The sequence below is a fragment of the Gorilla gorilla genome, chromosome 4 (assembly GCF_029281585.2).
Source record: "Gorilla gorilla gorilla isolate KB3781 chromosome 4, NHGRI_mGorGor1-v2.1_pri, whole genome shotgun sequence".
Lineage (NCBI taxonomy): Eukaryota > Metazoa > Chordata > Mammalia > Primates > Hominidae > Gorilla > Gorilla gorilla.
The window spans coordinates 80,307,738-80,411,118 of NC_073228.2; the positions used below are offsets into that span (position 1 = coordinate 80,307,738).

Here is a 103,381-nt window from a genome sequence, read left to right on the forward strand (position 1 = left end):
AATGGGTGGGTGGAGAGAAAGATAGGAGAAAGTGGTATAAGCAAATGGCTTTGGAGTCTGATTGACAGCGATTGAAATCCTGTCTCTACCTCTTAACAGCCTCATGATCCTACATAAGTTACCCCGATCCTCAGGGCCACATCTGTAAATTGGGGGTTGCGATGGCAGCCTCTCACAGGGTCTCTTTTCGGGGAAGGGCAGGAATTATGGATTAAGTGAGCTAGTAATTGTAAAGCACTTAATACAAGGAGGGCGCATAATAAGTACTTCATAAATAATGACGGCCATTATCATGACTGAGGTGTATGCAGCTGTCGGGGAATACGGCGACTTCAGAATTTCTGGTGGGCAGGGCTCAAAGGCAGCAAATCACACTGGAAGTCGAGGTGAGGCACTGCTTCTGCACAGACTGCTTAGCTGGAGAGAATGAGGAAGGCTTAGAGGAGATTTAGAGGAACTTAGAGTCCTTCGCCTCCAACTCTGTGGGATCTGCTCCCGTGCCAGAGACATTCAGGGGATTTCTCGCACTCTCCCCTCCCCTACGTCCCTCCCGCCCCATCCAACTAACCACACAACACATACAAAATAGCCCCTGCGAGGTTCTGCACTCTGGAAGGGAACGAGAGAAGGGCGCTGCGCTTTCTTGCTGATGCCCTGTACTTGGGCCCCTGGTAGACACAGCCACTTGTCCCCTCAGCCTGCAGAGAAATCCCACGTAGACCGCGCCTGGGTCCTTGGCTTCAGCCAATCTCCCTTTGGTGGGGGTGGGATGCACGATCCAAGGTTTTATTGGCTACAGACAGCGGGGTGTGGTCCGCCAAGAACACAGATTGGCTTCCGAGGGCATCTCGGATCCCTGGGGGGGCGCCGCTCAGCCTCCCGGTGCAGGCCCGGCCGAGGCCAGGAGGAAGCGGCCAGACCGCGTCCATTCGGCGCCAGCTCACTCCGGACGTCGGGAGCCTCTGCCAGCGCTGCTTCCGTCCAGTGCGCCTGGACGCGCTGTCCTTACCTAGAGAGAGGCTTCACCTTGAAATCCAGGCTTCATCCCTAGTTAGCGTGTGACCTTGAGCAGTTGACTTTATTTTTCAGTGCCTAGTTTTCCAGATACCAGGACTGACTCCAAGGACTATTACTCATCTGGAGGGTTTAGCACAGTACCGGCGCATAGTAAATTTCCATGTCAGTTTTGGTTACCTTTCATGCACTTGCAAACATGCCATGCTCTGAAACGAAATAGGCACATCTTTTTTTTTTTTTTTTTTTTTTTTTTTCAGGAGTCTTCCTCTTGCCCAGGCTGGAGTGCAGTGGCGCGATCTTGGCTCACTGCAACCTCCACCTCCCGTGTTCGAGATTCTCCTGCCTCAGCCTCCTGATTAGCTGGGACGACAGGCATGCCACGACGCCCAGTTAATTTTTGTATTTTTAGTAGAGACGGGGTTTCGCCATCTTGGCCAGGCTGGTCTAACTCCTGACCTCAGGTGATCTGACTGCCTCAGCCTCTCAAAGTGCTGGGATTACAGGCATGAGCCACTGCATCTGGCCAGAAATGAAATAAGTAACTCTTTTAACCTGCTCTAACAATATAGTGAAAAGACCATATTATTATTAGAGCAGGTTAAGGGATTTGCCTATTTCGGGTTGTAGTTATAGTCTCAAACTTGGACATTCTTGTAGAAAGTAAAAAGTTTCCTCTTCAAAGTTCCCCTTCTTGTTAAAGAATACATCATAAGTGTTAGAAGTAATAGTTTCTTTTAAAGACTAACTTTCTTCAAGCCTCCTTGCTTTGTGCTAATAACTCTTTGTTAAGCCCTATCCTATGTAACTGTTGGACATGCTTACAGGCACGTTCCAGTTCACAGCCTATGCCCCTTCCTTATTTGGAAATGTTATTGCTTCCTTAAACCTTTCGGTAAGCAACTTCCTCTCCTTCTTCGTTCTTCCTTGCACTTATCTATTTAGAAAGTTTTAGGCTATTAGCAAATCGGCTATCAGTTTAAGAGTGTGAGGTCCCGCTCCAGCCAATGGATGCAGGACATAGCAGTGAGGACGACCCAAATGCGTAAGGGATAAATATGTCTGCTTTTCCTTTGTTCAGTTGTGCTCTCGACATTGTTCCATCTGCGATTGAGCACCCTTTCTGCAGAAAGTAAAGATTGCCTTGCTGAGAGATCTTTTGTCTCCGTGCTGACTTTTCTTCGTGGCACCGACTATCTATTTCTAACAATTTTGGTATTTCTAACATTCTGAACAATCTTGGGCTAGTTGTCTCTTCTGGGCCTGTTTCCCCATCCGTCACATGATAAACTTCATTGGTTTAAAAACCCCAGCGAACATTTATTGAGTTACTATTACCTTCCTGCCCTCCCCAACCCCAACCCCAGGGAGCGGTTACAACCTCAGCCGCTGAGCGCACTCGCCGGGTGTTAAGAAGCACCAAAGACAGGGAGGCTTGATTGATTTTGCTTTGGGAGTAGAGGGTCAGAAGATTCACAGGAAAATGGCATTTGAGCAAGGATGATTCACTGGAGCTAGCTTTTAAATACTGGCGAGGCTTTTATGTTGCAGTCCCTTACAAAGTTGAGCATTCGCAGGGACTGCACTCCGAAATAAGCCCGCTTCCCCTTTTCATTCGCTAATGATCCAGGGAGCTGCTGGTTCCGCATGCAGCAGGTTGTGCCTTTTCCTAATCAGGGTTCTGCATCGCCTCGAACCCGCAGGCCGTGGCGGGTTCTCCTGAGGAAGCAGGGGCTGGGGTGCAGGGTGAAGCTGCTCGTGCCGGCCAGCGCCTGTGAGCAAAACTCAAACGGAGGTGCAGGAGAGGTCGAGCTGGAGCGTGGAAGGGTTGGCCCTGCTTTTAGAAGGGCACAATTTGAAGGGTGCCCAGGGGCCGGAAGCCGGGGACCTAAGGCCCGCCCCGTTCCAGCTGCTGGGAGGGCTCCCGCCCCAGGGAGTTAGTTTTGCAGAGACTGGGTCTGCAGCGCTCCACCGGGGGCCGGCGACAGACGCCACAAAACGGCTGCAGGAACGGTGGCTCGCTCCAGGCACCCAGGGCCCGGGAAAGAGGCGCGGGTAGCACGCGCGGGTCACGTGGGCGATGCGGGCGTGCGCCCCTGCACCCGCGGGAGGGGGATGGGGAAAAGGGGCGGGGCCGGCGCTTGACCTCCCGTGAAGCCTAGCGCGGGGAAGGACCGGAACTCCGGGCGGGCGGCTTGTTGATAATATGGCGGCTGGAGCTGCCTGGGCATCCCGAGGAGGCGGTGGGGCCCACTCCCGGAAGAAGGGTCCCTTTTCGCGCTAGTGCAGCGGCCCCTCTGGACCCGGAAGTCCGGGCCGGTTGCTGAATGAGGGGAGCCGGGCCCTCCCCGCGCCAGTCCCCCCGCGCCCTCCGCCCCGACCCGGGCCCCGCCATGTCCTTCTTCCGGCGGAAAGGTAGCTGAGGGGGCGCCGGCGGGGAGTCAGGCCGGGCCTCAGGGGCGGCGGTGGGGTAGGTGGGCCTGCGAGGGCTTTCCCCAAGGCGGCAGCAAGGCCTTCAGCGAGCCTCGACCTCGGCGCAGATGCCCCCTGAGTGCCTTGCTCTGCTCCGGGACTCTTCTGGGAAGGAGAAGGTGGCCTTCTTGCGCGAGGTCAGAGGAGTATTGTCGCGCTGGTTCAGAAGCGATTGCTAAAGCCCATAGAAGTTCCTGCCTGTTTGGTTAAGAACAGTTCTTAGGTGGGGGTTAGTTTTTTTGTGTTTCTTTGAGGACCGTGGATCAAGATCAAGGAAATCTCTTTAGAACCTTATTATGGAAGTCTGAAGTTTCCAAATATTGAGGGTTTTATGTCTAAAAGCAACACGTGAAAAAATTGTTTTCTTCACCCAGTGCTGTCTTCCAATTTCCTCTTTGGGGAGAGGGGTAGTTACTGCTGTTACTAAAATAAAATTACTTATTGCTAAAGTTCCCCAACAGGAAGACCACTACTTTTGATGACTTTGCAAGTTTGCTAACTACTGGAACCCTAACTTACAAACGAACTACTTACATTTTTGATTTTCAGTTGTATTACCTGCCCAATGTTTACGTAGAAACAGCTTGATTTTGATTCTGGGTAAGGTTGTTGCACTTCATTAAAAATACATATCCGAAGTGAGCAAGTGTGGGTCTGTGGACAGCAGTGATTTTTCCTGTCAATTCCTGTTGCTTCAGATAAAATGTACCAGACAGAGGCCGGGCGCGGTGGCTCACGCCTGTAATCCCAGCACTTTGGGAGGCTTGGCGGGTGGATCACCTGAGGTCAGGAGTTCAAGACCAGCCTGACCAACATGGAGAAACCCCGTGTCTACTAAAAATACAAAATTAGCCAGGGTGGTGGCGCATGCCTGTAATGCCAGCTACTTGGGAGGCTGAAGCAGGAGAATCGCTTGAACCTGGGAGGCGGAGATTGCGGTGAGCCGAGATAGCACCATTGCACTCCAGCCTGGGCAAAAAGAGCGAAACTCCGTCTCAAAAAAAAAGTACCAGACAGAAATGGGTTTTGTTTTCTTTTTTTGTTTTGAGACGGAGTTTCGCTCTTGTTGCCCAGGCTGGAGTGCAATGGCGCGATCTCAATCTCGGCTAACTGCAACCTCTGTCTCCCAGGTTTAATCGATTCTCCTGCCTCAGCCTCCCAAGTAGCTGGGATTACCCATGCCCCACCATGCCCGGCTAATTTTTGTATTTTTAGTAGAAACGGGGCTTCACCATGTTAGGCTGGTCTTGAACCCCTGACCTCAAGTGGGCCTCCTACCTTGGCCTCCCAAAGTGCCAGGATTATAGGCATGAGCCACCGCGGCCAGCCAGAAATGGGTTTTGGAAAAAGCACTAAACAAAATCGAACTTGGTTTCATATGACAGCTCTGCTGCTAACTGTCACAGGGGACAGACCAGTTAACCTACTTTTCTGTCTTCTATCAGCTGAGAATTAGATGATTCCCAAAGGCCCATTGAACTCTGAATGACTTTAAATACTTCTTCTTAAGTGGGTACACGGTTTTGGTAACTGATGCCAGGTGATGAATGCATGAAAGTGCTTAATGAATGAAACCGGTAAAATAGTAGGAGGAAGCTTTATTGGTAAGGCAGGGGTATACCTAATAGCTCTCTAATTTGTTGGTATTGAAGTGGTTAACTTTTGTTATTTTAAGGGGGGAAAGCAGTCTAAGAATAATGAGGCAAACTGCATATTGCACAAGAGACTGTTGTCTCTATTCAACAAATATCTTTTGAGTGTCCAGAGTCTGCCAGGTGCTGTGCTAGGCCCTCACGATTGAGTAGTGAACCACAGAATGTCCCTGCACCCATGGAGCTTATTGTCTACTGGGGTAGACAGATAATAAATAAGCAAACAAATCTTTCTTCTCCCTCTCGCTCCATGTAAGTGTGTGTGTATAGGTGTATACTTACAAGTTGAGTAAAGTGTTATGAAAGATTAAGAGGAGAAATGCATTTTGGTTAGATGTTAGAGAGAGGACTCAGCAGGTGACCTTGAAACTTAGAGCTGAAGGATCAGTAGGAGGTAACTAGAGAGGCCAGGGAATAGCATGTTCAAAGGTCAGGAGGCAAGAAAGAGCATGGTGCCCTTCAAGAGAGGAAAGAAGGCTACTGTGACTGGAGCATAGATGTAGGGAAGTGTCGGGTGATTGAGAGCTCTACGGGCCATGGTTAGGTTTTATTCCTAATGCCGAGATGCCAAACATGGTGGTTCATATCTGTAATCCCAGTATTTTAGGAGGCTGAGGCAGGAATATAGCTTGAACCCAGGAGTTCAAGACCAGCCTGAGCAACATGAGACCTGTACACAACATTTAAAAAATTGCTGGGTATGATGGTGCACACCTGTGGTCCCAGCTACTCAGGAGGCTGAGGCAGAAGGATCACTTGAGCCTAGGAGGTGGAGGCTACAATGAGCCATATTTGAGTCACTACACTCCAGCCTGGATGACAAAGTGAGACCATGTGTCAAACAAAATACAGAAAGAATATTAATTTAAAATTTTGAAAGAGGAGTGATCTGAACTTATATCTTAAAAAGATCATTCTACGGCATGGTGGCTCATGCCTGTAATCAAGGGCTTTGGGAGGCTGAGACAGGAGGATCACCTGAGGCCAGTTCGAGATCAACCTGTACAACATAGAGAGACTCCATCTCTACAAAAAGAAAAAATAAATAGCTGGGTGTTGTGAGTTATTCAGGAGGCTGAAGCAGAAAGATCACTTGAGCCCAGGAGTTTGAGGCTGCAGTAAACTGTGATCCCACCACTGCAACACAGTGAGATCCTGTCTCAAAAAAAAAAAAAAAATCATTCTAGGTGCTTTTTGGAGGCTGGATGTGGTAAGAGTAGAAGCTGGAGATGGTCCTGTTAGGGATTTGATTCAGACTTTAAATATCATCAATGCACTGAGTCCCAAATTTACATCACTACGTTGGATCCTTGCCCCTGAATCCAGACTGGTATATCCTACTTTAGGTTCACTTTGTATCTCTACCTGACCAATATAGAGGTGTCCAGTCTTTTGGCTTCCCTAGGCCACATTGGAAGAAGAATTGTCTTGAGCCACACATAGAGTACACTAACGCTAACAATAGCAGATGAACTAAAAAAAAAAAAATCGCAAAACTTATAATGTTTTAAGAAAGTTTACGAATTTGTGTTGGGCACATTCAGAGCCATCCTGGGCCGCGGGATGGGCAAGCTTAATCCAGTAGATACCTTCAACTTACAATATCTAAAATTTTATGCCAGATTTAGTCATTTTAAACCTGCTCATCAGTTTTTCTCAAGAAGTAGTATTTTGGCTTTTTTTCTTTTCTTTTTTTTGAGATGGAGTTTCGCTCTTATTGTTCAAGCTGGAGTGCAGTGGCGGATCTTGGCTCACTGCAACCTCCGCCTCCTGGGTTCAAGTGATTCTCCTGCCTCAGCCTCGCGAGTAGCTGGAATTACAGGCATGCGCCACCATGACCAGCTAATTTTTGGAGACAGGGTTTCACCATGTTGGTCAGGCTGGTTTTGTACTCCTGACCTCAGGTGATCTGCCCGCCTCGGCCTCCCAAAGGCTGGGATTACAGGCATGAGCCACCGCTCCTGGCTGCATTTTTGGATTTTTAGTTGCTCAGCCCAAAACTTTAGTACATCTTTGAACCTCATCTTTCCTCCTACTCTATATCTGATCCATCAGCAAATCTGTTAGGTCTACCTCACACATATCCAAATCCTACCACTTCTCACCATCTGTGACAATTAACACCCTGGTCTAGGCAGTCATCTCTGTTAAGATTGAGTGGTTAAGGACGTCCTCTAAGGAGATGACATTCAAATCTTAGCTTAAATGTCAAGAGGGAGCTGGTTTTATAAAGATTGAGGAGGCAGCATTATTTTGCCATAGGCCTCCATTTGGTTTCCATTCCATTCTTGATACTTATGGTATATATTCAAAACAAATGCACAGAAACAGACCCAGGTATATGTGGGAATTTCGGATATAGAGTTCCTAGTTGGGAAAAGATAGACTGATCTGTAAATGATGCTAGTTATCCATCATCTGGCAAAAAATAATTTCCTGCCTCCTCTCATATATATCAGATCAACAGACTTTTTCTGTTAAGGGCCAAATCATAAATATTTTAGGCTTTCCAGACCATATGGTTTCTGTCACACTCTCCTCTATCCTTGAAGCCATAGACAATATGTAAACAAATGGGCATGGCTGTGCTACGATAAAACTTTACTTACAAAAACTGGTAGTGGGCCAGTTTAGGCATGGCCAGCACTTTGGGAGGCTAAGGCAGATGGATCACTTGGGGTCAGGAGTTTGAGACCAGCCTGGCCAACATGGTGAAACCCCGTCTCTACTAAAAATACAAAAAATAGCTGGGCATGGTGGTGCGTGTCTATAATTCCAGCTACTCTGGAGGCTAAGACACAAGAATCACTTGAACCCAGGAGGCAGAGGTTGCAGTGAGCCAAGATAGCACCACTGTACTCCAGCCAGGGTGACGGAGTCTTAAAGCAAAACAAGACAAAAGGTAGTGGGTTGTATTTGGCCCATGGGCTGTAGTTTGCCAATCCCTGACACAGAAACGAATTCCAGGTAGATAAGAGCCCAGAATGTTAAAAAAAAACAAAACTTGAAGTCATGTAGAAGAACAGGTAGGGGGAAAAATCCTGATCTCAGGATAGGAAGGGATATTGCTTAAAATAAGACACAGGAAAATATAATCCATGTTGTGTAAATTTGACTACGTTAAAACTTAAAACTTTCGCCAAGCGTGGTGGCTCACGCCTGTAATACCAGTACTTTGGGAGGCTGAGGTGAGCAGATCACCAGGTCAGGAGATTGAGACCATCCTGGCTAACACGGTGAAACCCTGTCTCTACTAAAAATACAAAAAATTAGCCAGGCGTGGTGGCGGGCGCCTGTAGTCCCAGCTACTTGGGAGGCTGAGGCAGGAGAATGGCCTGAACCCGGGAGGCGAAGCTTGCAGTGAGCTGAGATCGCGCCACTGCACTCCAGCCTGGGCGACAGAGTGAGATTCCGTCTCAAAAAAACAAAACAAAACAAAGCAAAAAACCTAAAACTTTCATACAATAAAGTATACCTAAGATACTTCTAGAAGAGAAGATTTACACCCAGGATGTGTATGGAATTTCTGCAAGTAATAAGTAAAAGACAAGGGACATGAAGAGGCAGTTCACAAAAGAGGAAACCAAAATGACCAATAAACATGAAAGGATGTTTAACCTCAAAGGAAACAAGGAAATGAATTAAAAACATCAAATGCCATTTCAAAACTAGTAAGTTGGCAAAATTAAAAATACCAAGGATGAGAATATGAAGCATGGCTATATGAGTGCATGGAACTGGTACAGTCACTTTCATTAAAAATGCACATAATTTGTTTTTTATTTATTTTTTTGAGACAGTGTATGTCGCCCAGGCTAGAATGCAGTGGCATGATCTCGGCTCACCACAATCTCTGCCTCCTGGGTTCAAGCAATTCTCCTGCCTCAGCCTCCTGAGTAGCTGGGATTACAGGCTCGTGCCACAACGCCCGGTTAAGTTTTCTTAGTAGAGACAGGGTTTTGCCATGTTGGCCAGGCTGGTCTCGAACTCCTGACCTCAGGTGAGCTGCTTCCCAAAGTGCTGGGATTAGGGGCGTGAGCCAATGCTCCTGGCTGAAAAAAATGCACATAATTTGTTACCTAGCAATTCCATGTCTAGAGGCTTATCCTAGAGAAATTCTTGCTTATATGCATAGGAAGACGTGTACTAGAATGTTCACTAGTTCAATGTTTAAGTGAAAATTAGGAAATAAAGTAAATGTTCATTAACAGGAAAATGAGTAAATAAAGGTATATTTATAAAGCAATTAAGTAGCTAAAATGAATAAACTAGAGCTGCGTGAATGAACTAGAACTGGTTCAATAGTCATGTCAGATTATTGAATGAATACAGGTCAGATATGTATAGAGTGTCATTTGTGTAATTAATTTTTTTTTTTTTTTTTTTTTTTTGAGATGGAGTCTCACTCTGTCGCCCAGGCTGGAGTGCAGTGGCGTGATCTCAGCTCACTGCAAACTCCACCTCCTGGGTTAAAGTGATTCTCCTGCCTCAGCCTCCCGAGTAGTTGGGATTACAGGCATGCACCACCATGCCCAGCTCATTTTCCTATTTTTAGTGGCCACAGGGTTTCACCATGTTGGCCAGGCTGGTCTTGAACTCCTGACCTCAAGTGTTCCACCCAACTTGGCCTCCCAAAGTGCTAGGATTACAGGCGTGAGCCGCCATGCTCAGCCATTTGCGTGATTTTTAAAGATGTGCAGAATAATGCCATTAAAAAAAATATACATACATGCATATATATACATGTTTGGCTGGGTGAGGTGGCTCACACCTGTAATCCCAGCACTTTGGGAGGCTGAGGCAGGAGGATCACTTGAGCCCAGGTGTACAGGACTAGCCTGGGCAAGATAGCAAGACCCCATCTCAACAACAGAAAGGGTAATTAGGCATGGTGGCATGAGAGGATCACTTGAGCCCAGGAGTTTGAGTGTTATCAGGCCACTGCACTCTAGCCTGGACAACAAAGCAAGACCGTGTCTCAAAAAAATAAAAATAAAAAGTATTTGTATGTGGTCATAGTCAAAAAATGTACATGGAAGGAAAATGTCTTTATTTATTTATTTATTTTTTTAAGACAGAGTCTTGCTCTGTCACCCAGGCTGGGGTACAGTGGTGTAATCTCAGCTCACCGCAATCTTGGCCTCCCGGGTTCAACCGATTCTTCTGCCTCAGCCTTCTAAGTAGCTGGGACTACAGGTACCCGCCACCACACCCTGCTAATTCTTGTGTTTTCAGTAGAGACAGGGTTTCACCATGTTGGCAAGGCTGGTCTCGAACTCCTGACCTTAAGTGAGCCACCTGCCTTGGCCTCCCAAAGTCCTGGGATTACAGGCGTGAGCCACTGCGCTCGACCAGAAAATATCTAATTTAGTAAGTATTTATATCTGGGAAAGGAAGGGTCAGGTGGTGATTCATAGGAACTCTAAAGTCTATGTATAATACTTAGGGGGACAGAAGGAAATAAAGCAAAATGCTGATGTTTGATTGTTGAGTTGTGTATATGTTAGAAGTATAACATAGGAGATCTGATTGATAGTAGGAGAATGTTTTTAGGTGGTAAAAGTGGAACCGTGGTGGTTTATTTTGGCAGTAGAATCAGTTGGTCATAGTTTGTATGTGGAAGGTAATAAACAGACCATGTTAAGGATGACTTCCGGAATTTTGGTCTGAGTAGTGGGTGGATGACAGGTGTCATTCATGAGGGAAGATGAAGACTGAAGTAGGAACAGGTTTGGGAGAAAATGACATGTTCCCTTTTAGACAAGTGGAATTATGGAAGATGGCAGGTAGGTGGTTAGCTATATGAATTTGAGATAAAAGATTTAGGATGGAGATATAAATTTAGGAGTAACAGCGTATCTATGGTATTGTAAGCCTTAAGAATGGGTAGGATCAGCCAGGAAATACAGATGTATATGCAGAAGAGAGGAGTCAAGGAAGCCAAGACAAGTTAATGTTTCAAGTGAGTGATGTAGTCCGTGGGCAGATGCTGCTGAGAGGGCTGCAAACACCAGTGACCCTACAACATTTTTAAATGTCGTCTTCCTGACAGCAGTGATCAGTACCTGCAACGATCTTATTTATTTTTTTCATGTTAGTCTCCACACACTTGAATGTAGACTTTTTGAAGGCAAAATCATTGCCTTTTCTGAGCTGGGAGCATGTCTGGCACATACCAAGCACTCAACAGTTGATGTATTGACTTCATCCAGATACTCTGAGGGCGAGTTATTTCCTGCTACTAGCCTTTCACCTTTCAATGTTTAAGAGCACAAATACAGAGATGGGCACGTTTTGGCATTTCTTATTTTGATAACCTTTTCCTGGTAAGATTTTTTAATGTTAAAAAAAAAAAACAAGAAAAGAGGGTTAAAAATAGTCTTATGTCAGATCCTGTAATAGAATTCACACTTGGCTTAAGCTGCTGGGCACCTTCCTATCTTGGATGTCATATTAGCTTATCTACCGCAGAATTTTTACTGTTTTATGTAATAAGGAAGCAATTATATGATTATTTTACAGACAAATTATTCTTTATCTTTTATTTTTTTAGACAGAGTCTCTCTTTGTCTCCCAGGCTGGAGTACAGTGGCGCGATCTCGGCTCACTGCAACCTCCGCCTCCTGGGTTCAAGCAATTCTCTGCCTCAGCCTCCCAAGTAGCTGGGCTTACAGGTGTCCGCCACCACACCCAGCTCATTGTTTTGTATTTTTAGTAGAGATGGGGTTTCACCATGTTGGCTAGGCTGGTCTTGAGCTACTGACCTCAGGTGATCCACTCGCCTTGGCATCCCAAAGTGCTGGAATTACAGGCGTGAGCCACCGTGCCTGGCCCAGACAAATTATTATACTCTGAGTGTTAGAGGCTTAGGATGTTTTCACTTGATGCTATGGGAGGAATAAGTAATAAGATATGATACACAACCAAAGACCTTTCTTCACTATGCTTCTAGTAGCTAGTACTATGGATGACACATGGTAATAATATTGGTTAGCATTTGTCCTCAATTTACTGTGCTAGTTACTCTTCTAAGCCCCTTACAGGTATATATATTTTTTCATCAATAACCCTCTAAGGTAGTTTTTATTATTGACCTAATTTTATAAATCAAGAAAATTAAGACCCAGAGAAGTAAGTAACTTGTCCAAGATCACATGGCTTATAAGTGGTAGAGCCAGAATTTGACCCCAGATGTTGTGACTACATTGTCTCTCCATAAGCAGGTTCAACTCTTTTGACTGGATGCTGTTCCAAGGTCACTTCCTTAGAGAAGCCTTTGCTGACAACTACCCTCCTGTGCCCTCCTCCAAGGCTGTCCATTGTTCTAGAACTTTGAATACTCATCTTAGAATAAAGCTGGTCTAATTTTTACAGTGTTATAGAATGGATCTCTGACTGCAAAAGTTGGTCATAATTATCTTTTTATGTTCTAGTGAAAGGCAAAGAACAAGAGAAGACCTCAGATGTCAAGTCCATTAAAGGTAAGTTCTGCCCTTGGCAGTCCACCGCATTAAAAAGTGATGTGCTTTGCATTTGTGAGCTCTTTAATCCTGTTATACTCTCTCTTTTGGCATTAATCATTTCTGCCTTATTTTATAATTACTTATAATTTTGATTTATTTCCCTCTTTAACGTGTATAATGCTTTAACATCTAGCATATAATAAGTAGGCTTTTTTTTTTGGAGACAGAGTCTTGCTCTGTCACCCAGGCTGGAGTGCAGTGGCGCGATCTTGGCTCACTGCAAGCTCTGTCTCCCGGGTTTACACCATTCTCCTGCCTCAGCCTCCCCAGCAGCTGGGACTATAGGTGCACGGCGCCACGCCTGGCTAATTTTTTGTATTTTTTAGTAGAGACAGGGTTTCACCATGTTAGCCAGTATGGTCTCGATCTCCTGACCTTGTGATCCGCCCGCCTCGGCCTCCCAAAGTGCTGGGATTACAAGCGTGAGCCACCGCGCCCGGCCATAAGTAGGCTTTTTTTACCTTAATTTTATTTTTTTGAGATGGAGTCTTGCTCTTATCCCCAGGCTGGAGTGCAGTGGTGCCATCTCAGCTCACTGCAACATCCACCTCCCGGGTTCAAGCGATTCTCCTGCCTCAGCCTCCCGAGTAGCTGGGATTACAGGTGGCCGCCACCATGCCCAGCTAATTTTTGTATTTTTAGGAGAGACAGGGTTTCACTGTGTTGGCCAGGCCAGTTTCAAACTCCTGACCTCAAGTGATCCACTTGCCTTGGCCTCCCAAAGTCCTGGGATTACAGGCGTGAGCCACCATGCCTGGCCATAAGTAGGCTTTTACTGAGCCTTGTGTGTATTGGCTATCCTAGTGATTACAGTGAACCAGTGCCCTTCTTATTAATCACACATTTAATTGTTCCCTAAAAGTGATTAGTTCACTTTATTTATTTAGTAAGACAAAAAATGAAGAATACTCTTAACTAAGCAGTCTGTTAACTGTAGGAAAGCACTGACACTTATAAGGCTTAGTTTTCTGTCATTTATCCAGAAGTATGGTTGATTACAGTTTTTGCTTTTTTATTTGAATGAACAACCTTAATTTAAAATATATTTTGTTTATTTTTTGTTGGGATCGATACATTGTCCTTGTTTATAGATTAGAGCATGCTTTTTAAAGATGCTGTATTATTCACTGATTTTATTTGTCCAGTGTACAGAGATTGAAGTGGGAAAATTATAATGGAAATTGTTTCCATAGTCATTACATATTAATTTCATCAATTTATTTCCATAAAATCTGTAGATTGCTACTTATTTAGATTTTTCTTTCAAATGTTTTTATGTTGTATTGCTTGCATTGAGTATTTATTCTATATGCTCAATTTGCTGGAGAAGAAGACCAGTTATAACTTAGGCAAGTTGTAAAATTAGGGAAAAAAGTAAGGTACCTTACAGCCTAGTTTACTTATTTCTTATGTAAAGCCAGTTAGATTCCACATTAGTTCAAACTGCCTTCTTTAGGCAAAATTTGATTGGCAGTGATAAAGGCTTAAAGCCCTTCTCAAGCAGAGACCTGTAAAGACTAGATCTGACTGTAGTAGAAGGAAGGAACTTAGATGTTTCAGGCAGTGAGAACACCAGTCTTCCACTCTAAACTTTGCCACTAACAGTATGACCTTGGGAAGTTGTAACTTTCTTCAGATTCTTCATTTGTTGAATGGGGGGATTGGCCTAGCTAATTTCTAAATCTCTACTGGGTTAAAAAATTCTGTGCTTATACTCTGATTATGATAGTACATAATCTGTGCTTAACATTCACTGACTTATCCTTAGGATAATACAGAAGCAGTACAAGAAACAGCCCCTCAAGATGTTTGCAGTCTGGTTAGAAAGACAAACTTATACACAGAACAGTAGCAAATAGACCAAAATAATAATAGCTGCCATTTATAGAACACTTCTTCTGTTCTGGGCATTAGACAAAAACTGACTATAACGGTGAACAAAAAAGAATTAGGTCCTGCCCTCATTGAACTTACAGATTAGTAGGGGAGAGGAACATTAATCAAGTAATTCCACAGATGGCTTAGCCTAGATTGGTAGTGATGGAAGTAAAGAGATCTGAACGGACTTGAAAAAAAATTAGGAGGCAAAATGGATAGAAGTTTATTATTGATTAAATATGAGGTGTGAGAGAGAGGGATATTTAAGATTGATACCTACCTTCTGGCTTGCCTAACAGAACCAAACCAGGAAATTATATGTTCAGTTTTGTTATGTTGGGTGGGAGGTGCTTTTGAGTCATTCATTTATATATGTTATATATGTTATTTTATATGCACAGTAATTTTAAGGTCTGAGTTTTAAACCAAAGGTTAGAGAGTGATTTTTTAGAGTCTAGCAAACCTAAGTTGAAATCCTTCCTGTTGAAATGGCTGTTTACTAGCTCATTAACCTAGGGCAAAGTATTCAACTTGTTTTCATTTTTGTCTTCATCTCTAAAATGAGGAAAATATGGTCTTACAAGATTGTCCTGAGAGATAGATGAAATAATATCCAAAAAAAAAAAGGTACATAGAGAAACTCGTATAGTGCCTGGTATATAGTAGGTCCTCCATTGGTAGCTATCATTATCTAGTTTTAACATAGCCTTCAGTTTGTTGAATTAGTCAAACTGAGTGAAGCACTGCAAGGAGTTCAGAGGAATTTGAGATCAACAGATGATTTCTGAAGTTTAGGGAAGACTTCATGGAAATGACACTTACCTTGTATAAAAGTTGAAGAATAAGAAAGATTTGAATGAGAGATTCTTTCTCTTCTCCCTACCAGCCCAGCTTCTTATTTGAGGATATATTGGGCAGAGGGGCCTTCAGACAAGTAGAGGGAGATTTTTACAGAAAGATTGAGATGAAGGTATAGAAGGCTGTAAAGACCGGAAAAGAGAATTGAGACAGAGGAAGCAGGAAGCCACTGTAGGTTTTTGAGCAAGATATTGATGCTGTAAGTATGGTGTTTATGAAAGGTTAGTCTGGAAGAGATTTGCAGGATGGAGACCCCGGAAGTTTTTTTGTTATAATACAGAAAGACTTGCACTGAGGGTGAGGTGTTAAAAATAAACAGGTAAGTAAATGTTTAAACATCTTGAAGGAAAAGTCAACAAATCTTGGCAAGTAAACAGATAACAGTGAAAAAGAATGGGACCAAGATTTTGAGTTTTGGAGACTGGTGGATTGAACAGACAGGGAAATTGAGAGGAGAATCAGATGATGATGTTTTAAGTTGATATTTAGATAGATTGTACTTGAGATGGTAAAGTCAATGTGGGTGGGAATGCTTAGTAGCGAGTAATCAGTGATACAAGACCAAAGCCCAGGTCAAAGACAAGTCACAGATACAGATCAGGGCTTTTTCATCTGCTCCGCAGAGGTGTACCCCAGGAGCTGTTGCAAAGAGTCCATGTGGAGGGTGTGAGTAAGATGTTTCCCTTGAATTTGCCAGAATTACTTTTTTGTTGTTGTTGTTGTTGTTTTTTCTGAGACAGATTCTCGCTCTGTTGCCCATGCTGGAGGGCAGTGGCGAGATCGCGCAGCTCACTGCAACCTCTGCCTCTCGGGTTCGAGTGATTCTCCTGCCTCAGCCTCCCAAGTAGCTGGGATTACAGGCTCGTGCCACCAAGCCCAGCTAATTTTTTTTGTATTTTTAGTAGAGATGGGGTTTCACCATGTTGGCCAGACTGGTCTCGAACTCCTGGCCTCGTGATCTGCCTGCCTCAGCCTCCAAAAGTTCTGGGATTACAGGCATGAACCACTGCACCCGGTCCCTTGTTAAGTTTATTTTGGTGGGAAGCAAAGGAGGTTTCAGCTTTTAAAAAGTTTGAAAATTATTGCTCTGGTAATAAAGATTTGAGAGTAAATATGCTTTCTAGCAGGAAGAATAAAAGAACAGATAGCCTCAAGAAGGGGAGCCAAAGAAGCAGGCTATATCTGACACACTGGGTGTTGATAAATGGGTATTAAAAGAATGAGAGGAATGAGCAGATAGAAGAGGAAATTAGGAGAGTATAATACCATGGAGACCAAGAAAGATAGACTATCAGGAAGGAGTGGTAAAAATAAGTTACTAGTTCTAAGAGAGATGTTAAGAGGGACCGGGGAAAGCCTTGTACAAATGAGTTAGTAGCATTTTACATTATATACATCTAATTAAGAAACAATGTGAGAGTCTCACCATTCCTATAGACTCTTACTTGTACTTGTCTGAACACGAAAACTGGCTTTTGTTTATAAATAAGCTAAAAATTATTTTGCTCCAATTTCTCATGAAAATAAAAATATACCTTCTTTTAACATTGAAAAAATAGTTTGAAGACAGTCACTCTTCATTTTGTAATTCCCACAACTACTATTGAATGACTGAAATTATCTTTATTATGAAGCCAAAAGGGTGATACTGATATTTCTTCAGACTACTAAAAATATATTTTATGAATTTTTAGTGTGCTTTATCTTTTTTTGTTTTTTTTTGAGATGGAGTTTCACTCCCATTGCTCAGGCTGGAGGGCAGTGGTGCAATCTCAGCTCACTGCAACCTTCGCCTCCCAGGTTCGAGCAATTCTCCTGCCTCGGTCTCCCAAGTAGCTGGGATTACAGGCACCTGCCCCCACACCCAGCTAATTTTTTGTATTTTTAGTAGAGACAGGGTTTCACCATGTTGGTCAGGCTGGTCTTGAACTCCTGACCTCAGGTGATCCACCTACCTTGGCCTCCCAAAGTACTGCGATTGCAGGCATGAGCCACCATGCCTGGCCTGAGGAATATTTTTCTAGGTTTCCCCCCACCCCAAGCATTTATTCTGCAATTTTAGTTTTGTTCCTAAAGCAAGCAAGGTTTAAGGATTTAAAAATAATCCGTATTTTAGAATGCTTTCTGGCTTTGTTACTTTTTATCCACAGTAGAAGTTCTCAGAGAATGATCTCCCTCTTTTAATTTAACTTTTTGGCACAGTATTTTGAGAATTATAAATAATATTAGAATGTTTTCTGGCTGGGTGTGGTGGCTCATGCCTGTAATCCTGGCTACTTGCGAGGCTGAGGCAGGAGAATCACTTGAACATGGGAGGCAGAGGTTGCAGTGAGCCGAGGTCATGCCACTGCACTCCAGCCTGGGTGACAGAGCAAGACTCTGTCTGGGAAAAAAAAAAAAAAAAATAGAGTGTTTTCTTTCCTATTTTTCACCACTTGATTAAGTTACTTTTCCTCTTAAGTATTTTTTGCTGAGTATGCTGACTTAAGAGTAATGTTACAAAATTTAATTTTTAAAGTTCTCTGAAAGCCCCCTTATGAGAGTTTTAGGCTATCAAAGTGTGTTTAATTCTTAACAATTTTTTGAAAAATTATAGCTTCAATATCCGTACATTCCCCACAAAAAAGCACTAAAAATCATGCCTTGCTGGAGGCTGCAGGACCAAGTCATGTTGCAATCAATGCCATTTCTGCCAACATGGACTCCTTTTCAAGTAGCAGGACAGCCACACTTAAGAAGCAGCCAAGCCACATGGAGGCCGCTCATTTTGGTGACCTGGGTAAGTAACTATCATTTTTTATTAACTTGTATTAGAAGAATTTGAGTACAATATGTGAAACTTCTGTCATAGGATACAGAACTATATAATTGGAAAGTGCTTTGGAAAAAATGTATTTAAAATAACAGCTACAAGTATAATGGGTAGCTGTGTTGTGTTCCTGTAAATATAGAATATAAAGCATGCCCAGTAGAAAAACAAGCATTTCCAGAAGAAATATATCTGATCACTAAATATAAATATATGAAAAAGATGTCTCACTTTATTACTGAGGGAAGTGCAAATTAAAATAATCAGTTAATGTTCCCCTAACACATTAGCATATATTTAAAGTTTGACAATTTGAATGTCAGTGAAGATGCAGGGAAATACCCCTCCTATTTAGTGATAATATAATCTGGTGAAGACTCTTTGGAAAGCAATTTGGAAATCAGTATAAAATATGCATGTCATTTAGGCCACTCTTTCTAAGACCTAGCCCTCAGATATGCTCATTCATATGTGCAGGGGTGTGTGTGTGTGTGTGTGTGTATGTATGTATGTATGTATGTTGAAGGCTATTCATTATAGTATTGTTTGTGATAGCAAAAAATTATGGACAACATATAAATATCTGTTATAGGGAAATAACCAAATTGTGGTATACGCATGCTCTGGAGTATAATATAGCCATTTGTTTCTATTTATTTATTTTCTTGAGACAGGGTCTTACTCTGTTGCCCAGGCTGGTGTGCAGTGGTACGATCATGGTTCACTGCAGCCTTCACCTCCTGGGCGCAAGCCATTCTCTCGCCTCAGCCTCCAGAGTTACTAGGACTGCAGGCATGTGTCACCACACCCAGATAATTTTTTAATTTTTTGTAGAGACAGGGTCTCACTATGTTGCCTAAGCTGGTCTCAAACTCCTGGCCTCAAGCAATTCTCCCACGCAGGCCTCCCAAAGTGCTGGGATTACCAACGTGAACCACCACACCTGGTTCAGTGTAGCCATTTAGAAATCTAAAAAAGACGTGGGAAAATGTCTAAGGCATGTTTAAAAGTGAGAAAAGCAAGTCACAGTATGCATGGTAAAATCCATTATATTAAAATAAGTTCTTCCAAAACAAAAACATATGCAGGAGACCTTTATTTTGTCAGTATTTGTTACCCAAATTTCTGCACTTAGAAAATTGCATGTCATGTTGTCATAAGTTGAAAAAAAGATCCATGAACCAATAGACTTCTAATAAAATCAGTTCTGCTTTTGACATCTCCCTCTACTTTTGTGTATATTCAAACCAGAGTGTCAATGTGTTTGTGGGGCACACTTAGCAATAATACATAGCAGACAAAATGCATATAGCTCAGAGAGTAAAATTGTAAGTTTTGCTAGATCACTCATAAATTGCTGATGAGAATTTAAAATGGTGCAGACGCTCTGGAAAACAGGCAGTTTCTTTCTTTCTTTTCTTTTTTTTTTGAGACAGGGTCTCACTCTGTTGCGCAGGCTGGAGTACAGTGGCGTGATTACAACTCACTGCAGCCTCACCCTCCTCAGGTTTAGGTGATCCTCCCTCCTCAGTCTCCTGAGTAGCTGGGACTATAGGCATGCACCACCACGCCTGACTAATTTTTGTATTTTTTTTTTTTTTTTTTTTTGTAGAGACGGGGTTTCACCATGTTTCCCAGGCTGGTCTCAAACTCCTGGAATCAAGCGATCCACTCGCGTAGGCCTCCCAAAGTGCTGGGATTACGGGCGTGAGCTACTGTGCCCGGCCTAGGCAGTTTGTTTGTTTGTTTGTTTGTTTGTAGATGGAGTCTCACAGGCTGGAGTGCAGTGGCCCAATTTTTGGCTCACTGCAACCTCCGCCTCCCATGTTCAAGCTATTCTCCTGCCTCAGCCTCCTGAGTAGCTGGGATGACAGGTGCCTGCCATCATGCCTGGCTGATTTTTGTATTTTTAGTGGAGATGGGGTTTCACCATGTTGGTCAGGCTGGTTTTGAACTCCTGACCTCAGGTGATCAGCCCGCCTCGGCCTCCCAAAGTGCTGGGATTACAGGCATGAGCCATCATGCTTGGCTGGTGGTTTCTTATGACGTGAAACATGCAATTACCATATGACCTAGCAGTTGCACTCTGTATTTATCCCAGATAAATGAAAACTTACCTTCCAATAAAAACCTGTGCACAAATGTTCATAGCAGCTTAATATTGAAAAACTGGATGTTCTTCAGCAGGTGAATGAACTGGTTCATTCATACCATGGAATACCATTCAGCAATAAAAAGGAACGAACTGTTGATACATTTAACCACCTGGATGAATATCAAGGGAATTATGCTGTCAGACAAAAACCAATCCCTAAAGACTACATATAGTATGATTCCGTTTGGATACTATTCTTGAAATAGAGAAATTAGAGAAATGAAAAGATTAGTGTTTACCAGATGTTAGAGACAGGGAGGTGAGAGGGGTAAGTGGGTGTAGTTATAAAAGTGCAACATGAGGGATCTTTGTGATGTTGAAGTTGTATCTTGGCAGTGGATGCAGAAATCTCAATGTGATAAAATTACAAAGAACTAAAAACAAGAATGAGTACAGATAAAACTGGGGAAATCTGAACAAGTTACAGTGTTGTATCACTGTCAGTATCTTAGAGTGATATTGTACTATAGCTTTGCAAGATGTTACCATGGGAGAAACTAAAAGTGTACAAGGGATCTCTAGGTATTATTATTTTTTTAGAGATGGGGTTTCACTATGTTCCCCAGGCCGGTCTTGAACTCCTGGGCTCAAGTGATCCGCCTGCCCCAGCCTCCCAAAGTACTGGAATTACAGGCGTGAGCGACCATGCCTGGCCCTTTCAGTATTGTATCTTACAACTTCATGTGAATCTAGCATTATCTCATAGAATTTAATTAAAAGAAATTGTAAACCTCACAGAAGATCAGAATTTCCTCAAATTTGTGATGTTGACAAAGATGAACTAGTTGACACTGACAGTAAGACTGAGGATGATGACACGACGTGCTTCAAAAAAATGATTTGAATATCAGTGGATTAAGAAGAACTCTTTTGACAAATTGATGAAACCCTCAGTCAGTTTTATAAGAATGCCCATCTTTATGATCATGATATGAAAGCCAATTTTTAAAAATTTTTTTTGTTTTTCCTAACAATTAGCTTGTGGTTATAATTATAATTTAAATTTAGTTAAATATAAGATAAATGATTTTTTATTAAGTGTAGTTTCATTTTTCAAGGTACGATCTCAAAGCTACTCTTTAACCTACTATGAATGAATAATGCTGAGTTCATAACATCTTTGTAGATATATCCACAATTTTCCCTCGGGATAAGTGCCTACAAGTGGAATTACTGGACTGAAAATAATGCAGTTTGCTAAGACTTTGCTATCTGTTCCTGAATGCTCCTCCAAAAAGGTTTTGCCAGTTTACATCCTCATGACCAGCGAATGAGAGTGTTGCCTATTTTCCTGTGCCCTTGTTACTGCTTAATAATTTTTGAAAAAAATCTAATTTGGCAGACAAAAATGCATTTTATGTTAATTTGCTTTTCTGGGATTTTTAATGAGGTTGAGTATAGTTTTTAATATTTTTATTGGCCCCTTTGGAACTAGTATCATAAGTTTTTTTCTTAAGAATTTATGTGGTCTGGGCTGGGCGCAGTGGCTCACGCCTGCAATCCCAGCACTTTGGGAGGCCGAGGTGGGTGGATTGCCGAAGGTCAGGAGTTTGAGACCATCCTGACCAACGTGGTGAAACCGAATCTCTACTAAAAGTACAAAAACTAGCTCAGCGTGGTGGCGGGTGCCTGTAATCCCAGCTACTTAGGAGGCTGAGTCAAGAGAATCGCTTGAACCCGGGAGGCGGAGGTTGGTTGCATTGAGCTGAGATCACGCCATTGCTCTCCAGCCTAGGCAACAAGAGTGAAAAGTCTCAAAAAAAAAAAAAAAAAAGAATTTACATGGTCTGAATTGCCATTAAAAGAGATATGAGAATTATTGAGTAACAACTTTTTAATAATTTAGGCAAGTTTTGAACGATTGTACTTTGTTTAGAAACCAAAAGCATAGTATTTGTAGTTTTTTTATTTATTTTAGTTGGTAGGAAGTAAACTTTATTCAAGGTCTCTGGTACCAGTTATTGCTAAAAGTGATCGACTAATCTGTCAATTTGAAATTATTTGTTGCTGAACTGCTAATTCTTTTGCTTCTATCTTTTAGGCAGATCTTGTCTGGACTACCAGACTCAAGAGACCAAATCAAGCCTTTCTAAGACCCTTGAACAAGTCTTGCACGACACTATTGTCCTCCCTTACTTCATTCAATTCATGGAACTTCGGCGAATGGAGCATTTGGTGAAATTTTGGTTAGAGGCTGAAAGTTTTCATTCAACAACTTGGTCGCGAATAAGAGCACACAGTCTAAACACAGTGAAGCAGAGCTCACTGGCTGAGCCTGTCTCTCCATCTAAAAAGCATGAAACTACAGTGTCTTTTTTAACTGATTCTCTTGACAAGAGACTGGAGGATTCCGGCTCAGCACAGTTGTTTATGACTCATTCAGAAGGAATTGATCTGAATAATAGAACTAACAGCACTCAGAATCACTTGCTGCTTTCCCAGGAATGTGACAGTGCCCATTCTCTCCATCTTGAAATGGCCAGAGCAGGAACTCATCAAGTTTCCATGGAAACCCAAGAATCTTCCTCTACACTTACAGTAGCCAGTAGAAATAGTCCCACTTCTCCACTAAAAGAATTGTCAGGAAAACTAATGAAAAGTGAGTATGTGATTTTCTTGTGTGTACATATGTGTCTCACTTTCTTTTTTTAATTTACTAAGCAGAACTTCAGATGAGGAATAAAATGATTGGAATATTTTTTCTCCTCTAACTACTTGTAAATTTGGGAGAATTTGGAGAGTGTAGTGGAGTCAGATCAGTGTATGGAAAAGGAGCAGGAGGGATATCTGGAGTGACTGGACCTTCTAAGAAGTGTGTTATCAGAATTAGTAAATGAAGAAGGGTCAAATGTCCTACTTTTCCCCTCCACTGATTTTGACATCAAACCATTATCCACATAGCCTTATTTCCTCCCTCGGTCTTAATTTTATTAATATTTTACTGCACTTTGCAGATAAAATTTTTAAAAATTGCCAATAAGTGACATTTATTAAGTTCAGTGTTTAGTGTATATTTGGATTTTATTTATTAGTCACAAGACCTTTGTGCAGGTAGTAGGCATGATTATCTTTTTTTTTGAGATGGAGTCTCGCTCTATCGCCCAGGCTGGAGTGCAATGGCGCGATCTCAGCTCACTGCAACCTCCGGGTTCATGCCATTCTCCTGCCTCAGCCTCCCAAATAGCTGGGACTACAGGCGCCTGCCACCACACCCGGCTAATTTTTTTGTATTTTTAGTAGAGACAGGGTTTCACCATGTTCTCCAGGATGGTCTCGATCTCCTGACTTTGTGATCCGCCTGCCTCGGCCTCCCAAAGCGCTGGTATTAGAGGCATGAGCCACCGCGCCCGGACTGATTATCTTATTTACACATGAGAAAACCAGGGCTTAGAAAGGTTAGGTAACTTCCTCTAGGTTGTGCAGTAAATGTGGACCTAGAAGCATTTTGACAAGAGCACCTGTTTTTTTTTCTTCTCTATTAGTTTAGAAATTATATACTCTTAATTATCACCTGGGATTTTGATTAGACAGCCTTCATGTTCTTTTTCATCTTAAATGTTCTTTGTGTCTTAAAGGGCTAAGTGATTTCTTCAGATCTTTTAGTTCACTCATTCTCAGTGAACTAAAATGAGGTCTAATCTGCTACTGAATCAAGTTTTCAGCATGTTATTTCCTTCCTCCCTCCCTCCCTCCTTCCTTCCCTCAACCAGGCTCCCGAGGAGCTGGGATTACAGGCGCCCGCCACCGCTCCTGGCTAATTTTTATATTTTAGTAGAGACGGGGTTTCACCATGTTGGTCAGGCTGATCTTGAACTCCTGACCTCAAGTGACCCACCTGCCTCGGCCTCCCAAAGTGCTGGGATTACAGGCATGAGTCACCACACCTGATGGCATGTTATTTTCATCGCAAAGTTACTGTAAGCTGGGAGAAGTGGCACACACTTGTACTCCCAGCTACTCAGGAAGCTTAAGGTGAGAAGATTGCTTGAGCCCAGGAGTTTTGAGACCAACCTGGGCAACACAGCAAGACCCCAGCTCAAACAAAGAAAAAAAGTTATTGAATTTTTTATTTCTATGGATCATTTTTTGTAGTTTCTTATTCCTTTCACCCTTCATTCCCACTTTTGATCCCATCTTTTATTTCTTTAGTTTTATTAAATGTATATTTGTCTGATAATTCTGCTATCTACAGTTTTTTGTGGACCTGACTCAGCATTTCTTTGTTTCCTCGGATTCAGACTGTTGGTGGCTTGTGATTTTAGTGATTTTTGGCCGTGAACATGTTTCTTGGACTTTTGTCTGTGGGAATTCTCTGTGTACTCTGTATAAATTAAGTTATTTCAGGTGTTTTGCATTTTCTTTTGCCATGCACCTGGGGCCTGGGTCACTACCCTTCTGGTACCACTTAAAACTGAATTTTTGTCTTGGGTGCTCGCACTAATCCTGTATGAGTACAGGTTTATACTTATTGTAGAAATATGGTGTTTGATTATGGGGTATTGTCCCAGATGGTGCTGGAGTATTAATATGCTCTCTGTTAAACTTAATGTGTTGTCCCTGTAAAACTCCAAAATTCTGAATTCCAGAATACTACTGGCCCCAAATGTTTAAGATAAGGGAACTGCCTGTATTTGTTTCTGCCTCCCACTATTTTCCTTAGTTTAACACAAACTCACCTTTTTAAAAAACATTTTGAGAGAATTCAGTATTGGGAAGAGTTTCTAACCTGTTTCTGGAAATGGAAGTCCAAAGTCTGTTTCTGTAATTGTTTTTTTTTTTGAGATGGAGTCTCACTCTGTCACCCAGGCTGGAGTGCAATGACGTACTCTCAGCTCACTGCAACCTCCACCTCCCGGGTTCAAGCGATTCTCTTGCCTCAGCCCCCTGAGTAGCTGGGATTACAGGTGCCCACCACCATGCCTGGCTGATTTTTGTATTTTTAGAAGAGATGGGGTTTCGCCATGTTGGCCAGGCTGGTCTTGAACTCCTGACTTTGTGATCTGCCCACCTCGGCCTCCCAAAGTGCTAGGATTATATTTCTGTAATTGTAATACATTTATTGTTTTTAGAAACTGTCTTTGCTTTGGTGGTAATTTTCAATAAAAATAGAAATAGCAGTGGAGTTATTAAAAGAGCATTAGTTACATTTTTCCCTTTTTCATTATCTTCAAATATTATATATAGTAAGTTTGACCTTTTTAAAATGTATACTTGTATCAATTTTAACACATACATAGATTCCTGTAACTGTCACCACTATAAGGGTAAAGAACAGTTAGTTCCTTCGCCTTTGAAGTCAAACCCCACCTCTATCCCAACACTTGGCAACCACTGATCTTTCTCCGTCTCAATAGCTTTGCCTTTTCTCTTTTTTTTTCTTATATTTTTTTGAGACAGTGTCTTGCTCTGTCGCCCGAGCTGGAGTGCAGTGAGGCAATCTCGGCTCACTGCAACCTCCGCCTCCTGGGTTCAAGCAGTTCTCCTGCCTTAGCCTCCCTAGTAGCTGGGATTATAGGCACGCACCACCACACCCGGCTAATTTTTTTGTATTTTTAGTAGAAATGGGGTTTCACCATGTTGGCCAGGCTGGTCTCAAACCCTTGACCTCAAGTGATCCACCTGCCTCGGCCTCCCAAAGTGCTGGGATTACAGGCGTGAGCCACTGTGCCCAATCAGGACTTTTTTTTTTTTAATTTACATTCAACTTGTCATTTTTTTCTTGTATGGATTGTGCCTTCAGAATCACACCTAAGAGCCCTTTGCCTAAGCAAAGGTCATGAAGATTTTCTCATATGTTTCCTTTTAAAAGTATTGTGGTTGGCCAGGCGCCGTGGCTTATGCCTGTAATCTCAGCACTTTGAGAAGCCGAGGTGGGCAGATTACGAGGTCAGGAGATCGAGACCATCCTGGCTAATGCGGTGAAACCCCATCTTTACTAAAAATACAAAAAAAAAAAAAAAAAAAAGCCGGGCGTGGTGGCGGGCGCCTGTAGTCCCAGCTACTTGAGAGGCTGAGGCAGGAGAATGGTGTGAACCCGGGAGGTGGAGCTTGCAGTGAGCCGAGATCGCGCCACTGCACTCCAGCCTGGGCAACACAGCGAGACTCCATCTCAAAAAAAAAAAAAAAAGTATTATGGTTTTACACTTTACATTTAGATATATATCTTTTTTGAGTTAATGTCATATAAGTATGAGGGTTAGGTCAGGTTTTTTGTTTTTTGTTTATTTTTACATATGGATGTCTAGTTGTTCTAATACCATTTGTTGAAAAGACAACCTTTACTCCATTGAATTGCCTTTGTACTTTTGCCATATTTGTCTAGGCCTGTTTTTGGACTCCTTTTTCTGTTTCATGATGTGTGTGTCTATTCCTTTGTTAATACCACATGGTCTTAATTACTGTATAGTAAGTCTTAAAATTGGGTAATGCTGGCCTTATAAAACGAATTGGGAAGTTTTTATTTTTACTCTTATTTCCATTTTCTAGAAGAGATTGTGTAGAATTGGTGTCATTTCTTCTTTAGATATTTGGTTGAATTGGGAAGTGATGCCATCTGGGCCTAGGGTTTTGTTTTTTGTGTGTGAGACAGAGTCTCACTTCTGTCACCCAGGTTGGAGTGCAGTGGTGAGATCTTGGCTTACTGCAACCTCTGCCTCCCAGGTTCAAGTTATCCTCCTGCCTCAGCCTCCCAAATAGCTGGGATTACAAGCGTGTGCCACCGTGCCCAACTAATTTTTGTATTTTTAATGCAGACAGGGTTTCACCATGTTAGCCAAGCTGGTCTCGAACTTGTGACCTCAAGTGATTCGCCCACCTTGGCCTCCCAAAGTGTTAGGATTATAGATGTGAGCCACCATGCCTGGCAGGGGCCTAGGGTTTTCTTTTTCAGAGTATTTTAAACTATGAATTCAGATTATTTAATAGATATAGGACTATTTAAGTTATCTATTTCTTCTTGAGTGAATTTTTACTGTAGTTTATGGCCTTTGAGTAATTAATTGTATTGAATTGTCAAATTTATGAGCATGTAATTATTTATAGCATTTCGGGTTTGTAGTGGTATCCCTCTTTTATTCCTGGTGTTGGCAATTGTGTCTTGTTTTTCTTTGTCAGATTATATAGGGATTTATTAGTCTTTTCAAAAAACTAGCTTTTGTTTTGATTTTTCTGTTGTTTTGTTTTCAATTTTATTGATTTTCTGCTCTTTATTATTTCTTTTCTATTATTTCTGCTTGCTTTGGGTTTATTTTACTCTTTTTTTTTTCCTCCAAGTTGCTTAAAGTAGAAACTTAGATTTCTGGTTTGAGACCTTTCTTTTCTAAGATAAGCATTTAATACTGTACATTTCCTTCTAACCACTGCTTTAGCTACACCCCCACAAATTCTGGTATTTTGAACTGAGCACAAATGAAATGTTCTAATTTCCCTTGAGTCTTATTCTTTTACCAATGAATTATTTAGAAATATGTTATTTGGTTTGCAAGCAATTGGAGACTTTTTTCCTGTTATTTTTCTACCATTTATTTCTCATTTCATTATATTATGGTCAGAGAATATATTTTGAATGATTTCATTTATTAATTTTTAAAAATAACATAAAAAAATTTTTTAAAATGTGAATATACCACATACAGTGTAAAGATTGTACATTCTGTTTTTGGACAGTTTTCTATAAATGTCAAGTTGATTTAGTTGGTTAATGATGGTGTTCAGTTTTTCTTTATTCTTGCTGATACTTTGTATGCAGTTATATCACTTTATTACTCAGAAGAGTGTTGAACTTTCCAACTAAAATTTTTTTTTCCAATTTTACTTTCAGCTCTATCTGGTTTTGCTTCATGTATTTTGAGGCTCTGTTGTTAGGTGTGTACACATTTAGGATGATGTCTTCTGGGTGAATTGCCTGTTTTATCATTATGTAATTCCCTCTTTATGGTAATTTTCCTTGTTCTAAGATCAGAAATATCTGTTGTCCAATTTATATAGACACTGCAGCTTTCATTTGATTAGTGCTTGCATGGCATATCTTTTTCCATTTTTTTACTTTTGATCTACCTTTATAATTCTATTTAAAGGGGGCTTCTTGTAGGCAGCATATAGTTGGGTCATGTTATTTATTTATTTATTTATTTATTTATTTATTTATTGAGACAGAGTTTTGCTCTTGTTGCCCAAGCTGGAGTGCAGTGGTGCAATCCTGGCTTACCACAACCTCCACCTCCTGGGTTGCAGCAATTCTCCTGCCTCAGCCTCCCGAGTAGCTGGGATTACAGGCACGTGCACCATGCCTGGCTGATTTTTTGTATTTTTAGTAGAAACGGGTTTTCACCATGTTAGCCAGGCTCGTCTTGAACTCCTGACCTCAGGTGATCCACCTGCTTTGGCCTCCCAAAGTGCTGGGATTACAGGCGTGAGCCACTGCACCTGGCTGAGTCATGTTATTTTTAATCTTTTCTCACAATACAGGGTTTTTGTTGGTAAATTTAATTATTTTAATATAAATTTTAGTATAATTATTTACGTTAAATGTAACTTGCACTGGGGGTATTTATAATGTGTAAATATAATTATTGGTATTAATATAATTTAATTATATTACTCATAATAATATTAATATCTTTGGATTTAGATTACCAGTTTAGTATATGTTTTTCTGTTTCTCCCTCTTTGATTTCCCCTTTTTTGCTTTCTTTTTTTTTTTTTAATTTTTATTTTTTTTAGTATTTGTTGATCGTTCTTGGGTGTTTCTTGGAGAGGGGGATTTGGCAGGGTCATAGGACAATAGTTGAGGGAAGGTCAACAGATAAACATGTGAACAAGGGTCTCTGGTTTTCCTAGACAGAGGACCCTGCGGCCTTCCGCAGTGTTTGTGTCCCTGGGTACTTGAGATTAGGGAGTGGTAATGACTCTTAACGAGCATGCTGCCTTTAAGCATCTGTTTAACAAAGCACATCTTGCACCGCCCTTAATCCATTTAACCCTGAGTGGAAACAGCACATGTTTCAGAGAGCACGGGGTTGGGGGTAAGGTTATAGATTAACAGCATCCCAAGGCAGAAGAGTTCTTCTTAGTACAGAACAAAATGGAGTCTCCCATGTCTACTTCTTTCTACACAGACACAGTAACAATCTGGTCTCTCTTTCTTTTCCCCACATTTCCCCCTTTTCTATTCGACAAAATTGCCATCGTCATCATGGCCCGTTCTCAATGAGCTGTTGGGTACACCTCCCAGACGGGGTGGCAGCTGAGCAGAGGGGCTCCTCACTTCCCAGATGGGGCGGCCAGACAGAGGCGCCCCCCACCTCCCTCCCGGACGGGGCGGCTGGCCGGGCGGGGGCTGGCCCCCCCACCTCCTGTTATGCCCAGACCGTTAGTTCCCCAAAGAAGACCACCAGAGTCCAGAGTCAAAGCCAAGCGGCAAGGATCTTTACTACAAGTTCGAACCTGGTCCCTCCATTCCAGAGCATACAAGAGGGCGCTGAACAATGCGAGTGTTTGCTTTTTATAGCCTGAAAGTTACAGGGGAACAAAGGAATTCTTTTGGTTCCCGCTCTTTCAGTAAAACTTTGAACGGCTGTCCTCTTATCGGAGACTTTCCTGGTGGTGTTTGTACTGGGCTCAGGAAGTTTGAGAGATATATGGCGATATGTGGTGGGATGGGAGGATGGGATGTGTTTGTACTGGGCTTGTTTGTTTTGAGCCCGGGGCTGAGGAATGTGCCCGGGTCCTTTCATTCCCCCCTTTTCTTTTCAGGTATTTTTTTAGAGCCAATCTTAGGTCTTATAAGTCTGATTCTGTTTCGGCGTTTACAGGTTGGTATTGGGCTCTGAGGACCATGAGTTGTACAGTGTTAAACCTTTCTTTAACGAACCGCAAAATTCTGTTAACAACACAAGGTCCTATGGTAAGCAGAAATAGTAGACTCAGCAGGGGTCCAAGGAAGGGGGCTAACAGAGAAAACATAGATGAGTTCCACCATTGGTCTGCAGCTGAAGCAAACTGCCGTGTTCTTACTTCTGTGCTTAACTTGCATAACTGTTGGACCCGGTCTTCCACGAGCCCTGATTCATTTATGTAGAAACAACAGTCTTCCTTTAGAAACATACACGTTCCCCCTTTTTCAGCAGTGAGTAGGTCTAAGGCCCTCCGGTTCTGCAAGGTTACCTGTGCTAGGGACGTGAGCTGCCGCTGGAGGGAGGCAAGGGACTCAGCTGACTCCTCCATAGCAACGGCAAATTGTTGGTACAGCTTGTTACTTTCTATGAGGGTGTGACCTAGGGCTCCCCCAGCCAGTCCGGCCACCATGAAGGATGCGGTGAGGGAGATTCCTGCAATGAGGGGGAGAAATATGGCTCGTGCAGGTCTCGGTCTAGGGTCTGGGTGAATAACAGCACTAGTCCAGTTACCGGTATACCCTAGGAACTCGCCGGCAGTAAGTAGAGTTAACCGGGGAACTAATGTGTCAGGAAGACACAGTAGGTTGGTAACAGAGGGGCTTGATAGGTTTTTAGATAATGTTCCATTACACCAGAAGAATATGCCTGACGGAGCCCTTAAGGTGATATTAGGGGGCGTTGCAGTGATGTTGCAGAGGCTGGAATTAGTTCCTGAGAAACAGTAGGGAAACTTTTCTTGACTGGGGTTTAGGTATAGTGGCACGTTAGGGATAGGGGCATATGAGAGGTTTCGGTGGTTGTTAGCTTGGGCAGAGGTGGAGGATCCCCATGGCAGGGGGACAGCGGTTAGCGGTGGACACCCTAGAGTGGCACACAGAAAGCAGCCAGACAGGCTGTGAAGTCCTGTAAGGTTGGCAAGTTCTAATCCTTCTTGCAATAATTTTAACCAGGAAAAAGGATGTAAATCTTGTGTCAGGCGGTTTTCTTGTCACTGGATATTTCCATGGACCAGGGGCCGTACCTGCACTAGACCCCGCCACAGATAGAGGTGACTGCTAGGCCATGTGGAGGTGGAGGAGTAGTATACAGCCCCATGTTGAGGCGTGGTCCAGCGGGAGTTCCAGGGGTCTCTAACTATCCATGTATATGAAAGGTCTCTATCTCATCTGCAATGGAAGGGCCATCTGGGATCTATCTGTTCTTCTCCACCCCACCATTGGTATTTATGGATGTTACAATAGTTATAAGGGCATACGGCACTTTGGTGCCACCAATAGTGCTTACAATTGTATTCAGTCTGATCATACTCGAAGCATATTATTGGTGCCACTGGTTTGGCTACTGGGAAATTGGTAAAATTTAGTAAAATTGGGCTATTGCACCCTGAGGAGGGGCAGTCTGCACTGGCCACTAATTTCCCGGGCTTATGAGGTTGCCCAGGGTGGGTTTGGTTTTCATAAAGCCAGAATCTCCAGACAAAGGGATTAGGAGCTGGCTTTATGTTTTCCCCAGCGGCCACTAGGGCGACTAATGTTAGAGTTAGACTACCTAACTGCATGTTTGCAGTGAGCTATGCTGCCGGCACAGGGTGAGTTTTAAGGGGTTGTTCTTAGCTCTATCCACAATCCACGTGTCCGGTGCTTCAGCCGCCGCCGTGATTGGCCCCAGAAGGTCAGAGGTTGGGTCCATTGGCTTGACATGGGTGTAGTGGATCCACGACGCAATGCCTTCTACCTTCAGGGCGGTGGGTGTGGTCAGGAGTACTTGGAGTGGTCCTTTCCACCTGGGCTCTAGGGTCTCTTGTCAGTGTCTCTTAGCCAGGACCCAGTCTCCTGGCTGGTACGGATGGGGTGTCGGTGGGGGACTAGTCTCATATAGCTCTTTCAGCTTGGGCCAGATTTCTTGGTGAATTTTCTGTAAGGCTTGTAGGGAAAATAAGAATTCAGAGACATTTTCTGTTTCAGACTTAAGCAGGTCATCTTTTAAGCTAGGAAGCAGGAGTGGAGGTCTGCCATACATGATTTCGTAAGGGGTAAGGCCCAGTTTGTAAGGGGTATTACGGGCCCGGAACAGAGCATAGGGGAGAAGGACTACCCAATTAGCACCAGTCTCTGTAGTCAATTTAGTTAAGGTCGCTTTTAAGGTCCGATTCATCCTTTCTACCTGTCCTGAACTCTGGGGCCTGTAAGTGCAATGTAGTTTCCAATTTGCCCCAAGGATGGAAGCCAAGTCCTGACTTACGTTAGCGACGAAAGCGGGCCCATTATCTGACCCTATCTGGATGGGGAAGCCATACCTGGGAAGGATATCTTCCAGAATTTTCTTTGCTACGACCTGAGCAGTTTCTCTTTTGGTTGGGAATGCTTCAGTCCACCCTGAAAAAGTATCTACAAAGACAAGTAGGTACCAGTACCCGTACTTTCCTGGCTTTATTTCAGTAAAATCTACTTCCCAGTAGATACCGGGCCTGGTTCCCCTGAGCCTTGTTCCTGTTGCAGCTTGAGATTGGGGGTATGCGTTGTTAAGCTGGCAGACTTTGCAACTTGTCACGATACTGCTGGCCGTCTCAGCTATATGTCTGATTTTGAGCTTGGAGCGTCTGATCAGGTCTATCATCCACCGGGCCCCCAGGTGGGTGGTTCGGTGGATGTGTTCTAACACCTGTTGTCCTAATTTTTCTGGTAGGATGGTTTGGTCATTAGTATCAGTCCACCACCCATTCTGGATTTGTTTCAGGGGAAGTTTGTCAATCCACTGGAGATCTTGTTCTGAATATTCAGGGAAATATGGCAAGTCCCAGGGTCCCGGGTCAGGGAGCTGGAGTGCAAGGAGTTGGCTGGGAGCCTTCGCCACATTCCTTGCAGTTTGGTCTGCCAGAAAGTTGCCTTGAGCAGTTGAAGTAGTTAGTTTCTGATGCCCTGGGCAATGTACAATGGCTAACTTTTCTGGCCTCCATAGGGCTGTTAGCAGGGCTAGGATCTCTTGCTTGTTTTTTATCTCTTTTCCTTCAGCCGTCAGTAACCCTCGCTCCCTGTAAATGGCCCCATGTATATGCGCCGTTGCAAAAGCATATCGGCTGTCTGTATATACTGTCAGCTTTTTCCCCGCCCCTAAGGTAAGAGCTTGGGTGAGCGCTATCAGTTCGGCCTTCTGGGCCGATGTCCCCGGGGGCAGGGGTTCCGCCCAGATTACCTCAGTCTCTCAAGTTACTGCCGCTCCAGCGTACCTCTGGCCTTGAAGCATGAAGCTGCTCCCATCAGTGAAGCAGACGAGGTCGGCGTCAGGAAGTGGGTGGTCCTGCAGGTCTTCTCGAACTCCGTGCACCTGAGCTAGTATCTTGGTGCAGTTATGGAGTGGGGCGTCCAGGTCCGGGTTGGGCAGCAGCGAGGCAGGGTTTAAGGTCGTTGGGGGCAGGAAAATTATCCTGAGAGGATTTAGTAGTAGTCCTTGGTAGTGGGTGAGCCGGGCGTTACTCATCCATCGATTAGGTGGCTGTTTGAGTACACCTTCGATGGCATGTGGAGTAACGACCTGCAATTCTTGCCCCATGACAAGTTTATCAGCATCCTGCACCATCAGAGCCGTGGCCGCAATCATTCGGAGACAAGGGGGCCACCCGGCAGCCACTGGGTCTAACTTCTTTGACAGGTAGGCAACTGGCCTCCGCCAGGGGCCTAAGTTCTGAGTTATTACCGCCTTGGCGACACCCTTATTCTCATCCACGTATAAGTGGAAGGGCTTGGTAACATCAGGTAGTCCTAGTGCAGGCGCGGAGAGTAGGGCGGTTTTAATCTGTTGGAAGGCCAACTCGGCTTCGTCTGTCCAATTAAATGGCTGTTGCCCCCGTGTTGCCTGATACAAGGGTTTAGCCAGTTCTGCGAACCCAGGTATCCATAGTCCGCAAAATCCTGCCGACCCCAGGAATTCTCTCACTTGTCGGGTGGATTGTGGCCTGGGGATCTGCAGAACAGTTTGTTTCCGGGAGTCTGTTAGCCAGCGCTGCCCTCCCTTAAGCAGGTACCCTAGATATGTTACCTCTGGCTTACAGATTTTAGCTTTCTTTGCCGAGGCTCGGTAGCCTAGATTTCCCAGAGCTTGTAAGAGACCCTTGGTCCCTTGGATGCAAGCTTCTTGGGTCTCAGCAGCAATTAGGAGGTCATCAACACACTGTAGTAAAATTATTTCAGGGTGTTTACGTCGGTACTCACCCAGGTCTTCATGGAGGGCCTCATCGAACAGGGTAGGAGAGTTTTTGAATCCCTGCGGCGGCCTGGTCCATGTCAGTTGGCCACTTATGCCCCTATCAGGGTCATTCCACTCGAAGGCGAAGAGCTTTTGGCTCTGAGGGGCTAAAGGCAAACTGAAGAAAGCATCTTTCAAATCTAAAACAGTGTACCATTGATGTTTAGGGTTTAAGGTACTTAGGAGGGTATACGGGTTAGGCACAGTTGGATGTATGTCCACAACCCTCTTGTTGATTTCTCTTAAGTCTTGTACAGGTCTGTATTCTCCACTATTAGGTTTTCGTACCGGCAACAATGGAGTATTCCAGGGTGAGTGACATGGGCGAAGGACCCCTTGGTCAAGGAGCCGGCGGATATGCGGGGCAATCCCTTTCTTGGCCTCTAGGGGCATCGGGTATTGGCGTACCCGCACGGGGTCTGTCCCAGGCTTAAGTTCAATAAATAAGGCAGGACGGTGTTTTGCTAGACCTAAGCCCCCCGTTTCCGCCCACACTTCTGGATATTGCTGGAGCCAGGTTGCTATGTCCTGGTCAGGGGCCGCTTTCTCCTGGTGGAGCCGGTACTCATCTTCTAGGTTTATAGTCAGGACGGACACGGGTCGATTGTGGGAGTTGGTCACGACGGGCCCCTCAGGGAGGAAATGGATCTGTGCTCCCATTTTAGTTAGCAGGTCTCTCCCCAATAGGGGACAGGGGCTCTCAGGGATGACCAGGAAAGAATGGGTTACATTCTTGGCTCCGAGGTTTACTGTTCTTTGTGTTGTCCATGGGTATTTCTTAACTCCTGTGGCCCCTTGTACCCACGAGGATTTGGAGGATAATTTCCCATTAGTTTTAACTAAGACCAAGTGCTGTGCTCCCGTATCGACCAAGAACTGGACTGGGGATCCCTCCACTTGCAAAGTTACCCTAGGTTCGGGGAGGGTGTCCGAACCCCGTCTTCCCTAGTCTTCGTCCTGAGTGACTAGTACGGGTGTAGACCTAGGGGGTCCGGGTCCCTGTCCTCGTGGTTTCTTTTTGGGGCAGTCTCTTACCCAGTGGCCAGCCCCCTTACAGTATGCACATTGGTCTTTGCTCAGATTATCATGCCGGGGGGGCCGCCTAGGTTGGGTGTACTCTGGCTATAGATGCTCTTTCTGTACCACTGCTGGCAGGACCTTGGTCATTTTTTCAGTGGCCTTAAATTGCTTTTCCTCTGGAGTATCTCTGTTATTGTAAACCTGCTGGGCTATCTGAAGGAGGTCCTGAATCCGCTTTCCGTCTAAGTCTTCTAATTTCTGGAGTTTTCTCTTAATATCTGGGGCTGCCTGATTTACGAAAGACATTACAACAGCTGCCTGACTTCCTGGAGCCTCTGGATCTATGGGGGTGTACTGTCTAAAAGCTTCCATTAATCTTTCTAAGTAGGTAGCTGGGCTCTCTGTCTTTCCCTGCAGAATAGAATATACTTTAGCCAAATTAGTGGGCTTGCGAGCAGCTGCCCGGAGACCTGCCATTAGAGTCTGGCGATAAAGGTGTAGCCGTCCCCTACCTTCTGCCGTGTTGTAGTCCCACGCCGGCCTGGTCAGAGGAAAGGTTGCGTTTATGAGGTCGGGGTTGGCAGTCGGTTGACCGTCGTCCCCCGGGACCAGCTTTCTAGCTTCTATCTGTATTCTCTCTCGCTCTTCCGTGGTGAACAAGATTCAGAGGAGCCGCTGACAATCATCCCAAGTGGGCTGGTGGGTGAACATGACACTATCCAGTAAAGCCAGTAAATCTTTGGGGTTGTCTGAAAACTGAGCACTCTGAGTCTTCCAGTTATACAGATCACTGGTGGAGAATGGCCAGTACTGGAGCCTGGGGATTCCTGTGTCATCTGGGGGTCCTATTTCCCGAAGGGGTAAAGCCACCGTGGAGTCAGGCGGCTGAGGGGGGCTAGTCCGCGAAGTGCGCCCTCGTGTCCGCCCCGCCGGCCCTGCAAAGTTACTTTCCCTTTCAGCGGGCCCGTGTGTGCCGGCCACCTCCCGTCCGCCTGCTCCCTCCCGCAGCTCAGCCAGGGGGGCTGGGGCCTGGGGCCCGGAGGGGTACGGAGGGGGTTCTGTGAACAGTGGGTCCCCGCTGTCAGGTAGAACAGGATGGGGGGGGCAGTTGGTTGCTTGGATTTTAGTGGTTGAGCAACCAGTGCCTTACAGGGTTCAGAGGCTAATTGGAAAGGGGACAGCCAAGGAGGTGGGTTCTCAACAAGGTCCTGCCATATGAGGATATATGGGATTTGATCTAAGTGGCCCGCACGCCCAGGTAGGAAAATCTTGGACTTTACCCTAGTGATGACAGCAAGTCGGAAGGTCCCTTCGGGCGGCCACCCCACATCAAAGGCAGGCCATTCGGAGTGACACAGAGTAATTAGCTTTCCTTTCCTGATTTCTATACCAAGATCATGGCCCCTTGCTCTAACTTCTTTGAAATTACTCGTAAGGAGAGATAGAGGAGTGCTCTGGGTATTACCCATCCTGTAATAATTTGTAGTCTCTTCCTGTAAAGGAATGTGGGTTTGAATCCCTGTAAAGGAAATCTGATCTGACTTATTAATGATATCTAATCGCAGGTGCACTTTGGCAGCCCTGGTCAGAGTTAGCTGCCTGGATCGCGATCGCGCTGGGGCAGCCCAGATCAGAGACAGCTGCTGCCCACCAAACCGGGGCAGTTCAGATTGCAAGCGCGCACCGGAAGCCCGGGTCAGAGTTAGCTGCCTGGATCGCGATCGCGCTGGGGCAGCCCAGATCAGAGACAGCTGCTGCCCGCCAAACCGGGGCAGTTCAGATTGCAAGCGCGCACCGGAAGCCCGGGTCAGAGTTAGCTGCCTGGATCGCGATCGCGCTGGGGCAGCCCAGATCAGAGACAGCTGCTGCCCGCCAAACCGGGGCAGTTCAGATTGCAAGCGCGCACCGGAAGCCCGGGTCAGAGTTAGCTGCCTGGATCGTGATCGCGCTGGGGCAGCCCAGATCAGAGACAGCTGCTGCCCGCCAAACCGGGGCAGTTCAGATTGCAAACGCGCACCGGAAGCCCGGGTCAGAGTTAGCTGCCTGGATCGCGATCGCGCTGGGGCAGCCCAGATCAGAGACAGCTGCTGCCCGCCAAACTGGGGCAGTTCAGATTGCAAGCATGCACCGGAAGCCGGGGTCAGAGTTAGCTGCCTGGATCGTGATCGCGCTGGGGCAGCCCAGATCAGAGACAGCTGCTGCCCGCCAAACTGGGGCAGCTCAGATTGCAATATAGATCAGATGAGAGCCAGGGGACGTCTCCCACCGGTCTCCGCTGGCTGTCCTATAGCGCGTCTGCCAGGACTGTGCCAGCTCGTTTCAGACCTCGCGAGTCACAGATTCAGATTCAGAACAGACACAGACAGACAAACGGAGACGAGCCAGCTCACCTATCAGTAGATCGATCCTAGCAGATCCGTTGACCAGGGGTCTGGTGTGCTTGGGGAATCCCGGACGAGCCCCCAGATGTTATGCCCAGACCGTTAGTTCCCCAAAGAAGACCACCAGAGTCCAGAGTCAAAGCCAAGCGGCAAGGATCTTTACTACAAGTTCGAACCTGGTCCCTCCATTCCAGAGCATACAAGAGGGCGCTGAACAATGCGAGTGTTTGCTTTTTATAGCCTGAAAGTTACAGGGGAACAAAGGAATTCTTTTGGTTCCCGCTCTTTCAGTAAAACTTTGAACGGCTTTCCTCTTATCGGAGACTTTCCTGGTGGTGTTTGTACTGGGCTCAGGAAGTTTGAGAGATATATGGCGATATGTGGTGGGATGGGAGGATGGGATGTGTTTGTACTGGGCTTGTTTGTTTTGAGCCCGGGGCTGAGGAATGTGCCCAGCTCCTTTCACTCCCTCCCGGACGGGGTGGCTGGCCGGGCGGGGGCTGACCCCCCCACCTCCCTCCCGGACGGGGCGGCTGCCGGGCTGAGGGGCTCCTCACTTCGCAGACGGGGCGGCTGCCGGGCGGAGGGGCTCCTCACTTCTCAGACGGGGCGGCCGGGCAGAGACGCTCCTCACCTCCCAGATGGGGTGGCGGTCGGGCAGAGACACTCCTCAGTTCCCAGACGGGGTCGCGGCCGGGCAGAGGCGCTCCTCCCATCCCAGACAGGGCAGGAGGGCAGAAGTGCTCCCCACATCTCAGACGATGGGTGGCCGGGCAGAGACACTCCTCACTTCCTAGACAGGATGGCGGCCGGGAAGAGGTGCTCCTTACTTCCCAGACTGGGCGGCAGGTCAGAGGGGCTCTTCACATCCCAGACGATGGGCGGCCAGGCAGAGACGCTCCTCACTTCCCGGACGGGGTGGCGGCCGGGCAGAGGCTGCAATCTCGGCACTTTGGGAGGCCAAGGCAGGCGGCTGGGAAGTGGAGGTTGTAGAGAGCCGAGATCACACCACTGCACTCCAGCCTGGGCAACATTGAGCACTGAGTGAGCGAGACTCCGTCTGCAATCCCGGCACCTCGGGAGGCCGAGGCAGGCAGATCACTTGCGGTCAGGAGCTGGAGACCAGCCCGGCCAACACGGCGAAACCCAGTCTCCACCAAAAAATGCAAAAACCAGTCATGTGTGGCGGCGCGTGCCTGCAATCCCAGGCACTCTGCAGGCTGAGGCAGGAGAATCAGGCAGGGAGGTTGCAGTGAGCCGAGATGGCGGCAGTACAGTCCAGCCTCGGCTTTCACAACTTTGGTGGCATCAGAGGGAGACTGGGGAGAGGGAGAGGGAGACGAGGGAGAGCCCCTTTTTTGCTTTCTTTTGGATTATTTGAATTTTTCCTTAAATTTATTTATCTTATTTATTTATTTTTTTGAGCGATTCTCCTGCCACAGCTCCCAAGTAGCTGGGACTGCAGGCATGTGCCACTACACCCAGCTAATTTTTTTGTATTTTTAGTAGAGACAGGGTTTCACCATATTGGTCAGGCTGGTCTTGAACTCTTGACCTCAAGTGATCCACCTGCCTCGGCCTCCCAAAGTGCTGGGATTACAGGAGTGAGCCACCATGCCCTGCCTTTTTCTAGAATTTATATATTGAGTTCTTGATTGTATCTTTTTATGTAGGCTTTTTAGTGGCTTCTCTAGGAATTACAATATACATACTTTTCACAGTGTACTCACATTTAATATTTTATAACTTCAAGTGGAATGTAGAAAACTTAACCACCATAAAAATAGAACTAGGGATGAGGTTAAAAAAGAGAGAGAAAAGAAATGTAATAAAGATTTAATAACACCGTTTTTTTTTTTCTCTCTTTTTTTTTGAGACAGAGTCTCTTTCTGTTACCAGGCTGGAGTGCAGTGGCGTGATCTTGGCTCACTGCAACCTCCGCCTCCTGGGTTCAAGTGTTTCTCCTGCCTCAGCCTACTGAGTAGCTGGGATTACAGGTGCGCACCACCATGCCCAGCTAATTTTTGTATTTTTAGTAGAGACGGGGTTTCACTGTGTTGGCCAGGATGGTCTCGATTTCTTGACCTTGTGATCCGCCCTCCTCGGCCTCCCAAAGTGTTGGGATTACAGGCGTGAGCCACGGCGCCCAGCTAAGTCTTTAAATATTTTTTTGACATTGCACTTTTTCTGTTTTCCTTCTAGGATTTTAGTAACCCAAATGTTAGTTTTGTTATTGTTTGGCAGGTTCCTGAGGCTTTATTTACTTCTTTAAATTTTTTTTTCCTGTTGTTCAGCTTCGAAAATTTCTATTCATCTGTCTTCAGATTCACTGGTTCTTTCCCCTGTTATTTCCATTCTGTTATTGAGTCTTTGTAGTGAATTTTAAATTTTGTTTATTATGTTTTTTAGTTCTAAAATTTTCTTTTTTTGTGTATGTCTTATACTTTGCTCCTGAAACTCTTATTTGTTTCAGGAGTGACCTTATTTCTTAGAGCATGGTTTTAGTAGCTACTTAAAATTTGTTTTATCATCCCAGCATATGTGTCCTCTTGATTGTCTTTTCTCTTGTGAGATAATGGGATTTTCTGGTTCTTTATATGACAATTAATTTTGGATTGTATCTTGGACAGTTTGACTTACGTTACATGATTCTGAATCTTGTTTAAATCCTGTGGAAAAGATTGAAGTTTTTGCTTTAACAAGCAGTTGACCTAGTTAGGTTCAGTCCACAAATTCTAACCAGCATTCTTTCGGCTCTGGTTCCATCATCAGTTCAGTTTTGTATCTTATCTGCTTATGTGCCTTTTTGTGTCCAGTCTGGGACCTGGCCAATGGTCAGGTCCCAAAGCCTTTGTACACTTTTAGAAGCAGGGCCATGCACACCCAGCTCACGAGTGGCCCCGGGAGTGCACATACAACTCGACGTTTTCATGGGCTCCTTCTTTTCTGTGATGTCCCTGACACGTTCTGCCTTCTAAGAACCTCCCTTTATCCCTTTCCTGTTGTCTGGCTAGAAAGTCAGAGCTTTAGATTCCCTGTACTTCAGCACACTTCCTGTAGCTATGTCAGCCTCTGTGGCCAAGACTTCTCTTCTTCCTCTTGGGACTGCAGTTTCTCTTGTCAGAAAGTAGAATTCTTGGAGCTGCTGTCATTGCTGCTGTGGCTGCTCTGATGCTGCCTGGGAGTCGAAGGAGAGAAAGGAACAAAACAAAACAACCCAGGGGATTTCCTCCACTCTCTTTGATCCGTGAGAGCCCCCTTTCCTGTTCCTCAGACCAGAAATAGAGGGCCTGTCTTGGAACTTCTTTGTGCATCTGGTGTGCAGTTTCAGCTTTTGAGTCCAGGCCAGGAGGTGCTGGACAAACTTGTCAGGAGTACGGAGGTACTGCGAGTTCTGGTTACTTTTCTCAGTCCACCTGCTTCCAAGTCCTTGGATGCATTTGTCCATTGTTTTGAGTTGCATTCCATGGGAGAGACAGAAGAGTGTGCTTATTTCATCTTGACATACTTATTAGGATTTCATATCAAATCAAAGGATGATATTCTCTATATTAATTTGCTGTTTTCCCTTTAGCAAGCACATTAGGAAAATAACACTTTAACACCCGCCTTTGGTGGTTTCTGTCATAATTATTAATACTTGACTTTTTTTTTTTGAGACGGAGTCTCACTCTGTCCTTTGAGGCATAAACTTTTGGTAAAGCATCAATAATTTTATCTTTCATCCACACAAGCTTCATCATAAATTTGATGTTTATTCTTCCATTTTAGCAGAATTCATGTTGCTCCAATAGGGGCTGTCTTCAAACTGATGTTTTCTCCTTCTTAGTGCCTCAGAGTAGATCCTGTTCAGATATGTTATAACAGGTTAATATGAGTTTATTTTGGTGTAAAAGTACTTTGAAATTCATGCATAGTTTTTTCATCATATGCATTTTCCATAGCTTTGAACACCCCATGTAACTCTCCTATTCCACAAACCAAACAATGAAAAAGCACCTTTGTGATGGAAGTTTATTTTGCAATAGGAACTCACAGTGATCTAAGCCCTGCTATTCATGAATATAATTCATTACTGGAGTCCAAGTCGCTTTTTGATTTTTGAAGTTCTCTTCTTCCCTTGCAGGTATAGAACAAGATGCAGTGAATACTTTTACCAAATATATATCTCCAGATGCTGCTAAACCAATACCAATTACAGAAGCAATGAGAAATGACATCATAGGTAAGCAGTGCTTAAAACTATGGCAAAAAAAAAAATGACAAAAAATGCACAGAACTGACAATTTTGGTTATTGACTAAGATAATTTTTTCTTAACATGGAATTTAGCAGTTCCCTTCCTAATTTGTTTTCTGAGTATTTTTTATATCAGATTATAGCTCACTTTAAAAGTTTCTCGGCTGCATTCGGCGCCAGGGTCTTTGCCTGGGCCAGGTGGGCTGCAGTGTAGCGGGTGCTCAGGCCTGCCCGCTGCTGAGCAGCCGGGCCGGCGGGCGGCTACGCTAACCGGCACAATCCACTGGACGGACTGGCTGGCAGCCCCGCGCCAGTGCACGAAGTGGGCGGGACAGAAACTTCTGGGGTTGGAAGTCCAGTGAGGCTAAAAGCCGGTACCAAAGTCTCTAGGCATCAGGGCTGTAGCCCAAGAGTCTCACGACCAGTGGGCAACTGGATGGCCAGACAGGTGTCTCAGTGGTGGCCTCTCCGTCTCAGGGCTTCATCCCACTTCTCAGTGGGCCTGACGTCCCTGGGCATGCTGGATGTCTACCTGCATTAGCCAGAGCCATCACATGGCCTGTGACTTGCCGTTTTTTGCCAGTTGATTGTGCCACACACAGTATCATTTCTGTGTCATTTGGCACAGCTGGAGGTGCAAGGAGGAGGGCAGCCTCATGTCCAGTCCCAGTTTCACGTAACTTTATTCTTCTGAATAAAGACAATTTGCTAACCTTAAAAAAAAAAAAAAAAAAAAAAAGTTTTTCTTATATGTTGGACCCAAATTCTTAGGCTTTGACCTGAATAACAATGACAGCAAGATCAATAAATAGTACACATTTATTAAACACTCACTGTGTCTCAGACAATATTCCAAGCACTTTTTATGGATAGACTCATTTTAACTTCTAAAGAACTTTGTGGGATAAATACAGTTTTTTTATAGATGAAGAAACTGAAGCACAGAGAAGTTAAGTGCTTTGTCCAAGGTAACAGCTCAGATATGGCAGAGTCAGGATTTGAAACTAGACCCTCACATACCTTAACTGCTGTGCTGTGGCAGTGTTTTTCATACTGTAGGTTGGGACCAGCCTTCTCTTATGCCCTCACCCCCTGCCAAAAAAAAAAAAAAAATATATATATATATATATAATATATATATTAGTATATAAGCATATATAGTATATATTAGTATATATACTAATATACTAATATATATATTAGTGTGTGTATATATATATATATACTAGAATAAAAAAATCAAAGTGTCTCAGAGTAGTAAGGACAAACATTTCAGAAAAATGTTTTCATTATATATACATGTATGTATGTGTATGCTGATTCAACAAATATATTTCTTATAGGTTATAGCAAAATAGTTTGAAAGCTTTTACTGTGTTTTATCAGGAAGACCTTAGGTGAACGTATATTCACAGATAAAAGAGGTTATTTATTCATTCAATAAATATTACATTCTCATAAGTCCTAATATTATGTATTTTTATTCTTCAAAAAAGTTAGTATTTGTGATTTATGAAATAAGACATGTTCTTGCACTTTTAGCAGATCTGTCCCGATGTTGAGCTTCCTTAATCCTTAGTGTGGGTGCTTTGCACTCACTCACTGCTGGAGACAGCAAGACCCCTGTTAGTCTCAGCTGTGTTTCTTAAATTGGCCCACTGTACCTTCCAGTTAGCTATTCTGGGGTCCATGTCATGTTGGCTCCATTTTCCTTTTCTTTCTCCCAGACAGATACCTATAACGGCTATAACATAGGCCTGGTGGCTGTTGGTGGCTTATCCCTATCTGCTTGTATTTAAGGGGTACTGTTTCACTGAGTTTTGCTGACAGATGTTGTCATGAGATTTGAGGTTTTCTGTGTTGTTGCTCTATTTTTATGTGGGAATTTGCTACTATCATCATCCCTAGACCAGCTTTTCCTAGTAATACAACAGGGATGTTCTGACTGATGAGAGTTTGCCTGTTTGAAGAATTGGTTGGCTAGTGATTTTTTTTTTGAGGGGAGTCTGTACCAGTTAATAGCCTGACTGGCGTGTGGATAAAAAGGAAGTAGTTTCAAGTCAAATAAAACACTTAAAATGAAACCACACTGCAACTCTCTTTCTTTTACTTAAGCTTAATCAAATTAATGATGATGTAATCCCATGAAGGAAAAGTCTTCTGAAGGATCAAGTTGATAACATTTTGTGATCAAGGAATTTGAGAAAACCTCTATCCCAGTGTCTATCATTATATATTTTAGGATGTTAATTACCTGTGTGGCTTTAGGCAAGTCATTTTTCCTCCTTGAGCCCCATTCTTAATCCTGTCCAAATTATTTGTCTCCTCTTGCAGTTGGACTATTTTAATATAGCTGTCCTTCAAGTGAGTTTTGTTCAAAGTAGCCTTCACTTTAGCTCTTACTGTGTATCCACTTTGCATAGTCTTGTTTTAAATGTAATCCTTGGATTTTTGGTGTTGCTAACTAATTACTGTTTTTATGTGAGGATTTAGAGTGATCCAGAATCTATACTTGCACTACCTCCTTCATCTTCCACAAATGTTTAAAGTGGTAGAATTTTTAAAAACTTTGAAGGTACAGCTGACAGAATTTGCTGATGGTTTGGGAGTGAGTGGTATGAGAGGGGAAAAAAGGAATAAAGCATGACTGCATTTTTTGTTTGTTTGTTTGTTTTTGAGACGGAGTCTCACTCTCGCCAGGCTGGAGTGCAGTGGCGTGATCTTGGCTCACGGCAACCTCCGCCTCCTGGGTTCAAGCGATTCCCCTGCCTCAGCCTCCCAAGTAGCTGGGACTACAGGCGCTCGCCACCACACCTGGCTAATTTTTTTTTTGTATTTTAGTAGAAACGGGGTTTCACCGTGTTGGCCAGGATGGTCTCCATCTCCTGACCTCATGATCTACCGACCTTGGCCTCCCAAAATGCTGAGGTTACAGGCGTGAGCCACCCCACCTGCCTGCATGACTCCATTTTTTAAAAAATGGAATACCTGGAATTGTAGTGTTGTCATTTATAAGATGAGAAAGACTGTGGGGGTAATGGCTTATGAGGAAAATCAGGAGTTTGGTTTTAGACATCCAAATGGTGAATGTCAAGTAGGTAATTGGACACCTACATTAGGATTTTCTGGCAGAGGTCCGGGTTGGAGACACGTGTTTGGAAGTCATTAGCATATAGATGGATTTAGAGCCACAAGACTGGATAACATTACCATAGGAGTGAGTGTAATGAGGGAAGATGAGGTCTAAGGACTGAGTCCTGGGGCATGCCCTGACATTCTGGCAGATGAGGAAGAACTAGCAAAGGACACTTAGGCCGTCTTATGACAATGGTATATCAAGAAGTAGTTTTCTTCAGAAAGCCCAGTAAGACAAATGTTTTTGTGAGGAAATGAAGCTGAGGTAAGTAAGATGAATACTAGGAATTGAATGGATTTGACAACCTATTGTACACTGGTTATCTTAATTACAGTGGGCCATTTTAGACAAAACTTAATTGGAGGAGTCTTAAGAGAGAATAGGAGGAATGGAACCAGCGAGTATTGACAACTTTTATGAGGCATGTTGCTCTAAAGATGATCTGGAAGGCGATGTTAATCAAGGTAGCCTGAGGGCAGTGGTGCACACCTGTAATCTCAGCACTTTGGCAGGCCAGGCAGGTGGATCACTTGAGCCCAGGAGTTTGAGACTAGCCAGGGCAACATAGCGAAACCCCATCTCTACCAAAAAATAATAATAATACAAAAATTCTTCAGGCATGGTGGTGCACACCTGTAGTCTCAGCTATTAGGAAGGCTGAGGTGGCAGGATCGCTTGAGCCCCAGGAGGTCACGTCCTCAGTGAGCCAAGATCATGCCACTGCACTCCAGCCTGGGTGACAGAGCCAGACACTGTCTCAAAAAAAAAGGGGGGGGAACAATGGTTTTTAATTTTGTTTTTTAGGTGAGATGTATTATAAGCATATAAAGTGTGTTATAGCGTACAAACAGGTATATATATAACATGCAGTCCACACAGCTGATAGGAATGAGGCAGTAGTGAAGGAGAAGTTGATGTAGGAGAGGGGACAGTTGTTACAGGAAAGAAGTCTGGAGGCAGAAGGGATGAATTCCAGTGCTCACATAGAAGATTGCTTAGATGGGAGCAAGGACAATTTATCTAGAGTCACAGGAAAGAATGCAGTACATGGGTAGAGATGCAGGTGAGTTGAAAGATGTGAGAGATGATGGAAATAATTTTCTGATTGCTTCTATATTCTCAAGGAAGCAGGAAGCAAAGTCCTCAGCAAAGAGAATAGAAGAGGTGTTAAATATTTGAGAAAGGAGATGTACTGTAGAAAAAAAAACAACACAACTCAGTTTCTCCTTCTGAACTCTCACAAAACAGAACCCTTCCATGACCCTAGTTGTGTGGGGTTTTTTCCCTGTCAGCTACCAATTCTGCAGATGATTGTTCAGTGAACACCAACTGGGTGTCCTCTAAGTCAGTTCAGTTTTCACACTGTTTACCTGGAGATAGCATCAGATCCCACAGATTGAGGACTCTGTCCCACAAGACTGCCTCCACTTCAGATGCCAGTCTCAGGTACAAGTTGTGGCCTGTGCTTCTGACTGACCTTCTATAAATTGGAGTTCCCACAGTCCCCTCCTTGGGTTCAATAAATTTGCTAGAGCAGCTCTCAGAACTCAGGGAAATGCTTTACTTATATTTACCCATTTATTATAAAGGATATTACAAAGGATACAGATTGAACAGGCAGATGGAAGAGATGCATGGGCAAGGTATGGGAGAGGGGCACAGAGCTTCCATGCCCTCTCCAGGTCATGCCACCCTCCAAGAACCTCTACAAATTTAGCTATTCAGAAGCCCCCCTCCCCATTCTGTCCTTTTGGGTTTTTTGTGGAGACTTCATTATATAGGCATGATTGATCATTGGCTATTGGTGATCAGCTCAACCTTCAGCCCCCTCATCCCGGGAGGTTGGTGGGTAGGGCTGAAAGTCCCAAACGTGTAATTCTGCCTTGGTCTTTCTGGTGATTAGCCCTCATCCTAAAGCTCTTTAGAGGCCACAGCCACAAGTCATCTCATTAGCATTCAAAAGAATCCAGAGATTCCATGAATTTTAGGCGCTGTATGCTAAGAAACTGGCTAAAGGCCAGTTGCAATGGCTCAGGCCTGTAATCCCAGCACTTTGGGAGGCTGAGGCAGGAGGATCGTTTCAGGCCATGAGATCAAAACCAGCCTGGTCAACATAGTGAGACCCCCTTACAAAAAATTTAAAAATTGGCCAGGCGTAATAGCTCTTGTCTGTAGTCCCAGCTACTTAGAAGGCTGAGGATCACTGAGCCCTGGAGTTGAAGGCAGCAGTGAGCCATGATCGTGCCACTGACTCCGGCTTGGGTGACAGAGTGAGACCTTGTCTCAGAAGAAAAAGGAAAAAAAAAAACTGGGCAAAGACTAAATAACATATTTCACAGTATCACAGATTTGTATTGTCTAGGAAAGTGAATGTAAACAGACCAGGACACTAGTATGATCCCTGGGTTTCATGAAGGTCCCACTAAAGTCATGAACACAAAGTGAGACTAGGCATTGTGTTATATGGTTTTTCCAGCCATGTTTAACAGCTAGCTAAATAGCTAATTGTTTCGCTGCAGTTTATTTTAGCAGTTCCTTATTTTAGCACATTTCATGTTTTAAAATTTCTACCAATAACATTTTAATAAACTTTTTTACAGATAACTTCACAAATCCATAATTTTTTAAGTTACAATCCCAGAAATAGAATTGCTCATTGAAAGGGTATGTTCATTTTTAAAGTTATGCTAGAAACTGCCAAATTGCCTTCAGAAAAAGGTGTTTGTATCCCCACTAACACTAGTGTCAGTTTTCTTGTGCCCTTGCTCAAGTATACATATTATTAAAAACAATGTTGTGCCAGTTTACTAGATAAAAGGTGTAGTGCCTCCTTATTCTAATCTATTTGATTACTAGTGAGTATGTATGTCTTTTCACGTTGGTCATTTTATGTTTGTTCCTTTGTGGATTGTCATGTCCTTTGCTCATTTTTCTTTTGGGACATTTCTTAGTTTATAAGAGCTCTTGGTATTTTAATGATAGTAATCTTTTAACTGTCATGCATGCTGCAAATCTTTTTTCTGTTTGTTTGCCTTTGTATTTTGTTTTTGGAGGGTTTCTATGTATAGGAATTAAATTTTATGTTGTTAAATCTTTTGATTTCTGCTTTTGCATAGGTACTTCAAAAGACTTTCTACTTTAAGATCAAGTGTTACCTGTATTTTCTTTTAGTTCTATTTAAAACCTCTTAATTTATATGCCTATGCTGTTAACTCCCAAGTTGATTCACAAGTGTGTATACGTAGTTTGAATTTAGTGGCAATTTAATTATTTACAACTTCTTTTGCAGCAAGGATTTGTGGAGAAGATGGACAGGTGGATCCCAACTGTTTCGTTTTGGCACAGTCCATAGTCTTTAGTGCAATGGAGCAAGAGTAAGTTAGTTCATATTTTCACATTGTGCATCCTAGGGAATTTGGGTTCATTGTTAGGAATGGGCTTCACTCAGCTAAAAACAAAGTATTTTTGAGAATTTAAATATTTTGGATATTTACAAGATCATATAAAGCATACTCTATCTTGGTTAACAGTTTCTTTTAAATATAAATTATGTGAACTCTTGAAATTTTCATTTTCATTTTCAATGTTAATATTTCCTAAGTTGAAATAATTTGTTTTTACTTCTGAAATCATTTGGGGAGTGATTGAGTCTGTAGTGATTATGACTATTAGAATTGGTTTATTTATTTAAATAATGCATGTCTTCAGATGGCTCTCCTAATTTGTTAGTTAGGCTTTAAGCTAAATGGATGCTGTATAACTAAATCCACATAGATTTGTTGAAATGGCTCCAGAGGTTTTTTAGATTTATTACTGCTATGTGCCCTTAAAAAAAATCTATTCATTCTTTCACTTAACATTTATCAGAAGAGTGCTCTGTGTAAGACGTGGTTAGGCATAGTGCCAGTCTTGAAGGAAGTTACAGCCTAATAAAAGACATAGGGCATGTTGTTTGGTTACTGTAATATGAAGTGGCATGTGTTAAATGTCAGGGGAGAACTACAAAGTCATAAAAAGGTGGGAGAGATTACATACAGGTAAAGGAATCAGGAATGACACCATGGGGAGTAAGGTAGTGTTGACCTAGGCCTTTAAGATACAATAGGGACAGTATGGAAAGAGTATATTTTTCCCATTTAAACTCTTTCCTTGGTCGTTCCCTCAAATTTTCCCTTTTGTCCATGTGCAGGCACTTTAGTGAGTTTCTGCGAAGTCACCATTTCTGTAAATACCAGATTGAAGTGCTGACCAGTGGAACTGTTTACCTGGCTGACATTCTCTTCTGTGAGTCAGCCCTCTTTTATTTCTCTGAGGTAAAGTCTGCATTTCTTTTCACACTCTATTCGAGCATTCCAGCCTCTAACTATCAATGCTGGGGCCCTGTCTATAGGAAATAACACAGAAGAGCCAAGTCATTTCCAAAAAGATGTATCATTGTTTCAAGTTGTTTCTGATGGCAAGAGTAATTTAATAATATATTAGAGAGAACGTGAAAATTCAATGTATTAAATAACTCTAATTTTGAGAAACCTAATTAAACTACTGCATGTAAGAGAGTGCATGTTTTTAATTATTTGGAGCTATTTTAAAACCACAGAATTTGAAACTTGCTTCCAGTGCATAAATTGCAGACCAGACTTCAGAAGAGAAAAAAAGTAGTAAATTTTTTCTTATGCTCATCATTTTTACTTTAGTCACTTGATAGGATTGCCCAGTGAAGAAGCATTTGCAACAGACAATGAGTATATTAATCTTTTTGAGGCATACAGTTTAGTATAATGCTCTTTGTTAGGCTTCAACAAGTGAAATTATTTTGTTGGAAAGCAAATGACTATTAAGTAGAAAGAGGATTCCCAGTCTCACAAAGCAGTAATTTAGACACTTGATTCTGCCTCTTTACAAGAATACAGGTACTCAGTTGATTTGTTTTCTCACTCCCTTTCTTTGCTATAAGTTTAAATCAACAATTTGTTTAGGTTAATATGTCCTCATGGAATGGTGGAAATGATCAGATATAAAATATTTGGTTTGGTTAGTTTACTCTTTATATGTTTGCTGGCGAGGAACCACAAATCCAGTTTAGTATAATTTTTACTCTAGTTCACTAAAAGTTTGCATCCAGCTGTGTAGTGTTTGTTTCTTGTTAACTTTTTTTTTCGTCTAAAAGAATACTTTAAAACTTTTCAATCTCAAATGACTGTAACTTGCTGACAGGTGTTAACAGAAGAAGTAGATCTTTTTGTTTTTTGCTTATGACCTGTATTTTAATATTTGAGCTTATAGATTAGAGATTGTGAGAGAAATCTGTTTATAGTCTTATTTTCCCTTGTGTATTTTTTCTTCCTAGTACATGGAAAAAGAGGATGCCGTGAATATCTTACAATTCTGGTTGGCAGCAGATAACTTCCAGTCTCAGCTTGCTGCCAAAAAGGGCCAATATGATGGACAGGAGGCACAGAATGATGCCATGATTTTATATGACAAGTGAGTTATATTGATAGATGCATTCAGCAGATACTTATTGAGCATTTGATATGTTTTGTGGAAATAAAGATGAATAAACTCAGTCTCTGTTGTCAAGGAGTTCACAGGAGGCAGCATAAAAGCTGCTTTTATATGGTGTTTGTAAAGCTTTGGGGGTTCTTAGAACAAAAGTTTCTGCTGGGAAAGGCGAGGTGTATGTGGGGTAAACAGGATGGCAATGGTGGTGTTCAAGGAGTGTTTCCCAGAAGAGAGATTTTGTTTGGATCCCAAAGAAAGAAGGGAATTTTGCTACCCTGAGAAGGCAGAAAACAACATTCTAGGCAAAGGCATTGGCACAAAAGCCATGGAAACGTAGGGGAAAGTGGCACTTTCAAGAAACTTGAGTTTAGATAATCAAAGGGGTGGGGAATAAATATGAGGATGCTGGTACTAATTGGAATAGATTGTAAGGGACCTTGAATGCCTATTTATGGGTATATTATACTTTCTGTATAAATCTTCTCAGCCACGTTGTTAATTAGTTTTTTATTAGTTTTCACTGAAAATGAGAGGATGGAAACATCATACAGTAAACAAAATTGAAAATATCTGGTCAGGCAGATGATGAGCTTGTGGCCAGCTCTGTAACGTATGGTATTCTTTTCATTTAACTTTTCTTACTCTGTAAAAAAAGTAATTTGTGGTCGGGCACGGTGGCTCACTCCTGTAATCGCAACACTTTGAGAGGCAGAGGCAGGTGAATCGCTTGAGCCCAAGAATTTGAGACCAGCCTGGGCAACATGGCAAAACCCGCCTTTACTAAAAATACAAAAATTAGCTGAGCGTGATGGCGTGCGCCTGTTGTCCTAGCTACTTAGGGGCCTGAGGCAGAAGGATCACCTGAGCCTTGGGAGGTCAAGGCTGCTGTGAGCTGTGATCCACTGTACTCCACCCTGGGCAGGGCAGTAGAGTGAGACCCTGTCTCCAGAAAAAAACAACAACAACAAAGGTAATTTGTTATTTGTATCCTTAAGCAAATGCTAAAGGGGTAACTTGGGGATAGAGAAAAGTCCACAGATGTTAGGGTTTGAAGACACTGATAGTATCTAGGCCAGTGGTTCCTGAACATTAGTCTGTGGGCTCTTGCTGGGCTGTCTGCATAGGAATCACCTGAGAGCTTATTAAAAATAGGTTTTCAGGCTGGTTGCGGTGGCTCACGCCTATAATCCCAGCACTTTGGGAGGCCGAGGCAGGCGGATTACTTGAGGTCAGGCGTTCAAGACCAGCCTGGCCAACATGGTAAAACCCCGTCTCTACTAAAAATACAAGAATTAGCCAGGCATGATGGCACACACCTGTAATCCCAGCTACTCAGGAGGCTGAAGAAGGAGAATTGCTTGAGCCCGGGAGGTGGAGGTTGCAGTGAGCGGAGATCATGCCACTGTACTCCAGCCTGGCTGACAGAGGGAGACTCTGTCTCAGAAAAAAAAAAAAAAAAGGTTTTCAGTCTGGGTACCGGTGGTTCACGCCTGTAATCCCAACACTTTGGGAGGCCAAGGCAGGCAGATCACTTGAGGTCAGGAGTTTGAGAACTGCCTGGCCAACATAGTGAAACCTTGTCTCTACTAGAAACTACAAAAAATTAACTGGGCGTTTTGACGGGTGCCTATAATCCCAGCTACTAGGGAGGCTGAGGCAGGAGAATTGCTTGAACCCGGGAGGCAGAGGACTGCATCTCAAAAAAAAAAAAAAAAAAAAAGGTTTCCAGTCCCCCTGTCTCAGAAATTCTGATTCTGCAGGTTTGAGGTGTGACCAGGAATCTTTATTTTTAGAAGACATACCAGATAATTCTGATAAATAGCCAGTTTAGGGATGTAGTCTAATTTTCCTATTTTGCAAGTAAGGAAAATAAGGCCCAGAGAGGTAATGATTTTCTCAAAGTCACAGAACAAGTTAGTGGCAGAATTTGGACTGGAATGCAGTTCTTAATGTTCTGTCCAGTGTTTATTCTGCTACAATATGTTTGTAGAAGGTATTACGTAAGAAACATTGTTATATAGATGTTGAGATAGGAAGAGTTTACATTTAGAAATTTGGTCTAAAATGCCTGAACATTCAAGTCGTGGAGGAGTATTGACCAACTTACTCAATACAACATAGGAGATTCACATTTTGTTACAAAAATGCTGATTTAAAAAGGAGAGTTTTCTTTTTTTTCTTCTTTTTTATTTTTTGAGATGGAGTCTTGCTCTGTCACCCAGGCTAGAGTGCAGTGACACCATCTCAGCTCACTGCAACCTCCACCTCCTGGGTTCAAGCGGTTCTCCTGCCTCAGCCTCCTGAGTAGCTGGGATTACAGGTGGGGGCCACCACGCCCAGCTAATTTTTGTATTTTTAGTAGAGGCAGGGTTTCACCATGTTGGCCAGGCCAGTCTTGAATTCCTGACCTCAAGTGATCCACCCACCTCTGCCTCCCAAAGTGCTGGGATTATAGGCGTGAGCCACTGTGCCCAGCCTACTTGTTTTTGTATCATATATATGCATCATCATAATCATGCATTATCAACCTTTGTATTTCTGTCAGGACACAGAAACCATTAGAGTGCTTGGAAGAGAGCCTTTTTTTTTTTCTCGCATTTAATGCTTTTTTTGGTATTCATTTCATAATCAGCTTACCAAAACATTACCTGCATTATACCCCATCAAGGTAGAAATCTTTGTGTTATCAATATTGGTTACTCCCTTTCCACACCGAATCATCAGTAAGTCCTGCTCTATCCAAATAGATCATATGCATCTAGCTCACCCCTCAGTGCTGTTTTGTTTTGAATTTGTACATGTTTACTCCTGATGCCTTGTAGTTATGATGATGTGTTCTTATTTTATTCTGTGCATACAGGTTCTCAGCTCGCTTTTTAGGGAAAATGACCATGTCTTCCTTTCCTATAAATTCTTTTCTATCTATCAAGTCCTCAACAGAGAATAGGTACCCATAAATATGTGATTGTTAGTTTCTTTGCCTCAGTTGTAGTCTGATCCTTACAGCTTTTAAACAACAGTAGAGTTCACCGTCAAGAACTAAGGATGGTTGGCAGGCAGATAGAAAGGTAGCAAGTTGACCCAACTATCTCTGGGGAAGTGGGAACAAAGAAAGGTTACATCAGCACTGTCATCACATAGCTCTATAGTTCTAGGCCTGCAGGCTCAATCAAGTAGCCTTGTATAAGATTCTCTGGAGGAGGTGCCGAAAGTTGCTTATACTTGCTATGGAATTTGATTTTACTTCGGATATCTTTTTACCATAGGTACTTCTCCCTCCAAGCCACACATCCTCTTGGATTTGATGATGTTGTACGATTAGAAATCGAATCCAATATCTGCAGGGAAGGTGGGCCACTCCCCAACTGTTTCACAACTCCATTACGTCAGGCATGGACAACCATGGAGAAGGTAACCCAGAACTTCAAACGTATTAAACTACAAGAAGTTTTATTGGTAGAACTCATAAAATATAAGGTGGGAAAACCAAGCAGAATAGCACAGTGGAAATTGAAGCAGTCCAGCAAAGTGATTAAGAGCAGAGGCCTTGAGTCTGGCCTGGTATGTACAGTCACGTGCCACATAACATTTTAGTCAACAGTGGACTGCGTGTACGATGGTCCTGTACGATTATAATGGATCAAAGCTGGCAGTGCAATAATAACAAAAGTTAGAAAAAATAAATTTTAATAAGTAAAAAAGAAAAAAGAAAAACTAAAAAGATAAAAGAATAACCAAGAACAAAACAAAACAAATTATAATGGAGCTGAAAAATCTCTGTTGCCTCATATTTACTGTACTATACTTTTAATCATTATTTTAGAGTGCTCCTTCTACTTACTAAAAAAACAGTTAACTGTAAAACAGCTTCAGACAGGTCCTTCAGGAGGTTTCCAGAAGGAGGCATTGTTATCAAAGGAGATGACGGCTCCATGCGTGTTACTGCCTCTGAAGACCTTCCAGTGGGACAAGATGTGGAGGTGAAGGAAAGTGTTATTGATGATCCTGACCCTGTGTAGGCTTAGGCTAATGTGGGTGTTTGTCTTAGTTTTTAACAAACAAATTTAAAAAGAAAAAAAAAAAATTAAAAATAGAAAAAAAGCTTATAAAATAAGGATATAATGAAAATATTTTTGTACAGCTGTATATGTTTGTGTTTTAAGCTGTTATGACAACAGAGTCAAAAAGCTAAAAAAAGTAAAACAGTTTAAAAGTTACAGTAAGCTAATTTATTATTAAAGAAAAAAATTTTAAATAAATTTAGTGTAGCCTAAGTGTACAGTGTAATTCTACAGTAGTGTACAGTAATGTGCTAGGCCTTCACATTCACTTACCACTCACTCGCTGACTCACCCAGAGCAACTTCCAGTCTTGCAAGCTCCATTCATGGTAAGTGCCCTATACAGATGTACCATTTTTTATCTTTTATACTGTATTTTTACTGTGCCTTTTCTGTATTGTGTTTAAATACACAAATTCTTACCATTGCAATAGTAGCCTACGATATTCATTATAGTAACATGTGATACAGGTTTGTAGCCCAAAAGCAGTAGGTTGTACCATATAGCCAAGGGGTGTAGTAGGCCATACCATCTAGGTTTGTATAAGTACACTCTGTGATGTTAGCACAATGGCAAGCAGCCTAATGGAAATTCTGTTTATTGATTGATTGATTGATTGATTGATTGAGACAGAGTTTTACTCCATTGTCCAGGCTGGAGTGCAGTTGCACAGTCTTGGCACACTGCAACTTCTGCCTCCCAGGTTCAACCAATTATCCTGCCTCATCCTCCCAAGTAGCTGGGATTACAGGCAGGCACCACCATACCTGGCTAATTTTTGTATTTTAGTAGAGACAGGGTTTCACCATTTTGGCCAGGCTGTTCTCGAACTCCTGACCTTAAGTGATCTGCCTGCTTTGGCCTCCGAAAGTGCTGGGATTACAGGCATGAGCTACCATGCCTGGGCAGTAACTGAAATTCTCTAATGCCATTTTCCTTATCTGTAAAGTGACGATAATATGCATGTTTACCTCAAAGTTACTTTGATGATTAAAGTAAGGTAATGTATATAAAATACATATTAACATAGTACCTGACACATGGTAAGCATCAAAAAATGTTAACTACTTTTATTACTATTATTATTACGTATTTTTAAATAATTAGAGAGCAGTATCAAAAATTAGCTGGGCGTAGTGGCATGCACCTATAGTTCCAGCTACTCAGGAGGCTGAAGCTGGAGGATTGCATGAGCCTGGGAATTACAGGCTGCAGTGAGCCGTGTTCATGCCCCTGCACTCCAGCCTTGGTGACAGAGCAAGACCCTGTCTCCAACAATTAAAGAAGGCATTATGCCGCAACGTTAGCTTAGAAATGATCCAAATATATCACCAGTAACTGTCAACAGGATTGGAACCCTAGTTTTGGGTATTATGATCACTAGGTATTACTAATAGCTTATTAATAATAAAGCGTTGGCTAGGCATGGCGACTCATATCTGTAATCCCAGCACTTTGGGAGGCTGAGGTGGGTGGATCACCTGAGGTCAGGAGTTTGAGACCAGCCTGACCAACATGGAGAAACCCCATCTCTACTAAAAATACAAAATTAGCCGGGCATGGTGGTGCATGCCTGTAATCCCAGCTACTTAGGAGGCTGAGGCAGGAAAATTGCTTGAACCCGGGAGGCAGAGGTTGCAGTGAGCTGAGATCGCACCATTGCACTCCAGCCTGGGCAACAAGAGCAAAACTCTGTCTCAAAAATATAATTATAATAAATAAATAAAAGTAAAGTGTTGATGTTTGTGAATGATTTATTCTTCTAATGAACTAGAGGAGATTTTTCCAGGAATTTCAGAGCCAATGAGGTTATGTTGCTTATATGTGTCATGTGTATCCAGGTGAAAAAACTTAATTAAACGCTATTATATAATACCATACATAAACACTGAATTTTAGGAATACTGAAGAATGACATATAGAAGTCAAATCATTAAATAGCTAGTAGTAAACAGAATAGAGTGTCAGCTGTTACCCAATGATGATAATATTTTCACGATTAAAATTAAACCTTTTCTGATTTTAAAGGAAAAGTTCAGATCTGTATCATATAAAGAATGTAAATTTTCAGGGTAATAAAATTAAAATGCAGAGAGAAAATGCAAAAATAGTTCTTACTAGATGTGTGTATGTAAGGAATTTAGACTAATTTTAAGAACACTGTTAAAACCCTGGTAGTTAGGTAGGAAAAAAGACATGAATGATTCATTCAACAAAAACTTTGAGTATTTCTGTGCTAGATGGTAGTGTTACAGTGGTAAACAAAATAAATGTGTTTCTGCTATCTTGGAGCTTAGTCTACAAAAAAGGTACATATTGGCCAGGCACGGTGGCTCACGCCTGTAATCCCAGCACTTTGGAAGATTGAGGCGGGTGGATCACCTGAGGTCAGGAGTTCAAGACCAGCTTGGCCAACATGGTGAAACCCCGTCTCTACTAAAAATACAAAAATTAACTGGGTGTGGTGGCGGACACCTGTAATCCCAGCTACTCGGGAGGCTGAGGCAGGAGAATCACTTGAACCTGGGAGGCAGAGTTTCCAGTGAGTCGAGATCATGCCACTGCATTCCAGCCCGGGGGACAAAAGCGAAACTCCGTCTCAAAAAACCAGAAACAAACAACAAAGGCACGTATTAAATACGAACATAAATATTTACAAATTATACTGAATAAGTTCTCATGTTTATTATTTGCTTGTCCAGTTACAAACTTTTCCTTCGTAGAATTAGAAATATAAATAATAAACATGAGAACTCATTCAGTATAATTAATAATTATTAAATGTAAATAAAAACATCTATGTACAATTAGGCATTTATTTAAGAATTATTTGAAAAAAAACACAATGTGGAAACAGATATTTTGATATATTGCTAGTGATTGAAATTGATAATGTTCTTTTGAAGAGTAAAGTGACCATATATATCAAAGTTAAAATTTAACTCAGCAATCACACGCCTGGTGAGTTATCTTAAGGAAATCAGTTTGAAAGTAAAATCAATATATGCACAAAGACTTTAACATTTATCATAAACCAGAAAAATCAAGTTTCAAATTATATCCTATGGACTATTTTCTGCTAAAAAGTATTAATATCAACTTTATGTAATACTTTCTTGACAAATATTTTGGGGGAGAAAACCCAACAAAATTACGTGCATTGTAATTTTTTTTTTTTTTTGAGACATAGTCTTGCTCCAGCGTCCAGGCTGGAGTGCAGTGGTGCAATCTCGGCTCCCTGCAACCTCCATCTCCCAGGTTCAAGCAATTCTCCTGCCTCAGGCCTCCCAAGTAGCTGGGATTACAGGCACTCACCACCATGCCTAGCTAATTTTTATAGTTTTTAGTAGAGATGGGGTTTCATCATGTTGGCCAGGCTGGTCTTGAACTCCTGGTCTCAAGTGATCTGTCTGCCTCGGCCTCCTAGAGTGCTGAGATTACAGGTGTAAGCTACTGCACCCAGCCTTATGCATTATAATTTTAATTTGTAAACTGTACAAAGGGATAATACTTGTAGTACAACAAGAAGTAAAAACGTTTGTTATAGGTAGTTAACATTTGTAACCAGGAGAATTATAGGTAAAATTTATTTATTTAAAACAGTTTTAGTTGGATTTGATTTCAACTTTAAAATAATGCTTTTCATCTCTATCAGGTCTTTTTGCCTGGCTTTTTGTCCAGCAATCTTTATTATAAATATTTGAATGATCTCATCCATTCGGTTCGAGGAGATGAATTTCTGGGCGGGAACGTGTCGCTGACTGCTTCTGGCTCTGTTGGCCCTCCTGATGAGTCTCACCCAGGGAGTTCTGACAGCTCTGCATCTCAGGTATTGACTGATTGCATCTGCCGTTAGGGAGAAAAGCATACACATCCTTTCCTTCACATCCCAGTAACAGATCCTATTATTTGTTAATTTTAAGTTGTAGAAACAAAAGATAAATAAAAGCCAGGCACAGTGGCTTGTGCCTGTAATCCCAGCACTTTGGGAGGCTGCGGTGGGCGGATCACACGAGGTCAGGAATTCGAGACCAGCCTGGCCGACATGGTGAAACCCCATCTCTACTAAAAATACAAAAATTAGCCGGGCATGGTGGCAGGCACCTGTAATCCTAGCTACTTGGGAGGCTGAGGCAGGAGAATCGCTTGAAGCCAGGAGGCAGAGGTTGCAATGAACCAAAATCACGCCACTGCACTCCAGCCTGGGTGACAAAGTGAGACTGTGTCTCAAAAAAAAAAAAAAAAAAGAAAGAGAAATAAAATTAGACTACTTACTATCTTCTAATCAAAGCATTTGTGGTAACTTAAAATATACTGTATTGTAAAGTATCATGCTGTTTCATTTAGGCCATTATTCTATTTGAATCTGTGGCTGTTTCTCTTAATAAATCAAGTAATATGGAATATATTCATAGCCTCTGAAGAGCTCTTTATGTAAGTATTTATTTAGGATACTTTTTGTAAAATAAGTGAATGAATTCTTAGGTCTCCTTTTTTTTTCTTTTTCTTTTTTTTTATTTTCTTGAGACAGGGTCTCCTTGCTGCAACCTGGAAATTCTGGGCTCAAATAATCCACCCACCACAGCCTCCTGAATAGCTGGGACTAGAGGCATGCACCACCACGCCTGGCTAATTTGAACATTTTTTTTGGCCAGGCATGGTGGTTCACGCCTGTAATCCCAGCACTTTGGGAGACCGAGGCAGGCAGATCACGAGGTCGGGAGATGGAGACCAGCCTGGCCAACCTGGTGAAACCCCGTCTCTACTGAAAATACAAAAATTAGCTGGGTATGGTGGCTCATGCCTGTAATCCCAGCTACTTGGGAGGCTGAGGCAGGATAATGGCTTCAACCAGGGAGTCGGAGGTTGCAGTAAGCCGAGATCACGCCACTGCACTCCTGCATGGTGACAGAGTGAGACTCCATCTCAAAAAAAAATTTTTTTTAAATGATGGAGTCTTGCTGTGTTGCTCAGGCTGGTCTTGAATCCCTGACCTCAAATGCCGCCTGCTTCAGCCTAAGTTTCTTCTTTTTTTGTAAAGAGACAGGGTCTTGCTATGTTGGCCAGGGTAGTCTCAAACTTCTGGCTTCAAGCAGTCCTCCCACCTTGGCCTCTCAAAGTGCTGGGATTACAGGCGTGAACCACTACCTATAATGTTGTGTTTCACTCAAGGCCTTTTGATTTCGTTTTGCATTACTGTGCCACATTGTGCATTTCCTTGACCTTTTTTGGGTTTTTTGGAGTGCTTTCATATGTTAAACCATACCTGATTCTCCTCAAAATCACACAAAGTAGAATATCCTAAGACAAGAAATCTAAGGAGGCATAAAGAAGTTAACTAGTTTTATTAAACTCACACAGTAAATGATAGAGCCAGAAATATTCCCCTTCTAGTGTTCTTCACCATCAGCTTAATGTAGCATAATAATTTTCTAATTACTGTTGACAAATAAATAACCCTTCGAATTTTCAATACTGGGCCTTGGATAAATTTTCCTAATTTGTAAGAGAGTATTATCATATTGCCATTTACAAAGCTCTCCTGAGTATCTTTTTCTTCTGTTAAGTTTACCTGGGAGATAAACTGCTGAGTATGGTTGCCATTTTGGTTTTTTGATATAGGTTAGAATGTCTTGGTTTTTTTTTTGTTTTTTTTTTTTTTTTTGGTTTTTGTTGTTGTCATTGTTTGAGACAGCATCTTGCTCTGTCGCCCAGGCTGGAGTGCAATGGCACGATCGTGGCTCACTGCAACCTCCACCTCCCGGGTTCAAGCAATTCTCCTGCCTCAGCTTCCTGAGTAGCTGGGATTACAGGCGTGTGCAACCACACCTGGCTAATTTTTGTGTTTTTAGTAGAGAAGGGGTTTCACCATGTTGGTCAGGCTGGTCTTGAACTGCTGACCTCATGATCCACCTGCCTCGGCCTCCTAAAGTGCTGGGATTGCAGGCATGAGCCACTGCACCTGGCTGAATGTCTTGTTTTTGATTAGGCACTTAAAAAAGGCCTAGGTACTAACCATAAAATATATTTTTATACCTTTTGTTGATACTATATATATAGAAAACTGCACTTATCATAACCTTAGACACCTTGAAGAATTTTCACAAGCAGAACTAACCCATGTGACCCAGCATCCAGATCAAAAACAGCATTATCAGCCCCTCTAGAAGCCCTCTTGGGCCCCTTCCATTCACTGTCCTTCTTGTCACCAGGGTAGCTACTATCCTGACTTTTGATGGCATAGATTAGCATTACCTGTTCTTGTCATTTTATAAATAAAACCATACTGTTTATTCTTTTCTTGTACAGCTTTATTGTGCTAATTCACATTTACATCATACAATTCAGTGGTTTTTATATGGTCACAGAGTTAGGTAACCATTACCACATCGATTTTAGAACATTTTTTTCACTCCAGATAGAAACCCCCTTTACTTAAACTCCAAATCCCCCACTCCACCAGCCCTAGGCAGCCACTAGTCTACTTTTTATCTCTATAGAGACAATAGATTTGCTTATTCTGGGCATTTCATAAACATGGAACCGTATATTATGTGGTCTTTTGTTGCCAACTGTCTTTCACTTAGCATCATGTGTTCAAAATAGCATCATGTTATCCATGTTTGGCATGTATCAGAACTTTATTCCTCATTATGGCCAAATATCCCATTGCAAGGATTTATGACATTTTATTTGAATTGTACCCCCCTTTCTGCCATTATCAATAATGCTACTGTGACCATTTGTGTACAAGTTTTTGTGTGGATATAGGTTTTCTTCTTGTTTTTAAATTTGAGGTGGAGTCTTGCTCTGTCGCCCAGGCTGGAGTGCAGTGGCACAATCTCGGCTCACTGCAACCTCTGTCTCCTGGGTTCAAGCAGTTCTCCTGCCTCAGCCTCCCGAGTATCTGAGACTACAGCCATGCACCACCACGCCCAGCTAATTTTTTAGTAGAGATGGGGTTTCACCATGTTGGTCAGTCTGGTCTCGAACTCCTGACCTCAAGTGATCCACCCACCTCGGCCTCCCAAAGTGCTGGGATTACAGGGGTGAGCCACTATGCCCGGCTGTGGTTTTCATTTCTTTTGTTGTATATACATAGGAGTAGAATTGCTGAGTCAAGTGGTAACTCTTAAACTTATTGAAAAACTGCCAGAGTGTTTTCTGAAAAGGCTACACCATTTTGCAATCCCACCAGCAGTGTATGAGTTTTACAGCTTCTCCACATTTCATTGGAACTTATTATCTGTTTGGCTGTTTTTAAAAATGATAGTCATTCCAATAAGTTCTACTTCACTGTGGTTTTTGCACTTCTCTGATGAGTAATGATGTTGAGCATCTTTTCATTTGCTTATTGGCCTTTGTTCTAGCTTTGGAAAAATGTTTATTCAAATCCTTTGGCCATTTTTATTTTTATTTTTATTTATTTTTTTTTTTTTGAGACCAAGTCTCACTCTGTCAGCCAGGCTGGAGTACAATGGTGTGCTCAGCTCACTGCAACCTCCGCCTCCTGTGTTCAAGTGATTCTCCTGCCTCAGCCTCCCGAGTAGCTGGGATTACATTTCAGGCACCTGCCAGCATGCCCGGCCGATTTTTGTATTTTTACTAGTGACAGGGTTTCACCATGTTAGCCAGGCTGGTCACAAACTCCTGACCTCAGGTGATCTGCCCGCCTAGGCTTCCCAAAGTGCTGGGATTACAGGCGTGAGCCATTGGGCCCAGCCTAGATTTTCTTTTTTCTTTTTTTTTTTGAGAAGGAGTCTTGCTCTTGTTGCCCAGGCTGGAGTGCAATGGCACAATCTTGGCTCACTGCAACCTCTGCCTCCTGGGTTCAAGCGATTTTCCTGCCTCAGCCTCCCCAGTAGCTGGGATTACAGGTGCCCACCACCACACCCAGCTAACTTTTGTATTTTTTTTAGAGACAGGGTTTCACCATGTTGGCCAGGCTGGTCTCAACTCCTGACCTCAGGTGATCCACCTGCCTTGGCCTCCCAAAGTGCTGGGATTACCGGCGTGAGCTACCAGGCCCAGCCAATTTTCTCATTATATTGCCCAGGCTGGTCTCAAACTCCTGGGTTCAAGTGATCCTCCTGCCTTTGCCTCCCAAAGTGTGGGGAGTACAGGCATGAACCACCTTGCTCAGCCCCTTTGCCCATTTTTAAATTAGATTGCCTTTTTATATTGAATTTCAGGAGTCCTTTATATATTCTAGATAAATGTCCCTTATCAAATTATATTATTTGCAGGTATTTTCTTCATTCTGTGAGTTGTCTTTCCTCTACCTTTTAAAAAAGGTGGGTTTTTGTTTGTTTGTTTGTTTGTTTGTTTTTTTAAGATAAGGTCTCATTCTGCTGCCCAGGCTGGAGTGCAGTGGCACAATCACAGCTCACTGCCACCTCAACTTCCTGGGCCAAAGTGATCCTCTTACTTCAGCCTCCTGAATAGCTAGGGCCATAGATACACGCTATCACACCCAGCTATTTTTTTCTGTTTGTAGAGACAGATCTTACTGTGTTGCCCAAGTTGGTCTCAAACTCTAGGCTCAAAGTGATTCTCCCACCTCTGCCTCCCAGAGTGCTGGGATTACAGGTGTGAGCCACATGCAACCTGTCTTTTCACTATTAATAGTGTCTTCCTGCCTCAGCCTCCCGAGTAGCTGGGATTACAGGCACCCACCACCATGCCTGGCTAATTTTTTTGCATTTTTAGTAGAGACAGTGTTTCACCATGTTCACCCGGCTGGTCTTGAACTCCTGACCTCAGGTGATTCATCTGCCATGGCCTCCCAAAGTGCTGGGATTACAGGCGTGAGCCACTGCACCCGGCCAAAATATTGCCTTCTTAACAGTATTGTCTTCTGATTTGTGAACATGTATGTATCTTCATGTATTTATGTGTTCTTTCATTTCAGCAGAATTTTGTAGTTTTCAGAGTAGAAGCCTTTCACCTCCTTGGGTCATTTATTCCTATGTTTTAAGTTCTTTTCGATTCCATTATAAATAGAATTGTTTTCTTAATTTCATTTTCAGATTGTTTGATGAGAGAGCATAGAAATACAAGTGATTTTTACATGTTGATCTTGCAACTTCAACTTTGATAAATCTGATTGTTAGCTCTAATAGTTTTCTTGTGGATTCTTTAGGATTTTCAATATGTAAGATCATGTCATTTATGGATAGAGATAGTTTTTTTTCTGGCTAGAACTTACAGAGCAATGATGAGTAGAAGTGGCAAAAGCAAAAATCTTTGTCTTGTTTCCTGTCTGACAGGGAAAGCTTTCAGTTTCATCATTTAATATGATGTTAGGTGTGGGTTTTCAATAAATGCCTTTTTTCAGATTCAGGAATTTCCCTATCATTCCTGATTTTTTAAGGCTTTTTTTTTTTTTTTAAATCATGAAAGGGTGTTGAATATTGTCATGTTCTTTCTGTATCAGTATAAATGATCCTATGGGTTTTGGGTTTTATTCTGTTGATGTGAAATATTAATTGATTTTCAGATGTTAAACCAACCTTGCATACCTGAGATGAATCTCACTTGGTCATGGTGTATAATCTTTTCAATATGCTGCTGGATTCCATTTACTGGTATTTTGTTGAAGATTTTGTATCTGAATGCTTAAGATAACATTTACACTCTATCAGAAATCAATTGACCATAAATGTGAGGGTGTATTTGTGGGTTCCTGATTCTCTTCCATTCCAAAGATAGACATACATCCGTCTGTACGTCTGTCTTTATGCCAGTACCATACTCTCTTGATTACTATTGCTTTGTAATAAGTTTTGAAATCAGAAAGTATAAATGAGATTTTGGTATCTGAGTAACAGTCCTCATAGAATTAGTTGGGAAGTATTCCCTCTTTATTCTGGTCCCTTTTTTATTTATTATTCTGGTCTTTTTTATTTAACTGTGTATCTTGGAGATTGTTCCTTCTCAACACATGAGAGCCGCTTTCCCTACCCTCCCACCCCTGCTATAGAGAGGTCTATAAGTGTCTGTTCAATTATTTTATTTACTTAACCTATTACTTAGTCGGGGACATTAAGCTTGTTTATGTCTTTTATTTTAAACAATGCTGCAATGAATAATCTTGTATATAAGTCATTTTCCATCAATATAAGTCTCTCTGTAACTGAATTTTTAGAAGTGGAATTTCTAGGTCAACCTATGGCTCTGTATTTCACAAAAATACCAATTCTGGTTTTTCTTGTGGAGGTGGGGAGTAGGAGGTAGAATGCTGGAGGGGAACTTGCTGTACTCAGCTAGCTAGTCATTTTAGAAAGGTTTCCTTAGCTTCTTTTTGTCATATGGCCTCACCAAGAATCAAAAACATTCCTATTTACCCTGTAAACATGGGGCTTTACTACCCAAGATACATATTTCTGGATGTATGACAGCTTTTCATATTGAAGAAATAATGCTGTGAGTACAGCACATTTGTTGGAACTTAGGTCGTTAAGAATGTCTTATAAATTCATATATTATACATTTTATTTTATTTTATTTTTTAGTTTTTGATACAGAGTCTTCCTCTGTCGCCCAGGCCAGCGTGCAGTGGTGCAGTCTTGGCTCACTGCGACCTCCATCTCCTGGGCTCAAGTGATTCTCATGTCTCAGCCTCCAGAGTAGCTATGGTTACAGGCATGCACCACCATGCCCAGCTAATTTTTGTATTTTTAGTAGAAACGGGGTTTCACCATATTGACCATGCTGGCCTCGAACTCTTAGCCTGAAGTGATCGGCCTGCCTCAGCCTCCCAAAGTGCTGGGATCCTTGTATTGGGTAAAAGATGAATATTGAGGGCTGCATGGTGGCTCATACCTGTAATCCCAGCACTTTCTGAGACTGAGGTGGGAGGAGTCCTGGAGCCCAGGAGGGTGAGGCTGCAGTGAGTTGTGATCGCACCATTGCACTTCAACCTAGGGATTATAGGCTTCAGTCACTGTGCCCAGCCTGTACATTTTAATATTGTGCTTTCCTTTTTTAGCTATAGTATGAGGTTACATTTCAGAGTCATTGTTGTTAAGCATCTTAATAGTGATGAGGTTGAGTGAAAGTTACTTCTAATTCAAACACTGAAGAAAATTTTGTACAAATCTGTCACATTCCAAGCCCAGGACTGATTGTTTCATATACTTCTAATTTTACAATTTCTATTGTAGTCCAGCGTGAAAAAAGCCAGTATTAAAATACTGAAAAATTTTGATGAAGCGATAATTGTGGATGCGGCAAGTCTGGATCCAGAATCTTTATATCAACGGACATATGCCGGGTAAGCTTAGCTCATGCCTAGAATTTTTACAAGTGTAAATAACTTTGCGTCTTTTAAATTTTTTAATTAAATTTTACATTTTTTCTAATCTATTATTATATGCCCAGAACTTTCACTTAGAGTGTGCAGTATAATGTGGTGGTTAAGTATAAAGGCTCTGGAGTGACTTCCTGGGTTTTAATCTTGGCTCTGCCATTTATTGGCAGCCGCTAACCCCTTGGTATCTCAGTTTTTTCATCTGTAAAATGAGAATAATAAAGTGAAAAGATGCCAACATCATTTACTCTGGGCTGCATAACTGATACTTGGAAAAATTGTTCCTTTGAGTTTAAGAATTAAGTTGGTTATTCATTTTAGCTTGTAATAAAGAGATAGTGATTCATAGGATATGCCACTTACTGAAATTTACCACAGATCCAATCATAAAATCACTTTCTCTTCCCTAAAGATGGCTTGATTAACATGTAAAGGTGTGTAAAGGCTTGATTACCCTACCCTGATCCGTACCGCAGTTCCCAGCAGCACCATGAAAAAGGGATTTCAACATATTTAATTACTTTCAGTAGAAAGTAACAGTGGTAGGCCAGGCGCAGTGGCTCACACCTGTAATCCCAGCACTTTGGGAGGCCGAGGTGGGCGGATCACAAGGTCAGGAGATTGAGACCATCCTGGCTAACACGATGAAACCCCGTCTCTACTAAAAATACAAAAAATTAGCCGGGCGTAGTGGCAGGCACCTGTAGTCCCAGCTACTTGGGAGGCTGAGGCAGGAGAATGGCGTGAACCCGGGAGGCGGAGCTTGCAGTGAGCTTAGATTGTGCCACTGCACTCCAGCCTGGGCAATGGAGCGAGACTCTGTCTCAAAAAAAAAGAAAGTAACAGTGGTATTGGGAGACTGAGGAGCCTAGAAAGTACTTGAAGGAAGTAAAAGGTTTGTTTGACCACATTGTATTTGGAAAGCCAGCTTTTTCAGCGGTGTCAGCTTTGTATAGTGATTTTTAGTTCTTCTTTTAGAAAATAATGGACAAGGCCGGGCACGGTGGCTCACGCCTGTAATCCCACCACTTTGGGAGGCCGAGACGGGCGGATTACCTGATCTCAGGGGTTCGAGACCAGCCTGGGCAACATGGTGAAACCCCGTCTCTACTAAAATACAAAAAAGTTAGCCGGGCGTGGTGGCATGTGCCTGTAGTCCCAGCTACTCCAGAGGCTGAGGCAGGAGAATTGCTTGAACCCGGGAGGCGGAGGTTGCAGTGAGCCAAGATCACACCATTGCACTGCAGCCTGCACGACAGAGTAAGACTGTGTCTCCAAAAAAAAAATAATAAAATAAAAAAGAATGGACAGTAAACCTAAATGAGTTCATTCCCAAAGGTGATGTTATTCTTAAGGGATGGTTCATTTATTTAAGACCTTACATAAAGTCTATCAATTGCATAATTTTTCACTTCTGTAATTGTGTGTATGTATAATGTAAATATATATGTTTTTGTTTTGTTTTGGTTTTTTGAGACGGAGTCTCGCTCTGTTGCCCAGGCTGGAATGCAGTGGTGCAATCTCAGCTCTCTGCAACCTCTGTCTCCCAGGTTCAAGCGTTTCTTCTGCCTCATCCTCCCAAGTAGCTGGGACTACAAGGCATGTGCCACCACGCCCGGCTAATTTTTTGTATTTTTAGTAGAGATGGGGTTTCACCGTGTTAGCCAGGATGGTCTCAATCTCCTGACCTCGTGATCCACCCGCCTTGGCTTCCCAAAGTGTTGCTATTACAGGCATGAGCCACCACACCCAGCATGTATTTTTTAAATGCATAAAATGAAGCAGAAAAGAGAAATGATAATTTTTCTTCATCTTGAAAGATTATCTTCACCAGGCGCAGTGGCTCACACTTGTAATCCCAGCACTTTGGGAGGCCTCGGCAGGCGGCTCACTTGAGTTTGAAACCAGCCTGGCCGACATGGTGAAACTCCATCTCTACTAAAAATAAATAAATAAAGATGGTTTTTAATATATGTTTTAGTTTTATGATTTTAGCATCTTTCTGAAATTTTTCTCAAGGCAAGTAAATTTGTATCAGTTGGTATATTGGCACCCATCTATGAAATAACTTATTAGGAAGGTATCTCTAAAATAAGATCACTTTGCCTGAAATAAACTGATATATTGATGTTCACAGAATTTTTCTTTTAACTGACTTGACAAATGCATTATTCTTGACCTCAAGTGATTCACCTTCCTCAGCCTCCCAAAGTGCTGGGATTACACGCATGAGCCACCGCACCTGGCATTATTCTTATAAAAGATTAAATTTCTAGTTAACTTTAATGTCCTCTTTGTTCATGTACCATTGTTTATTTTCTTCCCTTCCTACTCACAGTAATCATTCTTATGGTATGCATTTTTGTTTGCTTATTTTTATGTAATTGAGATTATGCTGCATTCTGTACGTTGTACTTTCATTCACAGTGAGTTTTGGACATTCCTATGTTCATCTATACAGACTTACCTCATTTTAACTACACTGTAGTATTCCGTATGTAATATTTACTATAACTCATCACTGTAGCAGAGCATCTCATAGTGTATGTATTACTGTTTTGCCATTTTGGTATCAATGAGTATTTAAGTCATTTGCAGTTTTTCCCTCTTATACCCAGTATTACAAAAGATCTCCTTTTATATGCTTCTTTGTACCAAGAGGCAGATTAAAAAAATTTTTTTTGAAAAAATTTTTGAAAAAAATGAAATGAAGTCTCACTATGTTGCCCAGGCTGGTCTCAAACTCCTAGGCTCAAGCAATCCTTCCATCTTGGCCTCCCAAAGTGCCGGGGTTACAGGCATGAGCCACCAGGCCTGGCCTAGATTTTAAATTTTGATAGCTCTTACAATTTACTTTGTAAAGTATCTGCATCATTTTATGTTCTCACCAGTCATTAATAAGAATACTTTATACTTTCGGCTGGACACAGTGGCTCACGCCTGTAATCCCAGCACTTTGGGAGGCCGAGGCGGGCAGATCAAGAGATCGAGACCACCCTGGCCAATATGGTGAAACCCTGTCTCTACTAAAAATACAAAAATTAGCTGGGCGTGGTGGCGCACCCGTAGTCCCAGCTACTCGGGAGGCTGAGACAGGAGAATCACTTGAACCCAGGAGGTGGAGGTTGCAGTGAACTGAGATCACACCACTGCACTCCAGCCTAGCAACAGAGTGAGACTCCGTCTCAAAAAAAAAAAGAATACTTCGGACTTAATTTTTTTTCCAGTCTTAAGTTTTTGCTAATGAGATTGAGTTTCTTTTGGTATGTCTCTTGATTGTTCAGGTTTTTTCTTTTATGAATTGACTATTCATCTCTTTTTCACATTATTTCTGTTGGGTGATTTTATTAGTGACTTGTTAAAATTCTGTATATTTTTTCAGCATGACACTTCATTATTCAAAAAAAAAAAAAGATTCTCTATGTTTCTCGATACTAATCATTGGTTGGTAATACCTTAAAAATAAGACCTTTACTGTATCTTTTGCTTTTTTTTTTTTTTTTTTTTTTTTTGGAGATAGAGTCTTGCTCTGTTGCCCAGGCTGGAGTGCAATGGTATGATCTCGGCTCTCAGCTCACTGCAACTGCAACCTCCACCTCCCTGTTTCAAGCGATTCTCCTGCCTAAGCCTCCCAAGTAGCTGGGATTACAGGCATCCACCACCACACCCGGCTAATTTTTGTATTTTTAGTAGAGACAGGGTTTCACCATGTTGGCCAGGCTGGTCTCAAACTACTGGCCTCAAGTGATCCGCCTGCCTCGACATCCCAAAGTACTGGGATTACAGGCATGAGCCACAGTGCCTAGCCACTTTTTGCTTTTTAACTTTGTTTTATAGTACTATAGTTTTAGTATAAACAGACGTATGTATACACACAACTATGGCTTTATAATATATTTCAATCATTGTTAGAGCAAGGCCTACCTTTTGGGTGCTTCTTTTACAAAATTGTCTTGGCTATTCTTGTGCCTTTTTTCTTATTTGTGAATTTTAGAATTGTGAATTACCTGTTGACTCACCATGTTTTGTAAACTGTTTGAGGATTTTGAATGGAATTGCACTCAATTAAAGATTATCTTGCTTTCTGTGCAGCAATGTTTTATTTCAAATAATCCCTACTTTAAATTACTTAGGATAGCTATAAATTGTGTTTCTGGCTTTCTAGATTTAGATGAAACGCTTTAAATTGATTTTTTTCTCCTAAATTTAAAACTGATTGTTAGAAGTTAAAGTCTTCTGTTCATCCTTATTTAGAAAGATGACATTTGGAAGAGTCAGTGACTTGGGGCAATTCATCCGAGAATCTGAGCCTGAACCTGATGTAAGGAAATCAAAAGGTTTGTGGTGTTTTTATACTTCATATTAAGCCTTTACTCACATTAGTGATTGACTGTAAGTCAAAGACCACTTAAGGTTTAAACTGTTTATTTTGTAAAGTAACCACTGTATCTTTCACCTTGTGTTTATAGTCACAAGTAAGTACAAGGGCTTCCTGTAGTCACATCTTTATGCAATCTCCTCTGAATCAAAAGTTAGTGAACTTGCTTTGCCACTCCAGAAGGCACATGAATATGAAAAAGCATTGTCTATTTTCTTATTTAATGGCAAAATACCCAACCTAAGTTGGACTTAATGTTTGAGACCGTTTATTTTATTAAATTATATATTTTCTCTTTTTTTTTGAGACAGTTCTTGCTCTGTCACCCAGACTGGAGTGCAGTGGTCTGACCTCACCTCACTGCAACCTCTGCTTCCTAGGTTCAAGCGATTTTCCTGCCTCAGCCTCCTGAGTAGCTGGGACTACAAGTGCACACCACCACACCTGGCTAAATTTTGTATTTTTAGCAGAGATGAGGTTTCACCACGTTGGCTAGGCTGGTCTCATACTCCTGACCTCAAGCAATCCATCCGCCTTGGCTTCCCAAAGTGCTGGGATTACAGGTGTGAGCCACCATGCCTGGCCTTATTAAATTATTTTTATTAAATTTCCTGAAGATTGATGAAAGTAATGAAATATATGTGGAAAATAGACTGGATTAAGAAAGTGTGGCACATATCCACCATGGATACTATGCAGCCATAAAAAAGGATGAGTTCATGTCCTTTGTAGGGACATGGATGAAGCTGGAAACCATCATTCTGAGCAAACTGTCTCGAGGACAGAAAACCAAACACCGCATGTTCTCACTCACAGGTGGGAATTGAACAATGAGAACACTTGGACACAGGGTGGGGAACATCACACACTGGGGCCTGTCGTGGGGTGGGGGCTGGGGGAGGAATAGCATTAGGAGATATACCTAATATAAATGACGAGTTAATGGGTGCAGCACACCAACATGGTACATGTATACATATGTAACAAAGCTGCACGTTGTGCACATGTACCCTAGAACTTAAAGTATAATAAAAATAAATAAATATATGTGGAAAATATTAATAGGTCAAAATTAAAATTGTTCATTTAATCAGAAGAGTAGTTTAGTCAAATCCAAGGGTTAGACAACAGAAATCTTTTTTGTCAAGTGCATTCTTTGTGACTGATTTCATTTTCTTCTTGGTTTACACAGGAAGATTTCAGAAACAAATGTGGATCCATGACAGATGGTATCTAGAAGTTTTTAGTTTGGTTGAATTGACAGTATTTTATTGAGTAAAAGATACTAATTTTTGTAAGAAGAAAAATTCAATTTTGATAAGTATGTTTAAGATTAAGAGCTATTGGCCAGGTGCTGTGGCTCATACCTGTAATCCTAGCACTTTGGGAAGCTGGAGCAGGTGGGTCACGAGGTCAAGAGATTGAGACCATCCTGGCCAACATGGTGAAACCCCGTCTCTACTAAATTAGCCAGGCGTGGTGGCACATGCCTGTGCACCCGCCTCCGGGTTTAAGCGATCCTACTGCCTCAGGCTCCTGAGTAGCTGGGATTACAGGCGCCATGGCTAATTTTTGCAATTTTAGTAGAGACAGGGTTTCACTACATTGGCCAGGCTGGTCTGGTCTCAAACTCCTGACCTCAGGTGATCTGCCCGCCTTAGCCTCCCAAAGTGCTGGGATTACAGGCATGATTCACCAAGTCTGGCCATTTATCTTATTTTCTTTTTTTTTTTTTTTTTTTTTTTGTCTGAGACGGGGTCTTGCTGTGTCGCCCAGAGCTGGAGTGCAATGGTGTGATCTCAGCTCACTGCAACCTCTGCCTCCTGGGTTCAAGCAATTCTCCTGCCTCAGTCTTCCAAGTAGCTGGGATTACAGGCGCGCGCCACCACATCTAGCTAATTTTTGTATTTTTAGTAGAGACAGGGTTTCACCATGTTGGCCAGGCTGGTCTCGGAACTCCTGACCTCGTAATCTGCCCACCTCGGCCTCCCAAAGTGCTGAGATTACAAGTGTGAGCCACTGTGCCCAGCCATCTTATTTTCTTTTTTTTTTTTTTGTCGGGTGGGAGGGGGACAGAGTCTAGCTCTGTTGCCAGGCTGGAGTGCAGTGGCACGATCTTGGCTCACTGCAACCTCTGCCTCCTGGGTTCAAGTGATTCTCCTGTAATCTCAGCCTCCCGAGTAGCTGGGATTACAGGCATGCACCGCCACACCCAGCTAATGTTTGTATTTTTAGTAGATATGGGGTTTCACCATGTTGGCCAGGATGGTCTCCATCTCCTGACCTCGTGATCCACCCACCTTGGCCTCCCAAAGTGCTGGGATTATAAGCGTGAGCCACCACGCCTGGCCCATTTTATTTTCTTAATGCAACTATTGTTTAGGTAATTAATTGCATCTCTTCATTTTGATGAATTATCTACTTTTTGGTCAGATATACATTTGACAGAGAAAGCAAAAAATGCAACAATTATTGAAGTAATTTAAACCAAAAAAGGGCCTGTTGCCTGGTTGACCTTATTTATCCAAATAATTACTTTTATTTCCTGTTTTGTCAGAGAAGTCTTAGGTACACAGTTGGGAAGAATCTTAAGACTGAAGGAAAATCTACCAGTTCCTTCAGTGAATAATGTTTTGCTTTTCCTGAGTTAAGGAAAGGGAAAAAAAATGTGTGTGTGTATGTTTTAAGTAAATGATTTTTGAGTGCCTCTTTGTGTACTTGTATTCACATGGCAGGTTAGAAGATTCAGATCTTGCTTTCAAAAATTTGACAGTCTAGTAGTTATGTGCCTTTTTTTTTCTTTTCTTTTCTTTTCTTTTTTTTTTGGAGACAGTCTTGCTCTGTTGCCCAGGCTGGAGTGCAATGGTGCGATCACGGCTCACTGCAACCTCTGCCCCCCAGGTTCTAGCAATTATTCTGCCTCAGCCTCCCAAGTAGCTGGGATTATAGGCACCTGCCACCACGCCTGGCTAATTTTTTGTTATTTTTAGTAGAGATGGGGTTTTGCCATGTTGACCATGCTGGCCTCAAGTGATCCGCCTGCCTTGGCCTCCCAAAGTACCGGGCTTACAGGCGTGAGCTTGTATTGGGTAAAAGAACAATATTGGGGGCTGCATGGCGGTTCATACCTGTAATCTGAGCACTTTGTGAGACTGAGATGGGAGGAGTGTTGGAGCCCAGGAGGGTGAGGCTGCGGCTGCAGTGAATTGTGATCACGCCATTGCACTTCCACCTAGGTAATGGAGCAAGACCATGTCTCTAAAAAACAAAACACAATTTTTTTAAGGAATACTGGGAAGAGGTCAGTGGTGGTTTTCGAACAGAGGAAGTGCCAGATGACCTTTGTGAGGCATTGGCCAGGAAGAACTCTACAGTGTCTTTAGGTAGCTTCTGTCCATAAGGATAATGGGGTCTCCTCCCCAGTATTAATAGAAAGTCTCTGAGCTGTTTTTTTGTTTGTTTGTTTTTTTCCTGAGATGGAGTCTCTCTCTGTTAGCCAGGCTGGAGTGCTGTGGCGCGATCTTGGCTCACTGCAAGCTCCGCCTCCCAAGTTCACACCATTCTCCTGCCTCAGCCTCCCAAGTAGCTGGGACTACAGGTGTCCACCACCACGCCCAGCTAATTTTTTGTTATTTTTAGTAGAGACGGGGTTTCACCATGTCAGCCAGGATGGTCTCGATCTCCTGACCTCGTGATCCGCCCGCCTCTGCCTTGCAAAGTGCTGGAGTTACAGGCGTGAGCCACCGTGCCTGGCCTGGTTTTTTTGTTGTTGTTATTTATTTATTTATTTATTTATTTTTTGAGACAGACTCTCGCTCTGTCGCCCAGGCTGGAGTACAGTGGCACGATGTCGGCTCACTGCAAGCTCTGCCTGCCAGGTTCAAGCCATTCTCCTGCCTCAGCCTCCTGAGTAGCAGGGACCACAGGCGCCCGCCACCACGCCCGGCTAATTTTTTGTATTTTTAGAAGAGACGGGGTTTGACTGCATTAACCAGGATGGTCCCGATCTCCTGATGTCGTGATCCGCCCACCTCGGCCTCCCAAAGTGCTGGGATTACAGGTGTGAGCCACCGTGCCTGGCCTGATTTTTTTTTTTTTTTTTAATCTGGTCTCATACCTCTGACAGCTCATGAAGAAGTGCTCCTGCTTCATATGTATATGTGTTAGCATAGTGTTAACATAGCATAGGTGTTCGGTGTTTGCAGTTTGTTTCTGTTTGTTTTATATGAATTAAGGTGTATTATGAGCAGTTGAAGATATATAGGAAATTTTTTCCCAAACCACTATCTCTGCTCGTTCTATTCATTCAGTCTGTTTATGTTATTCCTTCATTCATTCATTTTATAGAACAGTGGAGTGCCTACTGTATGCATCTATTGTTCTGGGTCCTGGGGAAGAAAACAAAGTTCCTGCTTTCATGGAACTTACATTATATTGGCGGAGACAGTAACAGACAAACAAATGTAGCCTGTGTACATGTGTTACATGAAAAGCAGGGTAGGGGGCTGGGAGAGAGTAGTAGGAAGTGCTATTTTCGAGGTGGTTGTCAGGAAAGGCCTCACTGAGGAGGTGGCATTTTGAGTAGACCTGAGCGCAGCGGGGGCGTAAGCCCAGGCAGCATGTGGAGGAAGAGTGTTCTTGGTGAAAGGAACAAGGATAGAGGCCCGAAGCTAGAGAGCTCAGCATGATCAAGGAACAGCAAGCCCCGTGTGGCTGGAATGGAGTGAGCAAAGGAATGAGCAGTAGAAGGTGAGTGAGTTGGGAGGTCACCAGAGACCATGGCAAGGACTTGAAAGTGTCAGGGACACATTGGAAGTTGGAGCAGGGAAATGATGGGATTTATGTTTTGTTTTTGTTTTATGTTTAGTGTTTTTAAGGGATTGCTCTATCAGCTATTTGGAAAATTTAGTGTAGGGCTTCAAGAAGAGAAGCAGAGAAACAACATTCTTGCCATAGTCGTAGTCTAAGTAAGGGATGATGGTGGTGTGGATTAGGCTGGTAGTGGAAGACCAGTCCAGTTCGGGTTGTATTTGAAGGTAGAGGCAAAAAGATTATATTTCTACCAGCAAGCCCATCTATGAAGTTACTTGTATTATTAATTTAATTGAGACATGCCCACATAAACTAATAAATAGGAATTTCTGCAGTTTGGTTAAACACCCCTGTATATCCTGGTTCTTCTTTTAGTTGTCCAGATGTCTCTTTAAGTCAAGTATTTTTTGGTGGTGTAGGAGCCTAGAGATTCAATTTATTCACCCAAAAGGCATTTGAGTGATTACTATGTACCAGGCACTATGCTGAATGCCAAGGATGTAAATAAGAGGGCATAGTCTCAGTCTGTTTTACTCCAGCTTGGTTCCTTTTTAATGACCCTGAGTTGTTAAGCATATCAGTTATCCTACAGAATGTTTAATCTTCTGTACTTTCCTGGTTGTGTTATTTAGCTTATTTCTCTCTCCTTGACATTTCTTGTAAACTGGAAGTTACACCTATAGTCTTGATGATTCGTGTTACACATTTTAGATTAGAACACATCATGTGTTGTATATGGTGTTTTTGAAAGGTTCTCTGTATATTGGTCTGTACATTAAAATATTGCCTGAATGGATACACATAAAATTTAACAGTGATTACATTAGAGATGAGAAGAAAGAGGTGCCTTTTACTTTTCAATATACCTTTTCCTCTGCTTTTTGAATTTTCTTGCCCTATGCATACTTTATTGCTTAATCATCCTCCTCATCTCTTCCCCTGTGGCTTTCTGTTGCATTTGGAATGAAATCTAGCCTCTTTGCTGTTACCTGTGGATGTCCCTTGCTGGCCTCTATCACCTTACTTTGAACCACTCCTTTCATGGACTGAGCTCTCATTGGACTACCTTTTATTTTGCTGAAGTTTCTTCACTTTGAGGGCCTCTGCAGTTGCTATTTCATGGCTGTGGCAAGCCCTGCCATGGCTTTCATGCAAGGATGGTTCCTCCTTCTCATCTCAATATTATCTCTTCAGAGAGGGACCTTCCCAACTCCGATGATCTAAAATCCTTTGTATATACCACTCACTACCACTTCTTTCTTTTCTTTTTCTTTTCCTTTTATCTTTTTTTTTTTTTTTTTTTTTTGAGATAGGGTCTTGCTCTGTTGCCCAGGCTGGAATCACGACTCACTGCAGCCTCAACTTCTTGGGCTCAAATGATCCTCTCACCTCAGCCTCTCAAGTAGCTGGAACTGCAGGCACACACCACCATACTTGGCTTATTATTTTACTTTTTGTAGAGACAGAGTTTCACCAAGGCTGGTCTCCAACTCTTGCCTCAAGCAATCCACATCTCTCAGCCTCCCAAAGTATTGGGATTATAGGAGTGAGCCACCACTCCCGGCCTATTTTCTTATTCACTGTCTAAAATTATCTTGTTCATTTATTTACATACTTGTTTATAGCTTATTTCTCAGCTGGACATGGTGCCTCACACCTGTAATCTCAATACTTTGGGAGGCTGGGTTGGAGAATTGGTTGAGCCCAGGACTTCAAGACCAGCCTGGGCAACAAAGTGAGACCCTGTCTATAAAAAATTGTTTAAAAATTAGCTGGGCATGGTGGCACATGCCTGTGGTCCCAGCTACTTGGGAGGCAGAGGTGGGAGAATCGCTTGGGCCCAGGAGGTTGAGGCAACGGTGAGCCATGATTGTGCCACTGCACTCTAGCCTAGTGACAGAGTGAGACCCTGTGTCTAAAAAGTAAATAAAAATAGTTTCTCTTTCATGACTAGAATATTACCTCTATGTGGGCAGGGAGTTTGTCTATATTATTTGGCACTATATTTCCTGATTCTGAAATTATGCCTAGCACATGGTAAGTACTCCTTAAATATTTGTTGACTGAATTATTTAATACTTAAGAATTTCATTTGGGATTTATCTGAGTGGTAAGATTACGGATTATATTTATGTAAGAAAAAAATCATTTTTTAAACTTGGTTGCCCTTTGCCACACTGACATAGACACTAAGTTTTTTTAGCCAGATTACTTCTGAGGATACTCACAGAGGCCATTCTCTTCTCAATCCCCAAATAATTGATATTTCTTAGCACTTTCAAGCTAATGCAATTCTTAGATGATGTATCTATGTATATCATATCCTCATTCTACAAATGTAGAAATTGGAGGCTGGGCACAGTGGCTCTCACCTGTAATCTCAGCAGTTTGGGAGGCCAAGGCGAGCGGATCACTGAGGACAAGAGTTAAGACCAGCCTGGCCAACATGGTAAAGCCTTGCCTCTATTAAAAATACAACAATTAGGGCCGGGCGTGGTGGCTCACGCCTGTAATCCCAGCACTTTGGAAGGCCAAGGCAGGCAGATCACGAGGTCAGGAGTTCGAGACCATCCTGGCTAACACAGTGAAACCCCATCTCTACTAAAAATACAAAAAATTAGCCAGGCATGGTGGCACGCGCTTGTAGTCCCAGCTATCGGGAGGCTGAGGCAGGTGAATCCCTTGAACCCGGGAGGCGGAGGTTGCAATGAGCTGAGATTGCACCGCTGAACTCCAGCCTGGTCAACAGAGTGAGACTCTGTCTCAAAAAAAAAAAAACAACAACAATTAGCCAGGCGTGGTGGCGGGTACGAGTACCTGTAATCCCAGCTGCTAGGGAGGCTGAGGGAGGAGAATCACTTAAACCCAGGAGGTAGAGTTTGCAGTGGGCTGATAATGCACCACTACATTCCAGCCTGGGCAACAGAGTGAGACTCCGTCTTAAAAAAAAAAAAAAAAAAAAAAAGAAATTGAGGAATGTGGAGATTGTGGTTTGTGATTTGTTAGGAATCACACAGCAGGTTAGTGGCAACTACAGGGCTTTGGTTCAGAATACCACCTTGACAATGGTTTGTTTACAGTTCGGCTCCCCTTCCTCTGCCTTTCTCTCCTTCCTTATTGAGGGCAGCTGGAAAGAATTTTCATCATTTACTAGCCTATAGTTTTAATTTGAGTTTTGAAACCTTGATAATAGAGCACAGAGGAAAAGACTGAGTTTTCTTTTTTTGAGACAGTCTTGCTCTATGGCCCAGGCTGGAGTGCAGTGACACCATCTCAGCTGGTTGCAACCTCTGCCTCCCAGGTTCAAGCAATTCTGCCTCAGCCTCTCGAGTAGCTGAGATTACAGGCACGTGTCACCACGCCCAGCTAATTTTCTGTTTTTGTTTCATTTTGTTTTTTTCTGAGATGGAGTCTTGCTCTGTCACCCAGGCTGGAGTGCAGTGGTGCGATCTTGGCTCACTCAAACCTCTGTCTCCTGGGTTCAAGCAATTCTTCTGCCTCAGCCTCCCCAGTAGCTGGGACTACAGGTACGTGCCACCATCCCTAGTTCATTTTTGTATGTTTAGTAGAGATGGGGTTTCACTATGTTGACCAGGCTGGTCTCGAACTCCTGATCTCAGGTGATCTACCCGTCTCAGTCTCCCAAAGTGCTGGGATTATTGGCACACGCCTATTTTTGTATTTTTAGTAGAGACGGGGTCTCACCATGTTGGTTAGACTGGTCTCAAACTTCTGACCTCAAGTGATTTGCCCGCCCCAGCCTCCCAAAGTGCTGGGATTACAGGCGTGAGCCACCGTGCCCAGCCAAGATTGAGTTTTGAAAAGAGCCTTCTGAGATTATGAGAAGGGCAAGCAAGATAACTTAAGAAGTTACATTAAAATCATCTAAGAGACAGTGTAACAAGAAGGAATTGTAAAATGATGTTATGAGCACGTGCCCATGTAGTGGCAATCCCTTGTGCTTGGATACAGTGGTGGGAGACAAAACTGTACTTAAATTGATAAATCCCTTACATGTCATTTTAAGGAGCTTAGACTGACTCCCATCATGTAGACATCAGAGATTTTTTTTTTTTTTTTTTTTTTTTTGGTGACAGAGTTTTGCTCTTGTTGCCGAGGCTGGAGTGCAATGGCGTGATCTCGGCTCACCACAACCTCCACCTCCCAGGTTCAAGCAATTCTCCTGCCTCAGCCTCCCGAGTAGCTGAGATTACAGCCATGCACCACCACGCCTGGCTAATTTTGTATTTTTAGTAGAGACGGAGTTTCTCCATGTTGTGGCTGGTCTCGAACTCCTGACCTCAGGTGATCCTCCCGCCTCAGCCCCCCAAAGTTCTGGGATTACAGGTGTGAGCCACCGCGCCCAGCCCAGAGATTTCTAAACAGAGTTCTAACCAGATGCTTTTCCCTGTCAGTAGAATGAGAATGAATTGGAGTTGGGAGAGACTGGCATGAGGGACACCAGTCAGCCAGTGGAATTAGCTGGTAATGTAGATAGGAGAAGAAAAAGATTCAAAGTTAGGTAGTGGTAGCAAGAATTAGAGGGAAGGTCAGATTTATGATATGTCCAAGGTTGAATTCTAAGGTGAAATTTGGTGGCAGATTTCATGTGTAAATTGGGAAGGTAGATTGAGTTTTTTTAACATGGGTTTTCTAACATGTCAATAGAGTGACTCTGCAGGGGGGCCTGACGAGAGAACAGTGCATGGGGTGATTCAACAGCCAGTTGAGACTTCATGCAGAGCATTTAACACTGTGACTCTGTAGACTCTGGTTGGCAGTAAAATTTCATTAAACCAATATTTAAACCCTTAGGTAATAATAAAAATTGAGGGAAAAGGATCCAGGTTTTGTATTTTTTATGAATTCAGTTATTGAATTAAACAGGACCTTGCCTCACGAAATAATCTACCAACAATTAACTTGTTTTAAAGCAAAGTTAGGAAGTGAGCATGTTCAAATTATTAAATAAAAAAGTAAGCTGTGTATTTCATTGATAGAAATAGAGGCTGGCCTACTTCGGATGATTCTCAGCATGTGATTACAGATGTGGGCTTATACATCCTAGGAAGTTAAGGCGTACTCTGGCTTGGATAGAGTAGAGCTCTTTGAAACTCTTCTCTCACCCAGCTAGTTTATATAGACTAGAGAACTAGAATGTAGCAGCATACTCTGTCTTAGAAGCCCTTTTATATAGGAGCTGGTCTGGAAGGTTTGAAAACATAACAAATGTGTTGGTGTTGCTAGATTCTTACCCAAGAGCATTATCCTGGTTAGGGTTTGGTTTTGTTTTGTTTTGTTTTTTAATGTTTGCCACAAACTAACACTAGATGTTAGTTCTTTCATCAAGTGAGGAGAGTAGAAGAAAAGTCCAGAACTCTGAAACACCTTTTCAAAAGTTTTTCAAGCCATGATGTTTGCAAGTTAAATACTCTGTTATGTAAGCAATATAATCAGTTTTTATTAATGTAACATTCCTTAGTGTTTTGGGGTATCACACAAAAAAGAATATCCATATCTGGAAGCAACAGCTTTTAAATAAGAGCATTGTGGTGGTGGTGGTGATAGTGGTTTTTTTTTTTTTTTGAGACAGAGTCTTGCTCTGTCGCCCAGACTGTAGTGCAATGGTGCGATCTAGACTTACTGCAACCTCCGCCTCCTGGGTTCCAGTGATTCTCCTGCCTCAGCCTCCCAAGTAGCTGGGATTACAGGTGCCTGCTACCCAGCTAATTTTTTTTATTATTTATATTTTTAGTAGAGACATGGTTTCGTCATGTTGGCCAGGCTGGTCTCAAACTCCTGACCTCAGGTGATCCACCCACCTCAGCCTCCCAAAGTGCTAGGATTACAGGCGTGAGCCACCGTGCCTGGCCTTTTTTTTTTTTTTTTTTTTTGAGATGGAGTCTCGCTCTGTTGCCCAGGTTGGAGTGCAGTGGCACGATCTCAGCTCGCTTCAACCTCTGCTCCCAGGTTCAAGCAATTCTTCTGCCTCAGCCTCCTGAGTAGCTGGGATTATAGGCACCTGCCACCATGCCTGGCTGATTTTTATTGTTTTAGTAGAGACGGGTTTCACCATGTTGGCCAGGCTGGTCTTGAACTCCTAACCTCAGGTGAATCACCCACCTCGGCCTCCCAAAGTGCTGGAATTACAGGCATGAACCACCATGGCCAGCCAAATAAGAGCATTTTTAATGTAAAATTATGCATGAAATGTACATTCAATTTTGTCTTTGTTTACTAGGATCCATGTTCTCACAAGCTATGAAGAAATGGGTGCAAGGAAATACTGATGAGGTAAATCCTACCTTTAGGATAAAAAGATTTCTGTTTATAAGTGCCACCCTCATGTGAGTGAGGTTTAAAATTTTCCTTTTCTTTAGTTCCCATGTTTAAGCAGCGTGGCACATTTATGCTCTCTTACCCAGAATGTACCAAGAAAGGGTGGTCCCTTCTTAACATCTAACAATTGCCTGGTAGTAGCAGTGAAGGTATCTTCAGTCCAGAGGCTAGGACCACTGAAGGATATACATGCATTCAAGTTTCCATCAGCCAGCAGCCATCAGTAATCAGTGTGTAGATGAAAAGCTCAAATGTTTCCTTCCCCACCGGCAGTTTTACTTCAAGTAGTGGAGGCTTGCTTTTTTAATAGTTAATTAAGTACACTGAGAGATGGGAGGTGAAAAAAGGAAAATGTTTTATTTTGACCATCTAATATGAAAGTAGTTCAGTGTTAGGTATCCAGTAGTTGACACTGGAAGACAGGGAATGACATGTTAATATTCATAGCCAGAGGGTGGCCCAGGTTTTTTTGTACATGGGAATGAAATTCTTATCCAAATAAGTAGAAATTATGTGCATAAGCCATTTGTTAAGAGCACTGAGTATGTGCATCTCGATCCATCTAATGAATAACCATTATCACCAGTTTAAATTATTTTCTTTAGGCCCAGGAAGAGCTAGCTTGGAAGATTGCTAAAATGATAGTCAGTGACGTTATGCAGCAGGCACAGTATGATCAACCGTTAGAGAAATCTACAAAGGTAAGGATGACTTCATTTTGTGTAAACTAAAAAGTATTATTTTCCAGGTGTAAAAATAAAAAAGAACATAAGGGGTTTCTTTGCCTTTGAAGGATTAACTGCTGTGGGGATTACCTTCTTATCATAAGCAACTAGAAAATTGACAAACTAAATGAAACAACTGTTTGCATATATTGGACAATGGGCAATACAGGGAAACCATGGAAACCAAACAGAGCCCAGTAGTCTTGCTGAACGAAAGAGTTAAAAATCAAAGTTCAGGACAGGTGCAGTGGCTCACGCCTGTAATCCCAGCACTTTGGGAGGCCAAGGCAGGTGAATCACTTGAGGTCAGGAGTTCAAGACCAGCCTGGCCAACATGGTGAAACCCTGTCTTAGCCGGGTGTGGTGGCAGGCGCCTGTAATCCCAACTATTTGGGAGGCTGAGGCAGGAGAATCGCTTGAACCAGGGAGGCGGAGGTTGCAGTGAGCCAAGATCACACCACTGCACTCCAGCCTGGGCGACGAGTGAAACCCTATCTCAAAAAAAAAATCAAAGTTCAGAGAGCTCAATTTGAGTAGAAGTTGTAGGATAAGGTAGCAGAAAAGAGGAAGCTGCCCAGAAAGAAAGCCGTAGAGATATTTAGAGAGGTTCCCATGGATCCTTGGCCTAGGAGTGATCTGTATATGTGTGGGGTGAAAATACATATGTCCAGGTAGAGAACCCCCCAGAAATTAGTAGGCTGAATGATTGCTGGAACATAGGGCTAAGAAAAGTTCATGGCCAGAAGGATCTGGCCAGAGTAGAGAGACTGTGTAATACACAAGGCATTGGGTAGTGTCTTCACAAAGGTTATGCCTTACTACTGAAGATAAATTGTCCTAGAGCACAAGCACCTGAACCAAGTTTCAAAGCAAATTTTTAAAGGGTCAAATTACCTAACAACTGCATGCCAAAACAAAGGGCTAACCCTCTTTACAGTAACACAACAAAATTCAGCACTTCACAGTGTAAAGTTAGAATGTCTGACGTCCAGGCTAGGCGCAGTGGCTCATGCCTGTAATCCCAGCACTTTGGGAGGCCGAGGCAGGTAGATGACCTGAGGTCAGGAGTTCAAGACCAGCCTGGCTAACATGGTGCAACCCCGCCTCTATTAAAAATACAAAAATTTAGCCAGGCATGGTGGCCGGCACCTGTGATCCCGGCTACTTGGGAGGCTGAGGCAGGAGAATTGCCTGAACCCAGGAGGTGGAGGTTGCAGTGAGCCAAGATCGCACCACTGCACTCTGGTCTGGGCAAAAAGAGCAAAACTCAGGCTCAAAAAAAAAAAAGAATGTCTGATGTCAACCACAAATTACCAAGCATGACATGAAGTTGACCTATAACCAGGAGAAAACTCAATCTATAGAAACAGACCCAGATGTGAGAAAGATGATGAATTTAGCAGACAAAGACCATCAAGTGGCTATTTTAAATATTAAAAATATGTTCAAGTGGCCAGGCGCAGTGGCTCATGCCTGTAATCCCAGCACTTTGGGAGGCCAAGGTGGGTAGGAGTTCAAGACCAGCTTGGCCAATATGGTGAAACCCCTTCTCTACTAAAAATACAAAAAAATTAGCTGGGCATGGTGGCAGGTGCCTATAGTCCCAGCTATATGGGAGGCTGAGGCACAAGAATCACTTGAACCCGGGAGGTGGAGGTGGAGGTTGCAGTAAGCCGAGATTGTGCCACTTGTACTCCAGCCTGGACAACAGAGTGAGACTCTGTCTCAAAAAAAAAAAAAAAAAGTTCAAGAAAACAAGAGTATAATGAGAAAAATGCAAAATAGTTTTAAAAGAACCAAATGGAATTTCTTGAAATAAAAAATACCAGAAATGGGGGCCGGGCGTGGTGGCTCACGTCTATAATCCCAGCACTTTGTGGGGGCTGAGGCAGACAGATCACCTGAGATCGGTAGTTCAAGGCCAGCCTGACCAACATGGAGAAACCTCATCTCTACTAAAAATACAAAATTAGCTGGGTGTGGTGGCGTATGCCTGTAATCCCAGCTACTTAGGAGGCTGAGGCAGGAGAATTGCTTGAACCCGGGAGGCAGAGGTTGCGGTGAGCTGAGATTGCACCAGTGCACTCCAGCTTGGGCCACAAGAGTGAAACTCCGTCTCAAAAAAAAACAAAAAAAAAAACAAAAAAAACAGTAGACTCGAAGAACTAGCTGAGTTTTTCTTTACTTTAGGCAGTAGGTGTGACCTTTTGCAGGTGACTACTTTAGTTCCTCATGTCCTCATTAGTAGATAGAAATTCGACACCAAAACCCCAAAAGAAAAACCCCTTCTAATCCTCATTCCATGATTTTGTGAATGCATGAAGTCCTAGGCCTGTGAAGGAATACTCATTCTCTTTATCCTGTGTTGATACCTCTCTGCTTCAACCTCCAACTCGACATTTGCCTATAGGATGTACTTGGACATTCAGCATAAACTACCTCACACCATTACTGAATTGCTTCATGTGCACATGTCCCATGCCACAATACCGGGGACCTTGTCTTCCGTGATATTTGTCCCCAGTGCTGTGACTACAGGAGGGAGTCAGTGAATGTCTGCATGTGTGTCTTTACCATCCCTCTTGAATATGCTGTAGGGTTAATTCCTAGAAGTAGAATTACTCTATTGAAAATTGGCAATATTTTTCATTCTAATATCTATTGCCAACATGGGAAAGCAAGTCTGGATGCCAGTCCTTGTTATATGCCCCTTGGGTAAGCTACATAACCTCTTTAAGCTTCTGTTCACTCATATTTTAACAAGGAAAATTACAATATTTTACCTCACAAAATTGTAGTCAGCTTCTGGCTGTCTTAAACTCTGTTATATAGTAAACACTAAGTGTTGGTGTCCATCCTTAATTTGTAATAATAGGTCACTTGTTAGAGAAATGCACCTTACCATTTTCTTTTCTTTTCTTTTTTTAGTTATGACTCAAAACTTGAGATAAAGGAAATCTGCTTGTGAAAAATAAGAGAACTTTTTTCCCTTGGTTGGATTCTTCAACACAGCCAATGAAAACAGCACTATATTTCTGATCTGTCACTGTTGTTTCCAGGAGAGAATGGGAGACAATCCTAGACTTCCACCATAATGCAGTTACCTGTAGGCATAATTGATGCACATGACGTTCACACAGTGAGAGTCTTAAAGATACAAAATGGTATTGTTTACATTACTAGAAAATTATTAGTTTTCCAATGGCAATAACCCATTTATGAGAGTGTTTTAGCCTACTGGAATAGACAGGGACCACATCCTCTGGGAAGCAGATAAGCATAGAACTGATACTTGATGCACACTCGTAGCGGTAACTCATCCCTAACAGCATGGTAAAGCAGGTGCCAGAGGTGCTTTGCTTTGTCCTTCCAAAGCAGGTGAGTCAGCCCCACCGAGAGCCAGGCAGCTTTGAGTGGCAGCGTGGTGCTAGCAGCTTCAGTGGAACAGGGTGAGAGTTAATTATGCAGTCTTCTTGACAGCGGCATTAATTTGGAAGGAAACTGACAAGTCATGGGTCAAGTTTCAGTGACTTCTTCCTTCCTCTGATGGCAGTATACAGTTTTCACATTTTAATTCCTCCTCCTGAGATGCACTATACTTAAAACCATTCTCTCCCCTGCTAACAGAAGGGTGTGAATCTGGTTTACTTTGAGCATTAGGATTTGCCCCTTTGGAATTCTGCACTCCAGTTACTTAACTTTCCCTTCAGAATACATGTGGAAAGAAAGAAAGAAATAGCGATGACTCCACTTTTGCCCCTGTGGCACCTTGAACAAAGCAGTTCTTCCCAAATTATACTTTTTTTTTTTTTAAATAAGGTGAGCAGGATGACTGGGGAGAGAGAAACATTTGACTTTGACTGCCTCCCCCATTCTTTGCTGTGAGCTGGAAAGTGTGCAGTTGGTCGTCTTTCTTCTCCTTTCTTTAGGATAGTAACAGACTCACTCACTGCACTTCTGCTCAGTTGGCTTCTGCATCGGGATCGCACAGCCATCAGCAGGACTGCCCAGTTGGTGAGCACACTCCATTGACCACGTGGCGCCAGCGCTTCCTCAATGCACATGATTGAGAGGAAAGAAAGTTCTCTTAGATGTTACTGCTTTTGCTCAGACTTTGCAAAAAAAAAAATATATATATATATGTATAAATATATAATTATTAATCACTTTTGTCCTTGAGAAAGTCTTGAATGAACAGAGAATTTATTCCATTGCAATATTTGATTGTATAGAGGCACACTGTTTCATCGACAGAAGAAGCAAAAAGGCTTTGTGTAAGTTTTTGGTACTATGTACCACCTCTGTTATTCTTTTAAAGCTGAAGTATTCATGTACTTAAACCATATTATATTTAATTGTGTTTGATTTTAAAATATATATATATGAATTCTATTTAAAATTGTGTCAACTTTCTGCTTTCAGGGCATTTATGGCTCTTCTGTTGAAATATATTGATCTTTCCAAATATTTTCATTTGCTTTCTAAAAACCCAGAACATGAGCCACTACTGGACTTTGCCTTGTGTTTGGAGTGTATGGCATAAACCCAAGGTTTTTATTAGTCATCTATGCTGTGATTAATTCATTTTGTTCTTTTAACAAAATATTTCCATCCACTTCACATTGCTTCAATCTTTAACAGAAAAGCAATATAAAGGTTATAGAATAAAATGTGGTTTTGGGCAACTCTTGCTGCCTCTGCATGTTTTGGAATAACAATTTCTACAAGACTCTAGGCTGTTTAAACTAGTGCTTTCAGTTAAGATAAATTCTAATCATTTCTTTGTATATACATTTTGTGCTTCTGAGCTAGAGATGTCAAGTAGTTGTAAACTGCTTATAAAGAGAATAGCAGCAAATTTGAGACTCGGCTACTTTTTTCTGCCCCACCTGCTTTGAGACACAGAAGCGGAGTGTGGCCCGAAATTATTAGCCAGATTTAATATTTGATCTAAAGTAGATCCTTGTACTCATTTTAAAGTTGGAATTTGATTCCTCCAACATTGAGCACCCACCATGTTCCAGGCTCTGTGCATTGTGCCCACAAAATAAGATTCCCTGGTGGAGTTTTTATGGGTTCAAATAATCAGTTGAACACCCTTCATCTTTATCATGTTGTTGACATTGACACAAATTGTTTAAAAAGAAAAGATATTAGAGAGAAAGTGATACCTTTGTAACTTGATGTGTCTTCATCATTCGGTAAGATTTGATGAAAGTAAAAAGCAAATGTCAGCCAAATCCAGTGAACAGCAATAAAACAGGGAGTAACTTTTTATAACTTTTTCTACTTGGATTTCAACATTCAGTAGAGCTTTTCAAAATGTAAGTAGTTTACAGTACTGGAGATTTGACTAGTTCAGTAGGAATTTGGAGGGGAAGGTCATTCTGAATTGTAACAAAGTACAAACTTCTTTGCTGTTTTATTTAAGTACTGAGAGCTAAGCACCTGATGAAGTGACTGACCTCTCTCCAGTGACAGTGTTTGGGTACCTGCCTGACTTCAGGAGTGGGGTTTATGTTTCTACACAGTGACCTTTTCTCTCGCCCTCTCCTCCCTCTTGCCCACACACCAGTTGATTGGACCTGGGTTGAACTCCTGATCCAGACAGGCCCAAGACAGTTCTTTATGTTAAGAATTTTGGGGCCGGGCACGGTGGCTCGTGCCTGTAATTGCAACACTTTGGGAGGCCGAGACAGGCGGATCACTTGAGGTCAGGGGTTTGAGGCCAGCCTGGCCAACATGGTGAAACCCTGTCTTTACTAAAAATACAAAAATTAGCTGGGCATGGTGGCGCACGCCTGTAATCCCAGCTACGTGGGTGGCTGAGACAGGAGAATCGCTTGAACCTGGAGGCGGAGGTTGTGCAATGAGCCGAGACCGCGTCACTGCATTCCAGCCTGGGTGACAGAGGGAGACTCTGTCTCCAAAAATAAAAATAAGAAAAAGAATTTTGGGCCAGGTGCGGTGGCTCACGCCTGTAATTACAGCATTTTGGAAGGCCCAAGATGGGCAGATCACTTGAGGACAGGAGTTCGAGACCAGCCTGGACAACATGGCGAAACTGCGTCTCTACTAAAAAGACAAAAGTTAGCCAGATGTGGTGATGGGCACCTATAATCCTAGCTGCTCGGGAGGCTGGGGCAGGAGAATCACTTGAACCCAGGAAGCAGAGATTGCAGTGAGCCAAGATCCCATCTCTGTACTCCAGCCTGGGCAACAGAGCAAGACTCTGTCTCAAAAAAAAAAGAATTTGGCCAGGCACGGTGGCTCACGCCTGTAATCCCAGCACTTTGGGAGGCCAAGGCAGGCAGATCACGAGGTCAGGAGATCGAGATCGTCCTGGCTAACATGGTGAAACCCTGTCTCTACTAAAAATACAAAACATTAGCCGGGTGTGGTGGTGGGCACCTGTAGTCCCAGCTACTAGGGAGGCTGAGGCAGAGGAAGGATGTGAACCCAGGAGGCGGAGCTTGCAGTAAGCCAAGATCGTGCCACTGCACTACAGTCTGGGCGACGGAGTGAGACTCCGTCTCAAAAAAAAAGAATTTTGGCCGGGTGCGGTGGCACATGCCTGTAGTCCCAGCACTTTGGGAGACCAAAGTGGGCGGATTACCTGAGGTCAGGAGTTCAAGACCAGTCTGGCCAATATGGCGAAACCCTGTCTCTTACTAAAAAAATACAAAAATTAGCCAGGTGTGGTGGCGGGCACCTGGGGAGGCTGAGGCAGGGAGAAATGCTTGAACCGGGGAGGCAGAGGTTGCAGTAAGCCAAGATCGTGCCACTGCACTCCAGAGCAAGACTCTTTCTCAAAAAAAAAAAAAAGAATTTTGCGTGGGGAAGGAGAGATACTGGTCACCATCTGGAATGGTGCTTGGATGTGGCACTTACAAAATCAGGAGCCAGCACTGCATGGACAAACAGAAGCATGTGGGCCTGAGATAGCAGGTACCTTGATAACCCTGAAGACATCCTTGGTTTCTGCATCTATTCCTGCATCGTTGCATTGGACTACATTAATCTGTCAGTTATCCTTATAATGATTTTTGATTTTTTTTTTTTTTTTGAGATGGAGTTTCGCTCTTGTTGCCCAGGCTGGAGTGCAATGGCACGATCTCGGCTCACCGCAACCTCCACCTCCCAGGTTCAAGTGATTCTGCTGCCTCAGCCTCCTGAGTAACCGGGATTACAGGCATGCGCCACCACACCTGGCCAATTTTGTATTTTTAGTAGAGACGGGGTTTCTCCATGTTGGTCAGGCTGGTCTCGAACTCCCAACCTCAGGTGATCACCCTGTCTCGGCCTCCCAAAGTGCTGGGATTACAGGCGTAAGCCATGGTACCCGGTCTGTTTTTTGATTTTTTGAAACCAGTCTGAAGTGAGTTTTTTTAATTACGTGAAAGGAGTTTGGCTAAAATACTGCCAGACTGCCCTAATTCCTAATAATTATGTATTCTCAGCATGTCTGCAAAGTACTGCTGATTTCTGGAGAATAATTTTTCTTTAGTAAACTTCACTTAGTCATCATGTGTATTCTCTCAAAATGGTATCCTAACCTAATGGAGCTAAAAGACACCCCTTGTTTTTATAACAAGCAGTTACTGAGGCCCAGGAAGGGGAGAAGTCCCTGGCTTGTGAGATGATCACCATTAGAACTCAGGCCTGGGCCAGTGCCTTTTCATGCTTCTCAGATCCTTCCAAAGAATAATGAAGATTATAACCGCTTTTAGCAATTGTAATAAACCCAGAAATAGAAAGCTTTTTGGTTAGAGTACTGGTAGAAGTTTGGCGGGAGAGATAATTTTTACAAAATTTGTAAATACCTGCCAATTCTATATACTAGGTAAGGTCTCTGGCCTTGTAAAACCCCTCAAGGTTACAACTTTGGTGGCCCACACTAATAGTTACCCACTGAGGCCCTCTCCGGGTGAACATTGAGCACTAGAGGAAGCCCCTCTGCTTGGGCAGGACTGAGCGTGGTGCAGAGTAGGAGCGGTGATACTGTGGATTCTGGGCAGGTGGAGATGGCCAGTGATATCCAATAAAGGACACTGGAGGGAGCAGTGTGAGTAAAGGCCCTGAGGGCATTCATGTTCAGGGAGGGTAGCTGCCCACTGGCTTGCTTGGCACACAGGAGAGTGGGTATTCCTGCCTTAGTAACTTTATGTAAACAAGTATTTCCTCAGTCTGTTCCTCTCAAACTGCCTGCTCTGGCACATTCAGGATGTCACAGAACTCACCTGGATGCATTCAGCCCCTTGCCTAAAGGTGACAGTGCATCTCCTTCCCCACCCCACCCCTCGTACTACTGAAGCACCTGTCAGACTGGCCCAGTCTGTGGGCAAGGAGCCTAGAGAGGGCTTAGTTTCAGCTTGAAAGGAGCTGGGATTTACCAAGAAGCAAATGAGAGACGAGGATTGCAACAACTGTGCCATTTCCCCAGCTTCAGCTGACTCCTGTATATTGACTGTGCCTTCAGACTCATCCGTAAGTGACCCCAGGCTGGCCTCTCCCACATCACAGTAAGAATTCCACACACCATACAACTTGGAAAGAGGCTCCAGCTGAAGGAAGCCCCACACTTTTTTCAAGTTTTTCTTAGTTTTCTCTTCTTGGTAAAGAGTACCTTTTGTTTCTTCTAATTATGTAACTATTGGTTTAGTAAATATTCACCCATTCAGTCACCCTGTAAGTGCCAGGCACTGTTTACAGGGACACAGGAAGGAATAAAAACTTGCAGGCACCTTGGAGCTTGCATTCTATTGAAGAGGTAATGGAAGTTGGGATAGCAGCTAAACTATGCTGGTATTGGCCAGGCGCAGTGGCTCACACCTGTAATCCCAGCACTTTGGAGGCCGAGGTGGGCAGATCATGAAGTCAGGAGATCGAGACCATCCTGGCTAACACGGTGAAACCCCGTCTCTACTAAAAATAAAAAAAAATTAGCCAGGTGTGGTGGCGGGCGCCTGTAGTCCCAGCTACTTGGGAGGCTGAGGCAGGAGAATGGTGTGAACCCGGGAGGCGAAGATTGCAGTGAGCCAAGATGGCACCACTGCACTCCAGCCTGGGTGACAGAGCGAGACTCTGTCTCAGAAAAAAAAAATGTGCTGGTAGTTTTGATTCAAGATGGCCTTTGGAGCCCATGATTTAGGTCTCGTACCCACCAAGGTCTACTGGAAATCATCAGGCTCTCCTGCTATAGACCCATAGGGAGAGCTGCACCCGAGAGGGGGAGCCTGAAGAGAGGTGCCCCTTCTGTGCCCTGTCAGCCTCATCTTTCCGCGAGGACCAGTTGCTGTGCCACTCCATTCACTTGCTGCAAGACTGGAGGTTTTTCCTCAGGTGTTGAGCACCTGGTTGACAAGATGTCAGCATCTTGATGCCTGAGACCATCAAGGCAAGTCTCTGAACAGGGCTTACCTTAGAGTAAGGCTTAGAAGAGGCCGTAAAGTCAGTCTCAGCTCCGTGGCTCTGCAGAGCTTTGGGACATGTGAATTCTTAAAAACAAGACTATTGTACGGTTACTATATGCATGCAGTATAAAATTATGACCTTGGAAAATCCTAGCTAGCTGTTGAGCTAATTCCATAAAGTAATCAGCTCCTGAGTTCTGCAGTGGTAATAATAATCAGCATAATGAGTAAACACTGTGTGTGCCAGGCAGCGTCTCATTTGATCCTTGTGATAATCTTGTAAGTACTGATTTTCTCCCTTCTTTAAACAAAGTTGTTTTTTTTTTTTTGAGAGAGAGGGTCTCACTATGTTGCCCAGGCTAGTCTTGAATTCCTGGCCTCAAGCACTCTTCCCATCTCAGCCTCCCAAAGTGCTGGGATTATAGGTGTGAGCCACCACGCCTGGCCATTTTTTCCCTTCTTATAAAGAAGACAAGCTTAAGAGGTAAAGGAGGCCGGGCGTGGTGGCTCATGCCTGTAATCCCAGCACTTTGGGAGGCCAAGACAGGCAGATCACGAGGTCAGGAGATCGAGACCATCCTGGCCAACATGGTGAAATCCCATCTCTACTAAAATACAAAAAATTAGCTGGACATGGTGGCGCAAGCCTGTAATCCCAGCTACTTGGGAGTCTGAGGCAGGGGAATCATTTGAACCTGGGAGGCAGAGGTTGCAGTGAGCCGAGATCGCGCCACTGCACTCCAGCCTGGTGACAGAGCAAGACTCCATCTCAAAAAAAAAAAAAAAAAAAAAAGAGGTAAAGGAATTTCTCCAGGGTCTCGGCCAGGCGAAACTGCCCTCTTACTCACAACTGTGCTATCCTGCAAATGTTCTCTTCTCTCATTTTCCTGCTTATTGGTACTCACCACAGACAAGTATAGAAGATATCAAAAACTTCAGAAAAAAATTAGAGGGATTCACTTTAAAATGGAAAACATCCCATCTATCTACCTTAAAGCAGTGGTTCTTAAATTTTCACATGCATCAGGATCCCCTGGAGGACTTGTGAAAATGTGCATCATTGGGCCTAATCCCCAGTTTCTAATTTAGTAGGTCTGGGGTGGTGCAAGAATTTGCCTTTGTTTTTGTTTTTGTTTTTTCTCTGAGACAGAGTCTCATTCTGTCCCCCAGGCTGGAGTGCAGTGGCACGATCTCGGCTCACTGCAACCTCCATCTCCCGGGTTCAAGCGGTTCTCTGCCTCAGCCTCCTGAGTAGCTGGGACTACAGGCGCCCGCCACCATGCCCGGCTAATTTTTGTATTTTTAGTAGAGACGGGATTTCACCATCTTGGCCAGGCTGGTCTGAACTCCTGACCTCGTGATCCACCCGCCTCGGCCTCCCAAAGTGCTGGGATTACAGGCAGGAATTTGCATTCTTAACAAATTCCCAGATGCTGCTGCTCTGGAGACCATACTTTTCAAGAATCCCTGCCTTAAAATCTTTCCTGTGAGTTGGGAAATGAATATTTTCATTCCCTTTTATTGGGAATGACCATGCTATACAGAAATGTAATTTGAGACCTATTATTTATGACTCACCCAAACAAGCATATAAATCGTTTACTATTATTCAGATGTTTATCAAAGCTGAGAACACCCAAACACCACTGTAGTTTCTCAGTCTCTGGTTGCCTAGGCAGATCTGAGGCCATCAAAGCAAGTCTCTTGCTGGGATGAGGCTCAGAAGAGGCCACAGACCAGTTTCAGCCCCATAGTCATCCACTCCTCAGCCCCTTTGCTGGGAACAGTGCCCTTGAGAGTCCAGGCTGAGACTTGCGGCTGTTGGGATCATACCCAAGGTTCCAGTGGAATCTTTCACACAAATCCTGTCTGGTTCATTTTCTTTCTGTTTGTACCTCAGGTCCTCAGTTCCCTCTGAGGTCCCGACCATGCCTTTCCTGGCCTATCTCTCCTTCGCTGACCTCCTTTTCAAGTCCCTCCCAGAGAATGCTCATACCTTAGTCTTTTCTTTCCCTCTTCCTTCATCTCTCTATTTCTTCATCAGGTATGTATTTCCTGAGGGCCTATTATATGCCTGTTGTAGTTGCTGGGGATACAGCAGTATCCAAGACAAACACTGCCTGCCCTCCTTGCAGTCCAGAAAGCAAGCAATGACCACTCAATGGGATGAGTGCTACTAGACAGTAAGGGACATGCGGGGGGCAGTTTAGGTGCCCTCCCTCAACCCTGCAGTTTACAGACTTTGTGACCATCTCACTCTTTCTCTAGGACTTGCCCATTCTGCAAGTCTCAAGACACCATTTCTTCCCAGTCCTGACTCCCTACCCCACACCCCATCATCATTGTCCTTAGCACCCACTCCCAGCCAGTGCTGCTTCCACAGCCTTGCCATCTGAAACTGCCCTTTCACTTTTGCCATCTGCTCAGCTCCAAGCCGCTCCTGCCTGTTTCTCCAGGTCTTCCGTCTACCACTCCCAGGTTTCTTCACTTCATTCCCACCCCAGGAACATCACTGTCCGTGATGGCAGTCTGCCCGGCAATCTGGCCTGTTCCCAAGACTGGCGTTTCACTCCTCGATTGCACCTGTAACCAAACTTGGTGATCTCCTGCAACTGCTCTACCTCTGGTTTCTCCTAACATACTACCCACAGCAACCTCAAACAATGAAGTTTTGTACCATTATAGAGTCCTCTTATTGGAATGGATTAGAGGGGAAGGAAGAAACAAGTCATTATACCAGGAAAATCATTCCCTCGCTATTGCAAGAGTTAGGTTTCATAATCTGCCTTTCAAAGAGCAATTACAAAAGCAATAAGTGATTTTGTTGTAAGGATTACAAATACACCTACATGATAAATTGGGGGCCGGGGAGGATGGTCCTAATGTGGTAACTTGGGTCAAACTTGCCAGTGAGTCAGACATGTATTTGAGAAGTGCTGCATCTCAGACAGCTTAGATGCAAGTGAAGGAGATACACTCTGAGAAATGGACTGTAGATATCATGAAGACGTTGATGTCCAAGATGCATGTAGAGAGTGAATAAAATTGTTACTTGAAATGTGAGAATGGGAAAAAAGCAATATTTTGTATTAATGTATTATATATATATAATGTTATTTTAAATATGCATGTGTAACTAAAGTAATAAATTAGATATTATAACTAGACATGTGCCTATTTCATCAACATTCCTAGAAGTTTAAGTACTCTGGGTACTTTAAATGATTTTTTTATTAAATGTAGAAATCACCTGTATGTTTCATGAAGTTCCTATTGTCCGCTGAATAAAGTCCAGAGTCTCACTCTGTCACCAGGCTGGAGTGCAGTGGTGCAATCTCAGCTCACTGCAACCTCCACCTCCTGGGTTCAAGCGATTCTCCTGCCTCAGCCTCCCGAGTAGCTGGGATTACAGGAGCATCCAGCTAATTTTTGTAGCTGGGATTACACCACACCCAGCTAATTTTTGTATTTTTAGTAGAGATGGAGTTTCACCATGTTGGCCAGGCTGGTTTCGAACTCCTGACCTCAGGTGATCCACCTGCCTCAGCCTACCAAAGTGCTGGAATTACAGGCATGAGCCGCTGCACCCAGCCAGAACACTACTACTTGAACTACACATCTCTCTCCTCGGTGGGTTTCACACTTCAGAACTGGTACCTTTCCTCAAGCAATGCCCACAATTTAAAATGTCTTCCCTCACATTCTGTCCAAAGAAGTCCTCATCTCTGAAGACTGACCACTTTCTCCTCCACATCCTCCCAAAGCCTTTCCCAATGCCCAGCCTGTCCTCACATAGCATCCAGTTTGGCATCACTGACAGTTCGGTTCTGGGCCTCTATGCCACCAGATGTGAGTGAGCTGTTCCTGGGAAAGACTGGGGTTTGTCCCCAGGAAGCATGACCCAGGAGATGCAGGGGAAAATAAGTTTGCTGTAAATGGACCAGGCCCAGCTAATGACCCTGTTGGGCCCATCTGCCCAGAATCTGAACTAAGCCTTCCTTTGCTTTAGCGCCTGAAAAACACCCTATCTGCTCCTACAAAGAGGCTGACATTAAGATGTCTCTCTCTAGTGCTAGTCCAGCAGTTCACAAGATATCATCCCACAGGTGCCCAAGGGTCCCTGAGACCCTTTCTGGAGGTCTGCGAGGTCAAAACTTCATAATCAGACTAAGATGTGGGGTGTCACCATGTGAATATTTGTACTGATGATGCAAAAGCAAGGATGGGTGAAATGCATCTCAGTGGAAATCTGGACAGTGAAACTGACCTGTGTCATCATTATTGAAATCTTCACCACCATGCACTCACCAGAAAAAAGAAAAAGCCTGCCAGGCACGGTGGCTCATGCCTGTAATCCCAACACTTTGGGAGGCTGAGGTGGGTGGATCATCTGAGGTCAGGAGTTAAAGACCAGCCTGGCCAACACGGCAAAACCTTGTCTCTACTAAAAAATACAAAAATTAGCCGGGCTTGGTGGTGGTCGCCTGTAATTCCAGTACCCAGGAGACTGAGGCAGGGGAATTGCTTGAACCTGGGAGGTGGAGGTTGCAGTGAGCCGAGATAGTGCCACTGCACTCCAGCCTGGGCGACAGAGCAAGACTCCATCTCAAAAAAAAAAAAAAAAAAAAAAAATTTCCCATAGGAATGTTCTTGGTGAAGGAGTAACAATTGGTAATTTCATTAAATATCAACCCTCGAGTACATGTATTTTAATATGCGTGACAAATGGGAAGTCTGCGTAAAGCAGTTCTGCACAGTGAAGTATGATGGCTGTCCCCAGGAAAAGCACTGGTGCAGTTGTCTGGATAGTCAGCCAACTTAGCCACCATTTTCATGGAATACGATTTTTGCTTGAAATAACAACTGACCAACTGGCTATTTATTGGGTTTTTAAAATACATTTTCTTTTTTCTTTTCTTCATTTTTAAGATAGGGTCTCACTCTGTCACCCAAGCTGGAGTGCAGTGTTCTGATCATGGCTCACTGCAGCCTCAAACTCCCGTGCTCAAGCGATCCTCTCACCTCAGCCTCCCTCGTAGCTGGGACTACGAGTGTGTGCCACCATGATTTTTTTGTGGAGAAGAGGTCTCACTATGTTGCCCAGGCTGGTCTCCAACTCCTGGGCTCAACTGATCCACCTTGGCCTCCCAAAGTGCTGGTATTACAGCTGTGAGCCACCACACGAGTGAACAAATGTGATTTGTAAAATGCTGTGTAATAAAATGTGTCAATATTTGGAGGATCTGCATAATCCAGTACAATTTTTTTGTTTGTTTGTTTTTCGAAACACAGTCTTGCTGTGTCACCCAGGCTGGAGTGCAGGGGTGCAATCTTGGCTCACTGCAACTTCCACCTCCCGGGTTCAAGCAATTCTCCTGCCTCAGCCTCCCAAGTAGCTGAGATTACAGGTGTGCACCACCCACACCGACTAATTTTTTTTTTTTTTGTATTTTTAGTAGAGACGGGGTTTCACCGTGTTGTTAATTCCTGACCTCGGGTGATCCACCCACCTCGGCCTTCCAAAGTGCTGGGATTACAGACAGACATGAGCCACCACACCTAGCCCAGTCCAATTGTTTTTTGAGATGGAGGTCTTACTGTGTTGCCCAGGCTGGTCTCAAACTCCTAGCCTCAAGTGATGCTCCCACCTCAGCCTCTCAAAGCATTGGTATTATAGGCATGAGCCACCAAATCTGGCCAAGCCAGTATTTCCCAAATGACCAGTGCATGATATAAGAACTCATGTTTAGGTAATAGATCAAAGTGCAAGAACCAGCAATAGATTTCAATATAACAGTATCAGCAGTTCATTGATATGGTTCAGATTCTACATTGTAACTAACCTTTAAGAAAAAAACACAAGGCTGGGCGTGGTGGCTCACGCCTGTAATCTCAACACTTTGGGAGGCTGAGGCGGGTGGATCACCTGAGGTCGGGAGTTCAAGACCAGCCTGACTAACATGGAGAAACCCCGTCTCTACTAAAAATATAAAATTAGCCAGGTGTGGTGGTACATGCCTGTAATCCCAGCTACTCGGGAGGCTGAGGCAGGAGAATGGCTTAAACCCAGGAGACAGAGGTTGCAGTGAGCCAAAATTGTGCCATTGCACCCCAGCCTGGGCGACAAGAGCAAGACTCTGTCAAAAAAAAAAAAAAAAGGCTGACTCCTTTTTCGGACTCAGCCCACCTGCACCCAGGTGAAATAAACAGCTTTGTTGCTCACACAAAGCCTGTTTAGTGGTCTCTTCACACGGCTGCACGTGACATTTGGTGCTGAAGACCCGGGACAGGAGGACTCCTTCAGGAGACCAGTCCCCTGTCCTTGCCCTCACTCCGTGAGGAGATCCACCTACAACCTCGGGTCCTCAGACCAACCAACCCAAGGAACATCTCACCAACTTCAAATCGGTTAAGTGGTCTTTTCACTCCTCACCAGCCTCTCTTGCTACCCTTCAATCTTCCTCTCTCACTACCCTTCACAATCTTCTTCTCTCGCTACCCTTTAATCTCCCTGTCCTTCCAATTCCAGTTCTTTTTCCTCTCTAGTAGAGACAAGGAGACACATTTTATCCATGGACTCAAAACTCCAGTGCCGGTCACGGACTCGGGAGGACAGTCTTCCCTTGGTGTTTAATCACTGCAGGGACGCCTGCCTGATTATTCACCGACACTCCATTGGTGTCTGATCACTGCGGGAATGCCTGCCTTGGTCATTCACCCACATTCCCTTGGTGGCAAGTCAATTGCGGGAACGCCTGCTTTGACTACTCACCGCCCCTCTTCTCTGTGTCTCTACTTTTCTCTTTAAACTTACCTCCTTCACTTAGGGCAAACTTCTGCCCTCCATTCCCCCTTCTCCTCCCTTAGCCTGTGTTCTCAAGAACTTAAAAGCTCTTCAACTCACACCTGACCTAAAACTTAAATGCCTTATTTTCTTCTGCAATACTGCTTGACCCCAATACAAACTCGATAACAGTTCTAAATAGCCAGAAAACGGCACTTTTGATTTCTCCATTTTATAAGATCTAGATAATTTTTGTCAAAAAATGGGCAAATGGTCTGAGGTGCCTGACGTCCAGCCATTCTTTTACACATTGGCCCCTCCCTAGTCTCTGCTCCCAGTGCAACTCGTCCCAAATCTTTCTTCTTTCTCTCCTGTCTGTTCCTTCAGTCTCCACCCCAAGCTCTAAGTCCTGTGAATCCTCCTTTTCTACAGACCCATGTGACCCCTTCCCTCCTCCCCAGGCTGCTCCTCACCAGTCCCAACTCTTCTTCAGCCTCCGCTCCCCCACCGTATAACCCTTCTATTACCTCCCCTCCTCACACCCGATCTGGCTTACAGTTTCGTTCTGCGACTAGCCCTCCCCAACCTGCCCAACAATTTCCTCTTAGAGAGGTGGCTGGAGCTGAAGGCATAGCCAAGGTTAATGCTCCTTTTTCTTTATCCGACCTCTCCCAAATCAGTTAGCGTTTAGGCTCTTTTTCATCAAATATGAAAACCCAGCCCAGTCCATGGCCTGTTTGGCAACAACTCTTAGATGCTTTACCACCCTAGACCCAGAGGGGCCAGAAGGCTGTCTTATTCTCAATATGCATTTTATTACCAAACCCACTCCCGACATTAGAAAAAGCTCCAAAAATTAGATTCTGGCCCTCAACCCACAACAGGACTTAATTGACCTCGCCTTCAAAGTGTACAATAATAGAGAAGAGTTGCAATTACTTGCCTCCGCTGTGAGAGAAACCCCAGCCACATCTCCAGCACACAAGAACTTCCAAACGCCTAAACCGCAGGGGCCAGGCATTCCTCCAGGACTGCCTCTCCCAGGATCTTGCTTCAAGTGCCGGAAATCTGGCCACTGGGCCAAGGAATGCCCACAGCCCGGGATTCCTCCTAAGCCATGTCCCATCTGTGTGGGACCCCACTGGAAATCGGACTGTCCAACTCGCCCGGCATCCACTCCCAGCGCACCTGGAACTCTGGCCCAAGGCTCTCTGACTGACTTCTTCCCAGATCTTCTCAGCTTAGTGGCTGATGACTGACACTGCCCGATCACCTTGGAAGCCTACAGGACCATCACAGACGCTTTGGGTGACTTACAGTGGAGGGTAAGTCCATCCCCTTCTTAATCAATATGGAGGCTACCCACTCCACATTACCTTCTTTTCAAGGGCGTGTTTCCCTTGCCTCCATAACTGTTGTGGGTATTGATGGCCAGGCTTCTAAACCTCTTAAAACTCCCCAACTCTGGTGCCAACTTGGACAGCATTCTTTTATGCACTCTGTTTTAGTTATCCCCACCTGCCCAGCTCCCTTATTAGGTGAAGACACGTTAACAAATTATCTGCTTCCCTGACTATCCCTGGGCTACAGCCATACCTCACTGCTGCCCTTTTCCCCAGTTCAAAGCCTCCTTTGCATCCTCCCCTTGTATCTCCCCACCTTAATCCCCAAGTATGGGACACCTCTACTCCCTCCTTGGTGACCGACCATGCACCCCCTTACCATCCCATTAAAACCTAATCACCCTTACTCCAATCAATGCCAATATCCCATCCCATGGCATGCTTTAAAAGGATTAAAGCCTGTTATCACTCGCCTGCTACAGCATGGTCTTCTAAAGCCTATAAACTCTCCTTACAATTCCCCCATTTTACCTGTCCAAAAACCAGACAAGTCTTACAGGTTAGTTCAGGATCTGCACCTTATCAACTAAATTGTCTTGCCTGTCTACCCTGTAGTGCCAAACCCATATACTCTCCTATCCTCAACACCTCCCTCCACAACCCATTATTCTGTTCTAGATAAACCTAGCTGACCCCATAAATCCTAAATCCTTTCCCCACTCCCCTTTCCATTCCTTAAAAAACAGCCCTAAAAGCTGCTCCCAAACTAGCTCTCCCTAACTCATCCCAACCCTTTTCATTACACAACCCTGAAGTACAGGGCTATGCGGTCAGAATTCTTACACAAGAGCCAGGACTGTGCCCTGTAGCCTTTCTGTCCAAACAACTTGACCTTACTGTTTTAGCCTAACCCTCATGTTTGTGTGTGGCGGCTCCCGCTGCTTTAATACTTTTAGAGGCCCTCAAAATCACAAGCTATGCTCCACTTACTGTCTACAGTTCCCATAACTTTCAAAATCTATTTTCTTCCTCACACTTGACACATATACTTTCTGCCCCCCAGCTCCTTCAGCTATGCTCAGTCTTTGTTGAGTCTCCCACAATTACAATTGTTCCTGGCCCAGACTTCAATCCGAACTCCCACATTATTATGGATATCAGACCTGACCCCCATAACTGTATCTCTCTGATCCACCTGACAGTCACCACATTTCCCCATATTTCCGTCTTTCCTGTTTCTCACCACGATCACACTTGGTTTATTGATGGCAGTTCCACCAGGCCTAATCACCACTCACCAGCAAAGGCAGGCTATGCTATAGTATCTTCCACATCTATCATTGAGGCTACTGCTCTGCCCCCCTCCACTACCTCTCAGCAAGCCAAACTCATTGCCTTAACTCGGGCCCTCACTCTTGCAAAGGGACTACGCGTCAATATTTATACTGACTCTAAATATGCCTTCCGTATCCTGCACCACCATGCTGTTACATGGGCAGAAAGAAATTTCCTCACTACACAAGAGTCCTCCATCATTAATGCCTCCTTAATAAAAACTCTTCTTAAAGTCGCTTTACTTCCAAAGGAAGCTGGAGTCATTCACTGCAAGGGCCATCAAAAGGCATCAGATGTCATCGCTCAGGGCAACGCTTATGCTGATAAGGTAGCTAAAGAAGCAGCTAGCGTTCCAACTTCTGTCCCTCATGGCCAGCTTTTCTCTTTCTCACTGGTCACTCCTATTTACTCTCCAAATGAAGTTTCCACCTATCAATTCCTCTCCACTCAAGGCAGATGGTTCTTAGACCCCCCCCAAAAAAAAAAAAAAAAAAAAAACTCCTTCCAGCCTCACAGGCCCATTCTATTCTGTCGTCATTTCATAACCTCTTCCATGTAGGTTACAAGCTGATAGGCTGCCTCTTAAAACCTCTCATTTCCTTTTCACCATGAAAATCTATCCCCAGTCCACCACTCTTGACTCCCTCTTGGAGTGGATCTTTGCTGACAGGACACATGCCAACACTTTCACCCTGATGAAGTCCTATTCTTTACTTTTATACTCACTCTTATTCTCATTCTCGTTCTTATGCCACCCTTTAACTCTCCCCAGCTATCTCCACCACACTATCAATCTCTCTCACTCTCTGCTAGCCGTTTCTAATCCTTTTTAAACAAACAGTTGCTGGCTTTGCATTTCTCTTTCCTCCAAAATCGCCAAGGCCTCGATTTACTCACTGCTGGAAAAGGAGGACTCTGTATATTTTTAAATGAAGAGTGTTGTTTTTACCTAAATCAGTCTGGCCTGGTATATGACAACATAAAACAACTCAAGGATAGAGCCCAAAACCTCGCCAACCAAACAAAGAATTACGTTGAACCCCCTTGGACACTGTCTAATTGGATGTCCTGGGTACTCCCAATTCTTAGTCCTTTAATACCTATTTTCTCCTTCTTTTATTCGGACCTTGTGTCTTCCGTTTAGTTTCTCAATTCATACAAAACCGCATCAGGCCATCACCAATAATTCTATATGACAAATGCTCCTTCTAACAACCCCACAATATCACCCCTTACCCCAAAATCTTTCTTCAGCTTAATCTCTCCCACTGTAGGTTCCCATGCTGCCCCTAATCCCGCTGGAAGCAGCCCTGAGAAACATTGCCCATTATCTCTCCATACCATCCCCAAAAATTTTCACCGCCCCAACACTTGACCACTATTTTGTTTTGTTTTTCTTATTAATATAAGAAGACAGGAATGTCAGGCCTCTGAGCCCAAGCTAAGTCATCATATCCCCTGTGACCTGCACATATACATCCAGATGGCCTGAAGCAACTGAGGATTCACAAAAGAAGTGAAAATGGCCTTAATTGATGACATTCCACCATTGTGATTTGTTCCTGCCTCACCCTAACTGATAAGATATAGTCTCCCCCGCCCTTAAAAAGGTACTTTGTAATATTCTCCCCCGCCCTTAAGAACATACTTTGTATGCCTACCCCAACCCTATAAGAACTAATGATAATCCTACCACCCTTTGATGACTCCTTTTTCAGACTCAGCCCGCCTGCACCAAGGTGAAATAAACAGCCTTGTTGCACACACACACACACACACACACACTTACACACACACACAGATGCCAGACATGGTGGCTCACGCCTGTAATCCCAGCACTTTGGGACGCCAAGGCGGGTGAATCATGAGGTCAGGAGATCGAGACCATCCTGGCTAACACAGGGAAACCCCGTCTCTACTAAAAAAATACAAAAAAATTAGCCGAGTTTGGTGGCAGGCCCCTGTAGTCCCAGCTACTTGGGAGGCTGAGGCAGGAGAATGGCATTAACCCAGGAGGTGGAGCTTGCAGTGAGCCGAGATCCCACCACTGCACTCCAGCCTGGGCGACACAGCGAGACAACGTCTCAAAAAAAAAAAAAAAAAA

At 43.2% G+C, this 103,381-nt stretch overlaps 1 protein-coding gene across 3 annotated transcripts; it reads left to right on the forward strand.

Annotated features, from left to right (window-relative positions):
* Window positions 1-1,319: 1,319 nt before the first annotated feature.
* Window positions 1,320-86,801, forward strand: AKAP10 (A-kinase anchoring protein 10). Of its 3 annotated transcripts, none has more exons than XM_019028414.4 (15): window positions 1,320-3,429; window positions 12,572-12,619; window positions 17,994-18,176; window positions 22,403-22,960; window positions 42,027-42,125; window positions 48,564-48,648; window positions 49,464-49,587; window positions 50,622-50,758; window positions 54,043-54,187; window positions 58,493-58,666; window positions 66,003-66,112; window positions 70,403-70,485; window positions 81,580-81,632; window positions 82,283-82,378; window positions 85,331-86,801. In XM_019028414.4, exons 1-15 carry the CDS (start codon window positions 3,342-3,344, stop codon window positions 85,334-85,336), a joined length of 1,989 nt encoding a protein of 662 aa, XP_018883959.1. In that variant the 5' UTR covers window positions 1,320-3,341; the 3' UTR covers window positions 85,337-86,801. The 3 variants fall into 3 exon arrangements, with proteins under 3 accessions (XP_018883959.1, XP_063562661.1, XP_063562662.1); XM_063706591.1 differs by lacking the exon at window positions 1,320-3,429 and adding an exon at window positions 3,478-3,623; XM_063706592.1 differs by lacking the exon at window positions 1,320-3,429 and having other exon boundaries at window positions 18,025-18,176.
* Window positions 86,802-103,381: the final 16,580 nt, after the last annotated feature.

Bases quoted from the DNA above. Each gene is read 5' to 3' on its own strand.
- AKAP10 (XM_019028414.4), top strand. From the start codon at position 3,342: ATGAGGGGAGCCGGGCCCTCCCCGCGCCAGTCCCCCCGCGCCCTCCGC. The intron at 18,177-22,402 runs GTAAGTAACTAT...TCTATCTTTTAG, and splicing joins CGCTCATTTTGGTGACCTGG to GCAGATCTTGTCTGGACTAC. The intron at 81,633-82,282 runs GTAAATCCTACC...TATTTTCTTTAG, and splicing joins TGCAAGGAAATACTGATGAG to GCCCAGGAAGAGCTAGCTTG.